General features: G+C 40.9%; 7 protein-coding genes across 12 annotated transcripts; 4 read left to right on the top strand and 3 right to left on the bottom strand.

The window, feature by feature from the left end:
- Window positions 1-2,154: 2,154 nt before the first annotated feature.
- On the bottom strand, window positions 2,155-22,217 carry LOC113747163 (F-box-like/WD repeat-containing protein TBL1XR1). Of its 5 annotated transcripts, none has more exons than XM_027285853.1 (16): window positions 22,009-22,217; window positions 19,918-19,984; window positions 16,915-17,018; window positions 16,646-16,791; window positions 16,241-16,487; window positions 14,099-14,231; window positions 12,350-12,491; window positions 11,891-11,954; window positions 11,698-11,795; window positions 10,297-10,357; window positions 9,866-9,987; window positions 9,503-9,577; window positions 9,268-9,395; window positions 8,250-8,415; window positions 8,004-8,105; window positions 2,155-4,538 (listed from the first exon to the last, which is right to left on the bottom strand). In XM_027285853.1, the coding sequence occupies exons 3-16, from the start codon at window positions 16,970-16,972 to the stop codon at window positions 4,512-4,514; spliced, it is 1,569 nt and encodes a 522-aa protein (XP_027141654.1). In that variant the 5' UTR covers window positions 16,973-17,018; window positions 19,918-19,984; window positions 22,009-22,217; the 3' UTR covers window positions 2,155-4,511. The 5 variants fall into 5 exon arrangements, with proteins under 5 accessions (XP_027141654.1, XP_027141650.1, XP_027141652.1 ...); XM_027285849.1 differs by having other exon boundaries at window positions 4,191-4,538; window positions 22,025-22,217; XM_027285851.1 differs by having other exon boundaries at window positions 4,191-4,538; window positions 21,974-22,217.
- Window positions 22,218-28,207: 5,990 nt separating this feature from the next.
- On the top strand, window positions 28,208-32,244 carry LOC113747092 (calcium-activated potassium channel subunit beta-2-like). 2 transcript variants are annotated; one of them, XM_027285343.1, is made up of 6 exons: window positions 28,208-28,466; window positions 29,155-29,258; window positions 29,665-29,787; window positions 29,946-30,116; window positions 30,366-30,561; window positions 30,851-32,244. In XM_027285343.1, the coding sequence occupies exons 3-6, from the start codon at window positions 29,729-29,731 to the stop codon at window positions 31,133-31,135; spliced, it is 711 nt and encodes a 236-aa protein (XP_027141144.1). In that variant the 5' UTR covers window positions 28,208-28,466; window positions 29,155-29,258; window positions 29,665-29,728; the 3' UTR covers window positions 31,136-32,244. The 2 variants fall into 2 exon arrangements, with proteins under 2 accessions (XP_027141144.1, XP_027141145.1); XM_027285344.1 differs by lacking the exon at window positions 28,208-28,466 and having other exon boundaries at window positions 28,489-29,258.
- Window positions 32,245-32,341: 97 nt separating this feature from the next.
- LOC104921281 (phosphatidylinositol 4,5-bisphosphate 3-kinase catalytic subunit alpha isoform) lies at window positions 32,342-45,325 on the top strand. The gene is made up of 21 exons (XM_027285342.1): window positions 32,342-32,861; window positions 33,733-34,148; window positions 34,353-34,562; window positions 34,744-34,994; window positions 35,328-35,573; window positions 35,795-35,880; window positions 35,985-36,090; window positions 36,847-36,999; window positions 37,434-37,568; window positions 37,786-37,910; window positions 38,050-38,131; window positions 38,320-38,484; window positions 38,590-38,693; window positions 38,827-38,998; window positions 40,379-40,485; window positions 40,782-40,903; window positions 41,290-41,368; window positions 41,573-41,743; window positions 41,911-42,028; window positions 42,130-42,281; window positions 42,389-45,325. Exons 2-21 carry the CDS (start codon window positions 33,797-33,799, stop codon window positions 42,657-42,659), a joined length of 3,207 nt encoding a protein of 1,068 aa, XP_027141143.1. The 5' UTR covers window positions 32,342-32,861; window positions 33,733-33,796; the 3' UTR covers window positions 42,660-45,325.
- A 636-nt stretch (window positions 45,326-45,961) lies between these two features.
- kcnmb3 (potassium calcium-activated channel subfamily M regulatory beta subunit 3) lies at window positions 45,962-49,271 on the bottom strand. Its single transcript, XM_027284999.1, has 4 exons — window positions 49,153-49,271; window positions 47,611-47,782; window positions 46,731-47,000; window positions 45,962-45,967 (listed from the first exon to the last, which is right to left on the bottom strand). The coding sequence occupies exons 1-4, from the start codon at window positions 49,269-49,271 to the stop codon at window positions 45,962-45,964; spliced, it is 567 nt and encodes a 188-aa protein (XP_027140800.1).
- Window positions 49,272-52,300: 3,029 nt separating this feature from the next.
- LOC104921308 (major facilitator superfamily domain-containing protein 8-like) lies at window positions 52,301-61,027 on the top strand. The gene is made up of 11 exons (XM_027285649.1): window positions 52,301-52,417; window positions 52,614-52,799; window positions 53,367-53,429; window positions 53,551-53,670; window positions 53,928-54,007; window positions 54,434-54,716; window positions 57,091-57,164; window positions 57,623-57,836; window positions 58,838-58,960; window positions 59,102-59,232; window positions 60,237-61,027. Exons 1-11 carry the CDS (start codon window positions 52,342-52,344, stop codon window positions 60,315-60,317), a joined length of 1,431 nt encoding a protein of 476 aa, XP_027141450.1. The 5' UTR covers window positions 52,301-52,341; the 3' UTR covers window positions 60,318-61,027.
- Window positions 61,028-85,119: 24,092 nt separating this feature from the next.
- Window positions 85,120-116,234, bottom strand: ephb3a (eph receptor B3a). The gene is made up of 15 exons (XM_019273335.2): window positions 115,609-116,234; window positions 109,482-109,546; window positions 106,644-107,316; window positions 104,419-104,574; window positions 101,885-102,220; window positions 101,038-101,162; window positions 97,564-97,720; window positions 97,288-97,396; window positions 96,922-96,974; window positions 95,266-95,388; window positions 94,306-94,553; window positions 90,329-90,544; window positions 89,879-90,028; window positions 87,695-87,888; window positions 85,120-85,509 (listed from the first exon to the last, which is right to left on the bottom strand). The coding sequence occupies exons 1-15, from the start codon at window positions 115,670-115,672 to the stop codon at window positions 85,398-85,400; spliced, it is 2,781 nt and encodes a 926-aa protein (XP_019128880.1). The 5' UTR covers window positions 115,673-116,234; the 3' UTR covers window positions 85,120-85,397.
- Window positions 116,235-135,305: 19,071 nt separating this feature from the next.
- Window positions 135,306-138,117, top strand: LOC104921307 (neuromedin-U receptor 1). The gene is made up of 3 exons (XM_027285754.1): window positions 135,306-135,998; window positions 137,209-137,442; window positions 137,670-138,117. The coding sequence occupies exons 1-3, from the start codon at window positions 135,323-135,325 to the stop codon at window positions 137,978-137,980; spliced, it is 1,221 nt and encodes a 406-aa protein (XP_027141555.1). The 5' UTR covers window positions 135,306-135,322; the 3' UTR covers window positions 137,981-138,117.
- The last annotated feature ends 6,062 nt before the right edge of the window (window positions 138,118-144,179 follow it).

The raw sequence follows: 144,179 nt of genomic DNA on the forward strand, positions 1-144,179 counted from the left end.
AAATTCTGTTGAGTTAGATTTTTATACTGATTAAAACTAAAATTGGTGCTGATTCCAAAATTTAAGTCATTTTTTTTTCCTCCACAGCTTAGCCTCCAGATAAGTAAAATTCCACTGATTAGCTGTAGGAAGACTTACCAGCTTATTACGATTGGGCTCATCCACAGCGACGTGGCAACTTGTTTGTGCAGTCACAATTGAGACAGTGCGGTGAGAGGTGTGTGCAGCTCCCAACAGGTCAGTATTATCAATATCTGCAAACAGAAAGCAAGCATAGTAGGAATGAAGAGGATTTGTGCTGGCTTTTCTCTTAAGCTTGTAACCATGGGCATACCGTTGTAAATTCTATTTTGTTTTATGCTTTTTTTGTAGTTTTCAAAGCTTATAACTATTCCATCTTAGGGGTTTATTTATATAGGTATATATTTCCTTTGTTCCAGATCATGTCTGCTCCTGCTACTTCTCGTCGTAAATGCCTAAACAACCTTGACTCCTTTTGCTATATTTGTGGTAGTTTCACCATTCCAAATCAGAGGGCAAACATTAGTGCATTTTTTGCATATTTTAAAGTAAAACTCGGTGATCAGGACAAGTCATTGGCCCCTCACAAAGCGTGCAAGCAGTGTGTCGAGAGTTTACGGATGTGGACCAAAGGAACACGTGAAAAGTTGGCATTTGGTATCCCCATGGTACAGTATTTTTCATATTTTTAAAGAAAACGGGGATTCTATAGTTCAAAAACTTGACGTGACAGAGAAAAACTGAGATCAGTTTTGGATTCTGCACCCAAAAATTAGTTAAAAACAGTTGTCAGACCTAACTCAACAAAAAAATGTGTTCCCCAGTGTTATTTAAGAAACCTGTGAGTAAAAGCATTAAGTAAACTGCTTGATGTCTTTTCTAAGTGCTTTATAATCTAAATGACATTCAGAAAGGCTGCAAAAAGCACATTTAGCCTTTTGAACTTCTTCAGTAGCTTGTACTGTAATGTCTAACAGCAGAAGAGGTGGTCGTCGCCTGTTACCACATCATTTGAAGCAGACCAGCAGTCTACAGCTAGCTGCTCTGTGAGGCTGTACTTAAGCACAGCTAAATGCTGACATGCAGATGTTAAACAGGTGTAATGTTTACCATGTGCACAAGCTTAAGTTTAGTGTGTTAGCATGCATTTGCCATTTGAAACTAAACACAAAGCAGAATTGAATACCAAAATCGTTTAGTTTTTATCCTGTATAAAATATTAAAAGGGACCACCGAGCTCTGAGGGAAAATTTAGTGAATTTCTGTATTAAATTTCAATGAAATCTATCAAATATTTGAAAAAATCTGGTAGGGCACATACTACCACCACATGCAAGCCACATGTACTGAGGTACTAAGGCCTTGCTGCAGCAACCTGGTTTCGAATCTGGCCTGTGGTGTTGTGTGTCAGCTCCTTCCTGTCTATCTTTGGTTGTCCTGGATGTCCAAATAAATAATTCAAAACTAAACTAACTAAACACTGAAAAAGAGAAACAAATGTCTCTTTTGTGACACTATGAGACTAGTGTCACAAGATTAACAGTCAGGGAATCACCAAAGTTGGTAGGCTCCATCCTCTGGGGAACATGAATGTCTGTACAAAATCATCAGATTCATGGTAACAAAAATTTGCTGAATAGTTATAATATATTTATCTAGACCAAAACGGACCAACGCTACACTCCCTAAAGTTGCCTTGTGTACTTGTGGTTTGTCCTTTTGTGTATGCACGACTGAAATTAAAAGCAAACGAGCAAACACGTTGATATTATCAAAATAGATTTTATTCTAGACCTTGAAATCTGAGTGATATTACAACAGTCAGATCAGGAGGCTGCAGACCGCAACCATGTGAGTGAGAGAGAAAGAGAGTACAACATAGGTGAGGGCAAAGACAACACAACAAAAAAAATATCTGCAAATTGGTATTTACATGTTCTGTGTTATAATACAACAACAATTAAATCCAGATTTTATTTTGTTTTGTTTGTTTTTTTTGTTCATTTCGTGTACGTAACTACAAATAAATCAGAATTACAAAAGTTTTGAGAAGTACAAAACCTTCAAGGGCTCTCCAACATAGCAAAGATAGAATTAACGTTAGTACTTTCGGTAGGAACAAAAATAGCAAACACACTTGAATGCAGTGTAAAAAGCTTATCGTCTAAAAACAAAACGTTATAAAATACCATTCCACTGTCATAGACATCATTTGAAATAGTGTCTTTGTGGTACAGTCCAAATCACTGCTGACTGCGTTAAAGCAAACTTCAAAATAGTCTTTAGCTTTAGTACAAAATTTTTTTTTTAAAACGAGAACACTCGGAACAAAACCTCTGAAATGTCCGACGATGTATGTATGTGTGTGTATGTGTGTGTGTGTGTGTGTATGTGTGTGTCTGTGTGTGTGTCAAGCCGTTAGCGAGATGAGACCTGGAATGCCATGAAGTTGGCTTGGTTCGACTTTGACGTACCCCGAAGAAGCAGACAGGACACTGTTCACCCTTATTTACCCGCTGCACTGATTTCTGATTCATCTTTAAGAGCATTTTAAACATCGGATGTATCTACTGTGGCTTGATTCAACACACCTCCCTGTTTCTCCATTTGTCGTCTAAAGTGCAGGGAAAAAAATCACACCCTTATAAGGGCTGCTCTTTAAAAATTTTGTTTAATTTCGCTATGACTGTTTAATGGTATTTTATAAAAAAAAAATCATTCCTCATGGTCACGACCCCTCGTGATGCATAAGAACATCACGTACTGTATTTCAAGCATCTTGAAAAAAAGTAACTTTAAAATCCACTCTTAGTGTACGAGTGGCATAAGAAAGAATCCCCTGTGATAGCACAGATATATATTTATATATATTATATGCAGATACCATGTTACATCAAGTCATATGCTGCGAGCCTGCTTTTTAACAACAAGCACAGACTCGCCTCGAAACGCCAACTCTGAACACTACAAACAAAAGCGCCGTCTATCGGTGCATAGGCCTGAACGCAGCCTGTCTCCAGAGCGAGTGTGTGTGTGTGTGTGTGTATTAATGCTGGACCGCCTGACAACAGCAAACCAAAGCAGGGACTGTAGTGTGTACTTAGGTCAGAGCTGGACATGAAAGCAGTGTAAAACCAGGACGTTTTTAAGACGACTGCTCGACGAGATTTGAACTCCAGCATCGTCAACTTGCTGTTTTTTTTCTCCTTTCTTTTCTTTAGGGTTGTGATGTGAGCGAATGTTGAGCCATGTTTAAAAAAAAGGTGCGATCAAAAACCCTGTGCCTGCAGAGGAAGTGATACTCCAGATGATGTCCTGATATTTAATGATCAAGCACGGGGAACAGGACACAATTAGAAGGGCTTAGTCTGATTATCATTCAGCATTGGTTAGCAACAAGCCATTAATTGAGGAAACAAACACAATTACGCTTATTAACTGTTAACGCCAGATGGATGCGAGCGGTTATAGGCCTGTTTTCCCGTCTCTCTGTCTCTCTCCACAGACGCCAGAAAGCAAACTATTCCTGTCCCACGTTACCTCACTACTGACGCTAAAGCACAGCAGTCTATGCGTAAGCTCGGGACACAGATCCAAGACGAGCTCAGTGACAGAAAACCCTAAGCCACGGGACACGGGAGCAATGAAGATTATCTTTCAGCCTAGAGGTTTTTAGAGCTCTATATTAACCTGATGAATTATTGTGAACACCTGAAAACCATTTCTGAGGATAAAAGGTGCAAAAACAAAGGTCTGTTCACCTTTGATTAACTGCTTTATACTTTTGTTTAAAAAAAATGGCAAAAATGGAACAAACCTATTGGATAAAAATAGTTGACAAAATTATAAACCATTCATCTTCTAAGTTATACAGCTGCATTTTTTCAACCTTAAAGAGTGCCAAGAAGTGGATGAATGAACCCCACCCCCACCCCCCCAAACACTGTAAAACTGTAAAAGACAAACAATTCTGAACCCCCCGCCCGCCTCTCTTCTCTCCCACCCCACACGGAATATAAAACCCACAGAGATCAGTAAAATCCAAATTCAAAAACAACAATGTCCACAGGACACCAAATGCTGACATATGCAATATGCACACACCAACAGAGAACAAAAAAAATTTCAGAGTTCTGGTACAAAGGATAAAAAGAAGAAAGCAAAAAGAATCCCGGTGTTTTGGTTTGTATGTGACGAGTCCAACAGCGTTGTACTGAGTGATAACAGAAATGTGTCTTCCTGCAGGTCTGTGAGAGCAACGAGAGTGTCCGTACAGACCTGTTGTATGTCTGACACGTGCCTATAAAGTGTATGTGGCGAAGGTGTGGTCCTTTGTGTGTACATGTGAGAGGGGGGAGCACTCCTTCTGGCTTCAATGGTGGGCCATGGCATCTGATGAGACTACAGCAGTGTGGTGGACAGGCAGGGACAGTCAGTCATTTTGGCTATGTACACATTCGTAGTCGGTCCATGGCTCCCCCAGGTGAGTGTCATTTTCTCAGGTCTAATACACAAACCTAAAGGAAAAAAAAAGAACAGGAAGAACCAAACAGTTAGACACAATGACACTTTCTCAACCACATGAGTTTTTTTAGACATGTAACTGCTGTGAAACAATCAGAAAATAATTTTATTTATCTGATTAACAGCTTTATCGAGGCTATAGAGAAGATTCATTTGAGACGCAGCACTATATCATTTATTCCTAGTCAGAAAAATATAATAAACGCTGTTTTGTTTAGTGGAGTGTATGAGTAAGAGCCGAGTACATTATAAATAGAGTACATGATGGCCATTCACTTGCTCTATTGTCTCGTAAATTGTTGGCTAACAAACTTATTTGACCACTTGAAAACTAATAAAAATGTTCAAATTTCCCTCCAAAATACGACCACAACACCAAGTGCAACAAAACAACAACAAAAAACTTCATGCTGTGGAGATTTCTGTAAAAAACTGCATACGTTTTTTTTTTGGCAACTGAACGTTAAGTTCGTATTACCAATATACCAGTTTAACAAGGCTGTGATTATCTTTGAGATTTCATGAGGTCATTTTATACAAATTTAAATAAGTGAGGTGAAGTCGAGCTCATTGAATTCACAGAGTCTCAGCTAAAAGCTACAATTATAGATTTTGAGGGTACAATTTTAGTTTGGAGCAAAAAAAAAAAAAACTATACTGCATTCATTTATTTTACAACACTGTGGATATTTAAAAATTACTTGAGCATTATTTGTTTGTTCTTTGCAGCTTCACTAAAAATAAAAAGGTCATTGAGAACATCTCCACGGGGGGGGGGGATTACCAGTTTTCTTGTATGCTCATTTAGAAACTGTGCAAACTTCCTTTCGCTGCTTTGTTGTGGTTAGTATACGTTACACTAAAGTCAAACTCTGAACACCACACACACACCACTACTTTGCCGTTTTAAACTGTGGTTAGAGAGTGGGAGTGGGATCGGCTGTCTCAGTGTTAGAGTCTTACCAAATATATATAAATTTAAAGGACGTCAGTATGCAGAAATATTTTTAAATACACCTGGCTAAAATAAAACTGCATGGGAATAGTGTGTATGTGTGTGTATGTGTATGTGTGTGTGTGTGTGTAAAGAGGAAACTCATCTACTCACAGACACTTTCATTCACATATCTGGAGATGACTGAGATGAGTTATTTAGCACCCTTCCCAACACGCCAGCATGACATGGTTAGAACTGGGGCTGGATAATATGGTTAAAAAATAATCGCTAAAATAATATTTTTAGGCTATGCAGCGATACATGATCCCATTGGCAATCGTCTGACGGGATTTTATGAAACTGTGGTGGATGGACCGTGGACATTCTTGGTCTAGTCAACAATTTAATAATCACAAGTGATTGGGTTAGGTATGAATAGTTATGACGCAGCAAAAAAGTCCCCCTGGATTTCCTTTTATACATTTAAAAAACAAAACACTATTTCATAAGACCTCGACAGCTCTTGGCTGGAGATCTTGCGGTTAAACTGCCATCTTACAGCTCTTTTCCTTTCTTTATTTTCCATGTAGGTGTTTCCTCTATACCTGTGAACTGTTTTTCTGTTCTCAGCTGCTTTCCACTGCAATTTCTTTTACCCTGAACGGTAACCCCCCCAGAAACAGGGTTTTTTTTCCCCCCCCATAAGGGTCTCTGTGTGTCATTCTCTCATCCTGATGCTAAGAAGCATCCTCACAGCATTAAATATTCTCAAAGGGATCTGATTAAGCAGTTTGTCAGCGATACATTTTCAGATTTTTATCTCAGCCCATCTTTCCTGGCTACTATGTTAGCCAGACAGTCAAACACCCCTCGAGTCAATGCATCAATGCTGTTCCATCTCAAAGGTTTTGTGAAGCATTCTTAGGAATTTGGCTTGCACCAGTGTGGAAACTTTTTTAGTGCTTGAAATGCTTCAGTCATCATGGAGTTATGATATTATAACTTCTATACATTCAAATAAAAAGCACACAAAAACAGTAAATGGCAATCGTTCTTTTTATCTGCTACTTCTAAAAGCATGGAAACTTTTTTCTTTGGTCAATTGAAACCACTTCCTGTGTGACATCATATCCTGATCTTGTTGTCATGTTAGAAGATTTAGAAGTATTAATCATATTTATTTGGGTCATGCAGCGGGCGGCTCGAGAAGAGTTTCAGTAACATACTGATTGACTGAGACTAAATAACTATTAATACTACTATTATTGCTATAGCTACTGTAGTTGAACAGCTCACACTGGGTTTTAATAACACTGGTGCATAACAAGCTAATCATTTTATGATGAGTTATGATTGTTAATACATGAATAATTGGGTGTTTAGAGCTATTATGTTATCACATTGGAATGTTTGTATAGTCTAAATTACAGTCAATATTGTTTTGATTGGTTCATAACGTTTGAATGAAAATTAAACTTTATGCCTCTTTGAAATATTCAGAATACTTAGATGTAAAACCACTTCACTTTCAACAACATACAGCAGTCAACAGCCAAGTCAAAGTAGCTGATAGATTTCAGGTTTTCATTTCCCGTTTTCATTTCCCGCCCCAAAAGAACCACAATATCTGTTATCTCATTGCATTGTGGGTAATATAATCATCACGTCATTTTCAACAGTAATAAATGAGAATGATTTCTTCAGAAAGTCCACCAAGTTGTGGAGGAAAAAAATGTGCCATTCATAATTATATTACTTAAACAAATAACACATAAAACAATGAACATGGATCTCTCATGCTATTTGTAGAAGAGCCCCCCCCCCTTTTTAAACGTCACACCATGGAACAAATTTACGGTACAGTGTGTGTGCAATGAAAATGTTTCCAAAAAGTGAAAGTTGACAAAGTTAGTGACCGCTTTTTGACATTTTTTAAAATAGCAGATTTCACACAACAGAAATGTCCTAAATCCTAAAAACAACAACAAAAAACATTTGTACATATTTGTACATATTTTATACTATACTACAGTAGATGGCGAGCAGTGACTCATTTTCCACACTAATGGCTCTATCTAGTGTTAACTATCGGCACTGCAGCAGCAACTTTTTATGTGACATTCTCATTCAGTTTTTGAGTCCATGTTTCAAACTGTCGGCTCAGTTTAAGCAGAGTTCACAGCTTACAGTTTACTGCTGTGTTCAAGTGCTGATCAACTTTCTCATGTGAATTCATGCACATCTTTTAAGGCATGAATGAAATAAGGAAGTCCCACATCATAAGTCAAACACTTAGCTTTTATTGCCAGCAGAACTAAGTTGACCTCAGTGTCGTCCCGGATTCTGACCAGAGACATTTTATGGTGTCAGCTTATCTCGGTCAACCTTTAATACACACTGACCCACAAACTTCCTGGGTCAGCAGTTTGGTGTGGAAGTTGAACATAGAGGCCAAATGTGCATGTGTGGTTGCTAATTTCAGTTTATATATGTAATGAAGCTCTCTGGCAGCACAACTCACCGATCCATCTGATGCACTGGCTCCTACTTTGTCCCCTGTGGCATTCCAGCAGACCTCAAAGATCCCTCCTGTCCCCCGGTAGCTGTGGACTAAAGCCCCAGTCTGAAGAAACATATACACCCATACACACACACACACACACACACACAACATATTTATCCTGTGTGTTTTTTTTTTTAACATAACGGCTATAATATGATGGCTAATGTTTATTGGTACATGCACTAATTAAGTATTATCCAAGACCTGAGTGTTCCAGATGTGGACACATTTGTCGAAGGAGCCGCTGGCGAGGTGCCTGCCATCGGGGCTGAAGGCCACGCTGTAGACGGGCTCCTGGTGGCGGGTAAGTGTGTGGATACACACCCCGCGCTCCACGTCCCACAGACGAACCGTTGAGTCAAATGATGCGCTGGAGAAAAGACGAGAAGAGGAGTGAGCTAAGTGTTCGAGAGTCATGTTGCGATAGAATGAACTGCCATGCGTCACACAGACATGTCGGCTTTCATTAGACGAAATGACCTAATTTATCACTTGTTCCTACATTTCTTACACGGTATGTATGAACTGTCCAACCCGGGACCATGTCCTGGAAGGCCAACATGACAGGTGCTGTCTTCCAGTAATAAACCGTGGTTGGCATTGTCAGTTTGTCAATTCTGCTCATGCACCGTAGGATTTTAGGGTTGTTCAGGTGGAAAGCCCGCTCTGATCTGCTCACCCCGTGTTATTTCTTCAGACTCAGGTGAGCCGCTGCGGTGTCATTCACAGGTACAGCTGAGAAGCGAGCTTGCCGTGTGGTGACTCACAACCGACCTGAGTCTGACTAAATCTGTAGTGATCTGCAAACGCAGAGGCTAATTCTGGTGCCTCAGTTCCAGAGTCCAAGTCAAACTTATTACGGCAAGTCAAACCTGAATATTATATGAGCAGCAGCCCTGAGGTCGCTGTCAAATATTTTATTGATGAAGTTCTGTCAAAGAATTGGACTGCTACCAAGAGCAGAGGATAGAGAACTTGTACAAGTTATTAAAAATTCAGGAATACAGATTAATCGAGGGTATCTTTATATCCTGATATCTCCTTATAGTTATGGGGAAATACATCATTAATTAGAAAGAAACTGCAGACTTCTTTCTTTATTTTTCCAATTTAAGGATGTAGGATTCCACACACAGTATTTTCACACAGTTGTATCGCTATAAATACTGAACTATCCTGAGGCATATTAGGTCAAAACAACACAAGGAGAGTGAAGACTCACCTGGCCAGCATTAGATTGGCGCTAGGGTTGTTGGTCCCGGGGCCTGTGGGGCTCCACTTGATGGTGTAGATTTCTTTACTGTGGGCCTGGAGGTCATGGACGCATGAGTCCTGCTTCATACTCCAGATCTATGCCAGAAAGGAAGAAGCCAGCTGTCAGTATGGCTTTTATCACAATTTATCAATATATCCAAACAGGAATTTGTTTGATTCAGGCTCATTTTATGTGGACTGACCTTCAGTGTCATGTCGTCCGAGCAGGAGGCCAGCAAGCTGCCAGTGGGGTCCCACTTGATAGCGTTCACCTCATTCTACAGTGAGTAAGATAAGTGTCCGTAATCAGTATTTGACTGATGTACACAGACAACAATATAACAGACAGATTAAGAACCACTTTGTATATTTGTTTGGAGGATTTTCCAGACAGTCATAAGTTTTTAGACTTGATAATACACCTTGAGAGTTAATAACATTAGAGGCTACAATGAGGCAGAGCCAGAATTCATTTCAGCTACCGTACAATGCTTTAACAGGAGTTTATTCTGAAGGTTTCCATTTCCCTCCCTGTCAGAAAAGCTCACACAGGAGTCCTGTCTTACCGTGTGTCCCTGGAAAGTCTTGACAGGTCTGTCCTGACCCAGCTTACACACATGGATGCACATGTCTGTGCTGCAGGAGGCAAACGTGTTGTTGCTCTGCCAGTCCACGTCCAGAGCAGGTGCTGTTGAAAAGCAGAGAGCTTAGGGCTGCCGCAGCAGCAGGTACATTTCTTATTGCCACATTGGATCTGATAATTAGCTATAAGAACACTGTTAAGTGCAGATAGTTGTCACAATGCCGAGCTGTTGGGCAAAATGTGTAAAAATAAGTCGGGCTTCATATAGCAGTCACAACGTGTGAAGCTGTAAATCTGCATTTATCATCGCTGTGGTCTCACTACGGTTCAGCAAAAGGTAACATCTGTCTAAAAACAGACGGACTCTTGTATGAAAAGTCACGTGCAATGATGCAGCTGACTCCTGTCACTCACCCGAGTGGAAAGGAAATTGTTGCTTCGCCTCTCCTGTGTGGGCGTCCCAAATAATTGTTGTCTGTGTAAAGAAGGAGATTTTAATTATTTATATTAAACTTATACAAAGCGCATGAAGTTTACATCAATAAGAACATCACATAAAATGTAGAAAAGGTGTACTTGTTTTTAAAATGCTGAAAGTCACTGAATGAATAATGAGCACAAGTTGAGGTAACACTGTGTGAGTCATTATACTTCAGGTCACTAGATGGCAATGTTGAACAATGTCTATAAATTGTCATTTTGTGACAGCACCTCAGAACGTCTATCTGACTCTCACGAGTCAGCCCTTAGGGTTAGTTTAATCAAACAGTGTGATGCAGGTACACACTGAGGACGGCACACAAAGTCTGCACAGACCTGCCCGCGGACTTAACACACGTTAACACATGAAGACCCATTTAATATTTCATATTCAAGTCATGAAGCATCCAATCTATCCACAACTGTTTCTGGACTACAGTTAAATGTGTGAGCAACCAGAGAGTGCAAAAGTTGAATTTAAAACGTAGAAATGTTTTTGGCCACTTTAAAGGTTGCGATGAGCTGAAAGATGCTAAAAAGATCCATACAGCTGAGTGTAGTGAGAATTTTCAGAGATTTCATCAATACGAGCAACTCTTTTCACATTTCATCAACCATTAATATAAAAAAATGTTGATCAGCGCAGCTTTAACATCACAGCAAATATTGCTTCCTAGAAAACAGTTTAACATTTTACAGTACAGCTGTAAGAAAACAAAAAACAAAACAAAAAATCTGGCATTGTGGTGAATAGCTTTAGGGCTGTAGAGTGTGGCGGGTGTGCCACTATGAAACCATTCACCAGCATTCTCGCTGCCAGTGCTCCTTCTCTCATTCACTGTCAATATATCGCTTACCAAAGTAAGCGTCTTGGCACAGACTGCAAGCCAGACGCCATGCCGAAGTAGGTACACAAAATAAGACAGGCCAGGACACAACTGGGAGACTATCATAGTTCATAGTAACCCCGCCTGGATAGTGCTCAGGGTTCAGTGATATTTCAGGCGCTGGAGCAGTTTGAGCAGACTGATTGTCAGGTTAGCGCCCACAGCGTGACGGTTCTCCTGAAGTTGATTCTGTTTCAACTTTACAGGTCGTTGCATTATTTTGGGCACACCCTACACCCACCCATGAATGAATGCATTTTTGCTGCAGTGCCTGATTTGGTCTGAATCAACCCATAAGTTCACTATGTGACTTTCCACCTCAACATCCTGTTTTCATGGAAAATGTGTCACATTTGAATAACTTTGAAGACAGAATGAGATGCAGTGCTCATAAGGTCACCCCAGATGCATCTATCAAACTTTAAACTCTAAAATCAATGTGCCTTACCTTGTCTACACCAGCACTGAGGATGAAGTTTCCTTTCTTATTCCACTTGAGTGCAAATATAGGACCTTTATGCTGACCCAAAGTACTCGCCAGGTTACCTGAAAATATATTTAAAAAAAACAACAACCTCAAAACCAAGAAACATTTCACTATCCATGCAAAGCTATGACGCAGTAGAGGGTAAGAATCTTACCGTCTTTTGTCCATATTCTGGCGAAGCCGTCATATGAGCCTGTCGCAAGCAACGTTCCCTCACTCTGAAAGAGACGGATGACTCTCATTACTTTGAAGTTTAGTCTTTCTCAGCTTTATTTGCATATTCTGATTCAGGTTGTTAAAATGTTTATATTTTCTGCTTTGCTCATGAACAAGGCTCACATTAAGAAGTAGTTAAAGACAGATAAGATGTAAGTGCTGATTTAGCATTGTGCAGTGACTTGTACTACTCAGGGAAAAAATAGTTTGCAGCTGAGTGGCATAAAAGGCTTTTTCCCCTGTGGGAGTGACTCGCCCCCATATATCTGGTTGGAAGGAATGCCTTCAGCAGAGGTGGTGGTCATAGACATGACACACGCACACACACACAAACACACACACGATTAGATTACTAAAATCTGCACTCAGTGGAACAGACACACGCACTCATACTCACATTCCAGTCTAGTGAGGTGACGTCTTTGTTGCTGGGTACGTCCTGGCCCCCTTCCCGTATGCAGTGCCTCAGAACCAGCTGGGTTGATCCGCCTGTGCTGTTCTCACTCAGGTTCCAGATCCGTGCTGTCGAGTCTCCGGACCTGCCCGAGTCAAAAACACACACAAACACACAGAGATCCAATCTAACATTAGACACATAATACAGCTTTGTTGTTTTTGTTGTTGTTTTTTAAATCAGTACTGAAAATGGTATAAAACTGACCATCGTTGCTCTTGAGTAGGGTTGGGGTATGAAAGCATTTTAGCGAACCTGAACCCAGTATCAAATCCGAAATCTTTTTAAATCCCTATCAAACCTTTTCCCATCATCTGTTGAGGAAAAAGGAGAAGAGATTTTACAAGCACAAAACTCATTAACTTTTACGTGGTCTGTTTGGACGTTGGCCTCTCTTAAATTATTGGACTGTGCCACGAGTAAACGCATTTTTCTCCATTTTCATTTCATTTTGAGGAGTGGGCCCATACTTTGGAGGAGGACTGCTGAATATACAATATACCCAGCTGAATACTCACCACTATTAGCCTGGCAATTTTTTCTTATAAATGAGCACTAAAAGGTTGATTTAGGACGGGTAAAAGTTCAATGACAGTTTGGAAAGATAACGAATCGTTCCGGTCCTTGATTTTGTTTTGTTCGGCAACGTTAAATCACTTCATCCTACTGACAAAGAGCTTCGATCCATCCGCTGTGAAGGAAATGAATGTTATGGATTAACACTTAACTGTTAATTATGGCTTAGGGTGAGGACCATTTTACAGTTGGACAAAACCTATACCTGTGATAGGTGTTGATGGGGACAAAGAACTTAAAATAATTTCATTATTTTATTTGCTCTGGTGGAAAGTTAAAGCTGTAAAAGTCAGACCAGGAGATGCATCTTGCCCAGTCACATATATTTTGTTGCACTTTGTTTCTGACTGACTTGGGGAATTTAGGGGTCTCCTGTGAGCCGTGTTGACAAAAATACTGGGAAATATGGGTGAAGATGTAAACATGTGACATCAACAAAGAAAATCATTGTTTCGGTGACTAACAAAGCTGTCCATTTTACTTTGTTTGACTCAAAACATCAAATAAGAATAGAGTTAGATGCAATAATTGCCAGCTAAGATCTGCAACCGTGTTAACAGAACCCAACCCTAGTCTTGAGGCTATCTGTCTGGTTTTCTTTGAGCCAAAGAACAAGTAGTGCAGACTTCTAAATATGGTGAAACCGCAACAAATTACAATGACTGTAAGCCGACCGGTTGCACAATAAACCTTTAGTCATTAGTTGTTACTGGAAAAGTCGTCACATTTCCAGCAATAATGTGAAATATGCTTTCTTCTTTGATTACTTTGTAAGAGAGTCTTCTGCATGACTGCACTCAACTTGAGAGGGATAATAACCCTGAAGAACAATGACATCAGTCAACAAAGACTTGTTTAGTGGTGATTAATGAGGAAGGACTTGCTTTCCTCAGACACCCCTGAACAACAACAACATGTTATTATTTTAAACATTTGTTGCTTGAATGTTTTGAAAATGACCTAGCTGGCCAAGAAGAGATCTAATAAACCTCCTATTGGCCACAAAAAGAACCAGAGGGGCTAATTTGAACAGTTGCTGCTGTGCATGACTGTCCCAGTAACAATCGCACGTTTCCAGTGTCACCAATGAAAAGGAATGAGGTGAGAGATACTGACCCGGAAGCGAGGAGGTCATTCACGGGGTTCCAGGCACAAATAAAGACTTCGGATTCGTGACCTCGCAGGACCATGGCTTTACTCTGAGGGATCTCCACGTCTCTGTCCACCTCCATCATCTCTGAGTGGTGATCTACAGGAAGGAGTGACGAGGAACATACAGTATTTATTAACTTCAGTCCGAATGTTCTGGAGGTAGCAATGATGCAACTGTAATTTTCAAAAGCTAATGGAATATAAACAAGGTAATAATAAATCACTGCTTCTAGTAAAATCGCCTATTACTTTTAAACTGAATTACCGGTGCACACAAAGTCTCTAGTTGGGTGGACCGGCAAAGTATATTAGCAACCGAGGAAGCAAACTTCATTCATTTTAGCAATGGCAGTGGTCTGACATTATCCAATTTCCTTCGAACCAGACCAGTCCCACAGCAGTGCACGTGTACGTCATCGTCTGATCTCGTTAATTCAAGCAGTATGGCGACACCGCTGTTTCTCGACAAGACTCGGGTACACTGTGCTGCACTGAGTGAACAGCAGCCTGAACAGCTGACAGCTGTAGAATTAAAGAGCAGACTGTGCTGTTACTGGATGACCAAGAGTATTTGTACCATACCGCAGCTTGTGCAAACTTAGGCGCTGTGCAATATTTAAGTCACAGAGCCCACGTAAGACACGGTTAGTGAGTAAACTGAAACGTTGCACCCATCTTTAGAACTACCTCTCCCTCTCAGTACAACTATATAATTTGATTCTGAGGCGCAGTGCATTACTGTGATTAAAACATGTTGGGAAAGGGAGGAAGGTTTAAGGGAGAACAACCAGAACACATTTTTCCTTTTACACTAAAACAAACAATTGTATGCTAGAAAAAAGGTGAGAGGAAGACGCAGAGGCCGTGCTGCACGGGCAGACCAAAACCACAAGGAAACACGTGGGAAAACACCAGAGTGACTGTGTTTAATGTCAAGCAAACCACAGATATTTACAAAACAAAATCCCAAAGTTGTACTGTAGCTGCACACACACAGAGTTAAACAGAAGTGATAAACTCCATGCAATCAGATATGCGTGATATAATCCATATTGTTTGGGGCTGGGTAATCGGTTCTATTTTCATATTGTTCAATCATGGTTACTCAGGATCGCCAGTGATGGCATAGCAGGAGGGAGTGGGGGGAGTATCCCAGTGAAATGCCAGTATGTGTGCCGAAAGTGAGTCGAAAGGATATTACACAACCTACATATGTGTGCCAATGAAGGACATGCAAACCAAACCACTCGTTTATTTGCTGGTTCATCTGCCCTCTGAGGCTCTAGCACCACAGCTGCCAAGACGCACCTCGCCAGCTCTCAATATTAGGAGCTTTTGTGAATTACTTCAGATACAAGCTCGGCAGCACGAGATGGGTCCAGTGCACTGTTGCAAAATATCTCACAAAGGATTCAGTGCCATTTCACACAGGTTAGGAAGAAACTTGAGACTCAGAGTCTCAGTCGGCCTGGACAAAAAAATACTTTCTCTATTTAGTAGTAACCTTCATTTCAAAAGTCAGCGTGTCTGTGATAATATCACAGCATGGCCAGCTTATTATCTTATCTTAAACATTACAATCCAATAATTCATATCCATAATGTGAACTGCTCGTATGGGGAGCAGAGCAGATTTAGGTGAGCAGACATGTGAAGAACGGAGATGTGGGGTGTCAGATCCATGAATAGAGATGGCAAACAGGTTTGTAATGAAGGTAATAAAATCCATTTGTCACTCATGCTGATTAATGTGGCTCAGTGCACATACAGCTGTCTTATTTCAATCACAGTTCTGATAGTAAGTTGGCTCAAATTGCCTTAATATCAGTGGAGGAAAAACCAACCGTCAAACTCTTTGTCTGCTTTACCTTTTAAAAAATTGTCATCCCTGCCACACAACTTCCCGTGAAAGCGGACAAAAATACACAGAAGTCAGCCTCTGTGTATATCCAGCTTGCACAGCATCTTATAAACATAAAACTGATTATGTCAAGACATCTAACCCAGGAATAACATCCTGCATAAGAACAGAAAAAAAACTATCTAGAACACACCAGTTTGTTAAGGAGCTGATTCAGAGATTGTTCAGAACCATGAGTTAGCTTACTGGCTAAGGCGTGGGATCCGTTTTCCTCCCCGTTGGCAGCGCCCTCTCCATTCTTGGTGCTTCCCTGCGGCCCTGTGACACTACCGCTGCCTGCCGCCTGCTGCTGCTGCTGTTGCTGCTGCTGCTGCTGCTGCTGCTGCGCCAGCTTGTCCCTGTAGGCCTGCTGCCTGGTCTGGACTACATCTGGCATCACAGCGTCGATCAGAGAAAGCGATTCGATTGGCCGCCCGTCAAATAAAGTCCCATCCTACAGAGATAACATGCAATTTTATACATTTACTTCATCCTTCAGATTATCCATCAAATACACTGCAATGTATCAACCAAAGAGTTGAAACATAAGGCTGGCAGTATATTGTAAGGTCACACTAATTAGTAAGTGATGGTTTAAAGATGGAGCCTGACCTCATTGATGCTGACTTCAGCCTCCACATACTGCAGGCCCTTCTGGATGATGGAGATGAGGGCAGCAGGGGGCACCAGGGCTCCATTGATGTTGGACTGGCTGATGTGGCTCTCTATGCCAAAGGTGAATGCTGAGTGGGAGAAGCCTGGAGGAGGCAGGGATCATTTGGAAAGTAGGATGGAGTCAAAGTTAAATAGAGCAGCGGTAAAGATAATATTACATTTGAAAATGAGAGGTTTCTACGAAAACAAACATGTGTAACACCTACCTGACTCTTGAAGGTATCTGTAAACCAGGAAATTGACCTCATCACTGCTTATGCTCATTTTTAGTCCTGGTGATTAAACCATTGGGTCAGCACAGGATAGGAGCCTATAAAAACAGACCACAGAGTGTTTAATTAAGAGCTGATGGTATTACACATCATAGAATAGTAATGAGCTGAAATGAGCATCTAGTTAGCATCTTCATCACTCAAGTGCATTAACATCCCACAGGAACATTAATGGAGAGTAAAAAAGTCAGATGACATGTAGGGGCATTGAGCCAGGTGAGGGCTGTCTCTCAGACACACACACACACACACACACACACACTGAGGATGGTGTTACACTACGACCTGCCCACGTAGCTCACTACCACACTGGCACGCACAATGAAAACTGAGAAGAGGAAGAGGTTAAAAAAAAAGAAAAGAAGAAAAAACACATCACCTTGCTTGACCTAGATCTTGCAAGTTCAAAACAGTGAAGTAGCAAGCTGTGAGCCGCCATTTGATAAATAATGTTTGGTCCCTCTCTACTTTTGTAGGCTGTAGAAGCTTCCTGGCTCTAGGCAGGGCACCAGTTTCCATTCATTAACCTACAACTGGAAATAATTACCATTGGTCTCGGGGCAGGCTGGGTATTTTGGCCTAAAAGGTCTGCAATAAGATGGGCTTTAGACCTCAGCAATAACAGATCCTACAGTGCTTGCACCCGGGCTCCATATTTATTCATGCAGAACCCGCACTGTTTAAATTGGACTGTGGAAATAAACAAGGGGTCTGGACGGGGGACAGAACCTCTACTGTTTCCATCATGCCAGGCCGCTGAAAAAGTCAACATGTCTCCTGCCGCATCCCAGAGGCTCAGATCCAAGACCAACTGAACCAAGAGGCCTGGAATCTAGTAGAAGCCCTACAGCTATCCCTGACCAGGTGGTCAGAAAGTCCTGACTGCTAGTGTTTCTCACACCGAAGCTACTAGAACTCAGCAAATAACTGGAAAAAAAATCTTACAGAAGACTTTCCAACAATAAATAACAATCTTTCTACATAAACTCCAGCATGATTCCAACAGAAATTGATTTTTTTTCACTGCACCAATGCTGTACTCTGACAGCGTGTTGTGTTTTTCCATAGTGTTTTGTTTTGGGTTCACTGTGGTTACAGTACACAGTGAACAGGTTGATGAAACTCTTGAATATCTGACAGCCTGTTTTGAAAGGGTGCCGTCAAATGTCACCCCCACGCAAGTGACGCAGGAGCAGTGAACGGGGTCAGAGCTCACTTACAAGAATAGGATGAGCAATTCGTCTGGCTGACATGATCTAGCATCTGACTGCTTCGTGAACATCTGCGTGGATCCCATGGCTCAATCAGGAGCACTGCCACATCAGTAGCTGTTGCCATTTTTGCTTTTCAAAAACACAAAACAGCTGCAAACCTCGACACGGGAGTTACACGTGCAAATGATACATCCTCATTTGACTGACTTGTGCTACGTTTTCATATTTCCAGGTGTTATGGGCAGAAAGCTTTGGAATAATCAGCTAACTGGCAGCTAGCAAAGCAGAACTTGGGCCTAAACAACAAGCAACTTTCAAGTCTGCGACATAACATTTTAACTTCATCACATGAATAGTTACGAATCATAACTCCCCAAGAGTCAGACTATGCCTAGAATGGAGAGCTCTCAAGATTTAAACTCACTGACATTAGTCTCACATTACCAGAAGTCCAGACTGCACTTGCACTGTGCCAAAGTCAGTCTTGTACTACATTACTTGTACAGATAACTGAGTGAGAAGGGTGTCTGGCAAAACACGCTTGCTTAGAAAACACATTTCTTGTCACGGTGTGGATTTTGAATACATTTGAATGACGTTTACCTGTGTACTTTAATATGTGATTTAGAATGCAAATGATGACAGGAATATAGAGCTTCAAAATCGTTTGCCGGCACTAGTTAATCTTAAATTAGAACTTGCAGTCCTAATTTATTTTCATGCCACATTTTGTCTTGATTAATCCACAGCTTCTCCTGTCTCTTTTTCAGTCACCCCCTTAAAACCAAAACAAGTCAAACTGATGGACTTTGAGTTACAGTGACCACCCACCAAGTATTGCTGAATAGTTCAAACAGGTGTTAAAAACAAACAAACAAATAAACACGTGAATGAGTCGACTGTACAAACACTCAAGTCCACTCAAGACACCCCCACACTATAGACCTAAAACCACGTACAATATAGATGTTACGGCACTCTCTTAACCAACGGAAATTGTTTGTTTCAGAATTGCAGTTTCCACAGTTGCACATTTATGTTTTGAAAAGATAGTGGAACAGTGCCACACAAACCTCGAGCACCGTCTATCGATTTAGCAGTGGAACCACCATATTAATATTATTAATAAGATGACTCAGACCAACCGTATGGTCTCAAAACAACTATGAAATAACACCAGTGTTGCATGACCTTTAGAAATAGATGTCAGACTGTCGTAACTCCTGTTCTTGTAGGACATATTCTTACCAGGAGCTCACTCTCTCTTAACTGAAGTGGCCACAACAACCACTTCTCCTACATGTAACCTCAGCTTAGTTTTGAAACAACAAGGCACGCAAGATATTCATTACATCTACAACAAGCAAACAGTTTGAGCTGTAACTGTAGCTCTTGATTATTGTAACAGCTATGTAAACAACTGGGTCATTTTAGATATTCAAGGTCAAAATTTGAGTGAGTTTAACACACTAGACAAGTTGAGCATGTTCCGACCCTTATTTAGAACATGCCTAACACTAAACACTGGCCTTGAGTCATTCCTGTACACCGTCTTCCCACTGATTTGAAACAAAAGCTAAATTTCAGCCACAGTCTTCTCAATATGACTCCTGACACGTTGCCATAGTAATATCACCAGACTATACAAGTGTGCAGCCACAGAAAGAGGCAAAAATGAAATCTATACAGTGTGTGTGTGCCATTAAACGGTGAGATCCCTTACCCATGTGATCGAGAGGTCTTCAGATGCGCATCATAGCTGCGTCGTCCTCAGCAAGAACTCTCAGCCCCTGTAAGGCAAAGACAGAAGTTGAAACATCTACATTACATTAATAATATAGACCGCACTGTTTCTGCACACAAAGTGTTTAACTATTACGTACAACTATGGCTTTAACTGCAAACATTAGTCCACAACCTCCCTCTTTGTAAGCAATTTAGCAATCTGCCCTGACTCCCTGAGTAACGCCTAAGCCACGTGTTTTACACATGTTGCCGTGTGTTTAAATCTTGTTTAATACCCACAAGAGCCATAAGCTTTTGTGACAAATTACCTTAATTAGAGTGGACATTTTAACAGCGGCGTGTCAGTGAGTGGGTGAAAAGGCAGCCAGGAGAAAGTGTTCTGAACAGAGGGGCGTGTCACCAAACAATGACAGAAAGTGGGTCAGCGATGTAAAAAGCTAAATCAGTCAGTAGATATCGGAGCTATGCACAGTGCAACTGTCCCCTGGTAGATAATAATTACAATACTCCTTGAAGGAGAGGCATGCTTATGTATAAAAAAAAGCAAATGAAACAGACATGTAATTAGAAATTCAATTTAGTCATGATACATTTTCATATTAGTTCTTGTACTGGGGCCAACATGCTGTGTGTGGGTCCGGTTTTCATGTACACTCAAATGCGCAAGTCACATTTTGTGAAGTCGCCATTTCATAAGAAAAGTCGTCTGTGTGACGGTCGGACCTGGCTCACTCACACTCATTTCGTGCAAGTTAAGTCACCATGCTCATCTGCCGGTGGCTAAATTAGCAAGATAGCACGGCAAGCTATTTGCGGAAATACATTGCACACACACACTCACGGTGGCGGTCTGAATGGGCTGCACATACTACAGTGTGTAACGTTACGTTAACCCACACGCTTTGTATAGCTGATAGTCGGCGACCCCGACGAATGGCTCACAATGTAGTTTATTCCTATTATTAGTGTTATCATAAAGCAACAGATGCTCCTTCCTCTGCTAATGCATCGCTCTGTCTATGAAGTGTAACATTTAAGTCAACACTGGTGTAATGTAGCGGCGGGCTGACAATTGTCCACATGTCATGGGTTATAAAGTGGGGGGAAAAGGGAGTGTGTTTGATCGGCGTTAGCGTTTTAGGTAATTGTAAAAAAAGAAAAGAAAAAGTAAACACACACAACTTGCGCTATCTTCTTGTCTGCCTCTCTTAAGCACTGCAATTAACAGTTTACTATTTACAAGCCGTTTGAACGCGGCGCTGCCATGAGCTGAGTAACGTTAGCTCACCGGCTAACACGCGAGTTCACGTTAGTTTTGCCTCGGCGGCGGCCGTACCCGTCACCGCACATGCAAGGGGAGGCAAAGACTTCGTTCATTTGATGCAGGTCACCAACACTTAACTAACGCAACGAACACTACACGGCGTATCGCTTTTTGTTGTTGTTTTAAATTAATTTAAATAGCAACGGAACACAGTCGGGTTAAGTTAGCTTCTTTGAAACCCAGCTAACACGCTAGCTAGGTGGCTAACGCTAGCACGCTATGCTAATGACAGTGTTGCTATAATCTCGTACCTACTTGGTTAAAACGTGTGTTTTTTTTTCAATTGACGATATCTTCCACGGCTCTCGTGTTCAAAATCAGACCATGTTATCTCTTTTAATCGATTGCAAGACAGCTGGTTTGTCGCACATATATTAACGATCATTAGGTTATAATATTTAAACTGAAGCCAGGCGGTAAGAAGCCAGCAACGGCTTCAGACATTCGACACAGTGGCGTGACCCGACATGCGGAAATGAGCCGCCTGTAACTACTGTTGTTTCAAACCGCCACTATGTAATATATAGCTCAATATCACGGTGAACCCGTGACGACGGCGGCGGCGATGTATTCACCTCCACCTCGACACAATACGGTCAAGTTAGGTGGGAAACCTGTGTAAGAAAAGAAAAAAACGAGCTAACACGTCTATAAACTGTCAACGGTTATTTCAAGTGTCTCTAATGTAAAGCTAGTGAGATACACTAACCTATTTTTTGCACCACCAAACAACAACAACAACACCTCGTGGTTTGCTTACAGCCGTCCTCAGGCGTTGATTAAACATTAGCTCCGGGTCCGTTTGACAAGTTCACACAGCAAAATGGAGCCACATTTCCTCGTTGAAACCGACCAATGAGGTGGAATAGAGAGAGAAAAACGCCGAGGCCTCTGGAAGTTTGTCCCGCAGCCAAGCACCAGTCATAACAACAGTGCGCGCCCATCCCCCACTACACCTCTTTTTTGCTTGTCTGGTCACCACTAGCCATGGATTAATGACACCCCACCCCCTCTCCTTTGCTCAGTCATTCAGACTGGGAAAGTCAACAACAAGCTTACATCATCATTGCAATCTGTGTTTTACACTGATTTTTTTTTTTTTTTTTTTTTTTTTACCCATCCCCCCACCCCCTGTGGAACATAATACATAATCATATTAATTTCTTCTGTGTTCCCAGCAAAGCAAATACCCTGAATACACGCTGTACCCAGATCAGGTACAGATTTATGTAATGTCAGGGATTCACTTGAGTAACAATTCAGCACTGACCTTCAAATTAGAGTATCTTGTATCACTACGTGCCTTGTTTGACTGGGATGAATGTACCGTCCCCGTTTAAGTGGCTGTAGGCAGTGACTGTCTGAGCCTTTTCCATTGTTGAGATGATGACATATTATGAAATGCCGACTGGGGGGGGGTATTCAATTAGTTGTGCAGCAAGTGTGCAGCTTACACTCAATGTGTTTTTCTTGTTACCACAAATGTAACCACCCCTGCTGGATGCATGCATGGATGCACTACATCCTTTTTTTTTTGTTTCACACACGACCACAACTTTGAGATAGTGTCTGTCAGTTTGTGAGTCAAATTTAGCTGACGCTTTTATACAAAGTGACTTACAAAACGGGGAAACAATCAAGGTACAGGATTTATCTTATACAGGCTTAGGATATCATCTTTAGCCAGGTTAACATTGATCATATGACAGAGGTACACGATTTGCATGTAATCAGATGGCAAGAGTCAAAAAGGCATTCATTTGTATAGCCTATCTGATTAACTGTGTTGTTGAGTGATGGATTTGTCTGTAGCAGATGCTCTGTGCTACTGCAGTCCACCGATTCTCTGCCTTTGCTACCTCCCAACCTCTGAGCTGTTTGATCCTCCCACTCAATTATCTCAGTGCTCATCTGGCCCTTTGTCAACATCCTTGCAACTAGTTCACCAGAGACCTACCAGTCTAATATCTTGTGCCGCACATTCACTAATAGGGATGGATGATAACACATTTCAATGCATTGTAATTTCTTTAGAGCAAAAGCTGGGACAATGCTACCAAAGGTGGTCTCAATGTCAAAAACCAAGGCACAGAGCTAGGCACAAAATTATGCAAAGCAGGTTTCGGTTTCAGTGATGTTTGTCTCTACTAGCTCATGTACAGGGTGATTTCCCACGTTCTGCCTCTTGCTTATTTCTCCTCAAGCCAGGAGAAACAGAAATATGTACTCCATCACTCCCACTGCGTGAGAGTGTTTTGGCTGCCAGTGAAGAAATGCGAGGCAAATTCCTCTTCTCCAATGCCAGGCTTTACGCAATATATGATTCACTCCACGGGCAAATATTGTGAATTGACTTGCCTCTTTTCTGTGACTGTGAATCCTACTCATTCTTTTACATATGTACACATACTGTATAATGTACATTAACATATATAATAATATACATGTCAACATTAATTAGTAAAAAGCTTCAAATCACAAGTTCCGCCTGCGTTCTCCAGTTAAATGAAATTAGCACTGTTTCCTTCCATAAATGTGAGACTGTAAGGAATACAGCAGCGTGGTATCTGTGTGGGGGCGGGGAACTAATCTGCAGGACAATAACACAAGGTTGCTATGGATGTGAGCACAGCGGCAACACTGATAAATATGTGCTGGGCCTGTTGGCATTGTGCAATTGCTTGGATACTGCCACACAAGTGGCACCAAGCTTTATCAACTGCCTTAGCAACAGCCTTTTCATTTCTGCGTGTGTGTTTAAAAAAAACACTGATCAGGAGATTAGTGGATGTGAAGCTATGAATAATAACTGGAATTTTTTTTTTTTAACCTGCAAACCCCCTCAGAATAAGCAATACTTAAAGTGACCCTCTGTTGCAAGCCTACATGCCCAGAATATGAAATGTGACTTCATTTGTGGCTGCAGATGTTTGTCATTTCTAAAGATAACGGAATTTATCTCAAAGATCCAAAGTGTGATGAAAAATCTGCACGTTGCTGAGAGTATGTCTTTTATCGCAGGTGCCACTCACTCACTATATGAATATTATTAACACTCCATATCCTACATGTTAAATAACAGCAATTCAAAGATAAGATCAGGCCAGCTTGACCCTAATAGCTGTCAAATATTTGAGCTAGTCACCTCACGCGCATCATTAACATGATGTATTATGCCTGCGAGAGAAGGGACTGCAGCTCAGCTTCACTGCCTGCTCAGCAAGAGCTATTTTTAGATCCTGAGAAACAAAGAAGCAGAATTGCCTTTCATCCCTCCTCAAACAATATTGTTTCACCTCCAAATGTGGTACTTAAAGACAGTCTGCACTTCTTAAGAGCTATGTTTAGACCCAACCTCAAATAAATATGACTGCCTTTCCATCTGTCCATGAGTCTTTTTTTTTCTTTTTCGCATCCTACTATATTTGTGCATATGTTTTCCCGCTGTATGCAAAAGGGTGCTGTCATTTTTTTCAAGGATAAATCTAAGGTTAGGGTATAATTAAAGGGGAAAGAATCTGAGCTATGAGGCAAGAAGGAGCCGTAGTTTATCAGGGAGACTGTCTTATATTCTACTCTCTAGACATCACTGGATGGAGCTTGGAGGAATGTAAATTGGTGAGTAGTGCACACTTCTATCAGAATTTGATCTGATGCTGCCACAATAAGGGACAGACTTTCATAATAACACACACACACCAAGGGGGACGAGTAAAGACTGCAGCCAAGATGGCTCATTATCTATGGTCTGTGAAGGAAAACCCCCTCCCCAGCTGGTCACTACCCACAGAGAAGCTACAGCATTAGAAAACTGCAGATTAAATTTGTTGGAGAAAAAAATTGCAATGCCACATGCTATATTTAATAATGATTTTTAAAATAAACACATTTCACAGAAGTCTAGCACACAAAGCAGAATCTTTGTTCACAATCCTGAAATAAATAATATAGATGTGAAATGCTGGCAGCGGAATTTTGAGCATTTTGTCGATATCAGAAGAAACTACCAACAAAACCTGATTTTTTTTTTTCTGGATCAGAATGGTTTTGATGGCTTTATCTGCAGATCTAGTACATTTTTGCAGCACATTTTTGTGGCAACAATAAAAAAAGATGCTGAATATGATGAAGATGTGATCATTGTATAAAGCAGTTTATTCTCAGTTTTTCAACATCAGAAAAAAGATCAACAATCAAATAAGAGATAGTTGTTTGCAGTACATCTGTTAATAATGAAAGATACAAGCTTAAGATACGGCTTTATATATTCATCACCAACACACTGACTAAACTGGCCTTTAGCAAAGTAGCTACTGAAATATTTCCAAATAAAAACGCTTGTCCACACTTAATTTTACCAAAATAAAAGCATCACTCCGAAAAGTCAACCACACCTTAATTAAAGTGATCTATTGTTGATAATCAGTCAAAGAGGAAACACCCCCAATTTATCTTTGTCCAGTTTCTGAGGTTGCAGAGACACCTTGTGGCGAGATGTGGCAGAGTTGTGTCGTCACAGTGTTTGAAGCGGTGGCCTTCAAGTTGCATATACATACTGTACATTTGTGACATGTAATGGCAGAAGTGTTTAAAATACTTGCGTTGGAATTCTTCTGTGGGTGAACAGCAGTGCCTGCAACAAACATAGCGACAGGCCCACTGTCGAGCCAGTTATTTGGAGGTGCAGTTGAGATTCATTGTGCTTGACTGATTCATTTTAAGCATGACAGCATTGTACAGGGAACTCATATTACTAACACAGGTATGGAAGGCATTCTGCTCACTTGGGGTAAGAGTTTAAATAAGAGATGGCCAGCTGCTGTCCCTGAGAGCCAAGACCATGTTGGAGTGCCACTGCTGACAGTTGTAGCCCAAAGTCTGGATTATCATAACAACACATCGGGAAGAAGTAGAAATTCACAGATTGTAAGTATTACCACTGCTATTTCAACACAGCACACACTAGTCACACACAAAGGATGGGGCTTATTGTAATTCAGATCTGTAAAGACAAGAGATTATTGCAGGCACCACAAAGAAACAGTGAGATTGTGAACACAGATGGCAAAGACCATGTGCTCAAAAAATGATCCAGCCAACAATACAGGGTCAGCTTTGGAAATTCCACAGTATACAGTCTCCTTTTTATGGAGTGCCTTGATGAATCTTAACTGGATAATAATGATAGGAACGTGCTGTTTTTCACCTCTGTGTTTGAGGAACAACAACACAGTAAATAACTGCAAAATATACATAATTAAACTCTGAATGGATGACTGGGTTTGACATTGTGTACAATAATATGAACTGCATGTCTAATGTGCTTGAGTCTATAATGGCTTTCTCTGTTAACACTGTCCAGTTGCTGCGTGCGCACTTCAGGTAAGTGTTTACTGCTCCGTTATACCTCTGTGGCGTGCTGTGCAGTGAAGCGTGTGACTTTTTAAAGGCACCCAACACTACAGAGCACCTGACAGGGAAGCAATAATCACTGGAAGGACAAAGCAAAAAATACTTCCTGAGACATTCTTCATCAAAGAGCGTGTTGATAGCAGGCCAGGCTTTGAATTCCACTGTGCAGTCAAGCATGCAAGGTAAGTAAACACCTACTAAAGCAAAATTTGCAGGATCAAAGCTCAGAAGCACTCAGATCTACCTATATGTTTATGCCTCTATCTATTTATTTTAGTTTTTGGATGGACATGCAATATGAGCTCAATAAATCAAAAGAAAGTTACAGATAAGTCATATAAGATGATAAATGGATTCTGAGACAATGGGCCCCTAGGCACAGACATGTAAAATGGCCCCCACTCCTCCTACATAGGAGCAAGATACCCGGACTGCAAGAGACACAGAATGACATGGTTGTTGAGCATCCGTTTGTGCTTGTTTTGTGTCTGTTCTTTGTCTTTTGCATATGTTTGTGGTTGTTTTGTGTGTTTGTAGTAATTTTTTTGTGGTCATTTTGCATCTCCACTTTTTGCATCTTTTTGTGGTCATTTTGTGTCCCTTTCTAGTTGTTTTGCATCTCTTTCAGTGACACTGTGGGTGAAGCAGAATTCCCAGGTGTTGCTATTGGTTGCAGCTGAACTTCAGTAATTAGTTTACACTGGAGATAAACTGAGACGTTTGCCCAGGGGCCCTCTGACCACTTGGGCCTGGTACGCCCATTCAGTAATCCATCCATTTAAAAGATAACACCTGCTCTGTAGTTATGTCCTCTACCATAAACCATTTTGGTTTATCACTCATTCAGTCTCAATATGGAAGAGAGGCAGCTGGAAGAAATATAACCAAGGACACACCCATAAAGAATATACAGTAAGGCCGATCTGCCTCTAGCTCAGGATATCTAGTTCATTAAACTGATAATAGGAGAATCTGAACAATACGTTCCTGCTTGGGTAAGCAGTTTCAGACAAGTGCTGGGTGTTGGAGAATCTCCTCAGACACACAAAGACTGTCTCCCTCCTCTGCTTCATGTGGTGACACTGCAGACTCAGGAGCTTTTTAAATAGGCAGCGATATGAAGAATGACGCTAATATATACAAAATCAATTTTTCAAGTTGCTGACTGTCATTCAGAACCATTTGACATTATTTATGATTCAGTTAAGTGTTAAGTACCATTTCACTTAAGGTTTCAGGGTCTCGTCAATTTTACTGGAATTAACAAACTTCTTTTTATTACCTCAAATGGATGCAATTTTCACCACTCTCAATTTTCATAAAGGAGAACGTTTTTGATAAAAATAAAGAAATAGAACACTTCTGGAATGTGGAAAAATATGTAATTTACATGTTGTTTAAATTTGTTTCCTTCATTTGAATTGACCTTGGATGGCCCTGCAAAGTCAAGCTCAATATAGTGAGACTGCCAGTCCTCATCATTAAGGGCAGTGTCGTTCTCCATTCCTTATAAGTTATCAGGGAGGAAGTCTCCTGCCACTGCAAGTCCAGCCTACATGGAGGCACAGCTACCAACAAATACACTGCTTTCAAAACCCTTTAAAAGCTTTAGCCTGACTATGAAGTTGGTATAAAGGAGTAAGGCGGTCTTTCTGTGAGTGTGTGCGTGTGCGTGTCCATGTTTAGCTGAAATCAATACAGTTATGTGTGGAACTTAAGGCACTCGAGAGGCAATGGTCAGCGCGGTTTTACAGAGGAGAAAAAGTTGTAAGACAGAGCATAAAATTCATGTAAGTGTGTCTCTTTGTTGCAGATGTGCATGTGGAATGTTTCAAAGAAAACATAAAACCAAGATAAGTTTTTTTAGTTTCTTTCAGATTTCTTTTGTTGCACTGGGATTTTCTCAGCAACATTTCCCATAAGCAGCTGGAAATGTAATACTATGAGGAAATTACTCATCTAAAAGGAACTTGTTGGCAGGGTTTTCTAACTATTCTGCTCCTAGCACTCTGGCAAGGTTGTTAATCCCCACAGAATGAAAACAGCCTGCTTATTGTGCTTACATGTTAGAGGACAGGATAGTAGCTACAGAATGTCCATTGTTTTCTGATTATTCATCTGAAGGAGAGTAAATAAACAATATGATTTGACTGCTGATTCCCTCTTGATTGATTTGTATTTCTAATTGAATTTCGACTCAGGACTTTGGGGAGAGTGACATCACTGCTTTATGTGGCCACACATAACTAATAGCGTGGCCCTGTAAATACATTTGTTCTAAATTATGTCTTGTAATGAATGCCTGGCAATCTCAAGAGTGGGTTTGCATCGACTCTCACCTTATCGCTAACCCTCGGGCGACCCAGAACAAATAACTCATAATGCCTCAATCATTTGCATCTGAATCAAGGCTAATATTATTTATGGAACCAAAGCAGCACATGTGGCATTGAACGCTGTGTTTTCCGCAAATGGTAGGACTGGGAGAGAGCGAGACGAGGCACAATGCAAGGTGTTGTTGTTGTGCCAAGAGAGGACCCAATGACTTTGTGTTGACAGCAGAAGAGTTCAGGATACAGCAGGTAGGTTTTTTTTTTCATCAGCATTAACACCTTTCATCTGTGGCTATCTGTCATCTTGTTTACCCTTTGTAGCGTTTCTTTGTGTTCAAAATGAGATGTTTACCTGGTGGAGTATATGAGGGGTGCTTCCTGTCCCAGCACTGCATAATACTCTGATAAACAGGAACTGCTGTGTGCAGGGCTATTGAGAGCGATATATATTTCTTTTGCACAAAAATAGTGAGTTTGACAGCAAATATGCAACAAAGGTACAGTAAGATTTGCCTTCCACGTTTGCTTTGTAACCAGTGACTTGGGATTTCTGCTATGTTTATGATCCAAGTAGTGGAAGTGTATTTTTATGGGACAAAAAATGTACTCTTTATGCTTCAGAACAGCTAAACATAAAACTGGCTATAATTCACAGGTCTTTTCAGCAGTCTTTCCGTTCTACATCAGCAAGCAGAGGAGGACGTGGATCATCAGGGAAGATGTTCTTTGTGGCAGGGGCCAAAAATACAGGAGGATCGGGTGGAGGAAATGAAAGGAGGTAACAAATTCACACCCTTCAGTCTTAACAGCTGACTAAAAATACAAATGGGAAAAGGTTGGCTCTTATCTGTCATGCACTTTGATTTTTATGTCATAATATTTGCACTGTAGTTTTTAAAATATACATATAATAATGACTCATTTTCTATCATCAAGGTCAATCTACCAAAAATTCCGTGAAGTAGATTTATTGGACAAGAAGAAGACAGTGACAGCTCTAAAGCCCGGTGAAGATCGGGCCATTCTTTTGGGACTTGGAATGATCCTCTCTTCAGTCATGATGTATTTTGTCCTGGGGATCACTATATTACGCTCCTATGCAGACAGGTACAGGCCCGATGTTCAAGGTTCTTTTTTTTTACACCCTATAAAGCAACTGTTAACTGATATTTCTCTCAGAAAGATGTTTTATTCAGCAGATGTCCTTGTTGAAAGACAGCTTTGATGCTATCTCAACTTGAAAATTGCATAAAAATGAATACTTTATGACATTATAAGAGATGTGTTGAGCTCATACCATGATATCCCCAAAGAGTTTTTGCATTAAATTGGATGTTCGTTTAAATGTCAACACAGTGTGTGGACAGAAGAGGGTGTGTGCATTGTACTGAACTCCACGGTCACAGCAGACATGAACTGTTCCTACAACTGTGGGTCAGACTGCTGGAGAGTCTCCAAATACCCCTGTCTGCAGGTCTACGTGAGCGTCAATAACACAGGCCGTGTCAGCCGTTTATCTCACAATGAAGAGACCCAGGACACCAGCTCTGAAGTGAGTACAGTGCCAGAGGGGAAAATACTGAGAATTACTGAACCGTTTCAAATGTTGACAAAGGCTGTCAGATGTTGGCCTGATTATAGATGCACTCTGTTCTCAGTTCAGAAAATGTTAGTCAATAGGATTTGGCATATTTCCTGGTCAAGCTGAAAGATGACACATGAAGGGTGATGCAAAATATTGCAAAATAAAAGAAACTTTACCTGGCGTCAACAGAACAAAAAGTATGACCAACTGAGTGCCCTCTAGATAACCTCAGTGTGCTTCAACCATGTCCTTGCAGTGTTTCTATGTGCCCAGGTGCCAGAAGGACAGCATGGCCATGCATGTGATGATTATGAACATCTCCGAGCGTCTGAAGGTGAACCAGCAGGTCCCCTGTTACTACGACCCCAGTGAGCGGCACGAAACCGTTATCCTGACCCGGCTGTACGACCACAGCGTCGTCGTCCACTCATTGCTGTGGCCCTCGTGTATGCTCACAGGAGGGGCTCTCATCATCGTGATGGTGAAGCTCACGCAGTACCTCTCCAGGCTGTGTGAAGAGATAGGGAAGATTAAGAGGTGAAATATGCTGCAGCAGCTGTGAAAGCCAAGCATATGGCAATTTGGTGATGGACATATGACATAAAAGGGGTTTGATTTAACCAAAGCGACCTCGCTGTGACCTCTTGCAAACGTTCCTCTCTGACTGAGACGTGTGGAACAGCTGACTTTAACTCTGACTCAAGGATGTGAATGTTTATAAAAGCAAACAGAATGTTCCGAGGCGGAAACGGTCAGACAGGCTGTTAATTCTGGGAAAACTATGACTGGATTTTGCATGGTGTTAAAGCATTGTAAAATGTTTTATGGCTACTTGTTTGCAAGAGTTTGTTACACTTGTAATCTTAAATATTCCATATTATGAGCGTGTTCTTGCTATGTCACATATGATATAAATGACAATACCACCCTGTGTTTAAATCTACAAATGGGAACTTCCTAAAACTTTCCTACGTTTTGCTGATCATATGTCATCGTTGTTATTTGATATCCACTATCTCAGCGACCAAAGAATATGTGCAGGTCTCTCATGACAAAATGTCTTTATGAGCGAACATACTGCAACACATACATAACTTGATGTGGTTTTCACAATGTTGGAAAAGCTATTCAGGAGAATTTATCTCACCAAACTTTGCACAAAAATCTAATTTATCGAGATGATCTAACACAATGTATGCTTACAGATTATATAGGAACATCTTGCTTGGGTTTAATGCACAGAAAAAATGTAATTTGATTATGGATTCCAGGGTCAGGAGTCATACACTGTGTGACTGTACAGGTTAAACAACGATAATCTCTCCAGGGTATAGAAAGCACACATCTCTGCCAAGGCTGGACAAGAAATGAGTTTGCTTAATTTGATGATGGAAGCAGTTCATAAAGCATCAAAACACACACACATATAATGCTGATTAGTCGACGGTGGTTATAATTTCTTGGAGAATATTGCTTGAATACCTGACTTTGTAGGATGGATGTGCAAAGGTTCAGACTATAACCACTGGGCATTAACATTTATGATGTTGCTGATGCCCAATGGCCTGTAACCTTTCACAGAGTTCCGTTGAAATGTCACATAAAGATATTTTAAATAAAAAAACAATGCCCTGACAGCAATAAAACACAACATGCAATGGATTGAATGCATCTATCAGTAATGTGCTCTTGATCTGGAGGCTCCATTCACACACATGCTGGTGAAAGAATGTGCTGTGGGCTCTCTGGAACAAACACTTAAGCGCCGTTCCTCTTTGGGAAAACCGTGAAACACACAGTGAACAAGCGGTTTCCCCCTCACTGAAGTCCTTCATGACAAACTCCTCTCTCCACCATGTAAACTAACTCGCCGTGTGGGAGGGCGGTGCATGAGGATGAGCCTGCTAGCAGCCCTCGAGCAGCAGCAGCAGCAGCAGCAGCGGGCTAGCCGTGTGGAGCTAACGTGCTACCAAACTGCAGTTTATTTTCGGGACAGCACGATGAAGAACATCATGAAGTATTACAGACTTATTCCACCACAGTGTATTGACAACATCACCGGGAGCTAGGGGAGTCTTTTCTTCACTATAGCGGGTCTGTCCCGACCCTCCAGTATATTGTTTGGATGGACTAAACGTTAGAGCTTAGCGCCGCCGCTTGAGACTCGCCGAGCGGGCGCGGATGGGACTGACACAGCCGGGCGGTGCTAATGATTGTGCTCTGACTAGCTCCGCGGCTAACCGGGTGGCGTTAGCTATCTGACACAGGTAGCTTTCTATTTGTTTTTTTCCTGTTTTGTTGTGTGTTCACTTGTTCTGTTCACCGAAACAGCTACCCATTTACTCACACGACAACCCGCCGGGTCTCGTCCCTCTATCACAGTAACGTTACACCGACATTAGCGTGTGTGGCAGACGAGGTTTCATGTTGTGGATGACATTGATCTGCTTAGTGAACTTGGCTAGCATGGTTAGCTCGCTAGCTAAGAAAGAGCAGCCGCTAAGCAGCTGCACAACACGAACCAGTCGGAAGTTTCAGTCCACACCGGGATAAACGATGTGTTAGCCACACTTTAACCAACGTGTTTGGTGATACTTGTTTTGTTTACATCATTTCTGAAGTCCTTTTCATTCGACATCACTGGACATTAATCACTTCATCGCCGCCGTCCTTGAGTTAGCATTGAGTTATTTTAACACCAGCTTACTGAAGCGAAAGTTTTTTGGGGGGATATATATATATATTTTTTTTCCGTCTCTGTTGTGATGACAAGTCGTGTTATGGTTAGCTCAGTGGCTAACGTCACAATCATGAATAAACGCTGCGATGTTTTTGAACTGGTGCAAGTTAAAGTGTTCAAAATAACAACGCTAAGTGGACATAAATGTGTTGCTACCAAAGTGATTTAATGGTTATGAGCAGTATGGTGGGTTCAAAAACATTAAAGCAATATACAGATATAGGTATCCCCCTGTTATGTATTTACTTATGTTTATATTAAATACCCATGTGAACTTGGCAGGGAGTATTAAGCATTTTGATGCTCCACCATCACTTCATGTTTATCACAGGTGTTTTGCATTCTTGTACACAGGTCAGTGGCTCTTTTATATAATCCTGTTTCCTTCTTTCTCACAGTTGGTTGACATCGCTCATCTGATAATTACCCGGCTCTGAAAAGAGCGAATTCGCTGGCACGACCATGCCTCCAAGGCCCTCCTCAGGAGAACTATGGGGGATGCACTTGATGCCCCCCAGCATCCTAGTGGATTGCCTTCTGCCAAATGGCATGATTCTCACGTTGGAGTGCCTCCGGGAAGCCACGCTGATCACAGTCAAGCATGAGCTTTTCAAAGAAGCCAGGAAGTACCCGCTTTACCATCTGCTACAGGAGGAGAGCTCCTACATCTTTGTCAGTGTCACCCAGGAGGCAGAGCGGGAGGAGTTTTACGACGAGACCAGGAGGTTGTGCGATCTTAGGCTCTTTCAGGCTTTCCTCAAAGTTATTGAGCCAGTGGGCAACAGAGAAGAGAAAATTCTCAACAGAGAGATCGGTACGGTTCTATTGAACATTACAGTATAGTACTGTAACAACGGTAGGCCTCGGCAATGTCGTTATCCTCAATGAGGAGGATTAACATAATGCCGCTGGCTTTAACTGATCACATATAGTGTGTTATGTGTTGACAGACATTTTACGTGACATGAAAAATCAACTAAAAACTGAAAAAAAAGTTTCATTTGTTTCTCCTTTTTAGGTTTTGCTATTGGAATGCCTATATGTGAGTTTGATTTGGTGAAAGACCCAGAGGTGCAGGACTTCAGAAGGAACATTTTAAATGTTTGCAAAGAGGCTGTGGACCTCAGAGACAGTAACGGACCCCACAGTAGAGCTTTGTACGTATATCCTCCAAATGTAGAATCCTCTACAGACCTTCCCAAGCACATCTATAACAAACTAGATAAAGGTAAGACATTTCACTTTGAGCAGCAACTTCTCAGTGTAATAAAAATATAATATGCAAACATTCACATTTTTGCTCTCTGCACCTGTTCTGTGTCTAAAAATGCTCACATATTTCTTCAGTTTGATTTTTTTATTTTTTTTTTGTTTTGTTTTGTTTTGTTTTTAAATTCTCTTTCCCTCAGGTCAAATCATTGTGGTTATATGGGTCATTGTGTCACCCAGCAACGACAAGCAGAAGTACACCCTGAAGATCAACCACGAGTATGTGCCGGAGCAGGTGATCGCCGAAGCCATCCGTAAGAAGACGCGTAGCATGCTGCTCTCCCAGGAGCAGTTAAAGATGTGTGTGCAGGAGTATCAGGGAAAGTACATCCTCAAAGTCTGTGGCTGTGACGAGTACTTACTGGAGAAATACCCTCTGAGTCAGTACAAGGTAATCTAATCTAATCATATGCTAGCTACATCTCATGTCATTGTGCTTAGAGGGGAAGAGATTCACTTCACATCAAATTACCATCCAGCACAAATGTGCCCGGCATTCCCGACATGAAATTAAATTTGTGAGAGAATGTGCTGATGCAAGAACAGGCTGTATACATCACCGCATATGAACACAGAGTACTGAATGTTTTGGTTGTTGCTGACTTGTAATTGTAAAAATCTAATTGTTTGTATGCTGATGATAAACATGGAAATTGTATGAGCAGCTTCAAAATGTCAAGTGGCATAAGTAGCTTCAAAATGTCACTTCGTCTGTCCTCGACAGTACGTGCGCAGCTGTATCATGCTGGGACGGATGCCCAACTTGATGCTAATGGCAAAAGACAGCCTGTATTCCCAGTTGCCCATGGACAACTTCACCATGCCGTCGTATGCAAGGCGAATATCAACAGCAACGCCGTACATGAACGGGGAAACGGCCACCAAGTCTCTATGGACTATCAACGGGACACTGAGGATCAGGATACTGTGCGCCACTTACGTCAATGTCAACATCAGAGACATTGACAAGGTACGCATTCAGTACGTCGGTTGGGAGCTGTGACTCCTTCATCATGTTTTATTTAAAGAGTGTTGCTTTGTTCTGCTTTGACTGAAATACATTCTGTAATCTCACATCTCCAGAACCTTGGAGGTTATTATAAGATGGTGCAGTGCCCTACACTTCACGCACTCTGAGCCAAATACATCATATGTTTGTGTACAAATCCCTTGTTCTTCTGGCTGCTCTAGATCTACGTCAGGACTGGGATATACCACGGTGGAGAGCAGTTGTGTGACAATGTCAACACCCAGCGCGTGCCCTGCTCGAACCCCAGGTAGTACACAATGATGAATAGCCTTCTGTACTCTGGAATTTCACTCAGCTTTGCGACAGTAATGTAATTGATTATGTAAATGGTTCTTTCTCTGTTTATTCCAGGTGGAACGAGTGGCTGAACTATGACATGTACATTCCAGACATCCCCCGTGCTGCACGACTCTGCCTTTCTATCTGCTCTGTGAAAGGAAGGAAAGGAGCTAAAGAGGTTAGCAGTGAAACACTACATTTAAAAAAATAAAGGCGAAAGGAGTTACTACGCGGAGAAGTCGCAGCTCTCCATTCAACAGCTCATCACGGCTTCTCGTCGTCTTGTTTCTGTTGCTCTCCGCCATAGCTAAAACTGATCCGCCTCCTAAAAGTGCCAGAAATTGTTCTGTCATGTTTCGTAGACATTTTTTTATTTGTAATTGTGGTCAGCAATAAGCCCAGAGACAAACACATTGTGTTTCCTCTGTCTGCTGAAGCAGCAGCAGCAGCAGCAGGGGTAATGTTGAGTTTTCATTAGCAGTAACCATGCAGCTTGGACACGGCTGTGGGAAAGTGTACAGTAAACAGTGAGACTGATTTTAATGAGATAGAACACTAACATGGATTGTTTTTTTTCTGTGAATCCCTAATGTATAGGCACACAATTTGATTGAATTTGGCACTGGAATCGCAAATTCCTCCAATGAAACAATGAAAACGACTGCGTAGTAAGGACGTTACAAAATGTAAATACATAGAACAGCTATGCAAAAACATGCAGATCATAAATAAAAACAGAAACGGGAGTACAGATTGTAACTTAAATGCTGTTTGATTTTTATTCGAATCAAAGCAGCGAACAGTCAGTTAATAATTAGAATGGGAAATAAACAACTGCCCTGTGCTGTGCACTGCACCTGTCTGTTTCATAGCCCCGAGCTGTTGCCTCTCTAATCATTTTCATATGCATCATCTTCCTGGAATTTTCCTGTAGGAGCACTGCCCTCTCGCCTGGGGCAACATCAACCTGTTTGACTACACCCACACATTAGTAGCAGGTAAAATGGCTCTCAACCTATGGCCTGTCCCCCACGGCCTGGAAGACCTGCTCAACCCTATCGGAGTCACAGGCTCTAACCCCAACAAGGTAAACAGCAAATGTTGACATTATTAACACAATACTCACTTGTGTGTATTTTACAGAGCAAATAGTGGTTATAGTTCAAATGGAAACGGATACTGCTCTCCTTTGTCCTGCCATATTTTGTTTGAAAATCTAACAGAATACAGAGCAGTGCATCTCAGAACTATTAAGAAAAGAAAATAATAAGCACAACCCCCCCCAATTTAAAGATTTGTTTCACGCTTGCGTCTGCGACTGACCTCTAAACCTCATGACCCAGTTTTAATCAAGCTGGTGACAACCTGTGGAGTTTCAGAGCTGGATTTTAAGCCGCCTCGATGTAACCAACCAAGCCTATTATCCCACTTAATTACTCATCGACACAGGCACCTTTCTTTGATTGCAGTAATCACCTTGAATGACCTTTTCCTCTTCCACTGCTTTCTTCAACAATGCAGGAGACCCCTTGTCTGGAGCTCGAGTTTGACCATTTCAGTTGCCCCGTCAAATACCCTGATATGACCATCATTGAAGATCACGCAAACTGGAATATATCCAGAGAGCTTGGCTTTAATTACTGCCACACCGGTTTGGTAAGATAACAAGCATTTGTTTGTTTTGTTTTTTTTGTTTTTTGTTCCGCTTATCTGTCATTCTTTCACATTGTAGTTCACTCACTGAGTATCTTAATGTCATCTTTTCATTTACATATTGAGTTTTATGTGACACAAGTCCCTGTAGACCAGACACTATTGGTTCAGTTTATATTAATTACTGCTTTTATTAACTGTGTGTTATATGGTGTCATAGAGTAACAGGCTGGCACGTGACAACCCCCTGACCGACAGTGATACTGAGCAGCTACGGCAGGTGTGTAACAGAGACCCGCTGTCTGAAATCACTGAGCAGGAGAAAGACTTTGTATGGAGGCACAGGTAATGTGTGTGTGGTTGTATACCATTACAGAGGGATTAGATGGGGACATTACACTTCACGCAGAAGTTATTGCACTATAATGTGGAAGTGATTTAGATGTTGTGAAAGTTATATCTAATTAATTCTCTCCTCCTTTAGACAAGACTGCGTCAATATGCCAGAGATCCTACCCAAGATCCTCCTTGCTGTGAAATGGAACTCCAGAGATGAGATAGCACAGGTGAGCTCAAGTTTCTACCGCTTACACGCCTTTATTTTGAAGGGCATCACGTGGGGGAACTAGATATGTGTCTAACTTGCTATACTAACACAACAGCTCAGCTGATATTTACACAGGCATACACTAACACATTGTCACATTGTCATCGCAGTGTTCTATGCAGTCAACAATATGTTTCTTCATTTCAGATGTATTGCCTTCTGAAAGACTGGCCAGCTATCAAGCCAGAACAAGCCATGGAGTTGCTGGACTGCAACTTCCCCGATCCCATGATCAGAGAGTTTGCCGTAAAGTGCCTTGAGAAATACCTAACAGATGACAAACTCTCACAGTACCTCATTCAACTGGTTCAGGTGCATTATTATTATTCTGATAAGACAGTTGGTGTTTCAGCTTGATATACTGAACAAGTGTTTTTAGGCAAACAATGTTTTAATGGCATTTTCTGTGTTTCTCAGGTTCTAAAGTATGAGCAGTACCTTGATAACCCCCTTGCACGCTTCCTACTGAAAAAGGCATTAACCAATCAGAGGATAGGACATTTCTTCTTCTGGCATTTAAAGTGAGTTTATTTTCTTTGTTCAGGAATTTGGAGCTGTTGGGTGCGACTTAAAAGGTTAAGCTGTTGACTGAATGTCACTTCACTGTTTCCTCTCTTCTTGATGTTTTCTTTTCTCTTGCCTACATGTGTGCAGGTCAGAGATGCACAACAAGACAGTGAGCCAGCGTTTCGGCCTGCTTCTGGAGTCATACTGTCGGGCCTGTGGCATGTATCTAAAGCACCTGAGCAGACAGGTGGAGGCCATGGAGAAACTCATCAATCTCACCGACCTCCTCAAACAGGAGAAAAAAGATGAGGCACAGAAGGTAATCTGACAACTGGCAGCTGTTAATTGTGATGCACTGAATCGTTGAGCTGAACATCTGGACCAATCTGGCCACAGAGATTCTAAAATATAGTAGCTTTTATAGCCTTTATATAAAGGTATGCTGTTTTTCAGGTTGTCTAAAATAGATTCATTCTTACTGTAGCAGCCACATATTAATATTGATAAATTAAAGCTGGTAATTTGAATAAAGGCTGGTTCCAAAAAAGGCCAGTATGACCTGTGATAATGTTGGCATAGTAGAATGAACTTAAGTTTTTAAGTTTTTCTGTGCTTAGCTGTTAATGAAGGTCAACACTTGCAGATGTTTCACAATAAAAGCTTTTGAGGGAAATGAAAGGAGTAGCAATAGCAAATTAATGTTGACACAGATCAATGCTGAATGCACAGAGGTGCTGCTTGTTAAAATATGAAATTACTTTACTCAAAAACAAAATAAATTGAAGAAAAGGTCCATCTCATATAAATGGACTTCGACTTCTTCTTCTTCTTCTTCTTTTATTTTGGCATAGACAATGCCAAAATAAAAACACAGTTATGATGACGCAAACTATGAGGAATGAATAAAAACAAGACCAACATTCTTAGAGACGTACAAGATGGAAAGAGATCTATTCATGAGTAATCTCTTTGTGTGGTTATTTCATCAGCTAACCTGAGCTGGTGTGTTTTTCACTAAGCTTGAAATACAAGAAAACTCAAATAAACCACAGCTGTCCTTCACAGATAGGAAGAATTTGGATTTCAAATAAATACTGTACATTACAACATCACATGTATAATGATAAGTACTGGCTACAAGAGGGTTATAGGCGCTAATGTGTAATGCTTAATGTGCCAGTCAGATAAGCTAAGACAGACTTTAATGATGCCACACTGTGGAAATTCACTTGTCACAGCAGCTCGTATACACAAGGTGGATAAGAAGTTACTCATAAATAAGAAATACACAGAAAAAGTCATGCTGGTGTTAAAGAGTCTGACAGCTGTCTGAATGAAGGACCTGTGGTAGAGCTCCTTCTTACATGGTGGGAGTAGCAGTCTGTTGCTCAAGGAGCTGTTTAAGGTTTAAGAAGATTGCAGATGCCACCACAGTGTCATAGAAAGTTTCTAACTGACTCCTGCACACTCCAAAGGACCCCAGTCTCCTCAGCAAGTAGAGTAGCTAACTAACTAGCAAATTGATTTAATACCTAAATGCAGCATTATCAAATCATACGGCTCTCCATGAGTGCTCAGCTTCACAGCACAAAACTTGCTCTGTGAAGCAGCCTTACCTCATTGAGGAAAAGCAGCAGCAAGACTCCACCAGTCAACAAAAATTAGTGTTCTACTAAGTGATTTGTTTTTCACTTTTAAGGTTCAAATGAAGTTTCTGGTGGAACAGATGAGAAGGCCTGATTACATGGACGCCCTGCAGAGCTTCACCTCCCCACTGAATCCAGCACATCAGCTGGGGAACCTCCGGTACATCAACACCCCGCTTACCTAACTCTCCCCCCTCTCAAATGGCTGGTGTTTAATGTTAATTTTCCTCTGCAGGTGTTGCATATGCTTGTTCCTCTTCAAGGCTTGGCTTATTAGTATTAAAAATGCATTCTTTTGAGTAGGGGTAAAGTAAAGCGACATAGTGCGCTAACTGCGCTCAGAGCGCGGCTTTATTTTGCAGTAATTTCAGGTAACATGATTCAGCTGAGGTGAAATAATGTATGTTATTGTTTGTTGTATTATTTCTCCCTCTTAAAAACATATCTCTGTTTCAGCCTGGAGGAATGCAGGATGATGTCATCAGCCAAGCGACCTCTGTGGCTTAACTGGGAAAACCCAGATATGATGTCAGAGCTGCTCTTTCAGAACAACGAAATCATCTTCAAAAATGGAGATGGTGAGATTCTCTCTTGCTACCTCTATTAGTCCATTCTTGCCTCTGTGCATCAGTACACACACACACACACACACACACACACACACTTGAAGATGCTCTCGCTGAACACGCAGCATATTTCATTCTCAGCCTTTAGGGCATATCTAGGCACACTAACACAACCTCATCGACGCATGTTACACAGATTTCTGAAGGGAACAAGTCATGTTATTTGAATCACACTTTACACCAGCTGCTTGTGCATTTTGCTGCAACATCTGTGACCGAAACTGACTTTGACAGCTCTGCTCCATAATGCATCATGGATTGATGATCAAAGGGCAGCTAAGCAGCTAATAATCACCTTACTGTCATCCACCTCCCTGTCTCTCTCCCTGCCTCCGCAGATTTGAGGCAAGACATGCTGACGCTGCAGATCATTAGGATAATGGAGAACATCTGGCAGAACCAAGGCCTTGATCTCAGGTAGGCTCCTTGCTTCACCATGACAGCGAGGATGCAGGTGCACATTAACAGGCGCTGGATGCTTTTATGTTGTGCGCTCCGTACCTGAATGCAGATTAGTGGCAACCCCCGCCAGCCACCTCGAGTCATTTAATATGAAGTCCATCACTGGTGTCCTAATTATTTCTGCCTCTCTTTATGTTTCTTGCCCCGTCCCTTTTCCAGAATGCTGCCGTATGGCTGTCTGTCAATCGGTGACTGCGTGGGTTTGATCGAGGTGGTGAGGAACTCTCACACAATCATGCAGATCCAGTGCAAAGGAGGCCTAAAGGGGGCACTGCAGTTCAACAGCCACACATTGCATCAGTGGCTCAAGGATAAGAACAAGGGAGAGATGTGAGTGGCAAAAACAGTGATTTATGCAGCTTTTCTAGTCTGTGTAGGGCGTAGAGGTGCTGTTAGTGCAAATATTAAGACTTTGTATTAGTCTTAATAATATTGTTGTGTTACGGGAATGAATCCTTTGTGAGAATAAATTATTTTCCATTGGTTTGATTTCTTAGGTATGACCAGGCCATAGATCTGTTCACAAGGTCGTGTGCAGGCTACTGTGTAGCTACATTTATCCTGGGCATTGGGGACAGGCACAACAGCAACATCATGGTCAAAGATGACGGACAGGTAAAGATTACGTTTTCAATTTTTCTTTCCATCTTATATATGCATACTTTCTGTTTCATTCGTTAATTATTGTTTGATTAATTGCTCTTATGTTCTCACAGCTGTTCCACATAGACTTTGGCCATTTCCTCGACCACAAAAAGAAGAAGTTCGGGTACAAGAGAGAGCGTGTGCCCTTTGTGCTCACACAGGACTTCCTGATCGTTATTAGCAAAGGAACTCAAGAGTGCACCAAAACAAGGGAGTTTGAAAGGTAACACCAGTTTATTAAAGCTTTCTGTTCTTTGTGGCAGATATGTCGACTACTTTTCATCCATGCCTGTATCCCTTTTTGTAATTTTCTTCCTTCTCTCCCCTCAGGTTTCAAGAGATGTGTTACAAGGCGTACCTGGCAATCCGGCAGCATGCCAACCTCTTCATCAACCTCTTCTCCATGATGCTGGGCTCGGGGATGCCCGAGCTGCAGTCATTTGACGACATCGCGTACATCAGAAAGACCCTGGCCTTGGACAAGTCTGAGCAGGAGGCCCTGGACTACTTCATGAAGCAGATGAACGACGCTCACCACGGCGGCTGGACTACCAAGATGGACTGGATCTTCCACACAATCCGCCAGCATGCCATGAACTAAAATGCTAGAGTGGAGTAAAGGACTGTGGCAACAACAGCACACTAAGAACCAAAAGAATAGCGAGAAGCGAACGAGGTATTTTCCTAAACACACTAAAGCCTGGGTAATACTTCTGCCAGCGTGTGACTCTGAAACATTACCTGCTAGTGCACCACTAAATGCGGGTGCTCAGAAAGGCCTGTTTCAGGGACATAATGTCTGAATTCTCCTGTTTCGCCAGGTTTCCTCTCCCCGCACTAAGAAACGGGGGCAGAGTTCTGTTTTTCAGTCTTCTTCATAGGAACTAAACAAGTGTAATGGACCTCAACTACATTAGCCTTCTTCATATGAACAAACTATGGATACATTTTTATTTTTCTTGATGTTTTTTTTTTTTTTTTTTCTTTCCTTACATCTACAACCCATCAGCATTAAGAAAGGAACATCATGAAGTGGTATACCATGAGCACAGCTGGCTTTTTCTAATGATGAACTGACAGAGCGTAACTGCATTATTTCCACGACCTATTTTGAACTGATGAAGATGGGGGAGATATCGGCGCACGCAGCCAGGCTAGCTGAAACAAAATTAAAGGGACAATGAGGAGCCTGGCCGCTGCGCAACAAATCATGATTGCCCCCTACAGTCATAAAAAACAATCACCAACACTTTTAGTAAAGTACTGACAAAGGACATGTTGTTAAACACTTAGCATTTAACTCTTTTGGAGCAACTAAAATAAGGACTTATTTGTAGCCTACAGATGTCATGTTTAGAACTCCTGCCACACCAGATAATTGACTTTTGTGCAGCAGTATATCCATAGACTTGTATGCATTCGGTGCACATATTCCTTTTTTTGTGTCTATTTTCTACTGAGCCAAAGTACTAGATGTGTAACCCCACTACTAAGCAGTCTTATTTTTAAAAAAGAAAAAATGAAAAAGAAATAGTCACTACTATTCCAAATCTCGTGTGTACTCATAGCACTGATCTCTGCAGTATTTCTTTTTGTTTTGTTTTGTTTTGTCTTGTCTATCAGTATTATTCAGACAGATGTTGAGGCACAAATGTCCGTCGTCTACCCCACGCAGTTAGATCAATCGGTCTTCTGTTATTCGGCTGACAAAGGCAAGAAACGCAGGGGGAAAAGGATGTGCAGTGTTCCTTTTGTGTGCTGTGCTGTTACACTATGCAAGTTGTGATCCTAATGTGTACTGTATACTGCAAAAAAAAAAAAAAAAAAAAAAAAGTTGTTGATGTCAGAGTAAGGCAGAGAGAGAAAAATGCATCTCCCCTGACATGCTCACACAGAGCAGCGTGTCAGTGGACTTTGTACAGACAGTACATGGAAGAAAAAAAAACTGTAAGAGAATCAGCTGCTTCTTTCCCCCTCAAAAAAGAACTGTGAGAAATGCCTTTGGACCCTGCCTTTTGCTTCTCCTTACCAGGTTTATATTTGGAGCTTCAATCTAAGCCATCTGTAAAATGTTTGAGCTGTTGGATTTTGCGCCCATCTCTTTGTTCTCGATCACACGTACGACAGATATTATAAGACACCCCTCGTCTCCTCACACTTTGCCATATTGTCCCAGATTGTGACATCCAGGTAAAAAAAAAAAGAAACCGAAGTGATTTTTTTTTTTTTTTTTTTTTTTTTAACCTTCAAAGTGTCTTCTTCCTTCCTCTTTCCTATGATTGTCACCCTTATGTGTGGAAGAATAGTCTCGGCAGGGTTTGCTCACTGCGCAGACACATACGTAAGAGGTCAGTAAATGTTCTAGCTTTACCAAATGATACACAACAGGGCGGTTTCCTAAACACTCGAAGTCCAGTTTTTGTTGTTGCTTAAAAAAAAAAAAAACTGCTCAGGAAACCGATCCTACTGAGTCGCGTGTGCTTCTGTACGGGCTACAGAGCCGTGGGCCGGACCCAAACTGAGAACTAGACCCCATATACTTTATGGAAGAACTATCATAAAATCTGCTCTTTCCCTTTTTACTTGTTCTGGTTGTTTTCTGTTTCTCACACTGCATTATGCATGAGGTCCTCAAATATCTACTTTTTTTTTTTTTTTTTTTTTTTTTTTTTTTTTTGACCTGATGTTGTTTACTTGAATTTCATGTATAGAAAATGACCTTGTTACTTGTGTGAGGTACAGAGTCACAATGAAGGTAACAGATACTGATAACTGCTACTACATGTGCAAATGCTTTCCTTGAATAACTACAGAGGTAATATATTTTTGTATTTTTAAATGTAAGCAAACTCATATATGTAACTGCTAACCAAAAAAAAAAAAACGGAAAAAAAACAAAAACAGGTTGCATCACGTGCAGCATCCTCATACGAAACCCAGTAGACAGCTTCTAGTTGTTGAAACGATATGAACGGCAAAGCAGAGGTGAATTGTTGAATGAAGGACAAGGATGCTGTTGTCAGAGTAGGATCTTCATGTCAAGTGAAGATCTCTTGCCCCATGTGGAAGTCTGTAAGCACAATAAGGAGGAAGAAGCTACCCTGCATGTTTTACAAAGAACCAGACTCGTATGTTAGTTATCTTTTCATCTGTATATATATCATAAAACCTTTTCAAATACTTGTTTTAGTCATCCTCATATGATCATGTCAGATAAGAAACTGTATGCATTCATTTATTGTACTGTCGAATAAAAGCATTTCTCCCTATCTAAATCGATTTTATTTTGGCATTTCTATTCCATCGTTTGCTTTACACTTGATCAAAATCATAATACACAAGGCACTTTTGTATTCTTATGATAAAGAGAGATATACGCGTGGGACAAGGCTTGAGTTACACAATCCATACATTTGTGTAAAAAACATTTCCCCCCCTCTTTTCTATAGAAAACTATGCACAGGTCTACTGGATTAATACATATAGAAAAGTAACAATTAACAAAGTAATTGTGATTTTCAAGTGCTACAATCAGGACAACAATGAGGTCTAGCCCAAATGCCTTCCATCAAGCACTGTCAGCTAATAGCACCTTGTTAAGCCTACCCATCACGCATTATATCCAACATTATCAATATATTGAAGCATGCAAGAACAAAGCTTATATATCACCACAGATAAAGTCTTAGATGTACTGCTCATAAAAAGTTTCACTGTCGTCTTTGGTTAAATGTTGAAAGTAACCATGCCCAACAGTGATGTCACAGTGTACTGATGCACCTGGAGTACACTGTACATCGCTGCAGAAGTTAAATCGGTGGTGATGATTTCCAGATTTAATAACCATCTATAGTAAAAAGCACTTTTTAAAATGTTTGCATGTCAACCATGAGCATGTTCAGTTTATTTCTGAAACAGACAAAACATATTTATGTATTTGAATAAGCTTAATTGTTCATTTCTGTGTTTTATAATATCCATCCATTATCTGTAACCACATCCTCATCAGGGTCACGGTGGGACTAGAGCCTATCCAAGCTGACTTTGGGCAAGAAGTGGGGTACACCTTGGACAAGTTGCCAACTAGTTTTATAATATATGTTTTTATAATGGATATAAATGTGGCAACTACTTTAGGAAGGCTTACTTTTACGTGTCAGCACTTTATTGTATTAATTTAGAATCATGTTATGAACTCTGTTGACTTCAACTTAGAATAGATCTTGTATCTTTTTCATCAATTTATTTTCAACTTGGCATCATTACTTTTTGACTGTTGAAAGGTGTGTGTGTGTCTTCTGCCTCTCAGTTTGTCACTAACTGGGTTAAGATTTCACATTTCTCTTAAATCATTTGGGAGCTGAGACCAAATCTCTAGACTTATCAAGGTGTCTGAGCGGCACTTAAAAGTGGTAGAATATGACAAAAAATTATGTTCAGATCAAAACTAACAAACAAACAAAAAACCTACTGTGAGTGGCTTTATATGTAGTGGCCCTGGTTCACAGTTTGTACCAGTTACATGTTTATAAATAGTATTTTTTGGCATTGTGCAGCACAAACACTGGATATGTCATGAAGGCGACTGCACACTGGTCCTCTGGAGGAGTCTGTACAGTTTGCCCTCAGTGTGTGTTGATGTCAGCCTGCCCCCTGCAGTTTTACTACATACCTCAGATGAGAGGTGGGCTAAGTACTGTGTCAGCTTCACAAGGCCCACCAACAGACCACCGCCACCCAGCATCAGACAAGGCCACAGCAAAGCCAACACACTATCTTTATAGGTGTACTTCCTGTGCAAAATGGCATTTCCGGGGTGCCTCGCGCGGTCAGTGAAGCATGGTGAGGTGCTGTCCATGTGAGCGTCCAAGTTGTTTTTCACTTTCTCAACTTCCTTTTGAAGTTCTGTTCTGTCCATTCGACATTTGGGTATGTAGAAACACTGGGGAAGAAAAGATATGATTCAAGTGTAATTTTTATCAAGTGACCTGCTTGTTACAGTCGGCGGCGCTGATTGCAATCAGCGAGACGGGCTGCAAGGTTCTTTTTTGCTCCAGTTTTTTTGTCTGTTCAAAAAAAAAAGAAAAAGAAAAACCTTTCCAGCCTCAATGTACATTACTGAAAAATGTTTCATGCAATTGAATGGAGCAGAAGTGCAGCATAAGAGCATCCTCTAATAATGTCTGCCGGCTTGTTCACAAGGGTACAGTAATCAGAGTACTGCTAGTTTTCCATCCTGTCAGCCAGTTCAGTAGCCTGCAGTTTTTTTTTCTCTTTACCTTCACCACTTTCTCAGGTGCTTTCTCAAGTACCTGCTTAGATGGCTAATATGAAAACTAAAATGACTCGAAGCAAAATTAAGATCTACTGCTCAGAGTGGTCCTTTATGTCAGTTGTAGGCTATAGACATAAAGCTTTAATGTTCAAATTCATTCCTCCAAGCCCAGTTTCGTGCAAGCCACACCTGCAGTGAAGCAAATCCAAACCATGGCTCATATAGCTGTAAAAAAGTAACACCTAAAACCTTGGAATTTACTGCCTTAAATCCCTACCTCAAGACCGAAGAGGACCAATTCCTCGTCAAAGTGGATAAAAGCCGTCTGATTGGGGCCCGTGAGGTTAACCTTTACCCTGAGGCAAGGCACGGTGCTCACACCTCTGCAGTCCACCCACTCCTCCAGAATTTCTGTCTTCATCAGAACACAGCTGGCCTCCTCCCAGTTACTGGAAAACAAAGGTAAAAGTTTGTTGTACCCCAGCCAACCCAACACTGAAAAGATCTCTGATGTGAGGAGTTCTTATTATTCTCTTTGTTGTTACACATCTTAATGGAAGCCCATCCCTACCAATTTATTTTAGCCATGTTTGCAGACAGTCCATTGATCTATCTTCTCTACTCCAGGCTGAAATATCTCAGCAACTATTGCTTCTAATTCAACTGTGGATTACCTTCATATTTATAGACATTCATTGTTTCCAGAAGATGGATAATAACTTTACGACCCCCTGACTTTTCTTCTAGGGCCACTAGCAAGTTGACATCTTTTTTTATTGTCAATTTTTTGTTTTCTCCAGTGCATTGGTTTATGTTAAAATGCAATAGTTGTTACTTTTGTGTTTTTGTGCAAATTAGCAAACATTAGCACTCTAATATATATAATAATATATATTATATATATATAATATATATATATATATCTATAATATAATAATTAATAATATAATATAAACGTGGTGAACGCTACATCTGCTAAACATCCACGTTATGAAGATATGGGCTTCCGTAACAACTAGTTTGCTCTAAGATATGAATTATTTACCTTCCTAAATGCCTAAATTATGCATTGTAAATTGACTATCTTTTCTACGCTGGTCTATCCAGCTCAGATGCCGTGTGCAGGGCTATAGGGTTATGGTTAGGGCCTAACCCTGACGTTAAGTGTGACTTCTGTGACTTCTCTCTCTCTCTCTTGATTGCATGCATGATGTTGAAATAAAAAAAATGGAGAGTTTAGAAATACCGGCTTCACCAAAGCTAATCAAAATGCAGAGCAGAGCCCTCAGAGTATGTTACTTTATGCAGAGAGGTGCTCGGTAATGAATTGGACAGACATCCCCAAGCAAAGCGATCCCAGTATCAGTGCAAAGGAATATGTTTTTGTCTGTGTGGTGTTGGAATTGTTTGTTTCATGTCTCTGTTGATGAGTAATGTGTTGCTTGGCTCTTTATCAATGGTTTATAAATGTACATGTTTCTACATGAATTCATGATGTATTTTTGTAAGGTTGGGCAATACATTTCTCGCTTGGGTGTTGAGCTAAAAAAGTTTGGGAATCCCTGATGGATGAAAATCAGCCAAGACTGTTTTGGGCCAGAATGCTAAATTATTTTTCTGTCACAAATTTAATGATTGAAAACTTCTGTGTTACATATCATTGTAAATTGAATCTTTGTTCTGATGGTTGAAAACAGAGAATCTAATCACCAGTTAAATCAGTCGTCATTTGCATAAATAAATCTGTAATAAAAATTGCACTAAGTCATAGTAATGGCTACCATCTAACAGCAACGAACTACCTGAACTACCTGAGTACCTGTTAACATAAGGTTTGACCACAGTGATGCCAACGACAAAGAACATGAGCACAGAGAAGGCCATCATAGTGAAGCCCAGCAGGATGGCTCTGTCCTCCCCAACACTCGACACTAGCATCTGGGCCCGAGCTCGCTGTCCTGCACGGCCGTCCAGTCCTCTGCACCAGTCCTGCTCCTGAGCTGTCGATGTGTGGAGGAACTCTCTGCCTCACACACACACACACACACACACACACACACACAGACAGATAAATCCATGCATAGACACCAGGGATGTAATGATTTAATCCAACAGTGATACAAATTAGATTTTTGATTTAATGCATCAACAAATTTAATTTTCATCTCATAAATTCATTTGGTTCATTTAATTAATTTTCTATTTTCTAAAACTACATGATTCATCTGCCGGTTAAAATATAAAAGGCATCTGAACAAATTTCGTTAGATTTCCATTTTTGAATTATCGGTGGAAGCACTACTTCAAAGATTGAGATGTATTTTCAAATTGAAACGCTGCCTTCGAATGGAAGCAGCTCATGGCGTATAATATTTTCAACATCTTCCTCCACAATTTATTCTCTTTATTTAGCTTTGCACAGCAGAGAGCCCATAAAAGCTTGAAGTACATTTAGCTGCATTTCTATATATGCTATATAAAAAGAAGTCAGTCTAATGTGTTGTGATGACAACTTACAGTTTTAAGATAGATAGATAGATAGATAGATAGATAGATAGATAGATAGATACCTGCAGCTAGCAGGTATTAGAAAGTTTGAACTCATGATATGTTGTGAAAGTCAAGAGGATCGCCACAGTTATTACAGTTCATCCTGATGGGGACATGAATGTGTGTACTGGGTTTTATGGCATGCATACATTTGTGTCATTCGAAACCAAAAATCAGGAGATCTCAGTCAGTAAGCTTCATCCTCTGGGGAACATGAATGTCTGTAAAAACTAATTGTTGAGATAATTCAATGTGTTCACACTGACTGATAAAGCAACATTTCCACTGCCTAAAAAGAACGATCAAAATGAAGGCAGAAGACATGGAGATATTCTAACTTTTAGTCCATCTTATTAGTCAGTCTCCTACTGTTTCCTTCAAGCCTGTAACACAGGCTTTCTGGTAAAAATGGAAGTTTTCAAGCCCAGTGTGAGGACCCTGATGACCTTATCAGATTTTATTTTGTCAGATAGCACCTCCAGAGCCACAGGAGACGTTATACAACTGCTTTCAAAGGCAGAGTAGTACTCCTTGTCACAAGTAAACTGAACTTGCTATGCACAAATCAGTGGAGTGCTCCTTTAATGCAGTATTAATTAATTTTAGTTCAATCAAACCTGTCAGATTTATACCTTTGGGTGTTTTTTTACACCTCTGACAGTGTGTCTGTGCAGTGTGTATAATTAGACATGCTCATACGTGTACATAAGTTGGAAATCTAAATGAGAAGCTCTGTTAAACTTCATCCGTGTTTTTCCTTCATAATGACCTCCCAACAGTGTTTTCAAAGCCTTTGCTGCATGACCCAGTCGATCATCCTCTCTTACCGTGTCTGCCGCCTGCGAGCACCCTGCAGGTTGATGTTAATAGGGATGCTGAAAGACCTCCGGGGAGAAGCTGCGTTCAAGAACATGCCCACTCCAGTTTCAGCCACCTCCCAGCCCTAAATATGTATATCCACCTAACAAGCTCCTCTCTATCTCAAAGTCAGATGTCTTCCTGTCAATAGCTGATCATCTTGTATCTCCAACAGGCTCCAATGCAGCGCTTGACTGAATGAGTGGACTAGATTGCAGTTTATTCACCCGGGAACTCCCTGTTGTTTACCAAGGCTCAAAGGTGAGTGCAACAGCACCTTCCACCCTCATGTGTGTTTCTATAGAAACTACCACAGGTAAAGCAGGTAGGATGCTAATGGCCTCTCAGCGGGCCCGTGAGGCTCAGCTGCATGCAGCAATTTGTCATGGAGAAGCTGAATGAATCCCTTCTTGATTACTCACTTTTTTACACAGAGTGAAACAGCAACAATCACAGTGCACAGCAAAGTACATGAAGCAAGTTTGAACAAAAGAGCAGGAGGAAAAGGTTGAAAGATCCAAATGAACCACATTAACACACACATACAGAAGAGATACTGACCCAAACACATGTGTCCTGCGACATGCAATCATCCCGTAACCCTGTTGAGCTCCAAACCTCTCAGAGTGTCCCCACACTGTTTGATGTGAGGGCAAGAGGCTGAGCGAGTTTATACGTGTTATTCAAACAATCGAAACTCTTTGTATTATTCATGTGTCGCTGGAAAAACATATGGAGGTATTAAATTGGTGACACTTTGTTTAATATAACAAGCCCAGGGCCAGGAACACCATGGCAGCTTGAAAACAGAGTCAGCCATTCAATAAAATAGACAGCCGTGTCATACCTAATTTATTCAGTATTGAATACAATATGTTTTGGAATATTTGTATCAACCTTTTATCACACCTTCTGGTGTAAGGCTTCATATTCTGGCAAATGTAATCCTGCTTTATCTGATATATTTTATTACCTGTATGTTTTTATTACTGTGCATGATGTATTGTAGTTGTGAACTAGTAAATGGAGTTTGTTTTTTTTGTAATAAAATAACAATGTTATTCATATCTATAACCTACAAGCGGTGTGTTTCTTCCCAGGGTTGTTGGAGAATCGAGTGCTTGTGAGGAAACTGAAGAAAACAAGATTAAAAATGTATAAAGCTCAGTGTACTTTTACCTCACCTGGTAACCTGAGACATTGCCTTGACCATGAGGCTCACATCATGGTGCTGCATTGTGGGTTGCGACTCAAACTGAATTTCTTCCTTAACATAGACGCCTAATCGAAACGGACTACTGCAATAATTTTCCAACTGGACGGTATTGTTTTTATTGCAGTTTTGACGTACTCTACCCTGTGTTTCAAGTCTGTCCCTTGCTGAGCCTCTTCTATAGGAGCCTTGTTGTTGTATGTTTCCTGTTTTCTGACTCTAAGTTCTGAAATGACCTTGTACAATGGTGCAACAAATTCCTCTGATTATCCAGGCCAGCAGTTGTAATTGGACTCACAGTGTCTCCTGTTATCTGACCATGCCACTGAACAACATTTCCGAACAGACAGAAGTCGGTATATAAAAGGCAGTAAGTCACTGAGCACAATGGATAATCACCAAAAGAGGAATCTAACTTTTCTCACCATTGGACTGATTTTTATGCTGAGCGGCATTGAGTACGGTAAGTTCATTATGACAGCTTTATGGACTTGAAGACATGAGATAATGGTCTCATTAGAGGAGAATCTGTCTGGCATTTTGGCTGTAAGGATACAGCAACTGAAATACTTTTTTTCTTTTTTTTTTGCTGTGGGTAAACCAGGCCTGTCATTTACATATCTTCCTTTTCCTCCTTCATCCCTCTCGGATGGTCTCAGCCGTCATTCTGCCTACAATATGGAGGTATCTCCAGATTTTGGAGGCCCCGCCGTACTTCCTGGGCCTGGGTCTGTCTGCCTTCAGTCTGAGCGGGCTGCTCACAGGCCCGATTTTTGGGTTCTGGTCAGACCGGAGCAAAACTACAAAGTCCATCATCCTTTTCTCCAATCTTTTCGAGATTGCCGGTGAGTCACCAGATCACAAGACATCACATGACGCAGAGAGTCAGATTTTAGAGGGTCTTGACATAACATGTTTGAACCGTTGAAACTGTAGCTCATATTTGGGCATTGTCAGAACTACTTAAATCATTTGTTATTCTCTAAATGCTGCCTAGGAAAGTGTTTAAATTTGCCCTTTTAACAGTAGCTACCTCTCAGTTAGCTACTAAAAATTGTACACTGGTTTTAACAAATTATTATGGGTATAATTTGAGTTTACTATATAGAATATAATCCTCTAGTGTACAGCCATGTCAGCTACTACATTCTGTCTGTCTACCTTGCTCATAGTATTGGTTTAGCATGTCAGGATGCTAACATTTGCTAATTAGCACTGGGTCAATTATGACCCAATGATGGCGCTAGACACATTTTATAGCAATTTTATTCTATTGAACTAGAAATCATAAATGTCAACCTGCAGATGGCACTAGAGGTCGGGGATCACATGACCTTCAAGTCAAACATTTGTTTCACACAGGAGATGCATTTTCATTTCCAATAATGTTTTTTATTTGTATTTGCTCTCAGGTAACATCATGTATTTTATTGGATATTCAAAGTGGCTGTTGTTATGCAGTCGTCTTGTAGCAGGTGACACACACACACACACACACGATGTATGCACGTCATGAAATAACACCCAAAGCATGTACTGTGCCAGAATATGAGTATGTTGTGAAGGTGTAACAGAAAGATGCTGCTTTCCTCTCAGGTATCGGTGCAGGAGCGGGCTCCTCCATCTTTGGTTTCCTGACTCGGAGCACCCGGCCAGAGGAGCGTGCCGGTATCTTTGCAGCCATCATGGCCTGCCGACAAGCTGGCCTCCTTGTCGGTCAGTTTCTTCCCCTTGATCTTACCACAGAGATGAGTGTCATTTCACCTCTCTCCACCTCACCTGTCTTCTCAGAAATATCAGACATAGGGTAGGATTTTGTGATGTCTTCTTTGATGTTCGGTTTCAACTGCGAGAGGGAGACATTCAATAAAATCACTGAGGTGGAGGCTACCATCTCCACACATCCTCTTTTTTTATTCTAGCTTCTCTTTAAAGCTCTTCCTTTTTTAAAGCTCTTCCTCCTGTCTCTCCAGGGCCGGCGTTCAACCTGTTCCTGCGGCTGTGTGATTTCAAACTGGGGCCCTTTGTTGTGAACAAATACACATCTCCTGGGGTAACAGCATCCAGATTATCAGTAATCTAAGGTTCTCCGAAAGCCTCATGAATACAGAAACAATCTTCAGAAAAAGTCATCTAGGCTCACATGCATTTTTCCCCCCTTTGTTCTCCTCTGAGTAAGAAGAAGACAAAACGCCTGCAGTGTTACTCAGGCCCGTAACAACCCACATCGATCTATTTCCATCTCATGAGTCTCTGAATAAAACACCTGTAGAACGGATTTAGCTTAAATGAGATATAACAAAGCTTCACACGCCTACTTCTATTTTTCCACATAATTTGACACTGCATGTCTCTTTATATCTTTTATTCTTTGAACACTCCTCCTCTCCTGATAGTTTTCGAGGATTTTGATGTTCAAATCTTTCTCTTGTAGTGAAATATTTGAGGACATTTTTGTCATCTTCCTCCTCACTCCCAGATCTTCATGTGCCTGTTGTGGGTGCTTGTCCAGTTTGTCGTCCTGGCTATGTACTGGGATGTACCACCCATATGCTCAGAGGGGGGAGCAGTGATGGTGGAGATGAAACAAGAGGAGGGCGACGAGGAGGAAGTGCCTTTGATGGGGTCCGACGAGGAGCCGGTGAACACCTACAGAGCTGTCAACTCTGACCAATCGGAGACCTCCACCTCGTCTGAGACGCAGCTCGACGATGGTGCAGAGGTGGTCTCGAACCCCTTCAAAAACTTCAGCGCCAGCAGAGGTGAGCGAGGAGGTTTGACTGCCCATCCAAAGCAATGATTGTCAGCTCTGCTTAGGTCTATTCGTGGGGTTCAGGTAGGAGGAGGTGTCACTGCCAATGCACCTGTTTCATATCTGCTCTATTGATTTTCTTGAATATACACACACACACACGCCCACACACCCACACATGCTCATACACACAGACTTCTCTGGGTCTCTCTGAGGAATTCTGTGTGGCATGTCAGATCAGATTCCCGGTGTATTGATTGGACCTGTGCGCATGTGTCTTGTTTATGTCAGTGTGTATGTGTGTATGTATATAGATGATGTCAGGTGTCTCACTGGATCAGTGTCATAGTGAATTTACATGGGATGTAAGCAGTGACTGTGTGCCGTTATTGATTAACTTTTGCTGCACTTTGTTAGTCTCGCTCAGTGTGTGTGTGTGTGTGTGTGTGTCAAACCTTCGCATTGATTCTCTCACTCTTTGAAGATGTGGCAAACGGATGGATAGCAGACTTCCTTTTTTATTGACTGGCTTGCTGTGGTTGACTTGTGGATGAAATGGAGACAGAATTGGTAATGTGGCCAACATTCTTCCTATCGATTCCTTTTTGTTTTGAAGGAAAGCTACAACACCAGAAACTTGGGAGCAAAACTGGAGGATGTCTGCAGCTCTAGCACATACTGTAGGAGTGTGTGTTAGCCGTTACAGTGTCTTGTATTCGCTCTCCTGAATTATTGATCGTCTCTGACTTTTTCTGTATGAGTGAGGAATCTTTGAAACTCTGGGCAGATCTTTCACTTTTTTTCATTAAGTCTTTTCATTTGTGTTTGGGGTCATGCAGCACTGACGGCACAAGTCGAACCTTTGCTACTGAGACAAGGGAAATATTTAGCATTGATACCCTAATATAAACAAGTATTAAAATCCAGGAATAATCAAACATTGTGGAAAATATACTTGTTTGCTTTGTTGCCAAAAGTTAGACGAGGAGATTGATACCACTTGTTGTCATGTTTGGTTGCTCGAAATAAGTATGATATATAAGATATATATATAAGTTGGAGCTAGCAGCTAGTTTGCTTAGCTTAGTATAACAGTGAGAAAGAGCTATCTTTCTCAATCAAAAGTATGCCTTTAAATACATGTAAAGCACGGCAGTTAAAATGTTATGTACTGTATATACAGAATATATAACATATCCTGCTGTTTCTAGTCTTTAAGATAAGCTTAGCTAACCCATCATAATGTATTTAAATAAATGCTTGATACTTGTCTTCAGAGTTTGAAACACATTAATAAATCGTTTTAAATCTACTGGTGAATCATTTGCAAATGTCACAGTTAAGAACTTATCTGTAGTTGGTTATTAAATATTTGTTCTGGTTTTGAAAGGTTACTCATCCATCCTACACATGAGGATTGGTTTGCTTTTCATGAGAAATACTAATCTCTGGAGCTTTCTGGTGATATCATTATAGTCAACTTGGATTGAATTTACAAGTTTGTAACAGAAAGTTTGTGTCACAAACTTGGGGCCAGGAGTTTGAGTGAAATATGTGGGTGTTTACCTAGCAGGGAGGGGGCTAGAAAGAAATGTGCTATTAGGTTGCATCAGGGAAGTTAAAGGATCTGGTGTTTTTGGGGCAAAGATCAGGATACTTCAGCCTCTGCTGTATTGATTTTTTAAAAATCACTCTTCTCCGAGTCCCTTAACTTTATTAAAGTGCAATAATAAATCACGGTAGCCCATTTAAACCCATATGATAATGTTTAAATCAATATCATCATACTTATACCTACATAGAACTTGTGAATACACACATACATTAAAATACAAACACACTGTAATACTGTATATGCAGTAGTAAAATAATCATATAACTAACTGTAAAAACACTGAACAGACAGGACTGAACCACAGTGGATCACACACTGTACTATAAAGCCATTCCTCCAGCCATCTGGCATGTACTTCCAAATTTAGCAGCAAGCCCAGCTCATTTTTCCTCTTCTCCAAGTCCATAAGGGAGTTTTGATTCCAGGAAAAGCTGGTACCAAAATTTGGAATTTTTTTTTTGTCTTGTATTATCATATTTTGGACATAAAAAACAGCACAGCTCTCACTTATCTTTATACAAAGAAACAGACAGTTTGTTGGACTGGTGGATCAACATGATCAACCATCCAAAATCCGTCACGCCTGCCTCTTTCAATCTAAAGATTACTTTCAGATACTCCAAATTTTCTTTCCTCTTTAAACTTCTTTATCTCAACCTAACCTCCCAGTTGAAACTTTCAATTTAATGGTACCACTTGAGCTTGTTTTATGATTTTCTTCTTTGGTTTTCTGCTTTTCAGTATATCTTTCTCCTCTTTCACTCCGCAGAGTTTCTGCGAGAGGAGGTGGTTGTTCTCCTCACGGCTCAGTTCATCACTCTCTTCAATCAGACAGCGCTGGAGGTGAGAGCAGCTACCGTTGAGATCCATCAGCCGGAGTTTCCAAGCATTTCACACAATGTCACAGTATTTTACCCCGAGTTTCATCCAAACTGCATCAATCTAAGCCTTACCTGGAAAGACCTGCGCTGTTATGTTGAAAAAATAATCAAGTATCGCTTAATGCTCAAAGTATAACTGATGTAACATGTGCACATAATCAGTCCAGAACATGAAAAATGAAGAGGCCTTATCTCTTCTTATTAAACTGTGGTGGCTGAATAGTCACACGGTGCTAACCTGGATTATATAATCATTTTAATATCAAAACCGAGCAGTTCTCTTGATCTGGACTGAATGACTCCTTTGAAGGACTTAAAAGTGCTTGTTTCAGCTCTAATAAGAATCTCCACCTCTACCTCTGACTGAATCACTTTGTCTGATTGACTGACCTTGCGAACATCTTTCTAAAAAACCCTCAGACCATGGTGACTCCTCTGACGCAGCGCCTCTTTAGCTTTGGCGAGCTGGGCAACAGTCTGATGTACAGCCTGTGCGGGGTGGAGGTCATCCTGGGCTTCTTCTTTGTTCGCTGGCTGAGCAGGAAGGTGGCGGACCGCGCTGTGCTGGCCGTGGGCCTGGTCATCTGCTGCGCTGCCTGTATCTGGTGCCTCATCTTCCTCTGCAACCCCCGAGGTGCTAACCTGTCCGGGAAAACATAAAAACACACATGCAAAGACACACACACACACACACAGACTTGAAAATGCTTCATGTTCTGTGCCAAATTCTTTCGGTGCGACTAGTGTTGGTGTGTAGCGTGCAGGGGAGCCATATTGGGTTACACACAGGCTGCATTGAATGTGCTCGGTAAGTGATATCACTTAGTCTCTGGCAGGCCAGCAGGAGATCATACAGGCAAACTGGATCCTGTATGTTCATGTTGGCCTGCGTCTGTTGCAGCTTGTCACGTTTATCGCTCTGATTACAAGTGACAGGTGCTGGAGTTGGAGAGTGCCTGAGTACATATAAAAGGATTACTGTAATCTAATTAGACAAAAATGCTATTTGTTAAGGCATATCCTGCATTTGTTTGCTATTTGTTACAGTTACAGTGAAAACAACCAAAGAAAGAAAATCTTAAAGGCAGACATCTGGAAAAAAAAACAAAAAGGGTTTTCTGTGACCACTAAGAAACATGTCTGATTGTTGAAATTTCATTTTGATTATGAGATTGTAGACTTTCAGCTAATGCAGGAACATCCAACAGTTTGAGTGGGCACAAATTCACACAAACATGTGCATGATGCAAAGCAGCAGAGAACAAAAATGAAGTGGCTGCCAGCTTGGCAGTGGTTTAATTTTCAGATAGAGCTATCTCTGGTGGTGCCAACCCATTTGTGAAAGGAACTTAAAAAACCGAGAGAGGAAAAAGATGGATCACTGAGTATGATTTTTCACACACTTTGAATCATTATCACTACACATCAGAAACAAATACAGACAAAGAATTATAATATGATACCCGAGAGATCTATAAATGTACTTATTTTAGTTGTGTGAGAGCTAGTATTAGATTACTGCCTGTAAATGTAATAGTTTAATAGTTTAATGAAATGTTTCATACAATTTCAGTGCAACAACTGTAATTCAGTAATCCATTTATCTCATTTATCTTATCTTTCCATCCCTGCCAGGTGGTTATGGATGGGAGCTGACGGCCTTCATCATCGGAGTGTTTCTGCAGCTGCTGGGGCTTCCCTTTGTGGCCGTGTCTCAGGTGTCTCTCTTCTCCAAAGTCACTGCAGAGAAAACACAAGGTTTGCGTTTTGCAATTTACCATTTTATCACAGCACAAGTGATGTAAAGCAACAGTCATACGTGCTGTATTTTCTAGCCATAGTTGAATGTTTGTAGATGGAAGGAATAACCTGTAATTCTTTGTGACGCATCACCAAAAGGATTCAGCCAAGGTGTCAGACGTTCAGTTGGAGGCCTGGCCACCATCCTGGGTCCTTTGTGGGCTGGAGGATTGACTAATAATTTGTACATAATGCTGGGCATGATGCTAGCTCTCCTCATAATGATCGCAGTAAGTAGAACACAGCTCATCTGAGTATTTCATAGCATCAAACAGATGGGAAATTATTAACAAGAGTTTAATATTGGAAAATTACCATTCTCATGTCTGCATGGTAAATGTGAAGCTGGAGCCAGAGGCTTTTTTAGCTTAGCTTAGACTGGAAATGGGAATGGCAACAAAAGAGAAGACTGACACTGCTCTCATTTCTGTCCATGTGTCAATTACTTTAGCAACCAGCTTGATGACAAAATTAACCTGGAAGCACCCCAGTAATTATGATGTTATATCTCATTTGTTTAAGCCATACAAACACCACAATGTTTTAAGGACTACAGTATTAAACATTGTGTTAATGAATACTTTTCATAGGTGGTGGTAGATATATATATTTTTATCTTTCTGACAGAGCCAGACTAGCTGTTTCCAGTCTTTAGGCGGAGCTAAGCATCTTCTGGCTGCAGCTTCATATTTGAAATCTGCTTATCGGCAAAAGCTAAAGCTAAATAAACAACATACTGTACATAATAGCAAACTGTGAAAATGAATTGTGAATTTAGTTATGTGTGCAGTCAACTTCTGCTAAGCTGAGCTAACTAGATATAGCTGCCAGCTCCTAAAGCTCAATAAATGGCATGTAATACATAACGAACTGTAAAAATAAATAAATAAATAAATAAATAAATAAATAAATAAATAAATAAAAATTGCTACTTTACAGGGAGTTTTCATCAAACTCTCGGCAACAAAGTGATAAGCAATATTATTTCTTTAACTTTAATACCAAAGATGCGTTAATGCGTCAACTCATCGCCTCTTGTTTTCCACCTTCCCCATTAGAAACTATTCAAAGCTGTGGCTGAAGAGGACATTTTTTCTTTCACATACCCAAACTTAAAAACAGTAGCTACTTGCCAGTAAAACCCTTAACTCAGCATGTCTTTGATAGCCTCTGCTTATTACTTGGAGTTCTCTATTCTCTAAAGCCACATCATCATGCTGTACATTTTCTGCAGGTTATGACAGTGCTGTCCTACGACCGCCTGACTGAGCCCAGGGCAGTGCAGTGCGCTCAGAGCTCTGACAGTGGAGGATAGAGCTGCAGTCTGTCTGAAGAGCAGGCTAAAGACGGACAGAAGGAGTGCCCTGCACTTCTGAAAGAATCAATACAAGTTTGCTGCAGAGGATACAGTGTGAGTGCGGGATGAAAATGTTCAAACACATAGTGTAACTCTGCCATAGAGATGATCACACTTCACAGCTACTGTATGTTTTTGAGCTTTGCACGATCTCTCTGTCATCAAATTATATTAGGATCTACCTTACATGCATATCTCTATCAGACTATTAATTATACTTTACACAAGGGGGCACTATTGCTCTCATATTGAATATTCAGAGGCGTCATTGAAGATGAAAGCCATTATTTTTAAACTGAACTATTTATATTCCCAGGTGTTGGTGAAAAAGATCAGAGAGCAGGTTTTTTTTTTCCCCATGTGACCCGTGTATCAATTTTTTTTTTCTTTCTTGCTTGAGTCTTTCTTCCTCTAAAAAAAAATGAAACAGCTGACACAATGGGTGCAGAAGTGGAGTTGCCAACATCTTAGCAGCTCCATGTCAGTGCAGCTGATAGAAGAAAGGGGGTCAAAATGAGAGAAGCTTGATGTTTATTTGAAGTGTTGGAGTAAAACTGTGTTTTTCAAATGAAATGTGACCAAACCAGATGGATGTTATCTGAAACGATTCCTCTATATCTTATGTGCAAATGAAAAGCTCCTGAATTAAAACCAAATTTAAAAAGAAATTACCTGTTAATTAGCCTTCTCTATCATTTTACTATAGGGGGGATTTAAAGTTTAATTGCCTGTATTCATAATTCAAAACATGACAAGCTCTGACTTGTGTATAGTCAGCTGTTCTTGCCTATATTCTCCTCTAGGATGTGCTGTATGCTACATGTGCATCTGAGAGGAGAATGCTGTAAGCAACATCAAGGCATTGTGGATTCCCTTTGTACCAATGAATATGGGTTTGGCCAATCTCTGTGTTTTTGCATAATTGCAGATAAGGCTCTGTAACCTTTCCAGTTTTCTACACTCAGCATGTGATGTTTGGCTTTCCAGAGGCTTTTCGGCTAAAATGGAAATTCTAATCTGTGGGACTCAAGGACATAATATATATAAGTACTTTCATGCCTTGATCAGCGTATTCAAGTACTTGACATTTTAAGGCAGATAACAGGGTGCATAGAATCAGGTCAAGCATGAATTTACTCTCTCAGAACAAGCTCACTTTTTCACCATGATTCCTGCTGTCCTTTTTCTTAAAGAAACATCTATACCACAACCTAAATGTCCATAACTAATAAACTAATTTTAAAGCTCCTGAAAACTGGCATTTAAAGCTTCAGCTCTACTCTATTATGTCTAATATTCACAGTTTAAAAAATTGGTGTTATCTATTATTCATTAAAGTGAGACTATGCCACTTCTTGAAGAGGAATTAACACATTTCTTCTCTTTAAAATGAACGGTTGAATTCATAAACAATAAAACGCACCCTTTCTCATCTCAGTACATTCCAGCTGCAGCCTTATTTCATCTGGTATGACCATTGACAATATAAAGAATGGACATCACTGTACGTTTCTGAAGAGCTGCTTTGAAACTCAAAATTTGTAGCTCTGGCCATCGCCATGTTGGCTGTCCTGTCTCTTCCACCTCCCAGATAATCTAAAAATTGGCAAAGATGTGGATCATCGAGGATGACACCTGGGTGTTTAAACAAGCTATCTATAGCGCCTACCTGTCAATCAAAGCCATGCTGTTAATTCTGCATAACCTTAAGCCTTGATATAATGTGAGTTAAAAAAAAATCAGACTCAGTGCAGCTGTCATGAACGGGGAAATCAGCTATAGAGACTAAAACATTTTTTTGTACCAGGCTGTAAACATGTTTATTTCTGCTGTGAAGTTGACATTTTAACATGGAGGCTTATGGAGACTGACTCGTTCTGTAGCCAGCCTCAAGTGGCTGTTCGAGGAATTTCAGTTTTTGTTACCTCCACTTAATTTCACAGCCACGGAAGTTGCCACTTGGGTATGGCCACTACTAGTGTGTGGTGGTAAACATTAGCTAGCTTTTAGTTAACTAACTTTGGACTGATATTGCTGCAGTATAAATGACATCACTTAAATAGTTGCTGACTTTACAACTTTTAATGTCACACGACATTTAAATGTGTATATCAATATATCAATGGTTTTATTGCAAAAATAAAACGGGAAGTAAACACAGTGTGCCTCAACAGGCAACATATGTGTTTTCCTGCCTAAAATGTTTTTTTCCAGGTTATTTTTTAGATTTTTTCCCTTTTAGATAGCATGCAGTAAAGTGCTGTCAGAGAATAAATGAGAATAAATGTGATGCAGCAAAGGCCCCTAGAGTGACGTAGTGATGACGTAGATAGTGACTTTAAGCCGTTGAAAACGATGAACCTTGAAAAATAATAATAAACATTATATCTTTAGCAAACTTTAGGAGAAAGTAGTGTCTTCATGTTAGACCGCATGACTCATAGTGAACTGAAAACGTGTTTTCAGGCCCTTTAAATGAATTCCAGTAACTCATTATCACTATATAATTAAAAAAAAGACTGATATAAAGTTTTTCTGTGTGGCCTCAGAATATGAGACAAATCACTTCCTGCTTTTCAAAGACAAGATTGCCTGGATCTGTGCAGTCATCCATCTTCCGACTCCCCAAGGACATAAATAGAAAAGTCAGAGGCCTTGGGCTTTTATGTTAAATATACCAAAGGTAGGCATGGACACACAAGTTATTAAATTTTAAAGAGACACAGAACAAGCATTTGATGCCGGAGCCAACAATTATTTTTGTGAAGCATGGACGAGGGTTTGTCGCTATGGAGATGGAGTTTTGTGAGGGGGAAAGTAAGAAGCCAAAGATAAAATAATATTATGCAATCGTAGCGTGGAAACCCTGGGTGCTCTGGTGGAACTGGTTATGGAGCAGATGATGGTGTAGTAGAGCTTCAATGGGAGGATCTGCATCTTGTACAACTATGTGACTATAAATGGCACAGTCTGCTTTCTACATACTAACAGATCCCATGCCTACGAAGATGTCTACGAAGAAAAAACTCAGCTATGTGCAGCTATTTTAGCTCTTCAGCTAGTGTAAAAATATCTTGGTACCTGTAACCATTATTCAGTGTGTTTTTTTGTGAACACTGAAATACAGTGAGACTTTGTGTTGCAACCCGCAACAGTCAGGTCTTATCCTTGAGTCTTTTTGTCCCGAACACCCTCCCACGCAGTGGTGGACTCTGAAGCTGTCTGAAGATGAAAAAAAGGGCACCAGCTGCATGCGATGGGGGACCAATGCTCAGAAAGTTATGATGCATTTATGATCATAGTTTTAAAAAGTCTAAATTTAAAGTTTAACTATGAAATATGTCTAATTTTAGCATGTAGTGCACTCCATATGGCACTGCATTACATGTTTTCCACTTGAAGGGAAAAATGCAATAATGTGCATAAATCTCTTAAGAAGCATAAGAAGCATCAAAAAATAGTATTTATCCTCCATTTGTTGGCTCATGGCAACTTTGCACTGTTGGGCTACTTGTTAGGAGAGCACCATGCTTGGTAAAGGTGATGTATTATGATATAAAATGATCCTGGTCAGTGTTTCTATTCACTAATACTGGAAATAATAGACACAGATACATTTTATGGTCTAAAGGGGTGAATCCAACCTAGTAAGGTCAGTTTTGTTTCCCCAGGCTAGAACCAAAACACAGAAACTTCCAGGTGGCTGTGGCTCAGGAGGTAGAGAGTGCAGGTTGTCCACTAATCAGAAGATCGGTGAATCAACCTCTGGCTCCTCCAGCCTGCATGTCGAAGTGTCCTTTGGCAAGAATTCCCAAAATTACAATGCCATCAACAGTTGCATGTCAGTGTATGAATGGGTGAATAAGTGTAAAAAGCACCTTGAGTGGTCAGAAGACTAGAAAGGCCTTATATAAGTACAGTCCATTTACACATTCTTGTTTCTTATACATATTATATGATATATATTATATTCGTATACTCAAGACTGTCAGGTGGAGTGGAGGTAATGAACAAGAGAGAATAACATGAATGTTAAAAATGTGGTCTCAAATCTGGTTTCATGACTAAAAGTAACTGTCTCTGAGGTAGTGTGACACAGTGACGACAGAGGTTCATGAAATATATTGGAAGAACAACAAGTGACCATATATATGTTGTAATACAATGATTCAAATGCATGTGTTGGTTTTCTATTTGCAATTTATTTACACGATTTTCTTGTTTTCATACCCATATGCACAATATCTGGGAACGGGCTAGCAGTGATACATTTCTTGATTCATCATCGGGAGACCAAATTTAATAAAAACACACACACACACACACACACACACACACACACACAGACACACACACAGTTAATCCAATATGAATTAATAAAATATATTTACCCAGGACTGTTTTTACATTTCCATTTTTTGCATCGCCTAGCTTTGAAGGCAGATTGAGACTGTCATCTAACGAAGATAAAGGTAATTGGTCACAAAGAGGAAAACAACATTTGACTGGAGCCAAAGTATAACAATTATGATAGCGGCAGCAGAGGGGCAGAGAGTGGCTCTTCTCTTCCTGATGGTATTAACTGGACTGAGGATGGTTGTTAATGGGTCGTAGATGATAGATGAGTTATCGTCTGGTGAAAAATAGGAAGGGGGATGAAATCAGGCCAGCAATATTCATTCCATGATTCATTTTTTTTTTTTATCCCGCTGACTTCAATATTTTGTGCAGAAAGATTTCTCCCCACAAATCATTTATTAGAAGATTTAATTTTACAGGAATATATTTATTCAGGATGTAATTTTATTTCCTCGGTGGAAGCTATTCATTAAAAAATCTTTTAAAATAGATGTCAGCGGTTGGTTTCCTGCCAGCTTGGTCAAAGATTTACTGTTTCTCCGTTATTGTTGCTGACTTAAGAACCTGACTTCTAGATGTCATTGCCAGGGTGTGGCTCAAGTCCAATACTGTGTGTGTGTGCGTGTGTGTGTGTGTGTGTGTGTAATTTAGAGGAAGTGCACACACAAACACAAAGAGGGAAATTTGCTGCCAATTATGCAAAAGTTTTTCTTCATCTAATTTGCAGCATTATGTGTGTGAGCAGGCATAATACTGTGAGAGTTTGAATCTACACATTATAGCATTATTGAGATGGGCAACTAATGAGCTGACAGGACAGTGGAGAGAGGAGAGAGAGAGAGAGAGAGGAGAGAGGAGACAATGGTGTCCTCATGGCCCGGCATCGACGAGTATGATTTTTCACGTTCCCCCCTTTTCTTATAAGCAGCTTTAGATTCAAAATCAGGACTAGCTGGTGGGAAGGCAAATTGTGTGATTTATTACATGTGACGTCGCTGCTCCAAGGTATGTATATGTGTAGAGGCTACAGTCAGTGTGTGTTCAGTGTGGCTGGCATTGCCTCAGATACATTGAATCAATTGCCTCCACCTACACCAGCCATCCACCCCCATAGTCATATGTGAGCCTCAGTGAAATTAATGCCTCTGGGACATACTCGAGCATACTGAGTTTAAGACAGCCTCGCTCATTGATTGGAGCTCATTGTAATAGCAATGGAAATATATTCAGATAATTATCAGGCTCATTTAGGTATGAGGCTTGCTTATGAACCTGATGTTGCTTTGTAAAGGGGAGAGAGAGGGTTTTTCCCTCCTACAGCAGCAGCAGCAGCAGCAGAGAGCCTCAGAGCTGACAGTAAATTTGCTCATCAACTAGTTTCGTTCCACTGTAAGGTAAAATTACCCAATCTTTCACGGTCTGGCCCTTTGAAGGTGGTGTTACTCAGCAGAGCTCAATGTGCTATGGAGACAAAATGTAATAGTGTTCGAGCTCACACAACATTTTCATGGGTAGATTCAGGCCCGTCCAACCGGCTGCATGAAGAAAATGATGAGAAACTCTTCTTGTTCACTGTCGTGTACGACCGACCGCAGTAAACAAATCAAGAAAACAACCGATCCTCACGTCTCATTTCACCCTCCTTTATCCTCCTGCGCTGGCATAAAAAACTCGGTCATGACAGTTGAGGTCAAGGTTTATCTGCGCATGGACACGTGGGAGCATATTGATCTCATTAGCGATATGTGTGAAGAATATCATAAAATGATGAGAACTTCATAGGAGGTCAGCCGAGGATCAATATTAAATCCTATCTCATTTATAATCCTGCTGAGCTGAGAGGCTCCGCGGGGCTTAGCTGCTTAAAGAAGACAGCATTTGACAATTTACTTTAATGCTCATATGAATAAATGTAATGACACACAAGCGCTTTGAGATGATTTTATTTTTATTGTCTGTTTGCAGGCACTTTAGGACTGTTTCATGTCAGCAAACACACTAAATATAGTGATGGATGATGGAGAGGCTTGACAAAAAAGCTCTAATACACAAACAACAGTATTGACATAAATTAAAATCAATTCATGAAATGTTTGTTACATCTCCTGGCAGATAGATGTTGTGTCCTCGGCTATTTTTAAAGAGATTTGGCTGCTCTTATCTGCAATCGCCACCCTCTCTGACACAGCATCTTCAGATCAAGGATTAAGCTTCTCATCATACATATCACTTAGAGGATTAACCCTTTCGCACACTCTTATCTCTCCAGGTTATGAATCTGACCGCTGACAGATGAAAAATTCGATGAGGGGGTTTCTGGAGATTGATTTTGAGACAAATTCCAGCAAGCAGCTGCAAATAAGCTCCCAAACTTTTACTCCCACTCTCCCTCCCGCCAAAAAAAAAAAGTATAGAAAAAGAAAAATAGGAATTTAACCCCTTATTTTGTGTGTTCCTGAGCCAATTAAGCTGTGAGATTTTGTTTGAAGTTGTTGATTGAAAGGAGAGCTTGCCGGTATTCGGGTTCAAACAGTGAAGGGAGACCACAGGGGTCCAGGTTCCCAGAGCCTGCATGTGTAATCCAGTCTAACATGCATGCAAATCTCATCTGTGCCCGCACACAATGGCCTGTCTGTGCGAAGGAGGGAGGAAGGGAAGGGGAAGCAGAGGAAGAAAAAGAAAAGCTGTAAGTGTGTGTCCACTGTGCCAGAGCATATGCCATGATAGGTCTTAGGAGACAGAGCACAGACACACTAAAGTTCACAGACTAGTAAGAGTCTTTTATCGGGGTTGATATTTAAACATATGCATAATTAATCCTATATCTGTGGAGCTCTCTGAGGAGAAGAAAGAAAAGGCACCGCAGTGCCCGTGGAAAAGAGAACATTGTAAATTCTTGGCACTGTACTGAGTGCAGCTCCTCTTCGCTGCGGTGTAAAAACAAAAGTTGGCAACCCGGATCTCAGGGGAAATTAAAAATCTTTGTCTTATCCAGCCAATTAAATGAAATACACCTTTTTGTACATGGCTGGAGCTAGCCCCTGGAATCTATTTATGATCGTGTTGTGGTTAACACTACTGTGCTGCACACTGCAGAGAAGCTTCACATCACTTCACCCCTCTGGATGGAGCTAGAAATCAGGGCTACGGGGTGAGAGGTGCAAGATTTTTTTTTCTTTTTTTTTTTTTTTTTTTTCTCCCAGAGACAGAGACTCAGAGAACTTACTTTCCATCTGTCTCGATCATATAGATTTATAGGATTAGGACAAATGCTGTTTTAGTCCTCAGCAGAGGCTCAACTCTTTCATGTGAAACATTGGATTAGATAGTCAGGGATTCTTTGTGTGTGTCGTCTCCAGTCTTCCCAATAGCTCCTTTCTCTGCCATCTTAATATCATTGTTTGCGAGGGTGTTTCTGTATGCGTGGCACGCCTTGAACTTTATTACATTTCGATAACTTTATACGTGTGTGTGTGTGTCTTCATTCTCCCAAGCTAGCACCTCTGCTCTATTGGGCAGACCATAGCTCAGCAGGGGGCCTTCACTTCAATTTGCCATCGTTTGTCACCATTTGTTCATCCTGACAAACAAAATGTTGGCCCTCGGCCCCCTCCTCCTCCCATTTGGCCACAGTCACACATGGGATCAGCTGCTTTGCTCTTCTCATGGCTCTATTTTAGCGGGATTCCTTTCTTTTCTTACTGAATAATTCCACTCTTGCATTGCTAGGCGGGGCGGACATGTACTTAAAATAGTTTCCCCCGTCTAATTACCTCATTTCATCTGACATTAATATTGTAGCATGTTACTGTTGCATTATTGATGGTGTGTTTGTCTTGGTGTATGAGATGTTAATTAAAAGATAAACTGGAGCTGTGGCTGCATGACAGTTTCTTTCTCCGGGAGTCTGCAGGCTTACAGAGATTTCTTTTCTCTGACCCTGTCTTCTTGTCTATTGTTGATGCAGTCAGATGTCTCTTCCAGCCTCGGCTTCATTGTGTACTTAAATATCTCCATTACAGCCCCCTTAGATTTCAGTGTAATTACATAATGCACTTTAAAGCCAGTTTTATGACAAATTCTAGCTGGACAGACTTCATGCACGAGCGGCCAGCTAGGTTGAGCACTGATGAATGAGGTTGAGATACTCCAGGCAGATATGAGCCCCTGCATGGCAGGCATGGCAACCTTCTCCATGGTCAGATAGCCGATGCTGATTTCCTGCCTCATATCACTCGCTTGCATCTTTAGCTGGTGTAGCAGAGAAACTAAAACATGTTAAATTGCTCCCCGGCTCCATAAAAACACAGGAAGGTCAGACAGTTAAAGAGCTTTCCGAGCCTTCTTGGGAGAGTAAAGCTCCTCTTTGGATGGCTAGCAAATGGACAGGCAATAAACTTTAGGTGACTTTACGGTGTTAGCGAGGAGTGATTGCAGTCGGGGATTTTGTTTCACTCTCTTCCTCCTCTTCCTCCTCCACTCCTCTCTGATGTTGTGTGTCGTAAGGTTTTAGCTGCGAGTTGTGAGATGAACTGACAGATGACCGTACCATTAGGCTGAGTGGCTGGCTGTGTTTTCTGGTCAATGAGGCCACGGTGACAAATAAGTTGGCAAAGATTTAGACAAGAGGCTCCTTGGTATCAAGGCCCAGGCTGCTTCCTTTCAGCCCCAATGAGGGACGAAGAACAGATGTCTGGTTTAAAGCCACACAGTTTCTCTTGAGCTGTAATTTTTGCCTTGTTTGAAGTGAGCCCCGAGGCATATCTCATTTTCAGCTCTTGTACCAAATCATATGCATACCTTTTTGAAAAACTCTCATTACGTGAAATGAAGAGTGTCAGATATGGAGGAAGCTATTAAGGAAGAGCAGCGAGCCCAGTGGTCTGTCATAATTGGAGACACTAGTGCTGAGATGAGCTTTATATTACCAACGTCGGAGTAAATACTGACCTTGCTGTTTCCATGTTTGTGGCCCTGAGGGCATTTTTAGTCTCTGGTTGTGATTCATACAAAAGTAATGCTAAAACATAAATTCAGTCTCAGAGAAGAAGAGAGGGCTAATATTTTGGCTTGTGCCCACAAAGAACAAAAACATATATTGATCAATAAAAGGATTTATGCATAAAAATCTCAACATGGGATAAGTCTGGTTATACATTTTTGTTATTGTCAACAAATCCAAAACAGGATCCGACTAACAAGTATTGCCTGTGTAGCTAATACAGCCTGATGCAGTATTATTCCACTGTGCCACAAACCTCTGCTGCTGTTCAAAGACTATTAAAATCGTGTGTGTACCAAATTTCATGGAAATACAAGGTTGTTGGAATATGTCATTAAAAAAATAAAAATGTCAACACTATGGTGGTGCTAGAGGAAACATCAAGGGGTCCTCAAAAACTAGAAAATACAACTATATATCTGTGACATACACTGAGCGGCCACTTCATTAGATACACTTGTACAATCTGAGCCAATACAACAACTCTGCCATAAATTCTACTGTAACAAAGCTTGTTTCAGTGTTTGTTGTCACTGTCAGAGAGGTTTTAATTTAACTCATTTTTACTATTGAGGTTGTAGTTTGCAGTAGTATATTATATTGAGAGATGTTCCTAATATTTTATTTATTATAACCCTCCATTTCCAAGTATGCAGAGCCAAGAAACTGGCGAAAGATGCAAACAGGCCCCAGTGTTGGGTTTGTCCTTTCTGGGCTACTGTAGAAACATTCAGTACGGTGGACTCTGTAGATGATGACTCCTCCCTCTGTGGATATAAAAGTCTCATTCTAAACAACATACTGATGTTTTATTATGTAACTCCTAAAATCGTACACACACTGGTCCTTCAGTGTATCCTAGCATTTAGAAATCCTGCAGATAAAAGCAGTAGGTGATCATTTATCTGTCTGTGAGCCATCGTTTGATATTGAGTCCTCCACTTTGAAAACTAAATTATTGATTTAAATGGCTGCAGTAAAAGCTCATCAGCAAATTCGTTTTAATTGACAGGAACATGCTGATACTTTCATCACTCCTCAGTTGATTTATGTTTAAGGCTGATTTTATTGGCATTGAAACTAACCCAGGGGTACTAACGTGAAATGATCTCACTTTCACTCCCCCCCCCGCCCCCCTTCCAACACGGGATTGAATGTGGTTCTTCTGGTTGAAGGTCTGTCTCTTTTACACCACACTGCTGCCACAACATCCATGTGTCATCAATCTGATGCAAGTCGATGTAATATTGATTTTTTTTTTTTAAAGACAATAGAAACAATTCCTAAAAATCAGCACTCAAGTGTTCATGTTAATGTAAGATTTTCGTTGTAACCAATATTATTTTCAGTTTTGTATAATCTGTGAATACTAACATTTGTTGGTGTCTGTGTTAAACAGGCTTTTTTTTGACTGAGAAGTGCAATCAGTGACTATCATATAAAACACTTGAAAGATGAATTAACTGAAGCGTTCTAACCTTCATTTCATAACCATCCACCATTTTATAATCAAATCGCTTTCATCAAGAGCTCATCTAGTTGTTGCAAACTATGTTAATGTGTTAAAATGAGCAGAGGATCCACCAGTGTGGTTGCAATCAGCACAGACTTTGGAAAGTAATGGGAAGGCACAGCAGAGGAAAAACAAGGCGATTATGAGTCAGCACCAGGAAAAAAAAAACTCCTCCTAATTAAATCAAGTGTGCCCTTCACTTCACTAAACTTCCATATCTTGTTTTGATCACCGAGACGCTTCTGGTAACCTACGTGGGACATTTTGAAAAATAAAGTCCCAATTTTAGGCTCCCAGAATTCGATTAATCTCTGGTTCTTGCTGGTTTTATCAGCATCCTCAAATGGAAATCACTCAAGCAAAATGTGTGTGTGTTTCATACGGGCCGGAGGTCGACTCTTCTTAGACCTCTACCTGCCAACTGCAGCTAGAAGAGAGACTTCAAATAGAAGCTTAACCACCGTATTTCCAAAAGGCTTAAAAACAGCTTCATCTAACTTGTTTTCACTCCTTTATATGCAGGGAAGGAAACACTAGATCGGTGTACATGTTACTGTAGGCATATAATACATCACATTACAGAAGATTATTAAACGTCAATGTTAAAATATTATTAAAGGACATTTAATGAGAGTTCTGTCCTCTACCAGGCTGTCTATGAGGAGTTTGTCCATAATGAAGCATACACACTGAATGTAAAATAAGCTATAATAAGAACTTGTTTGTTCTGAATCAGGATCTCAGTACAGAATACAAGAACAACTGTTGGGTCACCAGATTGTGAGCAACCCCTCAGGCTAGTGTTTATCTTTTTATTTGGTAATAATGCAGTTATATCTGTTGCTAAGTCATTCATAAATATTCATGAGTTCAACACTTCCCTCAGGTCTTAAGTTATTATTAATAAAGGGTTTTTAATCATCTTTACTGAATGAATTTGAGTTAAAGTCACAACCTGGCAAACCAAATGATTAGACAGGTTTGTATTCATTATTATGTATAAGAGCTGTACATCATTCTTTACCGTAAAGGACAAATTTAGATTTAGTGGCATCTAGCGGTGTAGCTGCTGTTGGCCCTCTGTGGAAACACTGCAGTGCAACATGGCGGACACCGTGGACTTCTGTAGACGGTATCAAAAATATGACAAGTCTTACTTTCAGGTGATTATCCTAAATGGACCTTTAATACACATGTGCACACACACGTTGTAGTTCGCGAGTTTCTGTTTCTCTGCTGGATTGTTTACACCAAAGGTCTGGTCTAAATCAGATTACAGAGTCTGAATTCCTGCCAGCTCTCTGATGTCCAGTACACGGCAAGGACATGAAAACTCTTTGAAAACATAATTTAATTTTTTTCTCCATACCTTATGGAAATACTGGGGCTATTTTACTCCACTGAGTCTAACTCTGTAAAAAAAAGAAAAAGAAAAAAAGGAATACCTTGCAGCCTATCATCGAACATGTCATTCAGACTGACCATCACAAACAAGCTTTGCTCACAAAGAAAAGCATCAGTCAGTGCAACGTGCAAATAATTCATCTTTCACAGTTAAGTAAGTTTAATTATATTAATCAAGACAGCTTTTAAGTTTAAGTTGAATGACCTCTTATGAAAATAAAGTAGATTATATAACGTAAACATGTCATACATTATAATGTTTTATAAAATATTATGCAGTTTCGGAGAAGTGATTGGATTAACCATTTGACCTTACTCAAGATGTCAGCAGCTGCGTGACGTGTGCAAAATAAGGATGAATATTAAAAAGATGACTCTTTACAGAGTTTTCAATGTATTCGAGGCATTTTTATAACTTTTTCCTGACCTAATGTGCATGCCAAACAGATTATTCTGTTTGTCACAAAATTTTTATTGAATTGAGAACTCACTAAGTGAGTCTGAAGGGACACGTGAAGCTCCGTGCAGACGGACGACAACGCAAAATAACAACTGTGACACAAATATAATGATTGCAATTATCATGATCATTCTGTGTGACATGTGAGAGCATCTGTGTGTAACAACAACATGAAAACATCTGTCAGTTTAGCATCTATAACACAATGAAAGACAGGCATCGCATGAATATAAACACACTGAGTGGAACCTGCTATAACAAAGCGGACTGACAGATTGGTGTTGAGTATAAAGGATATGAGTCCTCCCTCTGCACTTAACATGACAAACTCATTGTATTTAACAGTTTCTGCTTTGCCTTTTGGCTGTATAGTTTATTTTTGTGGAAATTTACATTTCCATTAGGAGAGCGAAAAAGCCCATTTACATGTTTTAGTAAAGTCAAGTTTCAAGTTTGTTGTGTGTGTTCATTTGGCTGCAGCCGCTGAGTCAGTCTGGCTGAGATCCTGAAATCATATTTACTGGCTGACGGTTCTTTACTGAACCAAATGTAGAATGATGCAGCAAAAACAATGTCTTTGTATTATCCACAGTCCACAGTGCGATGCCATATCTTGATTTCAACATAACTTTTAGGTGTAAATCATATAAATTAGAGATTTGTTAGTGCTGCTACAACACTTTGCAGGACAACATGTTCAGCCAAGAACAAGTCCTGAAGTCCTTCTTCTTCATGCTGAATCTCCCATCATGTCCCGACTTTTCATTATCCTTACAAATCTCCCAGTGTGCTAACAAGCCGCTACGCTCAGTGAGCGAACAGACGGAGCTCAGGGGGGAGAAGAGGATCAGAGAGACTTGGAGCTCTTGGGTTGGTGTGTGCTCAGAGATTCACATCTCTCCCCCCCCCCTTACATACAGCTGGGGCTCAATTACTGTCCATTTTTACTAATTAAGTACACTCTGCCTGAATCACTGGTGCAAAAACTAACGTTGTTTGTGAAATCATATGCTGTATCCGGCATTGCTGCCCCTGAGGCAGGCTGGAGGCCCTTCTACTGTACATTATCTTTCCCCTTATTTTTTTCCTTTCTCTCATCGTGTATTCGGAGACGAAGACAGCAAATGAAGCATTCCCACTGGTTTTCTATAGCTAGTAAGTCCTTTTTTTCTTGTCTTGTTGACACAAAGTCCTACTTGCAAGAAGTGCAGTTTGAAACAAATTAGGGAACAGTGTTGATATTTAATTTGTTGTCTTATGCGATCCTGCCCTTTTTTTCCCCCCTCTCTCTCTCTCTCTTTTTTTTTTAAAGCCCTCCATGTCGAGCATTTATTTCTTGCATGACATCCATAACTGTAACACCGTGCTAAAGCTCAGCTAAAGGCATGGTAGTGGAGCTTTGTGCATATTTTCCTAACAATGTGGAGCAGAGTAAGCTTGGCGCAGCAGATAAATCCTAAAGGACTTGAAGAAGAGACCCACAGTCACAGACATTTACAGTGTGAAAATACCCTCACTGGTGTCTGAAGTTAACACTTTGTAGTATGATATGTGTTAAATTGCTACCACAGAGAGAATTGAGTCCCGAGACCGACAATCTCTACACACCATCTGCGTATGGTATTAATTTCCCAGACAAGACGACGGTCCTTCTGCAAAAGGGTCAGACTTTTCCAAAATGATCTGTCAACCCCTTCATCCCCTGTCGCACTCTTATCAATGCTGCACACTTCCCTATCCACTGTTGCCATGGTTACGGTTTGGCAGGGATGAGTGGTATCAAAAGCGCTCTGGAGTTTAGCGAAGACTCCTCTCCACACTTACCTCTGTTATGTTGCTCTAATCCCATCCTTTTGATCTTCTTTTGATGGAGACATTAAACCTGGAGGAATTCAGCATGTACCTTAAAAACCTTACGCTACTGTTTGACTGGATGAGACGCCGATTCTCTGCGGACTGATGCTCTGGTCCGGCTGGGCTGCTCTCTTTCAGCTAACAGATACCACCTCATTATCTGCAGTCTACAGATAGGAAACCTCTAGCAGTCAGGAGCACAGCTTTCTTCTACTCCACTCTTTGAAGCGAAAACAATGAACTGCAAAATTTCCAGTTTGACAAACACTTTAAAAAGCACGACTCTTTGTGACAAATTAGGACTTTTAAAATACTCTGAAGGCTTTGGGAAATTAAAAGCCTGACATCTAGATTTAAACCAGACAAAGAGTCTGCAGCCATCTAAGCAGCTCTGTGAGGCTGAACTTGAACACAGCAGTGCTTTGGGTTTGTGCTACTATCTGAATGTGCTCATGCAAATTACTCACTATAGAGTCAACTACTGTGAGGTGAGTGAAGGAGTTATTCTGGATGCAGCCTGTTCACCATCTTAGTTTGGCAGGTTAGCATGTTAACAGTTATTTTATCATATTTGGTCATAAAATAAGTGACAAATTGAAATTTTGACCCGATGATGGAACCAAATGAAAAGTTAAGGAATCACAAAAGTTGTTACAGTTAATCTTGAGTGAAACACTTTGACTGTTTGTGTGAAATTTCATGAGAGAAATTTCAGAGATTTCATGCAAACCAAAAATGGAAAAGTCATTAAGGTTAGTGGTTTATCCTCTTGTAATACATTAAACAGTGGTGAGATGTTTCAGTACGACAACCATCCATAGCTAACAAGTTGTGAAATGTAAACTTAGTACTATTTTCTATTACTGAATTATACTCCACTACATTTATTTTGTTGTTATTATTACTTGTTGTTATGCTTCATTTTTATATTATTATATTACTGTTTCTACTTAAAGGTCCAATGAAAGGGCTTTATTTACACAATATGGCATCCATATCCTGTAACCTCGTCTTACTAAAGGCTCACGTCCCGACCAGGGCGCTACGCTCCGCTCATACAAACCGTCTAGTTGTACCCTCGCCTCTTGCAAAGCAAGGTCACTCTAAACTCTTCTCTGTGGTTGTCCCCAAATGGATCCCTTTCTACCTTTAAAAAACCTGTAAAAACCTTTCTGTTTCGAGACTGCTCCCCTGCCTAACAAAACTAACAAAACTAACACTTACTCTGTGCTCCTTTACACCTTTGTCAGCTTATGTCCTCCTCTGTAAGTCGCTTTGGATAAAAGCATCTGCTAAATGCAATGTAATGTAACCACTCATTCCTTTCAGGGTTGCGGGGGCAGAAGCATAGGGCGAGAGGGGAGGTACACGGTACACAAGTCGCCAGTTCATCACAGGGCACATAGAGGCAAACAACCATTCACACTCACATTCACACCTACGGTCAATTTGGAGTCACCAGTTAATGGAGAGAACCCACGCGGACATGGGCTTTGAACAAGGAACCTTTACCCCCGTGCCGCCCCCAGAAATGGAATATAATATGCCGATGTACTATGTGTTCATGAGTGTATAATTACTTGAAAATAAGAATGATTGTATTTTGTTACCTTAGAATGAATCCACAGACAACGCTGGTCTTCTAAACACTGACTAAACACTGGCTCGAGATACGGGTGAGGCGACGTTGGCTACACACTGGCCCTTTAAGTAAAGATCTGAACACTTCTATCACCAACTAAAACTGATAGCACTCCAGTATCAAGATAAAACCCCTCGGTCTCTATATCTGCCGCCAGACTCGGTGTGACGGAGTGATGAGAAGATGTGTATGAGTACATCCCACAAATATTTCCTCACTCTTGCTTCTTTCCGTCATCCTGCACCCCGTAGCCCTCTGTAAGATACATCAATATCACTGACAGATGGTTGAAACACAGCAAGAGTGAGAAGAAAAAAACCAAAAACACACACACACATATACAGTACGACTATTTATTCTATGTGTGCATCCTCATCTTGTTTCATTTAAGGCCAAAGAATCTCCATTTCTGCTTGTGTTAATGCTAAAGAGGCTCTGATTCCTGAATATTCATCCACTGACGCTGCAAACTGCACCGGCTGATATAAACTATAGCAAGACATTAGAGTCAATGCCATCTTAACAAATTCACTTTCACCTGTCACATTAGTGCTAACAACTGACGTTTAACGTTGAGGGAAGTGCATGATGCAATGTGACACATACACGTGCAAGCGCACACACACACACACACACACACACACACACACACACACACACACACACACCGCAGACATGCAGCTAAGCCTTAATAAGAGGATTTGATTTTGAATGTATCAACATGCGCAGACATGTTTTGTGTGGCTATTTGTCAGCAGCGGGTATAAAAAGTTGACTGTGTGACTTGTTGTTGTGAATATGCCGGAGTTTATATGGTCTGCATGATGAATAGCTAGTGTCAGGTGTTACCATGGGGATGATTACTTGAAAGCAGCCAAGGTAGTATAAGCATTTGGGATTTCTAGCCAACCCATCAAATGCTTGGCAGGCCATTTATTTCAAATATACAGGTAGTTTCAGGCGATAAGAATCTGCCTGTGTGTGTGTGTGTGTGTTTGTGTCTCTTTGTCATATAGACAAAAAGAGATCACGCTACATTTCATTCAAACAGCCTCTTCCCATTTAATTACAAACGTTCGTTGACACATATCACTGTCAACATCAGCGCCGTTGACCCCGGTAACAGGACGAGACAGTGCGACATGCCGGCTCGGCGCTGCTCTCAGCTCGGACGACGAGGAAGTGTTTTTGTTGCTTGTCTCTCCTCATCTTTCCAGCGAACTGTAAAGCCCTCCACATGTAGACGAGAGTCCCTGAAGCCAGTCAGCCAGCCTTCTCGCTCACGGCCTTGTTGCTAACACGCTCCACAGGCCACAACAAAAGGGGCTCTGAAAACAACCTCTCCAAATTTTGACTGGCAGCCTGGCGGTGCGATTCGCCCCGATGCTTCACACGGATACTTTGCAGATTTAGAAAGATAGGAGTTAAGCTCAGAATCCACAATCCCTTTGGTCTTCTTTTCTTTTCTTTCCCAATTTGGGACATCTGCTCTGAGACCACGGCATCACCCCCCCACCACCACGTTTACTCAAAAGCCTAAAGTCTGTCTCTTCCTGCTTTTCTCAATCCGTGGCCTTTCCCCTCCCCTGGTGGGGATTTGTGATTCAAACTGGGTTGAGGGACCTAAACCCCTCTATCTCATCAGCAAACATACAAATGCATAATCTGTTCATTCTTTCGAACCCATTCATATGCATGCTAATGATCTCTGTTGGCCCCCTCTTTTCACCAAGGGCTCACTGCTTTGGTGCTTTGAAACACATCCTGGCAGTCAGATGTGGTCTTTTAGAAGCTGGATCGGGCTTTATTTTGTTCTATTTTTACAGTGTACACAATGGACAATGTCACAGTGTTTCTTGATTTCTTTTTTGACCTCATGGCAACATGACAGTGCAATCATGGCCTCCTGCTCAAACACAAAACCACCACACACAGCTCAGCTTTGAAATGCCACATCCTCGTGCTGTCAGAGTCACGATTAGTAGGCGCTAATTAGAGAGAAGTTCTAGTTTTTATTGAAAAGTGGCATATGTAAGAATGTGAAGCAATTTAATGTATTAATCACTTTTAATTGCCAGATGGGTGTAAATCTAAAATGAGACCTTCCTCAGCTGCTTATAACAACTTGTGGACTCACTTTTATGCGAAGGACTTCAAAGGATGTGACACTTATATGTGTTTCTGAGTAGAGGTCCTTCCGGGTCCAAAAATGAATGCCCAAACCCCAAAAAGACAAGTAAATGTACTAGCTGAAACTGAACCAGGCCTGTTAGTAGATTTCTACCCTGTGCTTGGCCGTGACACATATATTCCATCCTCCAGGCCAAGAAAGTGGTAAAATACATCCAGGTTTTCTATTTTCCCTCAGATGATAACAAACGCAAATTATTTAGAATGGGCTTTGCAGTTTTGTTGCATGTACCATAATAAAGATCCAAAATAGAGATTCCAAATCTAATGTTAGCTTTACTAACTTGCTATTATCTGAGATGAATCGGACCTCTGCTGTCTGACACTTCACCTCCTGTGCTGGGGCATATAGCGCTGGAGGCCGTGTCACTAGGTTGCAGTCATAGACCGTATAAAGAATAGATGTGGTATCCGTGACGTCACCCACAGGTTTCTGAAGAGCACTTGTGAAACTAAGAGTGCGCTGGCTCTGGCTGTCGCCATCTCGGCAGTTCTGCCTCTGCCAGGCTATTTTAAGAATGGGCAAGGTCGTGGATCATCGGTGGACCTGAGGCAGGCTGAATGACGACTAGGTGCTCAAACAAACCGAATGTGATGGCAAGTGGCCATGCTATTAATTAATGCACAACTTTAAGCCTTCATATAATTTTAACATGTGAGTTATATATAAATTCAGACTCAGTACAGTTGTCATAAACGGGGAGCTATAGAGACCAAAACCGTTTTGTACCAGGCTGTAAACATGGAGATTGGTTCGTTCTGTAGCCAGCCTCACGTGGGCGTTTGAGGAACTGCGGTTTTTGTCACTAACTCATTGGCTTCACTTCACGGCCTCGGAGGTTGGTTGCAACTGGCTGACTAACCTTTGATTTGCTTGCTGTGTAATGTTAGTTGCCTATTTAGACAAACAGTGTTGATTTTAGCCAACAATAAATGATGTAATGGTATGATGTAAGGCAAGGGCAGCCAACTAACTAGCTGTCACATAAGCTAAGCTGGAGTTGGTTGGCTGCGAGTTGTCTGTACGCTGTGGGTCTGGCAGACAGGGTGATTTGCAAACAGCAAGCTATTTAGTATCATGGAGCCAATGGTCCAAATCAACTATAGGAACAATACAGGTAATACGATTCTAAATATGATTTTAATTAAGTTTCCAGCATTCAGTTGTGTATGTCACGTCATTGTTTTGGCTGAGATGGCAGTTCACTTAACACCCACAATGACATAAAGATTTTCTGCAAGTTCCACACTTTAAATATTTGTGTGCATTTGTGTTTAGTAGTGAGTAATGAAGAGTGACACTGCTGTCATGTCTGTAATTGCCTCTGTCCAAAGGTAATCTATCTATCAGAATCTATCAAAGCTCACTAATTAACATGCTTTATCTAATGAGTATATAACAGTGGTGCAAAGTAATAAAGCACGGTACTTAATTCCATCTTATGCTTTATACTTTATACTTCTCCTTCTTTCAAGATGAAATATAATCAACAAATAAACTGTGATGTATTGATAAAGAGTCAGCCGCCAGCATAAAGTAGTTAAAATTAACCACATTTTACCAGCTCAAACATGGAAGTGATGTACACAAAATACACCAATAATTATATCCAAATGTATAATATATGTTATTTGAAACACTGACATTTTGAATGCAGTATTTTAGTATTCTGTACAAATATGTGACATTGCTACTTTACTGAAATAAAACAGTATTTCTGCCATCACTGGTAAGAATAGCGCCTTTTTATGGAGGGTTTTGTGCCAGAATATTACTTTTTTTAATTATAGAGATATATGGAGTGAACCACTTGACATACTATTGGGCTCTGCTCCAAGGCTGGATTTTTAATTATTAGTGTTGTGACAAATGTCAATGGGATTTTGAATGAGGTTTTCGTACTTCGGGAACCCAAAAGTTGCTGTTCTCTCTATTTCTTAACCTAGATTGGTTGCCAGGCAACCAACAAAGACTCCAGAAAGTTACTGGTCCCAGCCAAGAGGTCTGGTACGTAAAAGGGTAAATTGTCATTTTTACACTTTTGGTTTTGTTTGGAAGTGAAATAACGATCAGGATCAGGCTGTGTCCCCCTGTTTCCAATCTTTTTGCTAAACTAACAGCCAACAGCCATTTTTCTAATGCACAGCATCCCGTCCTTCAAACCCAACAGAGTACTGACACCCATTAATCAATGGCCGGGGCTTCAGAAGCCATTTAATGGATCACACACTGCAGAGATGGAGCCACAGACAGGCAGAGGTGGGGAGGCCTCTCTGAGCACAAAGTGCACTGTCATGCTAATCATCAGTCCCTGCATCACTGAAGCCTTTCATGAGGAATGTGCTGGGAGGCATTATTTACCATCACAGACGTGTGTGTGCGTGTTTGTGCGTAGTGTTTTCTGTATTGCAGACTTTTTAATTAAATGTGAACAAATCATTTGAGGGGAAAATTGAGTATTTCTGTAATGAGATGTTTTGCAGCTCCCCATTTATATTTTTCATTAGACGTGATGCTGCAGCAACGATTACAGTTGCATTTAATGCCAGCTGCTCAAATGTTCAGATATAATACATGAAGACCGGGGTTAGGGAGTAACGGATTATCTTTAACAAGATTACAATAATCTGGTTATAAGAAATGTTAAATGTAATCCATTAATTTGGATTAAAAAGAAGAATGCCTCTCTAACTTTGCTTTATTCTGAATTATAGATTTATTGTAAAATCATGAGAAAACTGGGTAATTACATTCTCGAAAGGTTCTTAATTGTTCATTGGTGTCTGTGAATATGAAGATGTCTGTTAGTAACAGATTACATGTTTGAATTCATTTTTAAGAGTCAAATGCAGTATTTAAGGTTTTATACGATGTGGTCGGAGTGATCTTGTAAGCATTGACTTTCAGTCTAAATCTAATTCTGATGCATCTGATCAAAATAAAAAAAAATAAAAACACAACATTTTGAAGCTAAAACTGTCATATATATTTAATGCACCACATACAGTGTTGTCTCAGCATTACTGCAGCTATCTTGTCTACACGCACTGCTTCCTTCATTTTCTTTCCTTTCCTCGACGAGACTCTGCTGTACAGTATCTCAGAATGTTTAATTAAAATACAGCATTTTACATAAAAATTATTGCTGAAAAGACTTTGATTTACATTTGTGCTTGCGGTGCAGAGATGCAGAAATTCCTCTGCATTGAGAGTGAAGAGAGAAAAAAAAAGGGAGAGACGGTGCCGCGTTGTTAAAAAGCCTGATATTTTTGTGTCTCTCCTCACAGTTTCGGCTTAGTGCTGCATGTGCTTCACCATAAAGAGGGTAGTTTTCCATTGATGAGCCGGCGCAGGCAGCTTCAGCACCAGCAGCAGCAAATCACTACTCTGTTAAAAGGCCCTGATGCGTAGCAAACTCTCCTGCCAAGCCTCCTCGCTCCAAATCTGCCTGCTTGCAGACCCCCTGTAATTGGAGGCATTAAACTTGCTTTGGACAGGATGGCAAATGAGAGCTTTGAGCTTGGAAGAGAACTGGCTGGTGCATTCAGAAGGGGTACACAAGTAGATGCAGCTAAATCTGACAAATCACTGCCAATCCAGCAGATCTCTCTGTGGGTGAGTGTGTATAGTTTGAAAATGCATGTGTGTAGTGCGCCTATGTGTTCTGTTTTTTTGACGTGTTTCCTGTCTTGGCTGCATGATTATGTACATCCAGTATAACAGCCGAGCTGCTGTTAATCTTGCAGTAATCGTGAGGATCACTCTGGCAATGTAGGGATTTGACGTTGAACCGCAGACTGCCCTCACTCACTGACGAGTGACCGGCAGCCATGAAATAAAAACTGTCTGTCATCCTGCCATCACTTCCTCAGTTTTCTCTCCACCAGGCGTGCTCATTAAAATGTCTGTGAGAAGCTGTCGCAACTGATTTCTCATCACTTAATGGCCTGTAATACGATAATGAGATATTTTCCTTTAGGTTTGCTGCCATTTTGCATCATCTTTAAGATGCAGCAGTGTAAAAAATATTAGATTCCAGCACAGCTGAGATGGAGGGTTGTGAATGTTTTCACGGGTGAGTGGTAAGCCAGAGTGGCCCTGCAATGCTGGAAACGCTTCAAATGTTTCCTGGTAGGATGCAAAATCTCACTCTTGACTTTGTGTCAGATCTCAAATTGGATGGAAGCAAACACGTTTGAAATGGGCTCGTGTTTTAGAGCTTGATTAAAAGCTGGACACACTTCAAAGTAAAAACACACAGCTCTTTACTTGAAGACTTCCTCGTCAGCAGGCTTGTACGGACACTGTCCTTCAAGGTCGAGCATCTCTACACATCTTTCTTTCAACGGAAATAGCAGCTATAACACCACAAAGCATTTATCTGCTATCTAGCTTTGACATGCGATAAATGCCACGCTTTGTGAAATTACCCTCAGCGTCTGCACGGGCCTGTATGACACATTTAGATCTGTGTGCCTTGTGCGGTGACCTGGCATGTGTGTACATCCTAGGAGAGCAGCGGAGATGATTAAAGAACATGCAGAAAACACGACACCACCTCCCTATGGTGGCTGATCATGCAGCTGCTGTCTGAGCAGCGAGTCAGAAACGGGGTAAGTATGACCCACCATCCCCTCCTCTCAGTCAGTAAAAACACAAGGTGACAGCTTCACTCATCTGCACTGGTATGGAGAGAGATCCGGTTTGTGTCCTGGCCGACAGATTAAAGCCAAACAACACTGACATTTGGTGTGAAGCCAGATTAACTTTGCCTCCCTGAAGCCTCTCTGGCAGCAACAGGGACTGAAATCCCTCAGAATAGTCCTGTGGTCTCCCTAATTGGCGAACGGCATGGACCGGCCTTTGATTAACCTTAAATCTTAACGAGTCCATCCGAAGCTGCTGTGATATTCCAACTGAGGAGGTGAAACACACTTGCTATTCCCTCTTCTCATCCCTCAGCTGGATAAGAGACCTGGAACTTCAGCCTGGTGAACCCGGCGTGAAATCAAAGAGAATACCAGAGATCAGTTTAATAATTTATTTGCATATGATTATCGTAAAAATACTGAAAGAGAAATGCTTATTTTTGTTCTAGTTTTCTGGCATTTTTTTTTGTTTTTTTTTTACAATCTAATACACCTTTAATTGCACAGGAGAAAGTCTGCCCTAACAGACACACATTTTCTGCTTTCATTGTGACATATAGTTTCAGATATGCAATGACCATTAAACTGTAATTTCTCCATTTGTTTGCTCCTCAACAATAAACAAACAAGCATATAAACGAGGGTCGTAGAGAGGCCAAAATCAGGTCAGAGAGTTGTAATTGCTGAGCTGACTGGTCTAATAGAAATATAGTATTATATACAGGCAGTTGTTTTAAGATAGAAACTGCGCTGACAGCTGGCGTGCTGAAGAAAACACATGTCAAGGAGAAATGAACCAATGAGTGATTTGTTCTACATCAACGTTTGTAGGTCAGGTCAATATTAAGGTCACAAAGCTATTATGTGGATAGTGACCTTTTTAATTCCAACTGATCCGCAACACATTTGCCAAAGAAAAATATACAACACAGCACTATCACGGGCGCTCGTCAGTTTAGAATATTCTGTCTGAGCGGAACATTTCCTCCTCGTTTGCACTCATTCATATCTGTCTGGTTTGTTAATGAAAAAACAAAAACAAGCATTGTAATACAAAAGTTAAGCCCCGGTACTAAAAAAAAACAAAAAACACCTCTTTGCAATCATAGTAATAATAACTTAGCATTCAAAACAATGCGTATATGAATCAAATAAGGTTAAGAAAAACATGGACGTTAAAGTCCATGCAGCAAAAATGCCACCAAAGCAAACAGTTAGTGTGGAACTTTACTTTTTCTCATGGACAAGTTTCCACTTTGGCATGCACATGACGTGTCCCGCACAGTGTCAGTTACATCTCTCCTTTGACAGAAAGAGACGGTGTGAAGACTCGGATGCTTTGTACAGATTTGTAACACGTATATATCTCCCAGTACATGTGGAAGACGGTATTTAAAGAGGAAGCAGATGACAAGTGTGTTTGTTTTTTTTTTCTCGTTTCCAAAAGAAAAACAACAAAATAAAAGAGAAAAATAAAAAAACAGAGTTGGTTGGGTTAAAGAAAAAAAGCAATTGGATTGAAGGTCTACAGATGTCTACAGAAGAGTTTGTTTTAAGCAAATGCTTGCTTTATCTTGGCACGGTTGTATCATCTAGACACTGAATCCTCTCTCGAGATCCTTGTGAAGAAGGTGAAGAGAAGGAGAGTCTGATTCCCAACCAACTGAAAACACATGCAGACATGCAAACACAACCTGAGATGGGGGACAATAGGAAGTTTGGCTTTATGTCACAAATCCACAAGTGTCAAGTAATGAACACACACACTGCAATGGAAAGTTCTCTTTAAACGGACATTAAATCTCCAGGCGGAAAGAAATCTCCAAAACGGTCCCCTTTTCCTTACGTAGCCGGAGCATCCTTCTTTTGTTTTCTTCTTTTTCTTATTTTACATCAGGCTCTCTTCGGGTCAGAGTTTTTAGGTAGTTTTTTTATTCATTCTGTATCCTCCACTTTGCAGCAGCTCACACTCTGATGGGGAGAGTTTGGCTCATCTGTTGCCGAACGATTTCCTGACTGCTGTCCGGACTCTTCCTGTTGTGTCCCGGCAGCGTCCCTCCGAGCCGCAGCAGGTCCCTGCCAACACAAAGCCACACAGGTCAGAAGCGGGTTCGCAGCCACTTTAAACAAAAGATACAGCTCATTATTACTCCACTAAGTGCTTTCTTTGCAGGCGGATAAAGGTCTAATCCATCTTAGTGTTGCTGTAGCTAAATTCTGCATCTATATGCACCCAAGACCACGTGGTTAGAAACAATAAGAATACAGAACGCAGGGAATATGCCCAAATGTGCTGATCTAGAGCTTCATCTGCGATAAGTCCAACTCAAATGCCAAGCCAAATCTATTCATCACATTTCCAGTTTTAATAAAAGTTCAATATGTTTCTCAGCTATCTGGGAAAGAGCCCTGCAGCCTCCGAGTGTCCTTTGTTCCTCAGCCCGTGTCCTTGTTTTTAAGGCTCTTCTCGTGGCTGAAGATACTATCCAGATAGCGCTGCATCTCATATCCTCTCTCTTCCTCCGCTATCTGCCCCGACATCGCTGAGCAGCCAATGGCAGGTGAGCAGTAGTGAGCTTTCAGCGCCCCAGACGCACCCGCAAACACAGGAGACGCTCTCTAAATCATGCTCTGACAACATGATCCTTTCTCTCTCCTCCCCTTCCGTCTATCTCTCTCGCTGTTGCATACAGATGAGGCCATAAATTAATCATTGGCATGTCATCTGCACACAGTGACACGTAGCATAACAAGAGCACACACATACACACACACACACACACATATCCCTTTCTTATTCGCCCATCACAGCATTGGGCGCGCCCTCCCCTGATGCATTAAAAAGCTCATTAGCAACCTAATTAAACACATTCCTCTCTTTTAGCTTCTCCTCAATCTCCCTTATTACTCACACTTCATCACCTCCTGCTTTTCCACATCAGCAGCTCTGGCTGCTGTCTGTCCTATCACCTACATTCCAGCATCCAGCCAAGTATAGGGGGAATTAAACCGAGGTCAGCCATTACATTTCCACACACAATTAGCTTCACTGAGCCAAAATTCTGGCATTGGAATCGCCCTTGGGGCTTGGTGTTAGTGTGAAACTGCGAGCCAAGGAGCTGGCACAAGACCTGGATACTGTATGTATGAATTCTGCCTTTTGTGCCTGTCTTCCGACAGGAGACTATCACGCAGTCAGAGCCACAGAGTTAAGGATGTGCGCTTGATTCATTATACATCACTACAGAGCTGAGGATCTTGCATCTACACCGGCACTAATCATACTGTTGACTGGATGCCAGGCTAACAAAATTCAGAACAAACACGTCAGTAAAAATGGCTAGACAAACACTGTGCTCAAAACAAAGCTGAAAAACAACTCGTCAACGGGAGGACAGCTACCTATGAATAAGTCAACTTCTACACTTCCAAAGGAAGTGTCGGAGGAAAACAGGCAGATGTCTGTCTGGCAGCAAAAACCCCTTCAGCTCAAAGACAAATCATCCCAAATCAACCGAAAGCATAAAACAAACCAAATCCAACAAGCATGAACCTCGTTGTGCTTCTCTTTAGGCTAGCCATATTTTTTTTCCGTCTGTGACATCTTATTCCAACAACCCAGAGGCACAGCACTGCTTGTCTCTGCACCAGAAAGGAGTCTTCATCCTGCACTTCACAGCCATCACATACAGTACAGGAGAAAATTTCACACAAGGTGAAAGAGGGAATTGCATCACCCCCCCCTTTTTTTTTTGTGTTACCGCTATTCTGCCGTTATTGTAGAAAAACCCTCAAAAGTGTTTTGTGCTTATATGGAAAACCCTGAAGAATAATGCATACATTTTCAACAAAGGTTGGCTACAGTAGCTGCCAAGTCAGCCAACAGCACAACAAAGCTACAACAACACAGCCACTTCATGATAAAAGTTCCTGCAAATGTGTTATCAAATGTTAGAACATTTCTCCTATGAACATTTACTGTAAACTCTTCACAGTCATCCTTCTATACATAGTCTCTAAACACAGAGATTTTTTTTTGTGCCGCAGCTACTTAGAAAGTAAATTCAGCAGGTTTGTCTGAAAAGTTGCTAAATCTCTCAACAAACTTGCCAAGGTGGCAACAGTGAAGTGCGATGTAACACATTTCCAAAAGCAAACACTTTCAATCCACCTTGAAACTTCTCCCCATTCACTTCAATGTAAGACTTTCAGAACAGTGTCTTTAATTAAAGGCTTCTTCTGTTCCTGGAGATGGACTCACCCTGAGTAGGTGCTGGTCACCACCTTGAGGCTGGCGGCGTTGCGGAGCAACTTGTCCAGGGTGCTGACGATGCGTGAGAACTTGGGCCTCAGGTTTCTCTCCTTCATCCAGCACTCGAGCATCAGCTGGTGCAGCACCATGGGACAGTCCATAGGCGGGGGCAGCCTGTAGTCCTGTTCTACTGCCGTCATCACCTGAGGGACGGAAATGTTTAGACTTGTTTAGAATGCTTGTGTAGGATTCAGTGGCATTTAGCGACGTAGTTGCGAGTTGCAAGCCTCTTGTTTCACGCACTCCTTCCTAGCGTGAAGGAGACAGTATGGTGGCCACGAAATGTGCAGAAAACGTGAAAGGCCATATCTATTGCCACTGTTTGGCTGTCAATTCTGGGCTACGGCAGAAATATGGTGGTTCAACATGGCCGACATGATGTTGGTAGATATGTAAGGTTTATTCCAAGGCAACAAAAATATAACAGTTTTTATTTTCAGGTGATTAGAATCTAATGAAAGCGTTGTCATGCATATTACATTCAATTTCTGTCATATTCGGTAAACAGCGCTCCCTAAATCTGACACACTGGACCTTTAAGGCATCACTAAAGTAATTACAGTTTATCCTCTGGGGACCTTGAGTATCTGTAGCCAATTTCACAGCAATTTCAAGCTATTTTACTTCAAATCACAAATATGAACCTTGTGAGGGCTCAAGATGAAATGTCAGTGGATCACCAGTCTTCAATCAGTCATCCACTGGGGACCATGAACATCTGTATGACATTGTACAACAAACTAATCCAATAACTGTAAAGATACACAGAGCTGCTGTTACCATGTCTAAAAACTATACATTTGAAAGATCATTCAATTTCACATTTACTGAGCAAAATATCGACCCAGAAAATCTTGTACCCGAGGACTTAATTGAACTCCATGTGGTGCTTTGACAAAATGTTAACCTGTGGCTCTGACTCATTTGTATTGTGCTCACTGTGTTTGGCCTCTGTTAGTGCGGTGTAAGAATGCAGTCACTGTATTACGTCCTACATTAGAGTTTCTGGGCTCATGCTGTCACACATTCTAATCTTCCTTTCGCTATTTTTTTTTTTTTTACAAAACTATAAAAACAATCTTCTTCAAGGACTCTCCAAAGTTGTCACTTCAAAACTGCCATGATTGATAGGAGAGACAATAAGTGGAGGATGAAAACGTTCGCTCATTGATTTGATTTCGCCTAGCAACTGCATTTCCCTCCATAAACTCTGTATGGGTTTTAACTCCCCACAACAATAAAAAATTGCCATTTGGGAACAATAAAACATTTCTGCTGCACTCCTCTTCTCCTGCTGCTTGTCCTTTGATTTTTATGCCGTGTTTCTAGCCGGCGAGCACCTCTGTTTATATCTCATATTTGTTGACTCTGTTGCTTATTGAGCGATGACTGTGGCATAAAGGCTATTGGGAACAATAGAGGACCTCTACTTTGATGCTTTCATTACTGCATGTGGGTTTTGTTATGAAAGTTATACATACATTACTGGCATCTTTCATTCCGACTCCAAACCTCGTTTTTTTTTTTTTCTTTATTGCTATCAGCGTTACAACTCTCTTTTTGAAGCACAATACAGAGCAGATATTCCTTGGAGAATAAACTGGAGGTGTACACATTACTTCAGTACTTTGTTCAGGGAGGAGGAACCAAGAGATTTTTCTTTCTTTGCTGTGAGCTCACTGGTGTAGTTACGATGTCTGTGCAGTCCAGATAGCCTACAGGTAACAACGCTTGTAAAAAAAAAAAAAAAAGCCTTTTCCTGAGTATGTCTTTGTGTGTGTGTGTGTGTGTGTGTGTGTGTGCGTGTGTGTGTCTGTGTTGTGTGTGTGTGTGTGTGTGTGTGCGTGTGTGTGTCTGTGTGAGAGGCTTTGCAGTATGGATTTGAGGGTGGGCAGGCTAGGGCTGTAAATAAGGTGGTAAAAACTAGAACACAGGCACACAGCTGCACCAGCATCTGCAATGAGGAGATAAAGACAGCAGAACAGGCCCAGGTCCAACATGTCACGCTGGAAATCAAAGCGCCAATAGCTCAGAGAAACTCTCAGCCGGTCCTAAACTTAGACATAAAACTCCCTGCTTGTGCATTTGGTCTATGGATGTGTTTTGTAACATGAGACTGTTGAGCCAACTCACATCCTGGTTGCTCATGTCCCAGTATGGCCTCTCTCCGTAGGACACCACCTCCCACATGACGATACCGTAACTCCAGACATCACTTGCAGAGGTAAACTTTCTGAAGGCGATGGCCTCTGGTGACGTCCACCGGATGGGAATCTTTCCTCCCTGTTTACACACACACACACACACACACACACACACACACAGAAGGGGATGGCATTAACACCCAGTCCTTTAACAACACACATATGCAGAAGCTAATGCAAATTTCACAGACGGTCTCACACGCTCACGCAAATATTGGCACACATGAACGGTTGCACATGCGTCCATATGCACACGTGAAACAAGTGATAGGGATCAAATTAACAAGCTCAATTAAACATGCACAGTGTACAAACACACACACACACACAATACTGACCAGGGAGCTTGTGTAAGTGGGGTCACACACACAATACTGACCAGGGAGCTTGTGTAAGTGGGGTCAGCGGATGTGTCATCCAGAAAGCGTGACAGGCCAAAGTCAGAGACCTTGCAGACCAAGTTGCTGTTGACCAGGATATTCCGGGCAGCCAGGTCTCGGTGGACGTAGTTCATGTCAGATAGGTACTTCATCCCTGCAGCGATGCCACGCAACATCCCGACCAGCTGCGTCATCGTGAAGCGCCCGTCGTTCAGCTACAGAAACAAAGTCAGAGATGGAGTGGGAGGAAAGGGAGGAAGAGAGGGAGGGAGGTTAATTGAACAAGCAGGAAAACCAAAGAGAAAAATAGACAGTGTTGAAACAGACGATAAGGAAGAGAAGAGGAGATAAGGAGAAAGAGAAAGCGCCAGAGAAAGCCGATCAGTCACTGAGGCCACGTAAACATGACATCTGTCATAATGCTTCATGGCTGCTCCTGACAGTCACTGACAGCTGACCTTTTCCTGCGTGCTGTCCAATTAGCTGATTAATTAGACTCTTTACTGTCATACTGAACCCATTAAGGCTCAATATTGATTCCACACAAAAAACAAAAATGGGAGCTGCGACGCTGAAATCAAAACCAGACAACTGCTGATATTTTTCAACAGCCACAAACTAGTTGCAGGTACAGGCAGTGCACGCTCGTTAACACAAAGCTTTGTTTGCGTTCGGTTTGCTCGTCAACATTAAAGCAAAATGTACCCGTCAACTGAATTAGAATAGCATGTTGCTCAAAGCCTATTTTCCCCATTTGAAAGTCCTTGTTTTGCAGATTTTTTTGCCCTTTCATGTTAACATTTGAGAGGCATGAAACAAATCTGAGATTATGGCTCTCAGGGTTTAATTTACAATTCTCCACGTCCCCGAAGCGTGACGCAGCGGGATAAACTCAAGATTGTAATCAATCAGCACTCCAACCTGTGAAGGCTCAAGAGACTTCACGTGTATGAATTGACACTAATCGATGGTATGTCAATACACAATTAACTGATATGAAAAAAAACAAATGAATGTTCTGAAACTACGCTGTGAGATTTTTCTGAGATGAGCTGAATATTTCATAGAAGCAGAATTTAGAGGGAGAAAAAAAAAAACATTTTCAACATAATCAATCCCTTCTTTGACTCCACAGTGAGAAAGCAAAGAACACAAGACGTAACATGACAAAACCATAAACATTCTGCTTTGTAGTCTGCACACTCCAATGAAGCCTGACAGCAAAACAAGCCAGGATGGATGGATGTGTAAACAGCCCTGATTCATAGCAGGCTTTCATAGGCACGGTGGCGCGTACGCACAAGTGTGTGTGCGTGTGTGTGTGTTATTTCTGTTTATCTGTAATGCTTCTATATGTGCATATGTTATGTGTGTGCATATGTGTGTGTGTGTGTCTCTGGGGAGTTGGAGTATGAACTCTCATGAGACACACATGGACAGTTTGTGCATGTGAGTTAACTGTATAGTGTCCTCGTTAGAGCAGAACTCAGAGTTCCTCTGAGTCACAGGCGGTGTGACACCGGCGGCGGGAGAGCGGGGGTGAGGACAGCAGCACAGGCCGTGGAGAGCTTTTTTGTGTTATTTATCGGACAGCTGACTGAGAGGAGTGGGTGAGAAGGAGGGAAGTGGCTCAGGCTGGACTCTCAGATGTAGGGCTGCAGCTAATGATTGTTTTTCATTATCGATCAGTCCATTTACTTCTTCTTTTTTTTATTATAAATAATTGTCTGGTCTATAAAATGTCAGAAAAATTGTGAGTATTATCCATTACAATGTCTAAGAGCCCATGGTGACGCCTTCAACAGGGAATTAATTGGCAATTATATGATAATTGATTCATCATTTAAGTCACTTTTCAGCTTTTCAGATGTGATGATTTATTACTTTTGTATGATAATAAAACTGTCAGTGGGAGAAAACAAGTAATTTCAAGATGCCACCTCGGGCTCTCGCAGCCTGTGATGAGAATATTTCTGACATCTCATAAACAAAATGATGAACTAATTATTGGGAAAAATAACTGGCAGATTAATCGATTGCTCAATTAAATTCGAAACCTTTATTTGAGCCTCAGGAACAATCGTTAGTTGCAGCTATTTCAAATCGCTTGCTTTGTCTGAGCAACAATAAAACCACAAAGACATTCACTTTATTAATTAAATGTCCAGTGTCTCAGAGGGTTGTGTTTACAAAATATAATCTTCATAACTCTGTTATAATTAGTGTATAATCACCTGAAAATAAGTATTGTTATATTTTGTTACTTTAGAATGAGTCTTTCAAATCTACAGAGACCACAGGTCCTCTTTCCGCCATGTTTCTACAGTAGCTCTACTGTAGATAGGGACTATCGCTGCCACCATAGTATCCCCTTAACGCTAAGAAGGAGAGGGTGAAACAAGGGGGGTGCAACTTGCAACTAAACCACTAGATGCCAAAATGGATCAAAATGTGTCAGTATAGTTGCTGGTTGCAACTCCCTTGCCTCACCCTCTCCTTCCTAGTCTAAGAAGCTATGGTGGACACGAAACACATAAAATAGATGAAATGTGTGGAAAAACGTGAACCACATGAAACTTGAAAAACTATCCTGAATAGTCTTTATTTATATATTCAATAAATTGATTCTTTTTGCAGCATTCTTGTTGCGCTGCATATTTAGACAAGATTAAACATGTGAGAAATTATAAATATTATACATTTCATAAATGTTTATATTTATGAAATTAGGATATTGAAAAAAGCACCTACTACAAGATACACTGAGAAATTGACTTATTGTAAATTATAGGGGTAGTTATTATTATTATGAAATGTACGGATAATTATTTTCCATTTAATTGATTAATCATTGAGTCTAAATTTAAAATCATTTAAACTAAATTTGAAATTTGTACCACCAAGTATTGAAAACTGTCAAGAATCAGTTCAGAATTTTGCCATACTAGGTACAAGAATCTGAGTCAAATGGTTGTGGAGAATAAAATGAAATATTGTGGCAAGCAGTGCGGGATGAGAGCCAGCTTTCAGAGATGTCAACCGTTTAATGACATTCAACAAAACAAGAACTCAAAAACTCCATATATTGAAGGTCTCTGTGATTATATATGTTAACAGTTACTTACTACAGTAATATGTGAATATATTTCTGTTTATTGTTCATTAGGCCTAAAACTGACATGTTGACTGTGGCGGTGCCGTTATTTTTTCTTTCTAAAAACACCAATCACAGCCAAAATCAAATTAGTTATCCCATTGCCACCCAAAGCAATGGTCTTTCTGGGTGAGGTCGCAAACATCAATCTGATTATTCTGGGGTGTTCTGACTCTACTACTCTATGCAAACAGTCACTTGCATATTGCTTAGGGATAAACCGCTTTCGGAGCCGGGAGCAAAGCATCGATTCACCAAAAGCATTAAGTAACCTCATCCAGCCTAACAGTTACAGTAAGTAGACTTCTTCACAGTGCAGCCATGCAAGAAAACACATTTTGTCGAATGTAAATGACATTTAATGGCCCCCGCGTAGCTGGAAATGTGCTGTGTGACACCTCATTTCTCATCCTGCCTTTGTTCAGCATTTTGTGTAGGTGGTGGTCTGAACCGAAAACTCTGATCAGTAATGTATTCCGCTGTCGTACAAAGAGTCTCTAATACACTGAAGCAAACCTATCCAAAGGTCTGCTGTGTGACAGTTTTCCGCCAGGAGTTTGAGCATTGGAAAGCCTGTCAGCATCAGTCAGTCACGTCAAGCAGAGACACTATGCCTGTCTCCAGGCGTTATATTGCACATTTAATCTCTATCACTCAGCAAGCTAGCGCCTCGGGGTGTTTTACAGAGAGTAAAACATTCTGATAACCCAGAGGTGTCGTGAATGACTGTCTGTGTGTGTGTGTTCCTCCCAGCTTTGATACAAACAGAAAGTAATCTTCTCTGTCAGAGGTGTTGCGGCATGCACCTCCCGCCAAGCTTACCCTGAGGAAGGAATCGAGCGCACCGTTCTCCATGAATTCGGTGATGATGAGGACGGGGCAGCTCCGCGTCAGGACACCCTCCAGCCGGATCACGTTGGGGTGGTCAAACTGGCCCATGATTGACGCCTCGGCTAGGAAGTCCCGCCTCTGCCGCTCGGTGTAGCCAGCTTTCAGCGTCTTAATTGCCACGACCATCTCCCTGCGTCCGGCCTGCTTGAGACGCCCGCGGCACACCTCGCCAAATTCCCCTGGATTGAGAGAAGGAGGTGGGGGGTAAGGGAGGAAGGGGTGAGGGTGATGGGGGAGAGGGGTTGAGTGAGCAGAGGAAAGAAGAAGGGGGGGGGGGGACGTTGGGGAAAGTGCAGGGAGAGGGAGCGTTACTGGACGGATTCAGGAGTGAAGGAGCAGATTTGAAAGAGTTGAGGGTCAGCTTCAACTGCGGGAGAGGATTTGCGAAGAGAAGAGGAAAGGACGGGAGGTCAGGGGTCAAAGATGTTGGGGAGAGAGGGAGTGACTGGTATCGATCGAGAGTGCAACCTGGGAGCGGTGAAGGGGGACGGAGGACGGGCGAGGGTCTTTGGGGTTTTGCGTTTGGTGCCTGAGTCCGAGTGTTTACAAGGGGAAGAAGAAGAGAAAGAAAGAAAAGACAGAGGGGGGAAGGTTGAACGAGCAGGAGCAGACTGTCATTTGAGGTGAAGTTAGGACACAACATGCCGCTTGAGAGAGAGAGAGAGAAAAAAAAACAGGCTAGAGGGGGATGAGCTACAGAGAAGATTTTCACTTCAATCCTTCCCACCCGCAGCTCTTACGCACACTCTGAATCCTAACCCTTTTCTCCCAGAGAGGACTCTCTTACAGAACAGACCTCGGGGCTTGATGGCACACTCCTGTTCAAATGAATGATTAATAAACCTGAATTATTTTTCTGTCCCCTTGGACAAAAACAACAGCGTTCTTTACCTGCACCGATGACTTCTTCTATTTTCACGCAGGAGATGTCTATCTCTTTGGCAAACTCGTGGACGGCGTCGTTAGGGTCCTCGTAGGTGAACGGGTCGATGTACACTTTGACTCCTGGAGAAACTGAGAGGCAGAAGTCACAGAGAAGTTAGATGTGGTTATTAATACATGCTATTATACTGATATATATCATAATATAATGTAACACTGGTTACTCTTAGCGTTAACTATAAACTCGAAAGTTTCTTCTGTGTAAGGTGAATACTTTAATGTTTGTCTAAAGGACAACTGAAGACTGACCAACAATGTGATACATCACATCAATATTCAACATCACACATTACAGGCAAGGTGTACCATAAAATATAGTTTCCGCTCTGAATTATGGAATAGAATACAAATACTAATTATTAATTAAATTATACTAATTCTCTCACTAAACCTGAGCAAAATAAGGTGATCTATTAAATAAATCTTCACAAAAATAAATCTCAGCTTACAATATCAAATGTATGACTGAATGAGTTTGACATTTTGACACATTTAGTCACCTTTAGTGATCTGCTGAGTTATTATTCTTTATAATAAATATGCAGCTACATTTGGGAGACGGTTAGTTTAGCATAAAGACAGGAAGCAGGGGGAAACATCTAGTCCAAAATAACACTATTTATCTAATATGTTATTATTTATTTATTACTATATTTCATGTAAAGACGATGATTGACGGTTTTATTGGGGGTTATGTGCTCAACTTTTTCACGGCTGCAGTTGCTTCCTGGAATCTTTGCTGGTTGATTGACAACCTCACACTGATGACAAGACTACAGGAAGTTACTGCACCTGGCACTTTGTTTGTCTTCAATCAATCTGTCAGACTTTATTTGTATGGCAATTTTCATTCAAACAAAATATAACAAAAAAAATTTAAAAAAAGCCTCACACAATAAAACAGACACCCCCACAACAACTCCCACCCTCCTTTATAAACAGCATAAATTGAGGAAACGCTATTTTATCATTTTACTGTGAGGAAACAACAAAAAATAAAACAAAATAAATACAATAATGATAGAAACACATAAAAATGTATAAACAGATTATAATGTAGAATGTACATCAATTATTGAATGAATTTAACTATTATTTGAATCAATAAATATAGTTCAAATAAAAGCTAGATGACAAAGACAGGAGGCTGATCATATGTGACTATCAAAATAAAAGGACAAATTGAAACTAAAATTAAACAAATAAGATGAGATCTAACGTGTTCATTTATGAGCACTGATGTTTTTCAGGGAGTGCTAGACAAGCTGTTCCCAGTGCAACGCTAAACTAACAGTCTTGTGGGGTTATCTTCACGAGAGACAGACAGGAGAACTTTTAGTCTGATTCGTCTTGTATAAAGACAATTTTTCATCCGTGCCTCAGTCTTAAAAACAAGAATATATGAAATAAAACAATCTAACATCTTATAAATGGTGAGTATAGTGCCAAACATCAGGCAGACAACATGTTCTTCTTCTGTGCAGACACTGTAATGGTTTCCTCAGTCAGGTGATTGGATAATTGATTGAATCAGTTGGTTAACTGTACAGGCATGACTCAATGACCACAGAGGACACAGTTTCCAACCTGAACACATAAACTTACTGTATTGCTGCAGTTTCTCAGTGTACTCCAGCTCCGAGCCGCTGCGCTGCTTCCTGTAAACAAGCCGCACATAAACAAAGTCACATTCAGATAATCAGTCGTGACCCTTTCCAGGTACAGTGAATTAACCTCATATCTCACTCGTCTATCAGATGAGACCAAAGACTGCCAAGGAAGAAATTCACAGAGCATGTCTGTTTTTTTTTTTCTCTCTCTCTCTCTTCAAGAGTTCTTTTTTGAAGCTAAAGAGTAAGTATATACCATTTGAAAGCGTGTTAAAATTTAATGAGCCTCTTTGTTCAGAGTCTAGCTTAACAAAATGAAGTATGTAGTTCAGGCTTTTGGTAATAAAAAACGAACACTTACTTAAGGCAGACAACTGCGATAACCACCAAGGCAACTATGACCACCAGACCCGCGGAGGCCGAGCCTATGATGAGAGGCAGCTGGTCCTGCACCGACTTCTGGGGGTCACCTAGGCGAAATAACACACATAGACACAAATGAGTAAATAACACCCGAAACTCTACTTGAGGGATTAAAGGATGGCCAATAGTGGTGGCAATATAATTACTAAGCTTGAACCCTCATTAAGAAAACCATCATCAAGAACAGACTATGTAGTAGAGAGGTTGTGCTTACTGTGAAGACTGGTGCTGAAGTCCATGGGGTTGCTGTAGCGTCCATACCCAGCAACAGTGCGAGCTCTGACCTGCACCACGTAGGAGGTTGCAGCCCTCAGTCCCTCCACCTTGGCTGAGCTGTGCTGGGATGTTACTGTGTGGGACATCGCCTGGCCCTGAAGTCAAACAAAGAACCATTGAAGCAGCAGTCTCAAGTGTTTCCTGGTGATGTTTAGTTGACGAATCCATTAAAGTACGATATTTATCTTACAAATTAAAAGTTGAATTCATGAGCAATAAGTTTTACTTAGATATTTCGCTACTACAGCTTTTCTCAGTCTACTATGACCAAGCAGCAACCTGCAAACTGCAGTTCCTCAAATGGCCACTTGAAGCTGGCTACAGAACGAGTCTCCATTAGCCCCAATGTTAAAATGTCCAACTTCACAGCAGAAATAAACATGTTTACAGCCTGGTACAAAAAACAGTTTTGGTCTCTATAGTAATTTTCCCGGTTCATGACAACTGTACTGAGTCTGAATTTTTTATATAACTCAAACGTGCAAATCATATTAAGGCTTAAAGTTATGCATAATTTACAGCATGGCTGCTTTGAGCACCATGGCTTCATTCAGCCTGCCTCAGGTCCACACACAATCCAAGTCTTTACCCATTGTTAGATTAAGTGATAGCCAGCAGAGGTAGGACTGCCAGGATGACAAGGGCCAGAGCCACCACACTGAGATCTACAACAGCTCTTCAGAAACCTGTGGGTGACATCACGGATATGACGTCCATGTTTTATACTGTTTTTATGTATAACCTACAGTTTGTGGTGGCTAATGTTAACTACTGTTGGCTAACTTGAAGACTTACGACTTACTGATCTCGAACTAACAGCGTAAGTTTGCAGATTTTGCTGCTATTTTCTTCTTGTGCTCTTGTTACAGTTCATTTTACCATTATCCTATGGTTGTGGCCACAGTGGTTGCTGTTTAACAAAGCCGTCAAAGTTAAGCAAGACTATTTTTTTATTTTTACTTAGGATGTACTTACTGTAACTGTAACTGTAAACAACCTGAAAGTATTTATGTGGCAACAAGAACTGTTTGAATTGTCTAAATGTTAAGGAAAGGAGTTTCAGTGCTTCCTTTTTTATTTCCTTTAGCATAGAATACTGTTAGGCGGACCACAATTACGGCTGGAGCATACAGCCAAAAGAATACCAAGGTAAGATTGTCAAGTGTCAGACGGGTCCTTTATTGTTACGTATTTAACAGCATGGCAAACACTCTCCACATCATACCGCAACATCAACCACAATGATCCCAAAATGGCACCTTATATAGGCTGTCTAGGTAATGAGGGAGAACCCATTCACCATACTGCCTTGCTCCCTGTCTAAGAAACACTTATTATTTATTTACGTTATGCCCATAATCCTCCCACTATATACATACACACACATTTACCAACACAACCTCCTCCCAATTCTAGCATATACACTAACACTAATAAAATACACCATTTCCCAACACCCCTATCAATCACCACTTGGATGCCCCCAAAACTACAAATATGGTGACCGTTCCCTGGGGAAGCCTTTTGCCCGAACACCCTGGAGACTGGTAAGTACCATTTCACACACACTTTACCATTCCCAATAAATTAACACACAATTGCACATATATATTAGATTAATCACATTATGTCACTTTTGCATTCAATTAGCAAAAACATAATGCACACTAAATCTCATATCCCTCTTTTGCAGGTGGAACCATGTGGCCATCACAGAACCTACCAGCACCAATAAGATTTAAAGGTATAATGAATGTAAAAACATTCCATTATGAATATCAAATATCTATATGTATATCAAATGTGCAAATATGCCATGTGAAAAGTGTGCAAACCCAATAAAGTGCCACTGCTTTACAAAAGTGCCTGTGCAATTCTTAAAGTGCATGTATCTCAGTTAAAGTGCATGGTGCAACAATCCCCCAACTCTATCTCAAGCTCCAGGGAACAAAGTCCTCTTCGTTACAGATACACTAGACCATTCCTCCCAGAGGAAAGGAGATAATGTCATCCCACAATTCCTTGCAGCAACAACACAAAAGCAACGCAATTTATTTAAAAAATGTGATTATGGACAGTAACGTTGACGTGATAAAAAACTTTCTTTGATCATGAAGCATGATGTTACTCTGCAGCTCTGTGGTTTATCAGTGCAGACTGGAGTCTGTTAACAATGACAAACAGGCAGATCTGTGTTATATACACTCGTCTCCTTTATGAAACCTGGTCTGTATCTTCACTGAGCTATTATAAACACTGATTAACTGTTCCTTTTCATCTCCTGCAGTTCTCTGCAGTAGTTCTGTGTTGCTGACTATGGAGCAGTTTTGACATTTGGCATGGTGGTGTTCAAAATTTGCTGTTTGCTGTGGTGCAAAACCTTCTTAAATTGTTGCAAAACTTTAATAACTAGATAGACTTTAATTTAGCCTGGCTATAAAACATGAATATCACACACCATTTAGTGTGATGTCGATGCCTTCTCTAACTGTGTCCCTGCAGATCATCATGTAGGTTACTGTTTCTTATTAAGCATTTTCCTTCATTTTCCATAACCGGTAATATGCTTATATATGAGTAGAAAGGAGAGTGAGTGGACAAAGGAGGTAATTTTATTATTATTACTATTTTACTGCACCCTATATATGCAGCATGGTGGCTATGGTTACTAATGACATTACTGATTGTGTTTGCTGATATTATGACTCTTCTTTAATTGTGTCACTGTTACACTACAGGTAAATCATGTTAAGCGAAACTTTAAAAAGTTCAAATTTAAAGTCGCGTTCAGACTGACAACTGTTCAACCTGTTCCTACGCAAGTTGAACATCTGAAAAAGAAGAACCTGGTTTCTTTTTCTGTATGTCAATGTGAAGTAGTCTCACAAAGCGGAATATTTTAAACGAGTTAAACAAATACATGTAAATTAGCCTACTTTGTGGACATGAACAGGGTAATTATACCATTCGCCTCGTAATTGTCAAGATGGAGGATTAAATGATGGGGAGATTATGGTGATGTTAAAACATAATGTTGTGTCTGTTAAGCTTTCAAAAAAATGGATTTAAGCTAGTAATACTGGAACCAACACAGACCCTTGCACTCTCTTAATGGAGTGCTGTTTTTGGTCTGGATCCATCTTATATCTGCAGGGCTTTAGGGAATTTGATCAATAGGGTACCAGTGAGAAGCAGCTGCTGGTGAGTCTGACGGGCCCGTAATCTCCAACAATATCCCCTCCATCCCCCACACCAAAATTCCCATCACCCTGGCACACATTTCAATATTACATTCTTCAGCATCCATAAAAATGCTTCTCTCTTGTACAGGGCTGGAAAAGTAGATTTTCAGAGTCAATAAGTCATGCACTGTGACCTACATTAAGGCAATGGCTAAAAAGTCAGAGCTTACCCTCTCATGGTATTTAATCTCATAGTCGAGGATGACTCCGTTGGGCTTCTCAGGGGGCAGCCAGGACAGGCTGAGAGTGTCTGAGGTGGAGCGCATCAGATGGACGGTGGGCACTGCTGAAGGTGCTGCAGTTGGACATCAGAGAGGACACAGTTCACACTTTAAGTCAGACAACTGGAGAGGTACTTCATTTGTGATTTGAGGGATCATCACGATAGGTTCTTAGTTGCCAAGATTTTCTTTTTGTACGTCACAAACCATCACAAAAAGATAATTATTACTAAAAATACTTCAACCTGAACGGTACATGTTTCACCCTCGCTGTTCTGCACTTTATTGATTTGTGAGGCCTGAAAGTGACTCAATTGACAGTCATTGTCTTGGGTTCATAAACTGTAGTAAGGTGGATTAAGTGCAGGTTAACTGGAAGAGTAATTACAGTCTGTGAAAGGTGCTGAGCAGTTTGGTTGATGATGACACTGCAAGTATTAAGTGGGAGATGTTGAAAGGTGACATTGTCAGTGATGTAATGTAAGATGCCTGGTTGACGGTGTGCTGAATGCTGACAGTGGAGATTTAAAGTATGCTTAACATTTTATCTGCCTCTCCCGAAAGTCCCCCAGAAAATGCTCTTCATCTGTCGTTCTTACCAAGCTTGTTCAACGTTTACTGTTGGTGTTACAGATACTACAAGCTCATTAAGACACTCATTGACATTGACTGAACATAGGACTGACTAACCATCCTGTTTCATGGTGATGTTAAGTGGTATTGATCAGAGCTGTTCTATGAATTAACTCAGTTTGTAGATGCATCCAATGTCATTGACAGATCTTTTTCTACTAACCGGCTTGGTTGGTGGTGATGTTGACAGTGGAGTATCTGGGTGAGGTGGGGTTTTTCCCAGAAACCCCGTTGACAGCTTGCACCTCGAAACTGTAGCGGGTGTGAGCCTGCAGATTCCTCACCACGACCTTCCTCTGCCTCAGCCCCAGCCTGCGGGGAGCGATGTCCACGTTGTCGTCACAGCGTGTGCACGGGCTCCGGTCTCTCAGACATTTCTTACACACCACATTATAGACCAGATCGCTCCTCCCGCCTGTGTCCTCAGGCTCCTCCCACTCCAAGGACAGCGAGGTCTCGTTCACGCTGGATATAACGTTGCGAGGCGCTGAGGGGATCGCTGTGCAAAACACACACGCAGACAGGTGTTGAAAAAGGTGGGCAGGCAGAACAGAAAAACACACAACTGAGGCTTTAGTCATTTTCCCTGTGCAGTGCTTTCACTATCCTCCCTCGGTGGTGTAAAAAAAGTTGTTCAATATCTCTGTAAAATGGCAACGAAAAGAAGTATGAGTGTAATTCTCTTCTTTTTATAAAAATCCTTCTGCACAAATAAATGTGACAGATTGCTCTACGTGCCCCAAACAAATCTTCAGGATTGAGCAAAAGGCATGGAAACATGTAAAAACATGACAACAGGGAAAAAAATCCTTCCTGGTGCATTATAAATAAATAAACATATTCAGAAACAGGAGGATGAATACAGCTTGTCATGCACACGCACACCGCTGTTCATCACTAAGTAATGGCGCTTTATGAAAAGCACAATCCTGTACGGCTCTACTCTGTAAGCAGCGTCCATTTCTATGCATAACCCTCTTCGCAGCTTGTGGAACTTGACTAATCCACTCTTGATAGAAATTCATGTTCTTGTATCAGTATAACCCAAGGCCTCCACGTTTCAATAAGCAGAGCTGCGTTTTGAGTGAAGAGTGTTTGAAACCTGGATAAAGTATGATAACCGCAGAGGGGGGCAACAAAGATTGGTTCAGCGAGCATGCTTTTCATCCTATTACAGGGAAAGAGAGAAGGGCTCCCCCTCTAAGCTTCCAGCAGCAGAAAGTCTAACCTGTCTCAAAGCTTAGAGAGGAAGAAGAGGGGGGGGACGGGAAGCCATCAGCTCTTGTCAGCCAAACCCTGCCTGTCCTCTGACTTCAGCTTGCCCTGAGCCGCATTTCACTCGTCCTGTCCTTTCTAATTAGGCAGACACAGTTCAGAGTGGAAGCTCTTCTAATTGGACACCCGTCTAAAACTCACGCTGCGTCCAAGCTGCCGGCCATTGACTGGCTGAGCCGCTCTTGTGCAACACACCACTTCCAACACAAAGCACAGGCTGCCTGGCACAAGCTCTGACAGACCGCAGGGACAGGACTGTCAGGCCTGCATGTTTGTGTGTGTTTGCGTGTTTAGTCGGAGGTGGTGCTTGTGTCCCTGCCCGCCTGTCTGTGTGTGCTGGTCAATGTCCACAGTGTTCCTGTGACAACGATCTGGGGAAGACAGTTGCGGGCCCTGTGTGTCATTTAACGTGGCGAAAGGCCCCTGGGGGGTGATTTTACACGGTCAAGACAGCACATGTCGCTCTCCATCAGCATGACTGCTGGGACTTCTCTCAGAGGCTTGTCCAAGCAGAACAAGCGTGGACACTGCAGTCAGCATCAGACCAGACTACTTGGAAATTTTGGCATGCAGCTGCAGATTTGCCATTTTAAAAGTCGAACTGAATTTTGAATTCTCCACAGCTTTTGGTGAGGGCACATCAGCGAAAATGATACTGCAGCTATAGTGCATAATTTAACATTTTTTAAAGGAGGATAAAACTGTTTGTGGGAATAATGTTTCACATTCAGGACTCTGGGTGGGTTTCCATGGCTGTGAAAGCTACACTAACTAATCATGAATGGGAGTAAAAGCAAAAATTAAGAGCTAACGTGGTCAAAACTGAACCTCAATTTGTGAGTTTAATATTTTAAATATTTTGTAGTAGTACCCGTCGTGTAGTAACAGTCCTAACCAAAAATGTGCATTTCCTAACAATAATAGAGGGAACGCTACCTAGAGGACATATCTCCTTTTAATTTTACACATCCAGCAGTTACAAGGCAAGGTTATAATTCATTTGCAATTTTATCTGTGTACCAGTGTTCACTCCGTTTCAGTTCTGTTTGGTCTCTACCAACTCCTACTAAATGTTCCACTGTTCCACCAGCTTGTCTCTACAGTCGTCTGTTTGCAGTTTGATGCTGAGCATGTAGACAACAATGGATTTATCAGAGACCGAAAAACATGACAACGGTGGTGAGAGACAACGCAGTAAGGTTGTGGACCGGACAGTTAACAATGAGCTGAAAGACACTAGGAGGAGCTGCAGATTCTGGTGTTTTTCTCCTTTTACACCATTTTCACATTGTCCACAAGAATTTTGGTAATTTCAACCCAGTCAAAACAAACACTAAGGATATATAGAATATGTTACTTCTACTGCTCTGTTGAGAAAACGTGAGGATGCTTTTGTAGTCTGTGCAGTGGAGGCTGACTTACTGGTACAGCCGGAGTCAGGGGGGTCGCTGTCAGCACGGTAGAAACCATTCTGGCAGGGACAAATATTGGCTCCTCGTGCACTGGTGCGACTGTTGGACGGGCAAGCAGCGCAGGTTCCCTCCCCAAATTTGGATTTAAAGGTCCCAGGGATGCAAGCTGGATGAGCGGGAGAGAAAACAAAAGGGACAATAAGAACAAAACAACAAGAAAAGATGCCGTGCTGTCACTTATCTAAAAGACAAGCCGCTGTCACATCTGTCGCAGGAACAATAACTGCACCTGCGACGCATCTGCGGAGCTCGATATTTATGCATAAAGTGTTGATACGTACGTGAGAAATGGCAAACACTTAAGGTCTTATCTATATATTTGCATTTGCTCTTTCATTTTCACACTCTCTACCTGGTGACATTAATCTCCCCAAAAAGAGAGTCGGGGATGACAGCTAAGTTTCATGTTGAAGAGGAGGAAAAGGAGGATAAAGATGAAGATAGACTGCTGACAGGAGATTGCTGTTGTCAGACAAACAGGGATGGAGAATGCTTCTGAGAAAAGGGATACACCCAAAACCCATCAATCAGTGTCTACTCGGTCCTTGGCTCTCCAAACCACAGCGCTGAATACAAACAAGGCGTTCACATGCATGCAGAACAGCTCCATAATAAGCCAATAAATCAATTCAAATGAAGGAACATCAGAGTGGACATAAATTAACAGAAAAGAGTTATTAGAAAAATATACAAAGTATGGTAATCAAGTCCAAGCAATTCATTTGAATTCCTGAGTGTTACGCCGAGCCTTGGCTGCTATCGAGTCTTCAGGATAAACCAGCATAAACCCAGACTAAAGAAGGATTCAGATAAAGGGGATTAGTAGCAAAAGGTCTGGATATATCCGCCTCCAGAGCCCCATGTTTTACTGTTTGCCACATTCCTAACGGGTGGTGTAAAAGTGGGGTCTCTGGCAAACATCTGTCCTGTCAGCGTGAAGGCTCATAAAAAAACAGCCAGTGAGAGAGAGAGAGAGTGTGATTAACTAGTTAGGCTAAGTGGTCTTTCAGTTTGAACTCAAGTTCCTCCCTAATTCCCAACAATGGCACTTTTAGGAAAATCAGCACAGCTAATGGCCTCGCGTCGTGGCTCTAAAACCGTGCAATAAAAAGCCAAAGAAGATAAGATGTGAATGTACTTTTTTTTTTCCCCTCCTCCTCCTCTCATAATTCACTGAGACCTTTAGGCTCTACACTCTCTGATCTGATTTATTTCTCTTCTATTACACAGTGCATCATCATTTCCTTTTATTTGTTTGTTTTCCTTGCTTGGAGAGGGTGCTGAATCACCCCCATTGTCTTTCTTCAATCCATAAACCTCTTTGGAGGGCCACGGTGATTCTCCTGTTTTTGATACACTAATGTATCCTTCTCCCCCCTCTCTCTTTATTGTCGTTCCTCGACTCTCCTCTTCCTCGTCTTCTCTCCATCTCATGCAGTGTTTGGCTGCGAGCGAGTGGCGAGACTGAGGTAAGAAATGAAATGTCTGAGTGATTAATGCCGGCGTGGCAGTGTTGGCTCACGTTGGTCTGAATGGTGTTAATGAGTGTGGCCGCCTGTAGATTAACTAACGGGAGGCCGCGGAGGAAATTACACTTCCTCATCGCAAGCGCTTGCTGAAGCCCCAGAGAGCTTTTTATCAAGCATTGGTGGCAAGCTTTTAACCTTGAGCCGCCAAATGGCAACGAATGAGCTCTCCGGCGCATGTTAGACACTATTTCTCACGCCCAGGTGAGAGGAGGCTTCACTTGTCTGTCTTTGACTTCCTGCAGCCCCCCCTCCCTTTTCATTCTCCTCCTTTTTGGCTGCTGTCCCAGCCCATCTTTTGGCAATTCACACCTTTTAGCTCACACTATCTCTCTTTCTCTGTTAATATCTCTCTTCTCTGGACTTACGGATGCGTTTTCCCTTCTATTATCTGCATTTTCCTCACTGGCTCCCTATTTTGTGCCTTCCCGCTATCTTTCTCTCCCTCCCATCCCGCTCTCACAATATTTGTATGCTGCTCCTCTCTGCAACACCTCATTAATTCATACTCTCCTCCACCCTCCTTCACCCCTTTTCAGGAGCCACACAATAAATGCAGAGAGGAGGGCACAGACTGAGGTGACTTGCACTGAGCATATAAAGGAGGTTTGGTTAAATAAAAGTCCAAATGTCTGTTAAATACACATACCCTGGCACTGTGTGCTGTCTCCAGAAGGTTCAAAGCCGGCGACGCAGGTGCACGAACCCACAGGAACCATCCACTCGCCATCCCCGTTGCAGTAAAGCTTCAGAGGGACGGACACCTCCATAGCATTGGTCACACAGGCTCCTGGAGCGATCACTAAAGAGGTGGCTTCCGCCCCTGTAGCAGTCTCCGGGAAGACAGCGAAATTGGCGATAGTGGTGGAGCACTTCTTGAAGAAAACCCTGACTGAGATGAGTGACATGCAGGCGCCCAGATCCTGGAACGCCAGATAGAAACCTGCCTTGGAGAGGGGGCCAAAGCTGCGCACTTTGGTGTTGATCCTGCCCGCTTCCAGCAGAGAGAAACTCTCATCCGGGGCGATAGTATCCACCTTCACATATGGGTTCTCTCTCCACAGAGGGCTGGTGTCTGTAGCTGTGTCCCCCTCTGACTCATAGTAAAACAGATTAAAGGTCTCTTTGCAGGAGCCGGGGATGTTGGGGATGCTGGCACAGTCACGGACAGAAAACTTCAGCTCCACATAGACGCGCAGCACGCCCTTGCGGGGGATAAAGTCCGTCCTGAGCCAGTTGTTCTGGTTGGGCTGTCGAACATTACACACCTGGTAGGTTCTGATTGGGCTCATGGAGTCGTCATAGCCGCTAACCTCCTCCCACTGTGGAAACAACAGAGAGGCAGTGTGACAGGGGAAGAGCTGACAGCAGGGAATCTGGAAAAACTATATAGTGTGAGCGTTGTGGAGTGATGCAGGGAGGAGTGGAATAGGTTTAAGAATAAAATGAGACTGAATTTAATTGATTATTTAATGCTTTGTTCCTAATGCAACTTCTTATTCAGCAGCAACTGAGCTGCAGCGGAAACTCACTTATCCAATATGTTGTTAATTAATAGAGTAATGTTAAACACAAACGCAGCGCGTCCTAATGCAGACCATTCAGGCATAGAGGGCATTTAAAACGGCAAAGTGACATCGGATAGAAACGAATATAAAATATGCAACACATTGACACACACACACCCTCGGTGTGGCGTGTGCATGTGGCCTGTGAGGAATAATTTGCAGCTAAAATGCTTCTAATTGCAAGAATCATTCAGAAAATTCCAATCATTGCGGACTATTAATAGAAAGCATTTCCCCATTAAGACACATTTCATGCATTATGCCTGTTTCACTTGCATTTCTGATGCTGATCACATGTCGCAGCTTTGGAAAAAGACGGCACGTGTTGGGCCTTGATCAAAACTCTACCTGCAGTTGCGTTTAAACACAATGCAGACACACATATAGGAGGCATCACTCATATCTATAACTGCTGCAGTGCAATCGAAATAGCCTCAAGAGGAGATTTGGTTTCTATAAATTTGTTATCTGCACTAAGAAAGATGAGAGCATAAAACTGGACCTAAAATGGAAACTTTCTCCATATATCTATGTTGCAAAGAGGGAGTTATTTATTAAAATGGCCATCTAAATGCAACGCTCTAAGTGTGATTGCACTTCGGCAGCACTCCTGAGCACTTCAGGTTATGTAGAATAGATTTTTATATTTTTTTCCATCACATAAAGCCTGAGAGGAGACATTTGCATATGTTGTGGTTGATATACCAGGTGGACTGATGTGTAAAGCTTTGTAAAGAATCATTTTACATTACATCTCTGTGCGTGAAGGTAAAGAATGTCAATGTAAAGCTTTATATGTTACGTACACTTGCATACACATGCACTTTGTATATGGTAACTAACATTACAGGCTATGATAAATGACTTGATTGGTCAATAAATTTAGTCCGTTAGGAAATAACCTTGTGAGAAGTCAATCTTTTTAGATTTTTTTCCGAATTCCCCCTCGGACTCAAAGCTTCGTTTCCATAACAAATGAGCTTCCCAGAAATTGATTATTTCAACTGGAAGAAAATAATGCATAACTCATCTCACGTCTGCGAGCTCCTGCGCAATTTATTCCCAAACGATGAGCCCAAGAGTCAGCATTAGATGTCGTAAATCACCAGCAACACGTTGATGCACTACCTGACAAATATGATAATTGCAGGCCCCCCGAACGTATGGGCTTGTCAGGAGAGAGAGGAGAGGGGCTGCCTCACCAGTCGTGACATATGACTTCATGGATGCTAGGACATTCAGAGCCGGCCCTTGTAGGGAAAAAGGAAGGAGGAAGGCTGCCGAAGATCGTTTCCATGGAAACCCACCATTTCCATTGACTGACTTTGCGCTCACGTAGCGAAGACAAATTACACTGGCCGGGAGTGGGGGAGGTCTGTCAGGCTGTTAGCCCTGGGGTCAGATTCATGTTGTTTTATTTTCTCACCGTTCCTACAGGGGGTATCAACTGAAAACCTTAATTTCTGCCTTTAATGCGCTCTTGGGCCCATATTACAAAAGACACAGACACATGCTTTCAATTATCAGGCTCTCCATGCTGGAGAGACATGCAAGGTAGAGCATACCTAATAGTCCTTACACACTGTGGGGATTTGCTTTGTGTATCTGCGCGTTTGCTCATTTGTTTGTTTAAAGTACTATATTTGTTCGTCAAGCTTTTAACATTTTCTAAATACTGAAAAAATCCTTGATTTCTTCCACACAATGTCACACAGTGTGTTTCTCATTTGCTTTTTAGTATCCAAGAAAGCGAACATACACTGCAAAACAAAGATATAAAACAGTAGGAGGTGTGCCGTTCAAGGCAAACTGGGCTCTGTTAACAAGAAAATGGAACAACACACACACACACACACACACACACACACAAAAGAAAAGATCACAAAACAAACTAAACACATGCACACACACTAACTCACCCCACTCTCTGGGAATGTGGTCCAAGCCAGCTCTGTGGTTGCCCACCGACTGTCCATAAGGGTTTCTGCAAGAAAAGAAAAAAATAAGAGTAGGAGGAAGGTTGATAGATGTGAATTAAACGGTGTGAGGAAAAAGCGAATTGTTGTACAGAATTAAGGAAAACAAACACAAACACACACACACACACACAAACATAAGTTCCTTCTGCTTGATAAAGGATACAGGTAAAACTTCCTCTCTTTCATAACCTGCACCCACATGCACTCAAGTTTTTTTTTGTTTTTTTGAAAGCGCTAACAATCATGGCATATCTGTGATGCCGCCTAATTAAGGCTTTCTCTCTCTCTCTCTCTCTCTCTCTCTCTGTGTTTGGCACTTGCAAATGCACTCCTTCCAATATTCATTTGTGGATCTAAGAACAAAGCATCCTCCAAGATGCCTTTAGTGGAAAGACTTCCATTAACTGGAACCGGTTCAAAGAGGTCACACAACCATAGGCGAATTTAATGTATCACGTTTTGGGGAGGGGGTAGGGTTTCATCCAGGACACCAAAAGTGTGACGTCTCTCGAGTGAGATTTATCAAACAGCTGATCTGAGTAGTTGTCGCCTCGTTGTTTACGACTTTGCGAGTAGGTGAGAGCTGGGCGGACGGTCAGAAAATAAACAGCAGGATCAATGGGCATTGTTGTCAGGCTGTCAATCAGTTGTCACCTGAGTTGTGGTCCGGTGAGTTTATGTAACACCTCAGAGGAGGTGACCCCTCCCTGGATTCTCAACATACAGCTGTGGCCGTGTCCATTCCCATTGTTTTCTCGCTGTTAACACATAATTACTAAAACAATTACACTTTCTTCATGGAGACTCAATGACACGACGCCTGCTGTGCACCATTTGCTCACAAGTCGTTGGTAACGGTGCCAAAGGAGGGTGTGAGGGGGTAAACAAATAGCATGTCCTGTGTAGAGCAATGCTCTTTTTAAGAAACATGGCTTTGTCCTAGTAACATAGTGTATAATCGTATTCATGTTTGCTTTAAAGACAGTGCAGTTACAATACAGTGTGTCCTTGGCTTTTGTGTGTCAATAATAAAAGTTGTTGGAGCGAGGGAATAGATCACTGGTCCATCTGTAGCTTCTGAGCTACGGATACGAGCAGTGTTTACAGTCTGTGCTGTGTGTTCATTAGAGAAACCACAACGGCTTGTCTTCTTTTAAACAGAGATAATGAATAGTGATCTCTACATCCAACAGGACGGATCGCATCAGTGGCGTTCAACTGTGTGCCGTGGAGAATCAAGCAAATGAGCGCTCGCATCGTAACCCGGCGACTGCAAAAAGGCACGGATCAATTGAGAACTAAATACAGTGATCACTTCACATTTTAGGGCTTCATGCGGTCACGTTTACACTTCAGTTACACGCAAGACCGAAATCAAGTAGTGAGACTGCGTGGTTCTTTGTTTCTATGCAAATGAGCTTGGCTGTGTATGTGTGTGTAAATAGAAATGAGTTGACAGGAGCTGACAACTGGTGTTTGATGTGCAGTAATAATCTATACACAAGATGTTCTCTGAGCATTTTGCTTCCTTTATTCAAAATATTGTCAAATTTGACAGCTCATGATCCACCTTGGTCAGAAGCCTTTATAATAAGGGCACGCTTAAAAGGTCCAGCGTGTCCAGATTCAGGGGGCTCTATCTACAGAATACATCACAAATGGGATATAATATGCATAGCTAGGATTTCATTAGTTTATAATCAATTTATAGACAATTTAAACACTAGTTTAAGTTTTTGTTGACATCGTAGGAAGGGAGAGTGATGTGAGGGGGTGGCAACTGCAGCCCCTTGATGTGTATATCTAGACACATAAAATGAAAAGTTTAACATTTTAAGAAATATGCTTATTCACCTTCTTGCCAAGACTTAGATAAGAAGGCTGATACTACTCATGTTAGTCTGCTAAATATGAGTCAGCCGGTTAATTTATCCTAGGTTCAAGACTGGAAATAGCTAGACTGGCTAGTTAACAAAATCTGCTTACCAGCACCTCTAAAGCTCACTCCATAACATTATAAAGTTTAAAGTGTTAAAATATTATAATATATTATAATTATATAAAAACATTTTTATATAACCCCATTCAAACTATTTAAAGCGTGGTCACCCTGACTGACCTTGGCTTGTGATATCAGAGGCAAGATGATGATGGATAGCAACCACGCTCGCTTCACAACAGCTTGTTAGAAACCTGAGTGACGTCACAAGACTAGTGACGTTTTCATTCATACAGTCTGTGTCTTAATCTGACAGATATGAGAGTGGAGTTAACCTTCTCACCCAACACTCTCTGCATATTTCTGCATATTTCCCCGAAATGTTGAACTTGTCCTTTAGGTAATGCAAAACTAAAGCGTGTTTCATGATCATTTAAAACATGAATTAATGCAGGATGTATTTTATCACCCTCAAGAAATGTTCAAGGCACTATGAGTTTATGTAATTAGTTAATGCTTAATGGATCATCAATTAGTCGAGCAGCAACATTCGGATGTTTGCATATCAGACGACCAGTCTGACATAAACAGTTTGATATTTCTATGAGGACATATACAGTGTTTAAGATAATTGCATACGAAGCTCTGGAGAGAAGCTTTTCTGTCTGGATTCCAACAAATTTGATGGCATATAAATGAGTGTATGAAGTACATTTGAATTGAACAATCATTAAGCTACGATCCATTAAGCATTCATTAATCACATAAATTCATCGTCACTTGATCATTTATTAAATGTGAGCCGCAGGAACTGTGCATTAGTTCAGCGTGTCATTTGTAGCCTTAACCAGAATTCTTTTATGTGCGAATAACAGTGTTTTAAGTAATTTCTAAAAGGGAATAAGTGGCTGTCTCCATCTTTTGTTGACAACTGTAATCAAATTTACCTCGGCAGCACATCCAATAATTAATATTTATGCACAAGGCAAATTGTACATTTTCTGACAGAGCATTAAGCAAGTCCTGCTACTCATAATAAAAGAATTCTCGCTCCTCTGTACTTGTGTGCATAAGGACATGAGTGACAGCAGCTAATAACTTCAGTTGTCGAGCCCAAATATGCGATTGTGAACAAGGTTGTTTTACTGATTAGCACGACTTGAGCCAGAGAGGAGGAACTAATCAGTGAAATCAGCGGCTGTTGTCTTTGCTTGGCTTCACTCGGCCCTCAGCGGCACACAGCTGAGTGAATACTCCTGGACTACATTCTGGCTGATCCAGTCCGTCCCTTGGGTGTCTGATCCGGTGCGTCACCCCCTTCCCTCTTCTCTCTCGGTGCCCAGAGGCAAGAGAGGCAAAATCACTCAGCCTCAGCTAACCACAGGTCTGAGCTGATGTTCCTTTAAACAGGCTTCACCTCACACAATGAACATACAGGGGCAGCAGGTTGACCATCCTAGATCTGTAAAAGCCAGGTTCAAGCCCCCATGTAAGCAGGATATCACTCTTGAGCAAGACACTGAATCCCCAGCAGCTTTAGGGGTGCTATCCTCTATCTCAACCAGACCTTTGACCTCGCTGTGGAGCAGGAGAGGACAGAATATCTCGGGAAAAATTTGAAAGAATCATGATATTTTTTTTTATAAAAAAACAATTTTTTAACCAGCAAGATGGGATGTCAATGTACATCCTCAAGTCCAAGTCCAGCCTCATGTGTTGTTCTAAAACACTCAACAGTATGAAAACGGTTATCGTTCGCCAACAAAGTGTGTTATCGTCAACTCACTAAATCCTAGAAACCGGTTCAGGTTGAAAAAGATCCCATTTGTTCCACAGTTCTCCCCCTTCCTGTCAAATTTACAATGCCTCTGAGATCTCCTCGCTGCTATAACTCAAATCCAGAACCCCCCCCAACCACCCCTCTATTCTCCCATAAAACTACAGCGATGGAGTCATTCTGCCCCTGGGGTAAGAAAACAATGCTGCAGTGGGAACTTTAGAGCATCAGCACCCGTGGCATTTACCGTTTTTATTTTTTTTATTCTGATCGCCCGCCGGAGCCAAAATGCCACACAACTCTGCATTCTCAGTGCGCTTTGGGAGCTCACACATGCTAATGTTTTATTCACTTTGTGAGAGCGTGTGCATCATGAAAGGGTAGGCCTCGCCTTGTACTACACTGACACTGCCAACAAGCAAACATATGAAATATTAACAGCCGAACATCATCATCAGTGATCAGAGGATGATGTGTGAGTATAAATAGGTGCAAAAAAAAAAGAAAAAAACAGTTGTTCTATCTTTAAAATGTGACTTCTGAGCTCGTTCTTCTCCGTAGAGTCAGTGATCACAGTAGAGTGTGATGCCCAGTTTGATGCTCGATGAGCAGTTCTTGAACAAGTCAAGCTGACCTAATTTAATATCTCTTCAGGGCTGTTTGCATCTGTGTTTAGAGGTCAACAAATAATTATTCTTGATGATATCCGGATGTATGGAAAGCAGGAAAATATGAGTAAATCTTTTAATTAATGTGAAAACTTGATGCCCAAGGCTTTGCCAGCAATCACACATCCAGTAGAGTCTTTTATAACACGCTTTCTGAGAGGTTATCCATCCAGTTTACAAGCTTTTAAAATAAGAGTACAGTAAACGCTGACTGTAAATGAGAGTTATACAGCATAAAAATGTCACAGTTGCTGAGGCTTTCACTGCAGTCTATCGGTGTGAATTGGAGATAAGTCATCACTGTTACTTTTGTAAATAAGCACACACTTCAAGTTGCAGTCCAGCTTGCATCATCCATGCGCAAACACTTGCCAATCTGAAAAAAAACTAATTCCAGATTCAAGCCATGTGTTGAAATCCACTGAGTAAGCAGCTAAAATAAACGACATGCAACTCGCTGGAAAAAAAAGAAGAAAAAAAAGGCCTGCGTTTCCCCCCCCCATCATTTCAACCCATCTGATGATCTGCCCTTCATGTTTATCCTCAGAGGACAAACATTAGTTAACCCCTGAGCTTTGAGTAACAGCTAGTGGTCCGGTTGTGGAAACGGGGCTGATCATCACGCCGTGAGAGAGCCCACTGGGACTTGGAGGGCTGCTGCCGCTGCATTGATTTACTTGCTGACACCAGAATTGATGAGGGATTGGGGCTGGCCACGGTCCAGGAGAGGCAGATTGGACAGGGAGGGAAGCAGAGAAATGTAGCTACAGCTCAGAGAGAAGTTGCTGGGTGGGTAGCGGCGGTGGTGGCGAGGGATGGGCTGCTTCTCCCTGGAGCAAAACTCCCTCGGTGATGGGGAGAGCTTCGGGGAGCTGCAGCATACTTGTTAAGCCACTGACCTTTAATTCACACTTGTCATTTAATGTGTTTCACATGTGTGTGTCCCCATGGCACTTCAGGATTGATCCGCTCCAGTCTGTGTTTAAACATCCACAGTACAGATTGGTGGGCTGAACCCAGTAGCTGGTATAAAACCTCTTGGCATTCATCACACGAGTTGTGTGTTTCTGGTTAGAGGGACGCCCCTCTGGACTGTCGCTGTGGTTTGAATGTGGTGCTGTGGGGGGAGAAAAGGTGGGGCAGGTGGGCATCCTCACTCAGCTTGTGGGTGTGACAACAACAGGGACAATAGCAACAGGGCAGTCCTTCAGCCGCAATGGAAACACTGGGATATCATGCACACACACACACACACAGGGAATGGGGCGTGCTGATACATGTGTACATGGATTACAATCAGAGTGCAAATTGATACTCAGTGGAATTGCCTATTTAACAAAGCCGGTCGGCATGATATTAGCAGCTTTAATTAAGTAAAACATAAGCAGAGGCTTGCTTACAGATGTAATTTCACCTACAGTAGCAGCAGCAGCATAGATGACTGATCTGGTATTTAAACTGGCTGGGTGGGCTGACCCCAATATGATTCAAATTATCAGAAATAATACACACTGTGTAGTTGCGTTTTCTCATTTCTCATTTTTTTGTGACAATAAGGTGTTTGACTGCCAAATTCTACTGCATGCACACAGCCCATTGTTCATTCATGGGACACAAAAGTATTCATAAAAATGTAAAAAAAAAAAAAAAAAAAACCCAAACAAACAAAAAAAAACGACATACCTTCTACAGCCAGCACCACGGGGACAATGAGGCTGCACACCCACAGCAAGTAATCCATTGTCATAAAACAGGCTTTTGCAACATGAAGAAAGGTGTGTAGATTGGACCCCTTCGGATGGATGGATGGATGGATGGATGGAGACTCAAACACAGAGCACCGCAGCCGAGCTTTTTGTTCCTCTCCCAATTCTCATGTCTTCACTTGTGATGAGGGCTCTCACCGCCCCATTTTACCAAAAAAAACATCCCAGGGAATAAAAAAAAACCGAGCGCGTCTTTATGTTGCATTCAATCAGGTCCCGTTATTCCCCCGTAGTTGTTGTGCGCGATGCTACAAGAGCGCGTTTTTTTTTTTTTCCTTTACACTGCGCCCTTTCTCAGTCTCATTCTCTTTATCTGACTTTACCGAGAGCGAACCTCTGTCCAGGGGCGCATCTCTCTGCTGATGCACAAACCCCGAGCAGAGGATGGAAAAGCCCGGGTATGAAGTCGTGTCTGCCCGCAGAGGAATCTGTGTAGTCCACTTTGGCCAACTCCGCGTAGCTGTTGCTCGTCTGAGAGGGATGTGCGTCGGAATGGCAACACTGGGACAGAGACACCGAGGGGGCTGTGGGCTCAGGGAGGGTCAAGGCAGACACGGTGAATACAGAGCTTCCGGCCACACCTTCAAAATAAAAGTACTTACTAGTAATTACCTCATTTCACACAATAGTTTGTGTCAATATGACGTAGCCAGAAAAAGCAAAATGTTCTTTTTATTTGTTGCTGTTGTTATTTGTCTTTATCTAATTGTACTCCTCCTCCTCCTCCTCCTCCTACTACTACTACTCCTACTACTACTAACAGTAATATAATTTTATGTATATAGCACCTTCAGAACACTGTAGGTAGAGGCCAAACAAAAGCAAGACAAAATTAATATTTAAGATCAAGCTAGCCTATTTTTGATTATCAGTTCAGTACATGGTGAACAAAATGAAAACAAACTATTACAGTTTTATATATTATTTATTTTGTATTTTTATGTTTAGTATATACTTATTGTTTTTTTTTCATGAACCATTGTAGGCCTATAGGTCTAGTATTTTATGAATATTGTGTGCATATAATTGCATAACAACAACAACAACAACAAAATATAATTATTCATGTAGGCCTTCAGGCTACAGAGCATCTGTTCTGGTTCATCTACTGCTGTCATAACATGGTAACATGACAGTTAATTTCTTCTAAAGAAAATAGTCTTCCGTCTCAGGTAGACCTCCCAATAAATAAATAAATAAATAAATAAATAAATAAATAAATAAATAAATAAATAAATAAATAAATAAAGGGTGTGCTATTTTATTTTAGGCTACTTTGGTTCAGCTCTGCCCATCCATTCCCACAGACCGTGATCACAATACTGTGATGTTTATATCCTCTTTGTTCACATTGTCCCTCTCTACAATCACAGCTCCAGTCAAAGGTGAGTCACACCTGGTGGTAAACAGCAGCTGCTGTCATTCGGATGACCTCATGCAAACCGGTGACGTCAGAGCAGCTGACCTGTGAAACCACAACACTGTGACATCACCGATTAGGGTGGTCAGCTCCATACTAAATCCAATGCTGATTTATTTTTTAACATTATGCTCTCCAAAATAAATAAATAAATAAATAAACAAATCACGCTTTTATTTTGAAGTCAAAAGTGCTACACTTCCGGGTTTCCTCTGAACCTCTCCGTGTTGCTTGACGCAGCCTGCGGGGGGGCGCGGAGGATGGGGGGTGAGGGGGAGGAGGAGGTTATTTGGTTGGTTGGCCGGCAGACAGAAGCGGCCACCGGCCCCGCAGTGTTTGTCCGTCCGTGCAGCAGGTAACACCGGCCTGGACGCTCTGCTCAGCGCCGCCAAATGACGATCAATCGTGGCATTAAATGGACTGTGGTCGCATTGGCGGAGAACGTCAATATGAGCTTTGATGACAATGGATACACAGCGCCTCCCGCGGGTTATTGAGTGGCCTTGGAGGCTGATACTGCATAATAACCACCTGTGATTTGAGCTGCACACGGTGATTTGAGAAAATCCACTGATTTCTGATCAGCTGCAAATATTTTAGGATCATTTGCTCAATTTCACAACAAAGGTCTACATGTAGACCTACAGCAGTGCAGCTGAAAGCTCACCACTGAGTATTGCAGACACCCTGATACAACTGGGACATATAGTAGGTTTCTCTTAGGGGCTTTATGAAAGAAGATACAGTTTTACTACTCATCAAAGTGATAGTTTCAGTGCAAAGCCGTGCCGTGACAGACTGCCTGCCCTCATTAGTTCATGTCATACTTTGACCTTTTGCAGTCTCTGTCTTGCAGTCTCTCCTTTTAGGTCCCTTTCCACCAGACCCACCCGGTCTTTTGTCCCTTGGCGGGTTCCAGCAGAGAGAGTGTGTGTGTGTGTGAGCTGGCTGGTAGTAGCTCTCAGCTCAGGGACAAGGCTCCCCTTCACACTGCTAATTCATCCCTCTGTGAGCCCCCACTCCCCACTGCTTCAAGTCCCCCCCCCCACCTCCCGCTCCACCCCCGACACAGGAACACACACATACAAAGTTTCCCCCCCCAAAGTCCCTCTGTGCTACAAACTCAAGATCCCTTCACCGCCCCCTACTTCCAAGCAGCTCCCCCATCACCTCCACCCCAAAGTTTCTTTTGTCCCTCGGGCTTTGTCCACTAATTAACTACAGTTCAGTTCCCAGCAGGCTTGGGTCAGCCTCCACTACTGAAACCGGTGATGGACAGCTCTCTTTAACCAGCTATATTCAAACTAAGACAAAGAAAGGACAGACTTCCTCCCTCATGGCAGCATTAGTACAGTCATTATGATCAGGACGTGTAAATAATCATATGGAACTGTGCAGAAAACAGCTGCTGCTTGCTGTTTGTGTGTTTAAAAGGCTCCTGTGAGACTAAAAGAGTGTTTTGGACAAAATTTACAGATCTGCTAATGAATTCAGCTTCACAGCAGTCCTTGAATTCCCCCAGTCTCCCAAAGTACACAGCGCAGTACATTTCCATTCGTCCTCTTATTTTGAAATATCCCGACAAGCCAAATTTTGACTTATGGGGATTGGAGTGTGTGCCAAGCCCATTACACTTGCTTCCCTCGTGTGGAGGTGATTGGGTTTCTCTGACTGCAAAGGGTCCACATGCAGTCATGCCTTCCAGCTCATCCGTACTGTATCTTCAGGTGTTCTTCTGGTGCAAGCCCCCACCCCCACCCCACCCCACCCCCTCTCTGACGTGATGAACTGGCAGTCAAATCTAAAGATTTAAGTTGCTCAATGGACTGGGATCGTGTGTGTGCTTCAGTTGTTGCCGCGACAAGTGGAATAAAGAATTGCAGCTCTGGAGAGTTCTTCCCATCCTGCTGCAGATGAGAAATCAGTTCTCAGGGCTCAGGGGGAAAAATACATATTTTACAGAGCATGGACAGGGATACATGAAGAGCCAAGGATGAGGTGGAGACAATGAAAACGATCTCTGTGGGACAGCCGTGTTAAACTGACAAGAGGAGATGATAGAACATCTCTACAAAGACAGACTGTCTCCTGCAAACTACTTGTAAATTATGGAGTCTGTCCAGTCCAGTTCACTACACTGCGTATAATAAACATGCATGTGCACATAGAACTTTGTGTGCATGCGGTTGTAGATTTATGTTATGACACATGTAGACATTTTCTATTAATTTTACATGAACGCAGCCAAGTTTGTTGCTGGGCGTACGCTCTATGTGTGCTGTAGGTTTCTTTCTCCTTGCACCTAAAACATTAATCATTTGAATAAAAAATGTAAAGCAAGAAAAAAATAAAAACCCTAATTCAATCTTTTTCATATTCTTCTCTAGATGCATAATTTAGAACATATCCTACAGCAGGGAATACATGCCTTATGTAAGATTGTCACAGGAATCTTCAAATAAATCTTTCAAGGAGTAATCAACTCATCCTGACTGTTTATAATTTAAAATGGTAATCCATTCCACCTTAAATCTGCAGCACACAAAAATCAAGCTGAACTTGAACATAGATTTAAGAAACCATGCTCTCCTCAAGGTCTATTTATAGCTGATCTGGAGCTTTTGATATGATCACATTATCTTCATCGGCAGATGGAAATTTCCCAGTTGTCATGAAATTCTAATCAAATTTCCACTTTTAGCGGTTTAAGGATTTGTCATCTTCTCTTTCTTCAACAGTTTGATCAAATACTGAACAAACCTTGTGATTAGGAAATTTTGTATGTATAATATTTAATAATTCGGCATTGAAATGTCTACAAATTACTATATTTTCTTGAGTTGTGTACTTGCAACAATGTTCAAACCCAGAGAAATCTGTAATTTTATTCAAGGTGACGATGCGTTTTATTTGGTCTTCTGTCATTGGGGTCATATCCCCTTTACCCCCTCTAGTTGTTATAGCTTCCGGGGAGAAAACGTCAGAGTGTGGAAGGAAGGCACATGGGGGAAGTTTGCCCTCAGGGATTTCTGCCAGAAAGCCAACGTGTGGAAGGAAGTCAGAGAACGTGACTTTAATACAAAACCTCATCCGTAAATATGATTTTCCTGAGTCATGTTAGATAGATTATCATCAGCAAATTAAAGTTTAGTTCTGCTGTTAGCAAGCAAATTGAACAAGACCTATAACTTTAAAGAATAGTTTGGCATTTTGGGAAATATATTTAATCACTTTCTTGCCAAGAGTTACAAGAAATTACCACACTCATGTCTGAACAATAAATGCAAAGCTACAGCCAGCAGCTAGTTAGCTTAGATTAACAGGAAAACATAGCACCAGATAATGAAATAGTCCAACACAGAACCCTAATACCAGAACCAGGCTCCTTACCTGTTTCCATGTCTTCCAGGCTAAGCTAAGCTAAGCTAAGCTAAACTAAGCTAAAATAAGCTAAGCTAAAATAAACTAAGCTAAGCTAAGATAAGATAAGCTAAGCTAAAATAAACTAAGCTAAGCTAAGATAAGCTAAGCTAAGCTAAGCTAAACTAAACTAAGCTAAACTAAGCTAAGCTAAGCTAAACTAAGATAAGCTAAGCTAAGCTAAGCTAAGCTAAACTAAACTAAGCTAAGCTAAGCTAAACTAAGCTAAGATAAGCTAAGATAAGCTAAGATAAGCTAAGCTAAGCTAAGATAAGATAAGGTGATATTAATTTTTCTCATCTAACTCATCTAACATCTAACAATAAAACAAATAAATGAGTATATTTCCCAAATTGTCAAACTATCCCTCCAAATACAACACATAATTTATAACCTTCATTTATAACATCTGACAACAAAACTCACTCAGTTCACAACAACAAGAATTTGTGGATGATTTATTTTCTTTGGGGCTGCTGATGAGAGAAAACCAGAAAATGATCTGTCAACAAACACTGGGAGACAAAGTTAATGGGGGACGACACTGACAGATAATGAAGGGGAAACAGTCAGGAAAAGACTTTGCCCAAAGAATTTCCACATTATTCTGCATATATTTGAATATCTGTCATTGTCTTTCTGAGCTCCTTGTTTGCTAACAAGGCCAAAATAAAGAGTTCAGAGTCCTCGAGCGCTGCTTAAAACGCGACATGAAATAGTGCAGTGGAGTGGCGTTTTGCTTCATTGATTGCAGAAGTAATGATACATGATTATGTTCAGACAGGGAGCTGGCTGTTAGCTGGTGCTTTAGGGCACGAGCACTGCTGGGCTTTCCACAAACTGCTGTCAGCGTGTTGTTTTGTGCAGCGCTGATTGATTAAATATGAATTGGTGTTGGTTTGTGTGAGCTCGACGTGTTTGTCTGAAACTACTCCTGAATCGACTCTTCTCATGAAGCTGTCAGTGTCAGCCACAGCTCCAGGTTTGGGGAGGTAAAGCTCCAGCAAACACCAGATGCACTTCCCTGACTCCCAAAACTTCACAGCTAATCAGCGAAAAAGCTGTCACTTATTTTATAGGCGCTCTTTGCATAATGGGGGATTTCGACAGGCGAGATTTCAGGATTGCAGGTAATCTGAGGCACAAATGAGTGGAAGCTCTCTTATGAAATAAAGGGTGCTCATCCAGAGAGTGAGGCAACACACGGCAAAAACTAATTAAGAACAATTCCATTTTAGTGGGCACAGACAGTTGCAGCAGAAGTCTTTTTTCCTTCAGAATTATTCACAGGAGGCGTTATTGATGATTCGCCACATTCGGCAATTTTCCCACCATTCTCCTCCTCCATTATTCATCCACCTCTACTTTTTAATCTCCTGTGAGCTGACTCAGAACTCCACTTCCATTTGCAGACTGTTCCTCCTCTATGCTCATGTCTGTAGCATTGATTAAATGGACCCCGGTGGGCTGGGGGATTACATCGGGGTCTATTTGAAATGGCATTTCTACAGTGTTTTTCCATTACTGAGCATGCTATTGGAATTTAGATAAACTGGGTCTGGGTAAGCTGTGTGTTGATTTCTGAGTTTATTTGCCAGGCTCACATGGGGTCCATTTGCTGCAATTTAACAATTACTGGCTTTGGCGTGTTTGCTAATTTTCTATGTTCACATCCCTCACCAGCCTAGTGTGCAGCCAGCTGGGCTCCCACAGGAAGGCAGAGGAGAGGAAAAGGGAGTAGTGGAGGCAGAAAATGAATATAGACAATTGCTTTTCATCAGCTGAGATTGAGCAGGGACACGATCAAACAGGACTGAGACAAATTAGATAACTGAGGGCGGAAAGTGAAAGACAGTGGGCCTGCTGTTTCTGTCTTGTAAACATATTTGTGGTTTTAACTATGAGCACAACACTAGCTGTTAATAAATGGGTGGCCCCTTCGTCGCCTGAAATGGAGAAGCAGTTTCAGGCTTTGCAGCCACAGCAGGTCAGAGTAAAGTAGTCTGCAAGCGTGTGGTCATTAGAGGTGTGTCAGATCTCTCTGTCTACTGAATGCAAATGTGTTCACGCAAGCGCTGCCATCATGTAATTAATTTTCTGGTCATGCTGCATTTCTGAGTCTCATGCATACAGATGTTGAGAAACCAGAAGCTTTGTCTACATCCATTATTAACATATGCTAACATAGTAAACATGAAGGCTTTTGACCTCTTTATCATATGTGATTTTCCTCGACAAGTGTTCAGGTAAGTATCTATCTATCTATCTATCTATCTATCTATCTATCTATCTATCTATCTATCTATCTATCTATCTATCTATCTATCTATCTATCTATCTATCTAACAACTTCTCCACTACCGCTCCCTTCCCACAGGGGAGTAATTGGTGTCAAATGGTTTTGCTTCTTGCGCTCTTCATTTGGAATAAAAACTGTTTGGCCCAGCTTGGTTCAGCAGTCGGTCCAGCTAAAAAACACATTAGCAGAGTATTCCCTCGCCCTGCACAACCTGCAAACTGATTTAAGCCAGGCAGAAGTGTCCTCCACTTCTACTCGAGCACAATATTATCACACAGGCTGAGCAGATTGCTGCAGAGGCTGCTCATGTGTTCCCCCGAAGCTAAATTCAACCAGCACAAGATGTCCTGTGACCTTTTCTGGACACCCAATGAGACAACCCCAAATGAAACCAAAATATGATGCATTTTAAGTTTTCATAATCATGGCCATATTTTTGGGTTTATATAACTCTTAACTAAAAATAGCAATATGACACTGTACACAGTGTATCAAAGTACATATCATCACCTTTTAAGTTGGTGACACACTCAGCAGTTTCTGGCTATCTGATTTGAGCTCCCTCTCTTTTAGCTCCATTTTTGGTCTCCACCAATTCTTTAGGGAAATATCTGGCTCTTTAGCTGTTAAATACTCCACTATATTCACCAGCTAGTCACCAACTGTGTCTGTCTGCTGTGTGGCGCTGTGTGCAGTACAGTGGATTGATTTATCAGAGCTTTTTCTCTGAAAACAGCTGCCTGCTGCGACGCTATTAACAGTAAGAATTAACCAGTGAAGTAAAGCTGGGGATTCATGTAATAATTCTCATTCATTTGTTTTAAAAATAACTATTATAGTCACTTTTGTGTATTAAAAATAAAATAACTCATTATGTAAGACAACGGCTCCTGTTAGTCTTATTACTATTTTATTGTATCCCACATTATTCGATTGTTATTTCTGATGTAAGCAGCATTTTACTGTTGTATACATTTTCAGCAAACAATCTCTGATAAAACCACTGTACAGTACCTGACCCAGCACCACAGGGCTGTAAAAATATTTATGGAAAACAACTTTTTGCAGTTGTTGTTTATGTTTTTCTTCTGTTACGGTAAAGCTTAGTTTGACATGAATGTGTATGTTTACCTAATTAGGAGAAAACAGCTGTGTTTGATCACAATTATTCAGGGTAAATCTGTAAAAAAAACAGATTAATTATAATAATACTGAAAATTTCAGTAAATTTTGTTGTGTAAAGTAAACAACAAGCTACTGAACACATTTTAGCATTTAGCAACTAATGAGTCTGACATTTGACATAGAGACCAAAACAGAGCTAAAAGATGGGTGAATAATAGACCTACACTCATCAGGTGGACACAAACAGACTCCATTATAATGTTAAAGTCAACAGGTAGCTGTTTGCTAACATGTCTCATTTCATGAACACAACAGAATAATCTGTTCTGTCTTCTGTAAACCTCTATTAGTTTTATGTGTGGCTCTTTATATTAAGCATTCATGCTGCCTCCTCCAACAGTAGGAGCCGTGCATCAAACAGACTTTACTTTCCCCTGGAGGTCCGCTGAGCATGACCTCATTGGCTTCAGTTTGGAGAAAAAGCAGAGGAGTCAATCTGTGGGTCGAAGGCTCTGGGAAACCTTTTCATAATGAGGTCAGGGTGATGCTGTGTGCCACGTGTGTGTTTGTTTATGAGTCAAACGCCTTGAGAAAAGTTTATTTCAGGTTTAGGACCAAATCCCTGGGAGGACTACAGGCTGCAACAATTTGCATGTAACAGAAATTACTCTACAGCCAAATGTAAAGGTAACGGTGATGATGATGAGCGTTTGTGACTGTCTGCCCCCTCTGAGCCCTCCAATCCTCCTCATCCCTGTGACGGGTGGTGACACAGAGCGAGGAGGGGCGGGGAGGAAGTCTGGTTGTTGCATGAACTGAGATCCGGGGAGGGGACACAGTAATTATCTGGCATGAGGACACAGGGAATATTACATCATGGTGCAACCTGCTGCATGTTTCATTAGGTCTATACCTTATGCCTATGATGGAGGTTCACTCAGTCATGGAACGTGAGCGCCTCTTAGTGTCACAAAGGTGAAGTACAATAAGCAAACTCCATACTACATACTTAATCTGAACAGGTTTAAAGAGTGCAGGCTATTTAAAAATAAATCATAATTAGATGACAAATAATTGTCAGAAAGGTGAGTTTGCATACTAAATACATCTGTTCCAAACAGAGTTATAACTAACATTTAAGACATCAAATTTTAATGCCATAAAGTTGGAACTGATACACCAATATTACACATTTACTTTTATTTGGAATTACATTTTGACATCACTTTACACAGTTATCATTGTTTGATAAAGGCCCAAAAAAAGGCCTGAGCTGAACCTCGGCTGACTATCCCAGCTGACTTTGGACGAGTGATGGGGTACACCCTGGTCGCCAGCTTATCATCTCAGGACACATGTCAGGTATTCAGTTGGTTGCAATCTGCAACTTCACCACTAGGTTCACTTTCACAGAGAAGGTGAGTCTTTCAGTTTCAAAGATTTCATGAGTAATATTCCATTCCTCTAAAGACAGGATGTCTGGCTTATGCCATTTCTTTGTAGGCGTTTTTCTAGCAGCTACACTCAATAGACCAAACAGGTATTTTGTTTTAATATTTGTAGATGTCAAATGTAGAAACCCAAAGAGTGGTTCATTCCATTTGAAAGCAATTTTTGTTTCAAATATCATCACTAATTATGTGTAGATCTTATGCAATCAATTAATTCAAAATGGGGAAATCACAAATCTTTAGTTTTGATGATGTGTTTGATCTTATGATAATAAGATAAAAGTCTATCAAAAATATTTATGATCAGGTAAGGTTTACAAAATGTTTTGTGTGTGTGATATCTCCATTTAAATGATGTTTGATTTGACTGACGTCTGCCAGCACACGTACTTCTTATCAGTTCATAACAATAAATTCATTTCTTATTATACTAAGCGTACACGCATCATCAGCATTGTGTGGAATCAGGACAGTTTCAGAGCTTTGATGTGGCTACTTTTGATGTTCAGCTAACAAAGACCAGATGGGGGACAGAGTTAAAATGTGGGATTTTGTTTCTTTTTTCAGTCAGCCAAAGACTCAGAATAAAGCATCCGGAGCCTCATGAGATGTGGGTTTGTAAACAAAGCTGTCATGTTTTTGTGATGGCTGTAGAACATGGAGGACAGAGTCAGTACACAGAGTCCAGGGCTGTAGGAAGAAGAAGAAGAGTCATGGGCTCATTTTGAGGCTGCAAACTGGACCCTGCTAATGCTGGAACAAGAGAGCAACTTATGTAAGAATTTCACATAATTAAATCATTAAACAAAGAATAAATTAAATGAAATAAATGAATATATGATAATATATATTAACAATAAATAATAATGTGTTTTTACATATTTAGTTATTTATTTTTGTATTTTCCATTTTTTTCTGTGTCTGTCTATGCTAATTGAGGGGGGTGTACCTAAATCAGTGTGAAGCAGGATTGGTTAGCTGGTTTCCACGCTGCAAACTCGACAGAAGCAAATAATTCATCTAAACGACACAAGCCAGCTATCTAACCTTGGTCTCAACAGAGACGGTTCAGAAATAAATAGAAATATTAGCTATAGATCATCTTTAGTATAAAATCCATGCAATGGCCTTGAGTGTTAGGCTGGTAGTTTCAGTCTTTGGATTTGCTGATTTTCTCTGTTTGTGTCATTTGTTAAAAAGAAGCAGTCTGTAGGAAGTTTTCTTTTTACAGTTTCATATTTTATAGACTAGACTAATCATTGAAAAATAACAAATAGATGAGTTTATGATGATCACACGTTGGAGCTTTACTTTGCACAACATGAGTGAGAGTGAGAAGCAGAGTCCAGTGACAGTGTCTGGATGAATGTTGGATTGTTGGCGGCATGAAATCAACTGCACAGACATGTCATTAACTGTCAGCAAAGTTTTACATCAGTTCATGAAGACATCATCAGAGGCAGAGAGGACTGGAGCATGAAATCAGATTTCCTTTAATTATGTCTTCCTTTCTCCTGACCTTTTTTTATAATAACAACAAGCAACAAACACGATTCATCACGTATCAGCGATTTACTATTGTGCTTCCATAGAGTTTAGAGAGTCACAAGAGACAGGCGATATAAAAGTGTGCTTAAAATCAAGACAGACACAAGAGATATTCTGACTTTTAGTCCAAGGTAATGGACAAGCTTTAAAAAACACTGGGTCCTACATTTCCCATAATGCATCTTGAGCGAGCAATCAACTTGGCTCCTACATGTCCAAACACAATCTTCAGGATTTCTCTACGACATTGAGTATTTATTAAATTTTCAACAATTAAAGCGAATGCTTTGAAAACAACAGCAGCTAATCAGCTCCATCCAACAGTGTGTGGGTGTGGTTGACTGAACGTGGCCTGGCCAGAGGCAGACAAGAGATTTGATTTAAATGTCGCTAAATCCTCATTTATGAGCTAGTAGAATTAGTAAGAAAACAAATAATCTGAATCTCACTGCATAGTAATAACCCAAACTGTTCCACCGCAGCAGTTTGTGCCACAAAACAAAAAGCACTTCTAGTCATGAAGAGACCTGCAGGATCGTGCATGAGCCAGTTATTACACACTGCACACATCATCTCCATGACACTGCCGCCATGTGTAAACCTGATAATGGTGACGATAAAAGATCCTGGATCGTATATTTTTATGGGCTGAGTGTGCGGCCGCGACCACAAACACGTCTATTTTTACTGCTGATGTGATTTTTATACTTTAACTTGCTTCAGGTTACATTACAAACTTCAATGACCCTTGTGCTTGTGTAAACCTCTCTAAACTTTATTTGAACCCATAACCAAAACACTACTTCTTGTAATCGAGTTGAAAACAACACTGCAAAAACAACATAAGTACCAGATTTTTTATATTTATCCAATTATACATTTGTGTCATGCTGATAGACCGCCGCTCTGACATTTCTGTTACTGTACATAAATTCATAGCAGGCTTATGATTGCTTCATTAAGCAGAAAGATTGCGTCTGTATTCAAAACAGAAAATGCTGCATGACAATGAACAGAAATGTTTCAGGACGACCTAACATAACCCTTAGAGTTTTGTGCCATAGGTAATACAGTAGCTGCAGCATGACGTACCGGTGGTGTAATTCAGCTCTCTGTCCTCCTCGACTGCTTAAAGCAGTGTATCCATAATTATGCCTGTTTTGCAGAGGTTGACTTGACTTTATAGAAAGGGTAGCAATGAGTTATACTATTGCTTTGACTTGGTTAGAAGCTTTTTTAGATGCAGCAACAGTTTACAGAAGAGTACATAGCAGTGATTTTGGCTCACTTCAAAGACTGTGAGAATATGTACTTGAGGACATTCTTCAGAGAGGTCGGTCAATGATAGACTCATAAATTTGAGTTGACAGTTTAGCTTTCTGGCATGGTCCTGCTCTCACAGATGCTGCCAGCTGTGTAGAACCAGCATCGTGCAGGCAGCATAGAAAATGATGACCATGTGGAAAAAAATCATGAAACACTCTTCATTGAGGATGTGTATAAACAGAGAGGAACCAAATCAAGGGTCAGCAGCGAAGAACAACAAAAACTGACATAATTATAAATAAGCGAAGAATAAATTCATTTTGGTTATCATTATTTATTTGTCATTATTTCCTACCATTAATTAATGAATGCCCATTTCCAGACTGTTGGTTGTGATCCTCTGCTGTGACTTTTTCTCATGCACTCTTCATTTTTTTTTAGCTTTGCTTATGAATTGATTTAAATGATGAAGTGAATCAAAATCATTGCAGGAAAAATGTCCTTTCCACTTTCAACATACTGATAATCTGTGATCTTTAAAAACAAAATATTCAGATTGAAATATTGATATTTTGTGAATAATACACATGATAATGACTCTGTTCTCACTTTTTAGTTCACACACGCCTCTCGGGGTGCAAGGTTCCCAGTTCATCACAGGTAATTTAGGGTCACCAAATAACCTATAAATCTCTGGGCGGAAGCTGGAGTATCTGGAAAGAACTCATGACACAGAAAGACACCAGCAGGGTTCAAACTTCCTGTAAAGCGACATACCAAAGTAATCTGTTGATGGACTGTGCTTATACTGTTCTTTGAAGAAATAAAATACTGTCTGTTATATTTCTGGACCTGCTTTGTATAAAAACATTGATGCTCTCAATATATATTCACATTCATGTTTATTTACACATTTAAACTATATAAAATGTGAAACTGTTCAAACGTCCCTGAAAAACCAATTTAAATCAGACAGCTGTTAGTTAGTGTCTGTGTATGTAAGGATTTCTCTGCTGTCCATCCAAAAGCTTCATTTCTGAGGAGCCACTTGTACCAGCATGACGTAGGACATACTCAAACAGCCTCTCCATCTGTGCCTCTGTCCATAATCTCCATCTCCACTGGCCTTTTTAATAGATCGAAATATAAAATAGACACTTGCACACACACACACTTGCAAATGCATATTAAAGATGCAATTAGAAATGTCGAAGAGTGAGTGCTCTTAAATGTCAGATTTGTTTATAAGTACCATTGAATGTTCTATGTATCCCGTGGCTTTGTCTGTTAATAAAGACTCTTCATTAAAAGCTGCCACTACGTAAATTTAAACAAAGCCTCTCTTATTCTCCCTCTTTTTTGAAGAAAATGAACTTTGTGACTTGATTTGTGGTTCCAAGGTTTTCACGTTTGAATACAAGCTCAAAAAAGGCTTTATTATGTCAAGGACGCAATTATCTCATTGGAAAACGGCACACAATTACTTACTCCTATAATAAAAGTCAGTGGCTTGGATGAATTAATGGATTAGCTGGAGGTCGTGCTTGGAAACGAAAGGTGGAGTTCACAGTTTTAAAAATCCACATTTAGTTAATTAAATCTGTCATTTATGAGGGTGCATCGATTAAACACGTTCAAACATAAACTCTGGATCAGGTTTCTCTTTGGAGATTCCTACATGCAGGCACAGGTGGAGCCAAGAAGAGCTGTATACAATTAAAACAAATCCTCCTGACATAAATCCTCTTGATATGCAGTCCTATACGATGCTGCACATTGCAGCATGGAGGCAATGTCACACTTCCACCGTGGGCATCTGACATGTGATGATTTGTTTGGTTTCTTCTGGATAATATATTTCAACAGGAGCAGTCATACTACATTGTTATTTTGGACAGTTTTTTTTTACGCCACAGGTTTCTTCTTTCTTTCACTTCGTTTGCTATTCTTAAACCACATACAGAAGGGATTTCTAGGCGGAAGGTATGACAGGATTTTATATGTGCAGGATGAACGTCTCCAGGCTTCACGTGTGTTTTCTTCGTGGACAGGGACAACACTACATGTGACCATCTGACCAGAAGCTGAGAAATAGGTATGAATAAGAAATGTTATTTTTTGTTTACTAGTGCGTTACATATGTAAGAATATAAAACATAACTATGTTTTTATTAGTGAACAATCACCTAGAATTATGTTTGAATGAGCCTTTCATATCTACAGACGCTATGTGTCTTCCACGTTGAACCACCATGTTTCTACAGCAGCCCAGAATGTACAAACTAACTACTTGGTTGTTCAGATGTTTCACAGCAGTAGTTTCTGTGGAGGATTTTTTAGGAAAGATTCCTGAGTAAGAAATAAAGAGTATTCAAAAACTGGCTTGTCTTTTGAGTATTTGTAATACAATGATAAAAGATTATAAAGATTATAATGAGTATACAAATCAACCAATACAAGCCATCAAACAGAGTCAGATCATACTATTCAGCTGGATAGGGACAAAGTTCTATCACCCGAGGGATCAAAAAAGACCTGACAAATCTCTGTTGTGGAGCAAAGCTTTTTATACTAAAGAGTACATCAAGTTGATGGTGTGTCAGAGGAATGCACCCATATGCGAACACATCAAAACAACAAATAAACATGCCCTTAGCAGACATGCAAACACTGCTGATATGGCAAGTGTTTAGCTCAAGGCACAGAGTTTAATAGTTACAGAGTTCATCAAATTAATTTTCCCCATTAGTTTGTCTTATTTGAAACTGGAGCGACGACTGATGAGGAAGGAGATGGAACATGCAAGCCACCAGCACGGAGAAAAAGATACACTCAATCATTTGTACTAATTGGTACAAACAAAGACACAAACTGGTCCTTTAAGCGTTTGTTCTTTTATCTCTGCATGCATGTAATATATATAGATAACTACATGATGTTACAAGCGTTTGGACTATCATGGTAGTATTGATAGTAGTTTTGGAACTGATCATGTGTATATTTTGAATATCTAGATACATTTTGGTTAGAGTTCAAATTTATGCTTCACCAAAAATCTGAAAAAGCACAATTTCATCTGATTCACTAGAGCAAACTGCATGTTAAAGCCTGGTACCACTGATGTATCCTGTATTACTGAAATTAATAATCAGTTATCCACAGGGACCCATTTAATAGAGATGAATGAATTTTGTTTCCAAAGTTTAGATATTTTTCAAAAATTCCAATAAAAAGTCTGTGAATTAACAGAACACACTGAGAAACAAATAAAACCATTCATCAAACACAGGAGCCCAATTTATTTATTTTTTTTAAAAGGCACATGTTGCCTTGGCATGATTTTGTCAAAATCAAAGATTTTTGTCACAGTCAGACTGACCCAGAAGCCCAATTAATAGTTGACTAAATGGATGCACCATTGAGAACATATCTGTTTCCCGGCGGGGAAGTATTGGAGCCCCTGCGTTGGGATTAAAAGCTGTGATTGAATGCTGCTGCAGAGGGAGGCAGGGAAATGGGGAGGTGGGGGTACAAGACACAGTCATATAGGCATGTGCAGCCGGCCAAAACTGTGAATTTTCTGCTCTCTGACAGAGGCTCTGTTGATGATTTATTGCACACAGAATTCCTGTCGCTGCTTGTCTGTAAATGTACTGCGTAGGATGTTTCTCATTGGGCTGCATTATTAACCAAGCAACCAACGGCATATCAAATATTTCCTCAGCTCTCCCCTGTACACATGCATAAACATAAAAGTGCCTTAATAATTAGGTTTTTTGGTTTGCAGTAGGGAAAATACTCATCTGAACCTTAACGATTCAAACATTTTACTTCCTACACCTAACGACTTCATGACGTTTAAAGTAGGAAGGCACTATTGAGCACAAATCACTTGAAATCAAAGGATGTGTACACACACTGAGATATCTTCCACTTGATCTTCTGTCTCGTGAGTGACTGCAGATGTGATGAAATAACATGTAATTAGACTGATCATGCAGTGCAGTTTATATTAGGCTGGATCTAATCACATTTTTAAATATGACAGTAACAAAAAAACACAGTAAAATATGTACAAGGCATCGTGAATCCCCCTAGTTTGACTTTTATCATCAGTCTAGCAGGAGAAAAGAGGTAGGCAAAGGGGATGCAGGGTTGCTGGTTAGATTGCTGCATATATACTTTATAACTTGCTAATTGCTGTCAGTTCACTAAGGCTGCATTCATACACACCGTAGCCCTTGATGAAAAAACAATGTCAGACATTGTATGTATGATTGATCCTGCTTTCGCTGCCTCCTTGGCTAATCGAAACAGTTTTTTGTACCGGGCTGTAAACATGTTTACCTCTGCTGTGAAGTTGGACATATAATATGGGGGCTTATGGAGATTGAATTGTTCTGTAGCCAGCCTCGAGTGCAGTTTTACACTCTTTTCATCTTTCATTTCACAGCCCTGGAGGTTGCCACTTGGTTATTTTACCAAGTAAAGTAGTTGCATCTGTGCTAACCTGATCCTGTCTGAGTATTACAAACTCATACTGTGTATGCAGGGTTTTGTTTCTCAAACCTGACTTTGTTAATTCATTTTTCATAATCTCACTTAAAAACAACACAACACCGGGGTGTTTATACTTCAGTGCGCAATAACTAAAGGTCTTTACTAATGCTTTGTGTGTTTGTTGACAGTTGAAGCCACTGCTTTTTCTCTGAACAACTCTGTCATGGCATGGTGTGAATGAAGCAGCAGAAGGACAGTCGAGGCAGAGAGGACAATTCGATGACTTAATGACCAGCAGAAGAATATGCAAATAAGCTTACAGGCAGGTAGGAAAGAGGGTAGACAGGTGACATGTAAGTAGGCAGGTTCAGGTCGAGGCTACAGAAAGTCGAGAGCACAAAAAACACAAGTCAAAACAGGAACATAAGTAGGACAACCTGACAAAAGATCTGGGCTGGTTTATGAACTGGATGGTTGATTAGGCCATGAGATGCAGGTGAGGAGGTGGGTGCATAATTGTAGATCAGATGAGGGAAGAGGTGTGAAGATGCGTAAGACAGTCAGATAATGGAGAAAGGAGGGCCCCGGTGAATGGGAGGTAAAAAGCGATGAGAGGATGAACAGACTGTGAATGAAAAATAGGACTTAATATTCTACAATTATTTCATATCTTCTACAAGATTTTAAAGTATTATTTATTTAATTTTTTTTTTTTATCTTGGACTTGCAATAAATGGGAAATGGAAGATATATATATATTTTCTATACACCCCCACATCCATCCACATATACTCAGGCCATGGGTTTCGGGGTCAAAGCAATCTCAACCTTAATTTCAACATTGCAGCAATACCTGGTCTGTCAATGGGAAAAGTAATAGATTGGAGGATGTGAAGCATCTCTGCGGAATCACAATATAAAGATAAAGGGAGTGCGGTGTGAGAGAAAGACAGAGAGGGAAAAAAAAGATGAAAAGAAGTTGAATTGGTGGAGAGAGAGAGAGGAGATGAAGAAGGCAGCTAATGATCGGGGCTGCAAACTGGTGCTGTAGTGATGAAGAGAGGGAGAGAGAGAGAGAGAGAGAGAGAGAGAGAGAGGTGGGGGTAAACTCTAGTGTTCAAATACGGGAAGTCAAGGCAGCTGTGACGCAGTGAAGCGCAAAAGCAAACAAGATAAAGTGCCGGAAAAACTCCAGGATGCAGGGAATATGCTGATCACACTTCTTCTCACACTTCTTCAAATCTTGTTCATCTTGTAAATACGAAGAGGATAAAGCCCTCCAGGAGCCCACGAACTGCAGGTGTGTGTTTTCTTTCTTTTTTAATTCATTACATGAAGTTATCTTAATAACTTTGTTGCATATTAAATACATAAACAAATCAAATCCAGTGTGGGAATCCAAACAAAAGCCTCTCTGGAGTAAATATTCTGCTGAACATAGATTCCTAATCACTGTGTGGCAGCATTTATTTGTGTGGAGGACAAGAGAGCATGTCAAACATATTTAAGAAAATTAGAGAAAGCGTTTTTATTCCAGCACAATTACATGGCTATAGATGTAATGTCAAACATCTTAATTATGGTTGCCATGGTGCTTAGAAATACATTTTTAGCTGCTTAGTAACCACACTTGGATGTGTGGGATCACTTCCTTGTTACTCTTCATTTGTTGCTATATAAATAAACGTGATTTGACTATGTGAAGCTGAAATTAGAATATCACAAAAGTTATCGTTGTGTAAAGGTATATTGTGCCTTTGGGAGATTTTCTCATAGCTGCAGATATGCTGGCAACATTTTCACTTTATTTTCTGACCCTGATGTTGCAATTAACACGTTAGGAGCAACAAACTAGATGATTTTTAGAAAAAATGTAAAAGCAGGAAATATAAAATCCTATTGCCATATTACTGTGTCTGTCTTTATTTGATTGTCCTAATGTACCTTTCACAAGACAAACAAGCAATTTGTTTTGGTGGACAACAAGGTAACAATATAATGTCTCTACCATCATAGCTTCAAGGGGTATTCAAGTAATTTAGCGTGTTCCAACATGAAGATAAGGTTCAAATGTGAAGGAGCAGGGGGAGAGATATCCTGACTTTTTAGCCTCTAATGTGGTTCAACTTCCAAAACAGCTGGATCCTACAATTCCAGTGATGCAATTGACCAGCATCTTTTGTTAGACCCTTACTGAGAAAATCCCACATCTCACACACACAGTTTTTAACTCAGGCTTTCTGTTGATAATTTTAAATTTCCAGTGTGTATGATTTAAGAGGGTGAAATGAGGGGAATGCAGTAAGTAGCTACATGTTAGATTCCATGAAATCCTATACGCTGAACCTTTAAGTCTCAGGTCTTAAAATAAAGTCTTAATTATTTGTTGTTTTTTTTTTGTTTTTTTGTTTTTCAAAAATTTGGAAAATTCTACAGCCACAGAAGATATTTTACAAGGTTTTTCTGAGACTGAGTTTTTCTATTTTTTGAATTTATGAATTTTTATATGTAAAACTCGGTGGAGTTAGCCCTTAAATTTCATTTTTCTCCTCTTTACTCTACCCTTTATGTTTAGCAACCAAGTTACTTGGCACTCAGCAACATGCCAGGACTGAACTGCTCTCTTGCAGCTCTTAATGCTACAGTTTTCAGTGACGTAGGCTGCCCTGAGGTTGCTGCGGCATGTGGGATGAATATCTCTTGGGTGTTGGCCAACGCTACTGCAGAAGATCTGGATGACATGTGCTTGAGAGTGGAAGACTACCTGGCCAAGTACCTGGGTCCTCAGAGGTCACCAGTGTTCCTTCCTGTCTGTGTCACCTACCTCATTATCTTCTTGATGGGCGTACTGGGCAATTCCCTGACCTGTGCAGTCATATTACGCTACAGGGTGATGCAGACACCCACCAACTACTATCTGCTGAGCTTGGCGGTCTCTGACCTGCTGGTGCTACTTTTGGGCATGCCATTAGAGATCTATGACTTGTGGCAGAACTATCCCTTCCTGCTCGGGGAGGGAGGCTGCTACTTCAAAACCTTCCTGTTTGAGACCGTCTGCTTCGCCTCCATCCTCAACGTCACAGCGCTCAGTGTGGAGCGCTACGTGGCCGTGGTGCACCCCCTCAAAGTCAAACACATGACCACACGTGCTCACGTCAAGAGAGTCATCCTCATGCTGTGGGTACTGTCCATGCTGTGTGCTGTGCCAAACACCAGTCTTCATGGTATTGCAGTGCTATCGAGGTTTGGACGACGGTTTCCCCAATCTGCTATTTGCGGTATGTATCACACCATACTTTGTGTTATCTCTAAAAGTCTTCAGCCATGCTAGCATTTCTGTGAAGCCAAAGTCTACGTCAGCATGTTATAATGCCGCAATGACAATGCTAACATTGTGATGTTAAGCAGATATAATGATTATTATTGCTGTGTCTCTAATGGATGCTTCCATTAGTACACTTCTATATAGTGCACCCCTATGTACAGTATATACTTCCTAGAATAGTGCGCAAATTCAAGTATGGCCATTGTGCACTTGAAATGACAATTGCAACATTTTACTTCTTCTTCTTTGCCAGGCGGAGCATTAGTGTCAATATTTGACTGTCAAAATACAAATATAAAACATATATACAACTTCCATTTGTATTTTACAGTATTTGCTGCAACCGCTTCAGCTCCAGCAGCTTCCTCGGCCACCATTTTCATAATGCCATAATGGCCATAATGGAGTGTGAGGGTGTCCCATCCGGGTACTCACAGTACACTGCATTTTGCCATAATTGACAGTGCAACCACACTTATGTACTCAAAGTACTAACCAAGTGTACATATGGAAGTATATTAGGCCTTAGTCTTCCATCTTAGTTTAGCATGTTAGCATGCCAACAGTTGCCAGCTGCACTTAACACAAAGTACAGTAGAACAGTAAAAGTATTGGACAAACTCAAAATTTGACCTGATGATGACATTGGATCAAAAAATGCAGGTACTCCGTAAAGTTATTGCAATTAATCTTGACAGGGACATAAATATCTGTACAAAATGTTTTATCACTTCATGTAATAGTTGTTGAGACATTTAACTGAAAACCACAGATTCTACCCGATGGTGGTGTCAGAGAAGTCAGGACATAAAGTTTTTACTGTACATTGTTTGGGAACCATAAATGCAACAAATTCTTTGTTAAAACATTCAAATAGATGGGTAAGTACTGCATACATGAATGTTTTAACCTGTTGGTCATTAGTATCCATCCTGTTGGCACCATGGATATCAGTACCAAATGTCATGACAATCCATCCAGTAGTTCAGCCTGTTAATGTCAGTCACCAAAGTCAGTAGGATTAACCTCTGGGGACAAACAATGTCTGTGCGAAATGTTAGCGATGATATTGGCGATCACATCTGTTAGTGTTAGAAGGTTTTGCTATGGAATATAAAGCTATAATACCCACATTACACTTTACCCTTTGTCTCCGTCCTTAGATGTGGTCAAACCCACCTGGATGTACACCCTGATCATCCTGATTTCCACATTGGTTTTCTTCCTGCTGCCCATGCTGATAATTAGCATTCTCTACCTGCTCATTGGCTTGCGGCTACACAGAGAGAGGTTGGTGAGCATGGTGGACACCAGGTGTAGTTTTGGACCAGAAAGTCTGTCCAAGTCCCACAAACAGAAGCTGAGCAAACGCAACCTGCAAGTCACCAAAATGCTGTGTAGGTGTCACGCTTTCTAACAGATTTTTTTCACCCATTGTTCCCATATGTTACTTTTCACACTATTTCTTCTGTTTTTCTATTTTTAATCTCTCTGCTTTTGTCTCATCTGTCAAATGCTGGTGATTGGATTAACGCCTGGGTGTATACCATATGTGTGTGTGCTTCAGTTTGCCTGTTGTCAGTCTATCTCTCCTTTTAATAAACTATCCATCTGGCCTGTCCAGGTGTGCTGGTGGTTGTGTTCGGCCTTTGCTGGGCTCCTTTCCACGTGGACCGCTTGATGTGGAGCTACATTGACCCCTCATCCGAGATGCACCGCATGATCTATGAGCAGGTCCACATTATCTCTGGAGTCTGCTTCTACCTGAGCTCTACCGTCAACCCCATCCTCTACAACCTCATGTCCACTAGGTTCAGAGAAATGTTCAGTCATGTCACCTGTTATTCTAACAGCTGGTCAACACGCTCCAGCTTACAGATGTCACAACGCAGCACAGTGTCTGAGAAAACACCCAGTAGTAAGAAATGGACTTAAGTTCCTCAGAGCCAGTCTGGGTGAAAGGAAGTCCAAGAACATTATACTCAGAGAGGTATGACAAATCAGAGGAAACATTGAATAATTAGTGGAGAAATGCAACCAATACTAGGAAGGAGGGGTCAATGGATGATCTGATGAGCCTAAAAATCGTGTGAATCATATTCTATGGTCTACACAGTTGCCAGATCTTATCACTAAACATCTATGGAAGCTTTTGGGTTGACTACTATCACCATCAACCCATCAAATGAAGGAATAACTTTTGGAAGAATGACCTCTTCAATTCAGATTTTACGTATCTATTCAAAGGAGCAGTGAAGCTGTTCTGGGCCAACACCTTACTAAGACTTTTATATTGGTTTTTCTTTGATTTCTCACTCATAGATCTCCAGAAGCCTATGAAAGGAAGGTCTTAGCCTAAATAGAAAGATAATACCCTCTAAGTTATCAAGCATGCCATGCAAAGATGGCCAGATGTTAACCCAAATGGACCAATTGCTTCTGTGGTGTAAGCACCATTGTGTAGGATCTAGTGGTGTTGCTGATTGCTACCCCATCTTCACCCTCTCATCCCTCACGGGAAGGAAAAGCTGAACTGTGGCCATTAAACATCCAAAAAACATGAGAGGCCCTATTTAGAGCCACTAGTTTGTACATTCTTACTCTACGGCAGAGGACTTGCAGCATCTGTAGATAAATAGGTAACAGACATTATACATATTATATTCAGTCTCTGCCAAATTCTAAATCTTCTGTCCTAGGTCTTAGACACTGGGTGTTTAGGAGATGCACTTAAAAAGCATTCCTACATGCTGCACACTTTCCTAAAATATCTGGAAGCAAGCAGAAATATCCACAGAAACTCAAATCCCATTTAAAGAGAGAACCAAGAAAACAACATACCGAGCAACATAGAGCAAATGTCCAGATGAACAATGAAATTATCATATAAATAATGCAACAGCATCTTTATTCATGAAATGTCGCCCATCACCTCTCTCACAAGAAAATCATTTGTATATTTGTGTATTTGGTGAATTTATTTATTGTACATACGGTACGTGCTCTTTGTATTGTGAAACATAACATTTACAAGTTTGCCTATTTACTGTTGTACAGCTCCTACTGCCAACATGAACAAGAATGAATGCACAATGGCTTCTGTTTAAAAGCGAGGATATAATCAGAAGTGAACACGAAAGCCAGTTGAGTGAAGCAGAGGACTAAATACAAGGTGGTTAATTTATGGTACTTATAGCCATTGACAAAGGTGATGTGCCTTACAAGTATTAAAATTATATCTGAGAATACTTGGGGCATTATTATTTCATATACTAACTGCCCCATTCCTACACATATTTCTTTGATAACTTACAATGTTAAAACTATACAATGTGACAAATCTGTAATTATACATAGTATATTGCTTTCCTGGTGTAAGTGTCATTGTTGTTTCATGTATGAATAGCATTTAACAGTTATAAAATGTATTATGAAGCATGTATTTTTTTTTTCAGCATGTACACTTGAAGTAGGATATATATGAAGATGTGCCAGCAGAGCTTTTGTCTTTATTATCGGTTTGATTTATAAATAAATGAGTGTAATAAGTCATTGCACTGGAGCAACTGGCTCCAGGATAGAAATGTCTTCTGTGTAAACATCATGGTTAAAGTGCTGCCCAAACAATTCAAGTTATTTATGAGTAATGAGGTCTGCCAAGAGCCACAAGAACCTTTCCACTAGACTGTCTCATCTCAACTTTGGGTGACACACAGAGCGGGGGAAAACACATTTGGACAAATAGGGAATGGAGATGATGATTACGGGGGTAGAGGCTATAGGGAAAGATGATGTCAGTGGGTCAGTAATGTGGAAAAAAAATGAAATAATGAATGACATGAAGCAGTAGGTGGACAGAAGATAACTGATGAATACTGACAAGTCACTTTGTAATGGCAGTATTTGTCAGTGCGCCACACCAACACTAAGAAACATCAATCAATGTACAACTTCTATCAACATAACAGCACGCTGTTTACCCACAAGCTACTCCGCAAATAGTCTTGTTCAAAAGGCTGCATGGCAGTATCACCCAAGTAATGGTATTCATTCAAGAGCGGAGCGATTATTGGCGCCCATGGCACTTTGACATAACATGAAGCAGGCAGTATCATTTTATTCACAACATTTTCTACATGTTTAATTTTGACTTATAGAAATGACCTGGAAATCCCAGGATGTGATGTTCACTGGGAGCTGTAGCAGGGATGAATTACAAAGTTTTCAACTCATATAAAGTCATTTATGTTTATCATCCTGACTCACAGCATGATGTAAGTATATTGTTTATTCTAGAATCTTACTTGACACAGTCAATGCAGCTGTAACCTTATAGACAACCTTTATTAAAGCAGCTGATGATAGGAGATTGAAACCTAAGGACTACAGCACTCTTACAGTATTCTTAAGATACCAAAATGTTAATTTAAGACAAGTGCGAGAATGGGAAGTAATCTAAAACCACGAAAGCATATCAGGGACAAGAAGGATATGGAGGAGGAGATATGATTCACTGCCTGAGAGGATGATGTGAGGTGTTTCATAATGAGATGAGTAGAAGTGTATTTTGAAGATGGGTACTGACAGTGATGATCTTACCTGTAATCTTAAAGGTCATATTATTAAGAACAGCAGTTGTGAAAACAGAGACAGAGGACGTGAGGCTGAGCTCTGATCTCTGATCTCTGCTTAGCATTATGTTTGTGACTCTATTAGCGGCCGTGTACACCAGCACCAGAAAATAATACCAGCAGCACAGATAACCTATGGAAGAAGTGTTGCACACCCAAAAAATCCAGCAGTGGAGTGATCACCACTCACAACCATTTTCAGCACAACGCTCTGAACTACCCGCCCAGCTCCAAACAGAAAACCAGCAAGCTGGAGAACATGAAGCAGTTCCTCAAACGATCACTTAAGGCTGGCTGCAGAATGAGTCGGTCTCCATAAGCCCCCATATTAAAATGCACAACTTCACAGTTTTGGTCTCTATAGCTAATTTCAGCGTTCATTATAACTGTACTGAGTCTGATTTTTTTTTCTCACCCATTCAAATTATATTAAGGCTTAAACTTATACATAATATACAACATGGTTGGCATGCCGGGAGGCAGCAGAGGCAGGACAGCCAAGATGGTGGCAGCTTCAAAACAGCTCTTCAGAAAACTGTAGGTGATGCCATGGATACAGCATCCCTTTTTTTTACTGTCTATGATGAACATATAACCAACTTAAAGATAGATATTTTCTCAGGACCTGGTGTTTTTTTAAAGTCATTGTTTTAAAGATTGAGGCACAATTTAGATGCATTTACATTAAGTACGGATACTCATATTTGGGCTCCTGTCATTGCAAAACTTGTTTTTTCCCCCCACCACAGATAGATACTGGTTTTATGTTTCTACACAGGCAGGGGGACTGGCCGATTCAAGGACTTGTAGATTGATGGTATTGATTAAATTTCTAAACCCCATTTCTTTAAATTGTCCATCTACTATACTTATACAGTATATAGGACTGACACTGTCTCCACTCACTGCAGAACAAAAGCAGCACATCAGCAGCACACCATTTTCTCACCTAAGTCCCTAAACGGAATAAATTAATCTACATTAAACCCTCCTTCCAGCATTTGTGCAACTCCAGTATATTATTCTTATTCTTATTCCATATAAGATTATATATATATATATATATATATATAGTTAGAAAACTCATCATATTGTGTATCATGCATTGGCCCAGCACATACTCCATGTCATCACATCTTCCTCCCGTGTTCCTGAACAGAATAAACAGGTGTAGAGAATGACTGGATGGAAAATGATTAGGTTAGAAACTCTGAATACTAATGTGTGACTGCAGCCAGGAATGAATTTTCTTATAAAGAATCCTGGCCAGTGAATGATAATGTAAGAAACACTATTCCAAACACTATCTCTCCCTCCCTCCTGTAAATTGTTTGTACAGACCAGTATTGGAGTGTCAAGGTTGTGCCACAACATTATTCAGCTCCTGGCACAGTACGCTCACGTACCTGCAGGAAAATGTACTCACAGCACTACAGCCAATGTCAGTGTAAGCAAAAAATAAATCAGCGACTGTAACTATTGGTAGACAAAAGGGGAAAGGGATATCAGCAGCACATTGATTAAACTGGTACGGCGTCACTGTTTTCATTTTCTCCTTGTTATAGCAGTCTTAGTGGGTGAGATTAGCTCTCCACTCAATGTATATGAAAGCTATTTCACAAATGACAGGTAAATCCCAGGACACAGGAGTACTGCTGTGATTGCGTTTTCCTCGTGTTTGATGCTCTCTTGTGTGAAATGACTTCTGCAAAGTCAAGAGGGAGAAAGTTACGTGTTCCAACATATGCCGTTTTTGTGTTTTTAGCGACATAGCTCCAGGGACAACGTCAGTCGGTCCACTGCTCTGGCCGAGACTGATACATTTCAACAACTATTACATAAATTGGCATGAAATTTTGTACAGGCATTCATGATCTCTCCTCTTGTGTGTGGGTTCACACATGTGGCTATATCACAGTGTAACATTCTTACTCCTTACAACCATACTTCCTGGTTTTTCAGCCAATTAGCACAAGAAAGTGCAATTGTGGAAGACAAATTTCTTTCCCCTTTCTTTCACAACAAAAGAGTCCATAGAGATGGTTCCATACTGTGTTTGTGTGTTGTTACCTGAAGGCATTGTTTTTATCCACTACTGTGGGTAATTAGGTTGAATAGAAGTGTTTTTTTGTTTCTGTGCTTAATTACATCAGTGCTCAATAATGCACATTTCCAAAATTCTGGTGTAACCTAGTCCATGTAAAAACAACCATGTGATACTGTGTATATATATTTGTGTTCTGGAACATGTGAGTTTCTCTAATAAAATTGTGTTTTGTCATCCATTTCTGGATTGGAAGGAGTTCTTTAAACAGCAGCATATGGGCTGATTTAAAAAGAATATTTGAAATGCCTGTCAGAGTAGCTTTTAGATAACAAAATGTGGTTATTACTGTGTGTTACAGATAAGCTGGAAAACTGTAGATGAACACAAGCGCTGCGCTAAGCAAACAGTAAATGGTTTATGGCTTTGTTTACATTTAATGAACTTTGGTTATGCTTTACTTTTCCTTTCTTTGAGTTTATTGAATTTTCTTTGTATTGTTTTTTTTAAGACATCAACCTTTAGTGCTAATTATTAAATGCTAGCACACTAACATGCTAAATTAATATTTTCATCAGTATGTGCATTATGTTTATAAGTAATTATGTTATTGTCACATAGATATGTCATTGTGATGTTAGCTTTAGACCAAAGCACTTCAGTCCGTAAGTGTAGCCTCACAGAACATGTCATGGTTACAGTGTAATTTCCTAAAACAACAGGACACTGTAGTTTTTACCAAGACAGTTAGTCACGTTGGATATTCTCCTGAGACCGAAACAGAAATATTGAAGTGATGATGGGGAAAAGCTCACAAATTCAGAATCAAAGTTTAAAGCCAACTTTTAGGTGAGAAACAGCCATGTTATATAAAATTACACGGCTAAACTCATTTTATATGTGTAATCTTAACTTATTCTTGTAGGTCTGTCAAATCTTAAAAGAGTCAGATCGTTTCTATCAGAAACCGAATATAAGCTGCAATAATCATATCAGCAGCTTAAACCTGAGGGTGAAAACAGCTCTGAGCTGTGACTGTATTCTTTTAGCTGTAACGTCAAGTAGTTTTCTGTCAATGTGCTATGATCCATTAAATAAAGCAGAACCATCGGTCCCACCCCTTCCTTAAAAAAGATTTCCAGCAACATCCACTTTGAGTTAGTGTCAACGAGTCTGTTAAAGAGAAATAGTGGAATTCGTTGGAAGGCCTATTGTTTTAGCACTGAATAACGCAGTTCTTTAAATAAAACACAGAATATCTGTTTACAGCTGTGGCAGAATGCAACATCTAAATAAGGAGATCCTTGTCAACTCGTCTACTCACACTGCTCTGTATTACGAGCATGACTTTATTGGTGGAGTGTTTCGGGGTGTATGTGGAATAAGGTTACACCGAGTTAAAAAAAACAAAACTAAAAACTAAAATCCATTTATGTGAAGTGTAGGAGACATGATTAGA

The sequence above is a fragment of the Larimichthys crocea genome, chromosome XII (genome assembly GCF_000972845.2).
Source record: "Larimichthys crocea isolate SSNF chromosome XII, L_crocea_2.0, whole genome shotgun sequence".
Taxonomy (NCBI): Eukaryota; Metazoa; Chordata; class Actinopteri; family Sciaenidae; genus Larimichthys; species Larimichthys crocea.

What these genes read in the sequence shown, in the direction of transcription:
- LOC113747163 (XM_027285853.1), bottom strand. Translation starts at nt 16,972, where the DNA reads ATGAGCATAAGCAGTGATGAGGTCAATTTCCTGGTTTACAGATACCTT. An exon ending in ACAATTTCCTTTCCACTCGG is followed by an intron (nt 9,988 to 10,296) that starts GTGAGTGACAGG and finishes GCTTTTCAACAG; the next exon opens with CACCTGCTCTGGACGTGGAC. An exon ending in CCAGTGCATCAGATGGATCG is followed by an intron (nt 4,539 to 8,003) that starts GTGAGTTGTGCT and finishes TTTTTCCTTTAG; the next exon opens with GTTTGTGTATTAGACCTGAG.
- LOC113747092 (XM_027285343.1), top strand. Translation starts at nt 29,729, where the DNA reads ATGTTCTTTGTGGCAGGGGCCAAAAATACAGGAGGATCGGGTGGAGGA. An exon ending in GGTGGAGGAAATGAAAGGAG is followed by an intron (nt 29,788 to 29,945) that starts GTAACAAATTCA and finishes TCTATCATCAAG; the next exon opens with GTCAATCTACCAAAAATTCC. An exon ending in CCCAGGACACCAGCTCTGAA is followed by an intron (nt 30,562 to 30,850) that starts GTGAGTACAGTG and finishes ATGTCCTTGCAG; the next exon opens with TGTTTCTATGTGCCCAGGTG.
- LOC104921281 (XM_027285342.1), top strand. Translation starts at nt 33,797, where the DNA reads ATGCCTCCAAGGCCCTCCTCAGGAGAACTATGGGGGATGCACTTGATG. An exon ending in ACCTCATTCAACTGGTTCAG is followed by an intron (nt 38,485 to 38,589) that starts GTGCATTATTAT and finishes TGTGTTTCTCAG; the next exon opens with GTTCTAAAGTATGAGCAGTA. An exon ending in CATCAGCTGGGGAACCTCCG is followed by an intron (nt 40,486 to 40,781) that starts GTACATCAACAC and finishes TCTCTGTTTCAG; the next exon opens with CCTGGAGGAATGCAGGATGA.
- kcnmb3 (XM_027284999.1), bottom strand. Translation starts at nt 49,271, where the DNA reads ATGCTAGTGTCGAGTGTTGGGGAGGACAGAGCCATCCTGCTGGGCTTC. An exon ending in GTCAAACCTTATGTTAACAG is followed by an intron (nt 47,783 to 49,152) that starts GTACTCAGGTAG and finishes TTTGTTTTCCAG; the next exon opens with TAACTGGGAGGAGGCCAGCT. An exon ending in TGGTCCTCTTCGGTCTTGAG is followed by an intron (nt 47,001 to 47,610) that starts GTAGGGATTTAA and finishes TTTCTTCCCCAG; the next exon opens with TGTTTCTACATACCCAAATG.
- LOC104921308 (XM_027285649.1), top strand. Translation starts at nt 52,342, where the DNA reads ATGGATAATCACCAAAAGAGGAATCTAACTTTTCTCACCATTGGACTG. An exon ending in ACAAGCTGGCCTCCTTGTCG is followed by an intron (nt 53,671 to 53,927) that starts GTCAGTTTCTTC and finishes CTGTCTCTCCAG; the next exon opens with GGCCGGCGTTCAACCTGTTC. An exon ending in CTCTCCTCATAATGATCGCA is followed by an intron (nt 59,233 to 60,236) that starts GTAAGTAGAACA and finishes CATTTTCTGCAG; the next exon opens with GTTATGACAGTGCTGTCCTA.
- ephb3a (XM_019273335.2), bottom strand. Translation starts at nt 115,672, where the DNA reads ATGACAATGGATTACTTGCTGTGGGTGTGCAGCCTCATTGTCCCCGTG. An exon ending in TGAGAAACTGCAGCAATACA is followed by an intron (nt 95,389 to 96,921) that starts GTAAGTTTATGT and finishes TCTGCCTCTCAG; the next exon opens with TTTCTCCAGGAGTCAAAGTG. An exon ending in CCACTTACACAAGCTCCCTG is followed by an intron (nt 90,029 to 90,328) that starts GTCAGTATTGTG and finishes GTGTGTAAACAG; the next exon opens with GGAGGAAAGATTCCCATCCG.
- LOC104921307 (XM_027285754.1), top strand. Translation starts at nt 135,323, where the DNA reads ATGCCAGGACTGAACTGCTCTCTTGCAGCTCTTAATGCTACAGTTTTC. An exon ending in TCCCCAATCTGCTATTTGCG is followed by an intron (nt 135,999 to 137,208) that starts GTATGTATCACA and finishes CTCCGTCCTTAG; the next exon opens with ATGTGGTCAAACCCACCTGG. An exon ending in GCAAGTCACCAAAATGCTGT is followed by an intron (nt 137,443 to 137,669) that starts GTAGGTGTCACG and finishes TGGCCTGTCCAG; the next exon opens with GTGTGCTGGTGGTTGTGTTC.